General features: G+C 37.9%; 2 protein-coding genes across 5 annotated transcripts; one reads left to right on the top strand and one right to left on the bottom strand.

Annotated features, from left to right (window-relative positions):
- Window positions 1-25,989: 25,989 nt before the first annotated feature.
- Window positions 25,990-27,695, top strand: SHISA3 (shisa family member 3). Its single transcript, XM_065634709.1, has 2 exons — window positions 25,990-26,275; window positions 27,192-27,695. Exons 1-2 carry the CDS (start codon window positions 25,990-25,992, stop codon window positions 27,641-27,643), a joined length of 738 nt encoding a protein of 245 aa, XP_065490781.1. The 3' UTR covers window positions 27,644-27,695.
- Window positions 27,696-32,581: 4,886 nt separating this feature from the next.
- ATP8A1 (ATPase phospholipid transporting 8A1) lies at window positions 32,582-142,400 on the bottom strand. 4 transcript variants are annotated; one of them, XM_065633706.1, is made up of 37 exons: window positions 142,202-142,333; window positions 132,240-132,354; window positions 130,552-130,651; window positions 127,877-127,975; window positions 123,721-123,766; window positions 121,395-121,435; window positions 120,413-120,486; window positions 115,724-115,793; window positions 114,960-115,087; window positions 110,379-110,490; window positions 109,354-109,519; window positions 107,421-107,548; window positions 105,673-105,750; window positions 103,205-103,293; window positions 101,424-101,468; window positions 98,785-98,857; window positions 98,322-98,427; window positions 96,999-97,081; window positions 96,760-96,809; window positions 91,837-91,906; window positions 90,707-90,791; window positions 86,874-87,013; window positions 84,922-85,060; window positions 84,548-84,612; window positions 80,435-80,607; window positions 74,252-74,435; window positions 74,041-74,151; window positions 67,120-67,194; window positions 66,859-66,981; window positions 64,320-64,398; window positions 62,596-62,657; window positions 57,579-57,635; window positions 56,990-57,097; window positions 44,475-44,563; window positions 43,978-44,070; window positions 37,456-37,547; window positions 32,582-37,113 (listed from the first exon to the last, which is right to left on the bottom strand). In XM_065633706.1, exons 1-37 carry the CDS (start codon window positions 142,248-142,250, stop codon window positions 37,016-37,018), a joined length of 3,495 nt encoding a protein of 1,164 aa, XP_065489778.1. In that variant the 5' UTR covers window positions 142,251-142,333; the 3' UTR covers window positions 32,582-37,015. The 4 variants fall into 4 exon arrangements, with proteins under 4 accessions (XP_065489778.1, XP_065489780.1, XP_065489781.1 ...); XM_065633709.1 differs by lacking the exon at window positions 120,413-120,486 and adding an exon at window positions 117,693-117,766 and having other exon boundaries at window positions 32,583-37,113; window positions 142,202-142,400; XM_065633708.1 differs by lacking the exons at window positions 66,859-66,981; window positions 120,413-120,486 and adding an exon at window positions 117,693-117,766.
- Window positions 142,401-144,179: the final 1,779 nt, after the last annotated feature.

The following is a 144,179-nucleotide window of genomic DNA, read 5'->3' as shown; positions in this document are numbered from 1 at the left end:
AACACTTAAAAAAAAAAAAAAAGATACCAAATGGGAAAAAAGACAACAGGAATTGAAGCTCTTGTTTTTGTGGTTTCCTTATCACTCAGACCAGAGTTGGCAAAATGGAATGAGGGTAAGAGACTCAGCTGCGACTGGAATAGTTTGTTATTTATTAATCCTTATCCTACACCACCCTGCCACCCTTCACTTTCTGAGGAGTAGCAACAGCAACACACCGACTCACTGAGAAATTATCTGATGAATAAGAGACTGTTTGGCATCACCCACTTCCATGAAAAGCTGGTTCTGTAGGACAGGCAGCTACTGCCTGTTAGGTAACACACACTGAGACAAATCCCGAGTTTAACCCTCTGTGTCTCTAGGGCTGTCAGGTCAGGACACCCAGAGCCCTCCTTGTGTCCTCTGCTGTCTCTCCAGGTCCCAGGGGAGAGTCCCTGCAGCACAGACTGTGTTCCCTCCTGGCAGCTTCACCTTCAGTACCATACACTGAGTACCCTCTGGATATGGGCTTCCTCCAGACATAGGGTCTCTGCTACGCCTCTGATTTCAGGTCTGGAAGGTCTGGGCAGGAGAGCAGGGAGCCGATCCAGGCAGTCCCATGACTGGGGCAGCCCTGTCCCTCCTCACCCTTCACTCCGCAACCAGCAAATACAGCATTGCGTTTTTCTAAATGTCAGATGCTCCACCAGAGGAACCTTCTCCAGCACTTCTCAGGGTTTCCTCAATCTGTAATTAAATAAACAGCACTGCAAATCTCAATTAATAGTAAACATGGCAAATATAAACCTAAAGGGAAAAGATGCTGGAGGGATGGATATAGACTGAAGAGAATGTACCAAAGGATTTATAGGACTATTAAACACAGAAAACAGAACAGGACAAGTACAACAGTACACAAGGATCACCACCAAATGGGTTTATTGGAAAGCCCAAATATTCTTTTAATTTGCTCTACAAATAGCACTTTTTTTCATGTGCTATAAGGAGGCTTTTGTTCTCTCTGTTATGAGGACAAAACCCCACAGCTGGATCTAGACAGAGGAAATGGCACAGGCAGTGTAGTGCTGCCACAAGGAGTTAACGTTGCTCTTGTCTTTCTTTTATGGTGCCTGCCACCATGTGGATACCTTCAGAGAGGTGCTCCAGGATAGAGGCAAGATTACACCAAGATAAGCAATGTTAGCGTAGTGAGACCAGCATGGGATTTGACCTGGTCCTTCTTGTGTGCTGGTCCCACTCACCTCCACCATCCCACAGGAGACTGAAGACCCCATCACAAGTCTTCTCCATTCAGTGAGGATCTTCTGAGAAAAACATCTTGTTACCGCTGGTAAATACAAGAGTCTAAGGGATGAATGAGGCCAGACCTGAACGTGGACAGCGAGGTGGTATGTGGACTACTGCTGAATGTTTGGTTCTTACACCGTGGGCTCTTCTCTCCGCTGAGACTTTTGGCTACGAATCTAACACCATTCATAGCATTCCCCCTTTAAGGTCCATTCTCTGGTGCCAGAAGGTTCTGCAGAGCAAATGCTGACCTTCCTTAAATGGGAAAACAGCAAAACAAAAGAGATTTTGACTACGCAAAGTGCAAAGTGATTTCTGCTTCTGTATCAGATGCCAACAAAACAGACACATTTTCAGGTAGGTACTTGTGTTTTGAGTTTTTAATTGCACGATACATGATGTCACTCAAAAGTCAACCTGGAGCAGCAGGTTCTGTGCTGCTGCTCCCTTGGCTGCTCTCACCGAGCTGAGCTGGTCACCTGGCTCATGAACCTCTCCAGCCATTTGAACATTTCATAAAAAGCTGCACTTCTGGAAGGTTTGATATGTTTGCCAGTATCCACATAGGCCCTAGTGATTTATTTTTTGGTAGTAAGTACTACTCATTCATTGAACTTCAGAGTTTTCCTGTGTGGTTTTACAAGTAATTTGGCCAGAGGTAAGAGCTGCAGACCCCGTGGGCCATAGCCAGCATTTGTTTCACATAAATCATAGCTTGCTTTAGGTTACATTTTCTTTGGAATGAAAAGTTAATTTGTTTAGTTATGTTGGTCTAAGGGCATCAAATTGGACCGTATTGTCACTGGTAACAAAAACAAGCTCACGGACTGCTCAGGACATCAGTAAAGGTAACTGGTCAAATGATTTCATTCAGCCATAACTCTAAAGGTAGACGTCAGATAAGTTAGTCGAAGCTTCACCTTTCATGAGCGATCAGTTCATACATCATACATCACTCTTGACATGAAAAGGGCCTCATTCTCACAGCTTTAGCACCAGAAGGTTTTTTTATTCTCAAAAATAGCATCTGTGCACAAGATAGTCTTGGAAATTTTATATGAGCAACTAGTATCTTACTGAATCAGACCTTAAGGATAGTTCTCCTGGGATATTTGAGTTTATTTGGTAATTGTACTACTCATTCATTGAAGTAACGCCTTTCAAATCAAACCTTAATATAAAATCCTAGCAAAAGAAGCAATCATTCTTTCAGTTTCTAACAGTAAGATGAAATAAGTTTAATTATTCAGTAAAATTATTTATGCACAACTGTTTTTTTGGTAGCCTCTGTTATCATTATGTCTGAGACTAACAGAGCAATTTTTTAAAATTAAAAGATTATTTGTTAATTTATTTATTATATGGCCTCTCTTTTTAAAATTTTAATGCTGTACTTTACAGAACTGTAAGATAATTATAAGGAACAAGACAGCGGTCTCATTAATGAATGACATGAGAATGTTTCCTCTGTTCCTAGAACAAACATTACCAAAACCCTACTGGTGACCACTGCTGGTGGGCTCCCGGGCCTGGAGTCCCAAAGCTTTCTTCCCTTACTTTAACATAGAAGTAACCACCATCAAAAAGAGCTATCTCTAACAGATAATACTGGATATGGATCCGGACATTTTGTTCCTTTCCTTATATTAACTTTGCTGAAGAATTAAAATTTAGGAAGAGCAAAGACCTCTCTGTCCCCAAACTTCAGTTCTCTTCACAAATGAAAAGGTTGTGCCACCATGTTACAACACATTTACCTCCGGATTTGGTAATTTTTTTGCTATTGTCTAGCTTGAATAGGTCTGGCTGCATTGATTTGTCCGGTCAGTGATATGTGGGAAAGGTTTATCCCACAGGGGTAAAAAGATGCTGGGACAGGAATTAGCAGGGCTCATTTGGAGGGCTTTAAACTAGATTTGAAGGGGGATGGGGTTGTAGCTGGGCTTGCATCAGTGGGGCAGCATGCTGGAATCCATAAAGACCGGGAGGCCCCCCAGGCCCCTAGGGTGAAATCGGTGTACTCGGCTCGCTCCCTGAAGTGCCTGTACACCAATGCACGCAGCATGGGGAATAAGCAGGAGGAGTTAGAAACCTGCATTCGGTCAGGAGATTATGATCTGGTGGCATTAACAGAGACATGGTGGGACAGCTCACATGACTGGAATGTGGTCATGGATGGCTATGTCCTTTTCAGGAAAGACAGGCCAGCCAAGCGTGGTGGTGGAGTTGCTCTTTATGTGAGAGAGCAACTACAATGTGTAGAGTACTGTCCAGGTGCGGTTGAGGAGCAAGTTGAGAGTCTGTGGGTGAGAATTAAGGGGCAGGCTGGCAGGGGTGACACTGTTGTGGGAGTCTATTACAGGCCACCAGATCAGAGTGAGGATGTTGATGAGGCCTTCTACAGGCAGCTGAGCGTGGCCTCACAGTCACAGGCTCTGGTTGTTATGGGGGATTTTAACTACCCTGATGTTTGCTGGAAGGACTACTCAGCCAGTCAGCCTCAGTCTAGGAGGTTCCTCCAGTGCATTGACGATAACTTTCTGATGCAAATGGTGGAGGAGCCGACTAGGAGAGGTGCGCTGCTGGATCTCGTCCTCGCGAACAAGGAGGGTCTGGTCGAAGCAGTAAAGGTGGGGGGCTGCCTTGGTTGCAGTGACCATGAGATGGTGGAGTTCAGAATCTCCTGTGGTGTGAGCAGAATACCGAGCAGAATTGCAACCCTGGACTTCAGCAGGGCCGACTTTGGCCTTTTCAAACAGTTGCTGGAGGAAATCCCGTGGGCAAGGCTGCTTGAAGGTAAAGGGGCCCAAGATAGTTGGTTAACTTTCAGGGACTGCTTCTACCAAGCTCAAGATCAGTGCATCCCGACGCGCAGGAAGTCAAGGAAGGGAGCCAGGAGACCTGCGTGGTTAAACAGGGAACTGCTGGGCAAACTCAAGTGGAAGAGGAGGGTTTACAAATCATGGAAGGAGGGGCTGGCCACTTGGGAGGAATATAAGGCTGTTGTCAGAGGATGTAGGGAGGCAACTAGGAAAGCTAAGGCCTCCTTAGAGTTAAACCTGGCGAGAGGGGTCAAGGACAACAGGAAGAGGTTCTTCAAATACATGGCAGATAAAACTAACACCAGAGGCAATGTAGGCCCACTGATGAACGGGGTGGGTGCCCTGGTGACAGAAGATACAGAGAAGGCAGAATTACTGAATGCCTTCTTTGTCTCTGTCTACTCTGCCGGAGGCTGTCCTGAGGAGCCCCGTACCCCTGAGGCCCCAGAGGAAGGCAGGGCAATGGAGGAGTCTGCCTTAGTTGATGAGGACTGGGTTAGGGAGCAATTAAGCAATCTGGACATCCATAAATCCATGGGTCCAGATGGGATGCACCCGCGGGTACTGAGGGAGCTGGCTGAAGTCATTGCTGGACCGCTCTCCATCATCTTTGCCAAGTCTTGGGAAACGGGAGAGGTGCCTGAGGACTGGAGGAAAGCAAATGTCACTCCGGTCTTCAAAAAGGGCAAGAAGGAGGACCCGGGCAACTATAGACCGGTCAGCCTCACCTCCATCCCTGGGAAAGTGATGGAACACCTTATCCTTGGTGCCATCTTAAGACATATCAAGGATAAGAGGGTCATCAGGGACAGTCAACATGGCTTCACCAAGGGGAAGTCGTGTTTGACCAACCTCATAGCCTTTTATGAAGACGTAACAAGGTGGATTGACGATGGCAGAGCAGTGGATGTGGTCTACCTTGACTTCAGCAAAGCATTTGACACCGTCTCCCACAGCATCCTCACGGCAAAACTGAGGAAGTGTGGACTGGATGATCGGGTAGTGAGGTGGACTGCAAACTGGCTGAAGGAGAGAAGCCAGAGAGTTGTGATCAATGGGGCGGAGTCTGGTTGGAGGCCTGTATCTAGTGGAGTGCCTCAAGGGTCAGTTCTGGGACCAATACTGTTCAATATATTCATCAATGACTTGGATGAGGGAATTGAGTGTACTATCAGCAAGTTTGCTGATGACACCAAGCTGGGAGGAGTGGCTGACACGCCAGAGGGCTGTGCTGCCATCCAGCGAGATCTGGACAGGCTGGAGAGTTGGGCGGGGAAAAATTTAATGAAATATAACAAGGGGAAGTGCAGAGTCTTGCATCTGGGCAGGAACAACCCCAGGTTCCAGTACAGGTTGGGGAATGACCTGTTGGAGAGCAGTGTAGGGGAAAGGGACCTGGGGGTCCTGGTGGACAGCAGGATGACCATGAGCCAGCACTGTGCCCTTGTGGCCAGGAAGGCCAATGGCATCCTGGGGTGTATTAGAAGGGGGGTGGTTAGTAGGTCCAGAGAGGTTCTCCTTCCCCTCTACTCTGCCCTGGTGAGACCTCATCTGGAATATTGTGTCCAGTTCTGGGCCCCTCAGTTCAAGAAGGACAGGGAACTGCTGGAGAGAGTCCAGCGCAGGGCAACGAAGATGATTAAGGGAGTGGAGCATCTCCCTTATGAGGAAAGGCTGAGGGAGCTGGGACTCTTCAGCTTGGAGAAGAGGAGACTGAGGGGTGACCTCATCAATGTTTATAAATATATAAAGGGTGGGTGTCAGGAGGATGGAGCCAGGCTCTTCTCGGTGACAACCAACAGTAAGACAAGGGGTAATGGGTTCAAGCTGGAACACAAGAGGTTCCACTTAAATGTGAGAAGAAACTTCTTCTCAGTGAGGGTGACGGAACACTGGAACAGGCTGCCCAGGGGGGTTGTGGATTCTCCTTCTCTGGAGACATTCAAAACCCACCTGGACGCCTTCCTGTGTAACCTCACCTAGGTGTTCCTGCTCTGGCAGGGGGATTGGACTAGATGATCTTTCGAGGTCCCTTCCAATCCCTAACATTCTGTGATTCTGTGATTCTGTGATTTGCATGGAATTAATGACTCCAGAGGATCAAAGGCGTTAACATGGCCCTGGGTTTGTATAGCATTAAATAGCAAAAGAGCGTACAAAGTTTCAGATGCAGGTACTTCAGCCTCCTTACTCTGATGATATTTTAATGTTACAAGGAGGGAAACATTAAGTAAAGCATTTGCGATGTGACTCATTAAACTTTTTGTTCTGACACCATTTCTCATATTTTCTACAACTGAAAATAAAAAAGTAAATTCTACTGTTTCACATTTTATTTTCATCCTTTCTTTGGCAGGAAGGAGGAGAAAAGGAGAGGAGAGAAGAGAGAAAAAAACCCCGAGGATTAAGAAGCTGTTCGTGCAAACACAAGTGCAAGGAAAAAATCATGGCATACAGACATACCTTGAGTGCAATCACCCCCTCTGAGGCCTGGTGAGCTTGTACCAGAGTCAAGTTGTTGATGGTATTGCTTGTAGTTGTGCTTCCACTCACATCAGGTGGCACTTTGATCTTTTCCTTGGGTGGAAATCTTTTTCACTGCAAGATTGTTTAATGGTTGTTTGGTTTGGGTTTTTTACACATGTATACTTTTAGCATTTGAAATGTCCCATCCCGAAGTCTGACTAGCATTTTGTTAATTTGGTAGCTACCACCTTCTATTATTAGAAGACATAAACAACAACTCTTCCCCATCCGCTTTTTCTATGCTCTTCACAATTTGGCTGTATTCTCCCCATGCCATTTCTGTTCAATGCTAAAGAACCCTAGTCTGTTCTTACTCCTTGTAATGGAGATACCCTGATTACCCATTCCTGGCATCATGCTCTTTCCTTTTCCAGTTGCCCTGTTGTCTTTTGGAGCGTCTCATCACCACTTCGTCTAGTATGTAACATTTTCTAGCTATTTATATGTCTGTGCTACATAGTTTACAATCAAACTAATTTGTTTGTGTAATTTAGTAGAAATCCTGTCTCCTTATACATATTCTAGTACTCAAAATACTAGACACTACTAGTTAGATATTACTTCTGCAGTATCTAACTAATACCCAAATGTCCTGACCATAATTAGAAATGGACAAACCAGCAAGCTCATCACAAATAGATCTCAGTATGCAAGCCTTGGTCATATACAGCCTAATACATATGGGTACATAGGAAATGAGGCTGTTTCTTCTTGAAAGCCTACAATGTAAAGTTTAATTCCAGCTGCTATGCAAGAATATGTGCAGATGTAAGGCTTTGTTGCTCTTTTCATTCAAACTTGAGTACAAGCTACCAAAAAACTGGACAAAATATCATGCTTTCAGCTCTTCCCATTAACGGTTTGTCTCACTTTTCTACCTGTTTTCACATTACAACAACTCATTCCAATACATGATCAGAAAAAGAAAATGAGGGCATTATGATATCAGGGAATCGCTCATCTGAGTTTAATAGCTCTATTATTGATTGAAAATTACTTTCTCTAAGGGCTGTTGAAACATATTTTCATGATACATTTTGCACCAAAAACGCCAATACTTACTGCTCAATAATCCTGCCTTTAGTTTGCCTAGTCCTTCATCTGCTGAAAGAAGCTCCTTTGTGTAATGCTCCTTTGTGCAGCACACAAATACACCTTGGTGTAGCAATCATTTGTAGCAGGGCTGTCTCATAGTGTCACTGAGATGAGGCAGATTAGAGGAAATGCTAACTTTAACTGGACGACAAACGATCCAAGGGGACACATGATTACCAACCACTTGCTAATTGCTGCACGGGAAGATCATTGCGGTTTGATTGCACGCCGAGGCTGTACGCTGCTGCTTCTGCTGTGGTGCATCCTGAAAGGCACCGAGAATGATCTGATATGGAGATCTGTGAGAAAAATATTCATTGAATTGATGAGTAGCTTCTATCTCTTGGATTATCTAAGATGTAGTGTTTTGTACAAAATGCAATGGTAATCCTTTGCTTGAGCCTGGTGAGCTGGGAATTGCCATGTCCTAATCCTATGGTGTTTACTGGAAGGCAGATTCTGCCTAGCTTTAGGGCAGGAATGGGAGCCTAAGGGTCCTTTGCCACCCAAGGCCGTGAATCACTCACCATTGCCTTCTTCTATATCAGCAGCCTCCAACCTGGGGACTGGAACTATAAACACCGCAGCTGAAATATTAAGTAGGACTGCAGATGTGACAGAGAGAGGGACTGCCATGCCGATGCAGGTGCTGGTGTGATGGCAGGAGAGCAAACAGCAGGGAACAGGGAAGAAGCACCATTCCCAGGATCAGGCTGTGGCCTGACTGGGAAAGAAGCAGCAGGTTCTGGCAGGGATGGATATTCGGGCTGACAGGGATGGGGATTCAGGCTGCCTCCTGCGTAGGGAGCAGAGGGAACACCAACATCCAGCTGTTAGAGCGCTAAAATCGGCCCATCAAGATGTTGTTTCCAGGGATTGCTGTTTCTTCCTTTAGGCTTCACAGGATATTTGTAGGTGTCTTTCTCATTACTGTTATGTGCACCAGGTAGTGCTGAAGCCTGACGTAGTTTCAGAGCTGAATCCTGCAGAGCAACAGAACAGGTGAGTCTCAAAAACATTGTTGCTGTTTAAGGTTGTCGGGCATCTTTAAATTGTGCAGTCAGCAAAAGTTTCAGTGCGTAGCTGTGTTTTTGGTTTTTGTTGTTGTTTTTTTTTTTTTGTACGTGCCCTGAAAAATTTTGGTCCCAAAGGATGTTGATTAAAAATGTTAATAGGGGTTTTAACAGCCAAGCTACATCAAAATGCTCAGACTTTAAGCACTGTCCTCAGCATTAATAAAATTAGCAGGAATACACTCTGCATGTGTGTAACAATTATCCCCCTGTTTCTATTTTGTTCCTCTAGTTCATCTTGCTTGCTTCAAGTATCCTGTCTCCATGATTTATTGCTAGATCTGCTTTGTCACCATCTGCTCTGCTGTTGCTCAAGAAAGAACAAATCCCCTGAAAACATTACTGCCCAGACTAAGCATCATATAAGCATCCTTTGCACATTCAGCCAAACATTGACTAATGGTGAGCTAAGCTATAATCACAAATTCCCTCCTTTTCTGTTCACTACAGTTCAAATTCATATCAAAAACTTGGTGGAATCCAGCTATCCTCCTTGGGGATATAGGTTACCATCTGTCTGGTTTCCAGTGGTACATTTAAAAAACATTTGTCCCATTTTCATAAAACATCCTGCTGCACAGCAACCACTTTAATATCTAATTACACAGCATTATGTATCACATATGTCACAACCAGAATAATTTGACCTAAGTTTCTCTTATCTAGTCTAGTCTGTTTTCTTGTTTTAAAATAAGTTATCCAAACACCTAGAAATCCAAAAGTATGCCTCTAGCTAATGTAATTAAAATAAAAGTAAATATTGAACTGCCTGAGGAATATTTTGGATTTAATTTGGTAATTTATATAAGATTTTCATTTCAAAAGCAAGCTAGTTTTTAAACTGAAGGTTAATGTACTTACCATAGCATAAAAAATAATCTAAGTTAGTAAAAGCAGGCAAGAGAATAGCAAAATATATCAGTTTTTACACTGCCCACAGAAACACACAAATGTCAAAAATACAACAACATGAATTGGTCTTCCCCACTCCTCAATCTTCACGGCTGTCCTCCGAGGCCTGTGCAGAGGACAGATAGTCATTCTGTGGTCAGTCAGGGAAAAGCATCTTCCCGGCCACATCTGCTCAGGCTGCTTGATGCAAAGCCTACTTGTGTCCGCAGGAAGCTTCCCACTGACTCCACCAAGCTGTGGTGCTGTGGGGACTCCTGGAGACGAGCTGGGAAGAGGCAGCCAGACTGTACCCCAGCCTTGTCCCTCCTCCATGGCGAACCCACACATCTTCACTAACTGCACCTCTGAGCACCTTTACAATGCAGTTAACCATGATCGGGGCACTGTGATTTCAAGTGCACATGAAACTGCTTGATACCAAAATCCCATGGGACAGTGGCTTTCACCATCCTGGACCAGTAACTTGCTTTGCACCACCTTGCCCAGCTGTGCTGTATTTCTGCCCTGCCCATGCAGGGATGATGCTCCAGCAGTAGAGGGACAATGCCTAGAGCACCTTGCTTCTTCTTTCCCTGGCCAGGATCTTTCTTCTTTCCACAGCAAAGTGCTGAAGCAGAGCAGAGTTGCCATGAACATGGGCTTAGAGGATAGGGAAAATCTTGGAGACTCCACTCAGTTCCTTGGGGAGAGCTCCCAGGTGAAGAGCAGGATGAAAGTGTCTCAGGGGCTGGGGCTCAATGAGACGAGAGACAGATGTAGGGAAGAAAAACATCCATCCTTCTTCTACCCAGAAACTCAAGTAGATCCCTTGGCCAAAATTGTTGCTATCCAGCACTAAGTTGTGTCATGATACTTTTTTCTGCTATCAGGTCCTGGAAGATTCAAGCAATATTTCCCATGGCTATCCCAAGTTTGTGGCAGACCACTCTTGAGATGACAAACAGATGATGGATAGTAGCAATTATTTTTTTTAGCACAAATTATTTTCTGTCTGTATCTAGCCAGGAAGCAGCTATCTCGTTCACAGCTATTTGTCTAGAGAAGCTACAAATTCAACTAAAGTTCACAGGGAGCATACAGTCTTGAGGGAAGTCTTGAGGAACATCCCTGTAATCACATCAGTTCTGTCTGCACTGAATCTGAGGTAAATGATTCATTCTCCCTCAATTTCTCTGAGTCTTCCAGATAGATATGACTTAGTTAGTCCAAAGAAAAATGTTAATGATGGAGTCTATACTGTAGGATTCTTCCTCAAAATTCAGAATCACCTTAGAAGAACATGCAACATTGAGAACCTTGTCCTGAAAGCAGCCAAGCTTGATCAACTGGCCTGTCTCCACTGAGTTTCCACTGTGTTCTTCAACAAGAGGAGGGCTCTGGCTGCTTCGCAAAGAAAAGGCTGTTCTGAGGAAGCTGTGTTGTTGGAGTGAGGGAGAGATGTGGTGGCTGAATCTATAGAGGTACCTTGAGAGACTAACTCTTTCATTCCTAGAGCATGAATGACCTTTATATAAGGTGTATTACTGGGCAAAGGAGGCTTTCATCCCCTGGGACTGGTCATGGTTTGGTTGCACATTACCAAGCATTAGTTGTCTGGTAGCAATGTCCTGAATGCACTGCAGACACTCAGCCTGACTCTCTGGGGCTCAGAGGGAGAGGCAGGATGCACATGTGTTTGGAGCTGCCCATCTTTTGCACATTATGATTATTTGCATTATGTTATTGGTGTTAAACTGAAATCACAGTAGTAAATGTCAGATATTATCAGAGAATGATGCCATTTAAGAAATGGATATTGAATTCTCAGGAAGAATTGCAGCAAAAAAATAGGAAAGTTTGTAAATCACTTAGATTTTAGAGAACTTGTTCTATTCTACGGGCATCCCAGTAGGACAGGAAAAGCTCTTTGTAGGAAAAACTGTACAGAATCATATAACATTTCATTATACTGCTGAGCTAGTCAATGATATTTATAAAATACTCAGACATCAATACCAGAGTCTATTTGCTAACTACTCCCAGTGGAAATATTATAGTATGGAGCGCAGCTAGCCAGGAGAAAAATAATCTGATATCCATTAAAATTTATCTGCTGTTTCAGGATAGAATATCTGACTAAGATCAGTATGCCTCTGAAGTTATCTCAGAGGAGACCGCCTGAGCTCTAGGATATTCAAATCAACGTGTGAATGAGTTAAAAATAATGCAAGTATCATAACTTATGAGATATTTCATTATAAGACTGTAAGTGGACATCTGTGCCCTTGTGGCCAAGAAGGCCAATGGCATCCTGGGGTGTATCAGAAGGGGGGTGGTTAGCAGGTCGAGAGAGGTTCTCCTTCCCCTCTACTCTGCCCTGGTGAGACCTCATCTGGAATATTGTGTCCAGTTCTGGGCCCCTCAGTTCCAGAAGGACAGGGAACTGCTGGAGAGAGTGCAGCGTGGGGCCACAAAGATGATGAAGGGAGTGGAGCATCTCCCTTATGAGGAAAGGCTGAGGGAGCTGGGGCTCTTTAGCTTGGAGAAGAGGAGACTGAGGGGTGACCTCATCAATGTTTATAAATATATAAAGGGTGGGTGTCACAAGGATGGAGCCAGGCTCTTCTCGGTGACAACCAACAGTAAGACAAGGGGTAATGGGTTCAAGCTGGAACACAAGAGGTTCCACTTAAATTTGAGAAGAAACTTCTTCTCAGTCAGGGTGACGGAACACTGGGACAGGCTGCCCAGGGAGGTTGTGGAGTCTCCTTCTCTGGAGACATTCAAAACCCACCTGGACGCCTTCCTGTGTAACCTCACCTAGGTGTTCCTGCCCTGGCAGGGGGATTGGACTAGATGATCTTTCGAGGTCCCTTCCAATCCCTAACATTCTGTGATTCTGTGATCTTACCTTGTCAACTAACCAATAAACAAATAAATAAATGTGGAAGGAAAGTGATCTCTGCATTTCCTTGGTGTAACTTTGCACTTTTTGCTGAATGACAGAATTTATAACTTTACGCACAGAACTGCATTTACACATCCACTTTTGAGCACATTCGCTCGTACAACAACTGTGATATCCAGAGCAAACATGCTTGCAGCCAAGATACAAAATAATCCTCCGTTTATGACTTGACTGTACACAGAGCTCTAAGCACTCCAATAAAGGCAGGATTTAACAGTTCATCCCACTTCTCATCATGGAATTAATGAGGACAACTGATGGTAAGGCAGGCTTCCTATTTAATAAGCAGATAATAGTCATGAGTTTTGCACACATAAAGAGACAGTATCTGATGTCCCCAACCTGTACAGGGGGGTAGAAGTCAAAGGTTTATATAAACTAATTAGAGATGAGAGTGGAACAAAACAAATAAATCATCTGTAAGATTAAGTCGCCTCATGAATGAGAAGTAGTCACCAGAGGCCATTGGAATAAAGAAGTCTTGACTCTGGCACAGTAAGGAAGCTGCTGCTCTGGGCACCTGCACATTTTCCATAGAGGTTCTTATGTCACCAGTTCCCTGCTGTTCATGTGCCAATAATTCACCGGTGGGATGTGCAAGTTCGATCACATGGATGCTGCTAGTTTGTTTAACTGGATTAGGGTGTAAATAAGTCTCAGGATGTCTACAAATCCTTTTTGTGTCTGTACTGTCTCCACGTGGCTGTGCAAGGAGCAGATAGATTTGATCCTCACACTTTCAATGGTTTTAAGTGTAGTGCTTTTCTGGTTCAGCTGACAACTAGATTAGCTGTTATGCTATTTTTCTAGAAAGATATGTTAAGAAATCTTCACAAAAAACCTGAACATATCTAATCTTTCATCCCAAAGTGATGGGAATACTCCACAGTATTCTTTGCATAAACCTGAAATATGCCCTAAGACAGGATATTAATTCAGTTTTATAACTGCAAGACAGAGAACACACGTACATCCATCCCAGAACATACATTATATATTTAATGAGTGTTTTAAGGATCTCAGATGAATGAAACAACAAAAAAAAATGAAGTTTTTTTTTTATTAGACTGATAACTGTTTTAGTGTCTTAGTCTCAGTGCAACTTCCAACTAAATAAAAAGCCCTGGCTGGTACAATGAACTTGAGAATATGAAAAGTCTCTTCAGTTTCAAGCACAGCTTCTGTTAACCAGAAGTTACTTAAATTCTATTCTAGCAAACAACTGACAAAATCATCTTGGTTAGTTAGTAAGAGGGTATTAGAGTGGGTCTGCAAAACACAAACGCATCTTTGATTACAAGCTAATATGACAAAGTAAGCTGTATTTGTAAAAATGAACCTGAGGATTTCTATTTTTACTGTGCTAAAGACTGTGATTTCCCAAAGTGTGTTTTTAGTACCTAAGCGATATTTGATGGAGGATGTGGGAAGGAGCCATTATGAAGTCTGTGACTAGTCCAGCATCTGCAGCTGAGACTGTCTGATGACTGGGTAACTATGGGAAAACTACCAGTGTTTCAGATAAAGATGTGAGCTTATATCTTGCCTGAATTCTTAGGAGTAAAGACCTTGCCATTTGCTAACAAACAGTTTTGTAGAATAGTTTCCTCATACTTAAATTGAACTTTTAAATACTTGTGTGATAGAGTAATAATGATTAATCATACAGCATGTGAGCTGCAGATCAAAAGTTTAGGCTAAGAAAAAGACAAATAGGTGACTGCAGAGAAGTACAATAACTCATAATTTGAAAATTGTACAAAAGAGTGAAGCAGCTTCCGATCAAATGAATAATTTCTCACAGAAACGTAAGATTAACTCCTAACTAGGTTAATCTACATGGTGTTTAGCTGTTTCACTCCTTGGTACTCTAAAGACTAGGATTTGCAATAGGTCTATTAGTCAAAGTGATGGAAGAATAAAATCTTCACACTCAGCCAGGAAGGCATCAAGTCAATATCAAAATCATAACATTTTAAGTTAAAGCCATCTATCTGGACTTCGGAAATGTTTAGACTACACAAGCAAAAGTTAGAAACCAAACATTTGAACTAAGCTGATAACAAGCGATCATTAATTAAGGCTGAAGTCAACAATCTGGCATGGAAGAAATTTCTAGGGCCATGAGCCAAAATTCTAAAGTAAGAAGTCCAAAGAAAGTTCATAATAATTTATCATCAATTTGAGATGAGATAAGCTCATTGGAGGAAGCCAAATGTAGATAATACAGGGGACTACATGCAGCCTGTATGATAAAAGCTCCTCTTCTGAGAGGGAGGCTAGTGGGGACTCAGGATTCAGCTAATTTAGGATTGGTTTTATAACTGGATAAAGAGTAATGTACAGCTGAGGCTATTAAGTATTATTGATGTTTTCAAAGATTTATATCGAGATGCCAGCTAGCTACCAAAACCAGCTGTTGAACCCAGTTGTGCTAGGCTGTGTGCCAGCACATATTAGTGCCAGCCCTTGCTCCACCTACCCTTCAGTCTAAAACCCAACAGTCTGTTAGCACAGGAGATGAAAAAACAGCCTCAGTAATAAAATAATAAATACAGTGGGATGTGCTCAGTTCATAGCCATCCAGTAGCAAAGATCTCAGCAGACAGGTTGTGATCTGCTCTGCTGAGCACTGGGGTTTTTCAAGGGACAACCCAAGGTCTGCTGACGGTCTGCAAGACACACAGAAGTGTGTGGTAAAGCAGAAGCTGCATGTTCTTAGGGACGTGGTTTAGTGACAGTGTAGGTTAATGGTTGGACTCGAAGATCTTGAGGGTCCAAAATGATTCTATGATCCTATCACTGATTCTTCCTCTGTGTCTGCTTTTGCTCTATGCAATGGTTCCCAGTTTCTTTTAACCATCTAGTGTCCTTCAAAATCTCTTTGAAGAGAATGATTGTGCGTAGGTTAGAACACATAGGTGGGGAGCTAAAGGAGGACCCTGCAGTGATGGATTTTCTCTCCAGCTTTTTCACTTCCAAGAGATAGCCCTGGAGAGAGAGAAAAAAGTTGCCCATGTGCTCTGTATATAAGCTATGTGTATGGTACGATGGGAACCCTTGTGCTTTTTTTCCCCAGGACCATGTGATGTGTCCTGATGGAGCTGCTGACTGTGCCTGAGCAGATGCTTGCAGCCTTGCTATATGAATGACCTGGGCTTGGGGGTGACCCCAGTCTGCAAGCCAGTGCAGACTGTCCCAACCTGTTCCTGGAAAAGGCAAGTGGCGGAGGATGCTGGAAGGGAAGCGAGTTGAGGTGAGGTGAGACGAGGGGTGAGAGGCAGAGGTGAGAGGCAGTTGAAGAGAGCCAGAGCAGGAGCAGGGAGGAAGGGACTGCTGGTGTCTGAAATAACCACTTCCACCAGCAGCCAGGACCTGACATGGTGCTCTCACATCACGCCGTGCAAGCAGGACAGTTGGGACAGTTGCAGTTGGTGTCCCTGTGGCAGGACCTCTCCCACCAGCAATGGGAGGTGATCTCCTCTTGCCCTCCTGCACGGCTTCACCTGACCATTCCACATACGTCCCTGAGCCTGTAACCGACATCGCTCAGAGAAATAATTGCACTCCAACTCTCTGTTCATTCTCACTCCTCACACAACAGCCATGCACGTTCTCTATGGTAATGGCCCTTCTGCAACACATGCTCTGCACCAACAGAAACTGCTGCTAGAAAAGGAGATTCTGTGGCATTTTTTGGTTATGAATACCCCCTCTCATGTCTCCCAGTGACAAAAAACTCCTGCAATAGCCCCAGCCTGCACCGTAGATGGCAGTGTGCAGTTACTTTCCCTGGCATATTTACCTATTAGCTGGTTCCTTGACATTTGCTAGAAAACTACTTCTCCTCAGGTAAACAGCAAAAATGCTAACATCAGAGACTATATTTAAACGCTATTAATTTCATATCTGAAATAGGAGAATTTGTTAAGTGTTTGCTGTAAACTTTAGTGTATCATAAATCCAGTTGTTTTTATAGGTCAGATCCCAGAAGAAATCTAAGCAGAGAGACTGAAATATAGATAAGCAAAAGAAATTTTCCTTGGGCTGTTGTATATAAGAATAATAAGAAATACTTAGAAGTAAAGTTATTAATTCCCCAAACACATGACTACATTCAGTCTATGTGAATACTTTAGTCAAATTCAAATGCTAAATATTTTAAGTCAACATTACTCCTCTCCAAAATAACTAATGTGTTCACCGAAACACTTTATGAATCTACTCATAGTTCTTTAAAGATTTAGTCCTTTTTAGGTTTCCTGCATCACAGAATGCAGCCTGTACTTTTGCTGACATTCAAAGATGTCTTCCTGCTCATTTTTTTCCTTGACTGACAATCAGACTTTATAACTGTATTGTACCTACATGGTGTTAATGGTCTAAACTTCAAAGGGTGAAATGGGCTGGTGCAGACCCTGCTGCTTGTGCCACTGTCACTGCCAATGCCAGCCAGGAGGGTTTGAGCTGACTTTTGGTTCCTTAAAGCGGGGCTTCAGGATAGTCATCTGATGACTAGCAACTAAGCACATAGAAAGAGATAAAGATTTTGTTCCTTCTCCCAACGGTTTTGTCTCCCAAGCAGGAAAACTGGTCTGGAGACCAACATGGGAAAGGACAGAGTGTGAATGGGGCTGTCTGGCTTGAGCCAAAGTCACTCCCAGGCTGACTCAGGAGCCCCTAGCACACCCCTAGATCCAATGCTGCTGTGCAAGGCTTTGTCCATCCACTCCAGCAGAGCCATAAGTAGAGAGGCTATTAGGTGAGATTGCTGCAAATCACACTAGTGGCCACCTGCTAAAAGCTCTCCCATTAAAACCTTCCTTCAGATGATTAACCATTGCAAACCAGCCCAGTCCCCCTCAAGCTGAGGTCTGAGCAGTAGCAGCGGGCTTGTTTATCGACACTGAGCTACCACTGAATGCACAGTTATAGCAACTGAACACAAAGATGGAGGATGCAAGTGGTCCAGGCCCTGAAGGGACAGATACAATGTTCGAAAGTCACTACTCACTAAACAACAGTGACAGAGGAGTTGCTCACAGACATTGTGCCAGGGGACACTGCAAGGCAATGCACCTCGCAGACACCCTGCAGCTGGGGAAAGGCAGCTGCTCATGTGAAGGAAGGTGCCATGGGGACCAAACGCAGGAGCGTGTCATGTCAGCTCTCCAACTGAGGCACAGAGGATGCACCAACAAGCAGAAGAGGTTGCTCCAGGGAGAGCTGTGGTATGACACAAACCCAGACCGTGCCTGGCACTACCAAATCAGGTTTGTGATGATGGTGAAAACCAGTTTATAACTTACCAACATGTTTGGGGATGACAGATCTCATGAGACAGATAAACAGAGCAGTCATGTTTGGAAGAACTGTGATGAGACCTTAACAAACCATGTGAGTCAGCAACACAAGGACAAATGAAATGTGGTGCCTGCAAATACAGGGTAATACAGTTCAGAGATGCACATTCAGACTTCAGTTTAGACACTTCTCAGGACTTCCAGTTCATTGCATTATTTCGGGAAAAGAACAGCTCATTGAAGAAATCTGCTCAATGTTCACCTGCTGTCAAAAAAAGTACCAGCAAAATATTTGGAAAGAATATTAGTGTGCCTGCTCTAGGACTTGAGTTAAAGCCAGTCCCCAGTTATTACTGATCCAACGTTTAAAACTATTATATATAGGGCTCACTGGATAAGACCTTCTTCCTGTACATAAATCTTGTTTGGGCAAATTTCACTACTGTGCACTTCAGTTCAGAAACCCAAAATATTTCCTCTGCAAGCACCCTGTTCAGCCATACAGGGTGAGCCTAACACAGCTTCCTCACTGCTCGGGGAAGTTGGACATGACGTTTTAGGGCTTTTTACCTCACCTGAAGCAGTTACTGATGGCCAGAGAGATGAATTTGGATTAGGTGAATGGCAGGACCCATCTGGTTTGGGATCTGGAAATGCAGCGTAGCAGGAGCAACAAGCAGTTGGGCACAACTTGCAGCAGCTCTGCTGCTGGTCAAAACTGCATCAGGTGGGCCCACAGTCCCTGACCTGCCCTGGGCTGGGCAGAGCTGAGGTAGAACTGTTCCTTAAATCCTATCCACCTGCAGCCAGAACAAAGAATGTGGGTCTCAGTCTTCAGGCTCACCTAATCTTTCATTCACTGATTGGATTATGATCATAAATGAAGATCTAATTTATGCCATCAAATGGTAATTTTTTCAGATCTGCAATGTTTTACTTATTTTGGGAAATCTGCTGTACACAGGAAGTGTTAAGAGGCCATACCAAAGACAGGACAAATACAATGAATGAACAAAATGTAACTATCTTTTATGAAAATGCAATTATACAAAAGCAAACCTGAATGGCTGGTCCTCACTTGGGTGAAACGTAGCCCAAGCAAATAGGTTTGGAGGACCTGAGCCACAGGAACTGAGGAAATGTTCTCACATTTGAAGATGCATATTTGGTCCCGGTTTTTAGCATTGGATAGCAGCTATTTAATGCTCAGAATAAATTGGTAATAGCAGTAATACAAGCATTTTAAAAATCCCCCTCTGTACTATTAAAATATTGAATAAAATTATCTAATTGTTGCTGACTGAAGTGTCAGGGAACAGTTTAGTTTAGTTTACAAAAGAATAATTATTTTAGATCTAGAGGATCTATTGCTGACGACTTATTTTTGTGGCCTTTCAGTACTTAAAGGGGGCTTACAAGAAAAATGGGGACAAAATTTTTAGCAGGGCCTGTTGTGATAGGACAAGGAGTAACGGTTTTAAACTAAAAGAAGGGAGATTCAGACTAGATATAGGGAAGCACTTTTTTACAATGAGCACAGGTTGCCCAGAGAGGTGGTAGATGCCCCATCCCTGGAGACATTCAAGGCCAGGCTGGACGGGGCTCTGAGCAACCTGATCTGGTTGAAGATGTCCCTGCTCAGTGCAGGGGATTGGACTAGATGACCTTTGAAGCTCCTTTCCAACCCAAACTATCCTATGATTCTATTTGTGTAGAACTTTGATGTGTTAAAAACAAACTACCAGCGCTAGATATTAATATATCCTGCAGAAATAGTTCTCCCACAGTTCTGTAAAGTATGCATCTTACTTAAGGCTTCAGGCACTCTATAATCAGTCCATCTGTAGAATTCTTTATACATTAATTGTGAGTTATTATCATGCTTTAGTTTTGCAATAATAATAAAAAAACCCTGCATACTTTTAAACTTAGGTACATGTTTATTAGGCAGTCTGTTACTTAAGGACTGAAACAGTGTCCTCATGTTCAGCACTATTTATTTGGGAAAAAAAAGAAATTGCATTTGTATGTATTCACTTTTTTTTTCAAATGTTCAAATATTCTTTTTCTTGGTGCTAGTGAAAAAAGACAGTTGTCTTCATTTCCTGGTAAGCACATTTTCTTTCTGCACTCAAGTGTCATGTTCTCTCACATACTTGCACTTTTTTCTCTTTCTTTTTCTTTTTCTTTTTCTTTTTCTTTTTCTTTTTCTTTTCTTTTTCTTTTTCTTTTTCTTTTTCTTTTTCTTCTTCTTTTTCTTCTTCTTCTTCTTCTTCTTCTTCTTCTTTTTCTTTTCTTCTTCTTTTTCTTCTTCTTTTTCTTTTTCTTTTTCTTTCTCTTTTTCTCTTTCTTTTTCTCTTTCTTTTTCTTTTTCTTTTTTTCTTGTTTTTTGTTTTGTTGTTGTCATCAATTCTGTTGCAAAGCAAAAGACACTCCACTGCAGAGCAAAGCAGGTCTGACTGATGCTATATCTCTCCCCTGCTCTTTCTGTAGCATTATTCATTAATATGACTATACCACTAAGTCTTCTGTTTGAGGGATTGGGGAATTGCTGGCAATAGCATACTGAGCTTTCCACCTCTACTTGATAAACTTGGTACAGCTTAAAAATGGTTACGGTTATGAAGACTGTTAGAAAACATAGTTATTTACCAGCAATAACTTATTCTTTGTCTGCAAGTTACGAAGAAGGAGCTATTTGCCAAATTATAGTTGAATATTGGTCACATTTTGACCACTGTTTCACCTGAAAAATGTTAATCAATCTTTTTTTTTTTTTGGTTGTCAAAACATTTCCCCTTGTTCAGTGCTTTGAAAATAGCTCTTAGAAATACAACAAACCAGCCATTTTTACACTGTCTTGATGACTTTTTCTTTAGGATTTTATTGGCTATTGTTGCTAGCAAGAGTTGGTGGTATAATTACTTACTGTTTTTTTTTTTTTCAGAATTGAGAAATGTTGTTTGGAGAATTTGTTTCTGAATCAGAGGAACTTTTGGTTTAAAAGCAAATTAAACACCTCTTCAGAAAACCTTGCTTGGTAGCCATAAGACAGGCTATTTTTAGTCATAGCTAAGGGAAGGGTAACTGCACGTTCCATAAGGTCAGCAATTCCTGTCTCTTCTAGACATCTGTCCTTGCTCTTCTACTCCTAACGGCTCTATGCACCCGTGGATGCTGAGACAGAGCAGAGAGCACCACTGTGGTTGTATAGAAGAGATACATTCAGTGCACATAAGTTACTGTATGTAAGTAAATCTCTTCATCTTTCATTACATAGTCTCTACAAAGCTCAGTGTAAGACAAGAACAATCTCCTAAAGGGTAGCTGGGGGATGGCTGGGATAATATATCCCTTGAACAGGGATGGCTGCATTGCTGGCTTGAAAACAGCTTCTGCTTTTGAAAGAAGGAGAATAGTGATTTCTCAAGTCTGAAGCTAACTCCTCCACCTAGCAGCGCTACAGATTTCAGATAAGGAAACACTACTACTGTGATATGCTTATATACATATCAAGATACCAGTAACCCAACATGAGTGGAACCCTAAGGCATTTATAGAGTGACTAATCTTACTTTGACAGTCATCAAGCAGAGATAGCCTGACTTCTACATTTTTATCCAAAAGCTGTAACTGGTTTTCTCACCAGGTTAATTGTGGGCTAATGTAAGAGGTGCTGCTTTTAATAGCTGGCCCATGTAACCTTATTCCTCAAGTATTTCCGAGAGACTTCAGAAAACACAGTGATATTCCTGACTGGGGTGAAAAACAAGGCAGTGCTGGTCAAATCCCAGAAATATTTATTCAGAAATAAATCATAAAATGTTGACTGTCAGAGCTGTAGCTCCCAACCCAAACCAGTTCAGAATGATTCCTCCCTCCCATATATGAAATAATGTTGAAAAAAGAAGCAAGGCAAAAGAAAGAAGGAAAGCAACACATTTCCCCTTGAGTCAATCAACCACAACACACTTTGTGGGTTTCACGGATGTGTCTGAACTTGCTGACGCAGGCAATGGGACAAGGTTTTGCAGCCAGAGAAGGAGCAGAGATGCGGCGGGAGCCTCCTCGGGGCACGGGGGCTGGGGCACATCTCGGTGCTCCCGCCAGCCGTCCCACGATGGAAATGTGGGCAGCCGGGCAGGTGACAGGGATGTGGGCGGCCTGGCAGATGACAGGGACGTGTAGCTTGGCAGGTGTCTCTCCCAGCAAGGTGGTTGCAGGACGGGTTTTCTCAAGAACCAACCAAGAATAAGGACATAGATTTAGAAAGCAGCCAAACAGAGTTTTGTTCAAAACAGTCCTTATGTGCATAATGAAGCAGCTTATGTACCTAGAAGGGTTTGCAATTTAGATGGTAAATTTTTTAGTTTTTATTTTTAAAGGGAAATATGCTTGCACCAGGCTGGTTTTTGAAGCTAGTAACTCAATTTAGCCTTTACATTCTTTGCAATTCAAGACAATATTTAATGAAGAGCCAGGGTGAAAGGACCAATCCTGTTGGTTACCTCAAGCGAGACGTGAGCTGCGCCTATCATTAGCCTAGTCAAGACAGAAGTGTGCAACTATTTAGGAGTGTTTGGAAGATCCAGTCTCTGCTTGGACTCTAGTAGCTGAGCCAAAGTCCAAGGGCTTTACTAACATCGGTAGTGCCCACTTGAAATGGTAATGTGGTTAGATCTCATGCTAGAGCTCCATGGGTCACTGAATGTTTTATACTCTAAAAGAGTCCCCAAAGTATCATAGTGAAAACAGAAAAAAAAAAAAAAAGGCCCAAACCCAGAAAACTGAGTGTGCTGAGATTAGTAGGAACTGTAAATCTGTTTAAAGATATTTTAATATCTATTACAATTACAATCAATCAATTCTGCAGACATGGATGGAATGATCGCAGAAGTCATTTAAGAAAAATTGTTTGATCTTGCCCTGAAGCAGATGAGGAATGCTATAATATACTTTCCCCATGGGTTTACTGTGGGGACTGTAAGAAAAATCTATTAAATAGTAATCAACCATTGAAATTATCTTCTCTGCCTGTTATATGACTAATCTTGCCTTCACTAGTTTTAATACTAAGTTTATAAACAACAGTAATCAGAGCAATAGCTACATGGGCTTTTAAAAACAATATTTTTCATTCAAATTCCACGTTGGCTTATCACCTGGAAGATGGAAGACTTCAGCTAAGATAAATAATAAGCAAAGTCTGCATGGGTACTTTGCAGGAATGTTACCCAAAAAAGTAGTTGAAAAGTGAGGTAGTCCTAGCCATCTGGTGTCCTCAAACTGCAGATAAAGGATGCTCACCAACAGTTTGCATGACATTTTTTCCTGTATTAATTAATTGTGGGTTTAGTTTAAAGGAAGTAACATTAATAGATGCAAATGAATCTGCTAGCATCTCAGATTTTTTTAAGGATGTGGTTACACAGATGCGACCTTTATAAAAGAGGAGCAGAAAAAAGAGTTTTGTCTCTGTGGGTCAGAACAATCCAGTTCCACTAGAGTCACATCATGTTCTGTAAACTGCATTAGTATTTTAGAGAAAGCAAAAAATAAGCCCAAAGAAGTCAGTTAAGACCTTAGCAGTTCATAGGAAAACTGCCCAAGTATCCTCAGACTTTCAAGGTCTGTTGTGTTTGCAAGAACAGTACCAAAATCTACCTCTGATTTTTAGTTGGCACAAGTGAGATAAATCCACTCAAGTGAGTAAAATGCCATTTATCCACACAAAAATAAACCAACTACCTATGCTCTTTCAGACAAATACTTAAGCCCCTACAAGATTTTTCTTGCAGGATGGAGCAAGTTGGGATTCAAATAAAGACAAGGGCAATTGTGCCCATTTAACGGAGACTCTGCACAGCTGCCATAGATTACACAAGAGGGGAGCAGAGTCAGCCGCTGCTTGAAGTGGAACATAAAGGCAAACTTTTTATCAATGATGCAAGCACTAAAGATGCAACACGGGAGAAATAAACCCAGGTTAAAGTCTTGCTGATGCCTGTGGATTGGGAGCCCACCCAGTTTCCCCTGCAGAAGAATACCTCTGCAGTTCCTGCAGTAGCTAAATATCTAATATATATATACATATATATGAAGGATTATTTTAGATCTCTTTTTTTTTTTTTGGAAGATGATGAATTAATTAGTAAAATCAACATGCGAGCTGTGACACATTTACTCAGCAATTCCTACCCAGTGCGGCTTTCCTGCAAATCTGACAGACAGATCTGTTGTTTCTCTGTCCTCTTCACCTGAGGACAGCAAAATGTACCATGCAGACCTTACCCAGCTCCTGCTCCAGACCTCATCCTGGTCAACAAAGAGATTCCTTTTGACCCTCCTGGAAGCTGGATTAGGCTTTAAAAGGCGTACATTTCAAAACATTCCATGGAGGTTATGTTTGCTTTAAAACCATAGCGAAGTAAATGCAAAACTATATTAATATTTAACATTGGCCTATAAAAACTAGGAACTCAGAGTAAGTACAGCTGCTACAAGTTTAATTCACATCATCATTTCAAAATGAAAATGCAGAAAAGGACAGAATATCACATCTTCACATTTGAAATCTATTTTCTTTAAGATCCAATTTTGTTATTTCTGTACCTACACCTGTTAAATAGCCATGGAAAATATTTTGCATTTATATAATTTTATTAATTTGCTTTTCATATCTGGTATTACTGGTTATATTTAAAGAAATCAAAACAGAAAAACAGGTCAAATAATTAAAAAAAAAGAGAATAGATTAGTCAAAAGAAAAACAAATGCAAATATTGTGCTTGTGGACTGTATTTGGGCTTGGCCAGAAGTCTAAGGTCTCCATAGATGGTTCTCGGCACACAGTTTTATTGCTGGTACACAGCACACTTTGTTCCTTTTGTTTCACAAAACCTGCCAACTTTGGAAATTAGTGACACGGGCATTCAAAATGTTTGACAAGTGGTCAGGCTCCGATATACATATTCATACCCTAGCAATAAATGACGGCAGGAAGTTTCAGATGCTGTAAAAATGAATTATTTCGTTCAACTCAACTTTAATATAGCACTAGTTTCATAAGCTCTTTTACCGTTAAAGCAGGAGCACCTCTTAGATGGCACACAAGGGACACATCGTTTAAAGAAATGTTTCTTTGCTTAAAGCAGAATTCCAAATCTGCTCAGTTCATTTAAAATATTTTTTTTCCTCTAGAATAAATGAGTAAGCAGTTCCTTTTGTGGTTTTCCTGATGCTTGGTGACTTGCTATTATTCTTCCAGCAGAAAAAGGATCAGACGCTCATATGAACAGATGTGTCCCTCCTCCTCAGCCCCACACTCGCCCTCTCCCTTTGGAAAATAAAGGTGATGGGCCTGCTGTTTGACTAAAAGAGGCTATAAATCTTCAGGGGATAAACCGCTATGTCTTTGCACTTTAAAAATATCGAGGAAAGGGAACAGGTTAAAAAACAAAGAGTCCTCCTAATAAATCATATACTGTGCTTGTGTTTTTTAACTCTTAGAAGCGCAAGGCTGCTCCAAATCCTGCCAATGCAAGAAAGGCTTCTGCTTTGGGGTGTCAGGCTAACGGGAAGGCAAGGGGCACACTTGGGCGTGCCGAGAGGGAAGATGCCCGCATTTCAGCCCTGCCGATTGTGCCCAGAGGCCGAGCCCGGGGAGGAAGAAGCCTTCGAAAAGCCAAGGCAGGTCCCGCTCCATCCAGGCTCGGCCCCGTGTGACCAATAGGGCCGGCGCGGGACGGGCCCAGGCACACGGACCGGGGTGGGCAGCGACGTGCGGGACGACCCTCCGGCGGCAGCGGAGCGCGGGCAGCGGCGGAACCGGGGGCGGCAGGTGAGCGCGGGGGCGGCCCCGCGGGGGCGCGGCTGCGGGGGCCGGGCGGGGGAGCTGCCCCCCAGCCCCCGTCCGCGGCGCGGGAGGCCCCGCACCGCGCCCGGGGCCGCCCCCTGCCTGCCCCGGCGGGGCGGGCGGGCAGCGGGGCGGCGGCGGCGGCGGCGGCGGCGGCGGCGGGGCGATGGCGGGGCGGCGGCGGGCGCTGCTGCTGCGCTGCCTCCTGCTGGGGCTGCTGGGCGGCGGCGGCGGGGGCCAGCCCGGCGGCGGCGAGTACTGCCACGGCTGGGTGGACGGGCAGGGCGGCTACCACGAGGGCTTCCAGTGCCCCGAGGGCTTCGACACGGCGGCCGCCACCATATGCTGCGGCTCCTGCGCGCTGCGCTACTGCTGCGCCGCCGCCGAGGCGCGCCTGGAGCAGGGCGGCTGCACCAACGACCGGGAGCCCCCGGACCCGGGAGTCACCGCCCGTGAGTGCCCAGCCCGCGGGTCCCGGGGCGGGCGGGAGCCGGTCCCCGCTGAGCATCCCCCGGCCGCAGCGCAGCAGCCGCCCCCGCGGCAGCCGCGGGGCGCCCTGGCCCGGCCCAGCTCGGTCGTGCCCGGCGGGTGGGCAGGGGGCGGGCGCGGCTCCAGGTGCGCACAGGGAGGAGGCGTCGGGCGTGCGGGGCCGCGGCGGCGGGTGACGGCGGCGGGAGCGGCCCCCGCGCCGGGAGGCAGAACGGGCGCCCGGGGATGCGCTTAGTGTCGTAACTTAACGGCTAACAGGGGCTCCACAGCTGGACCCATCCTAACTGGAACGCGCAATTGTATTTTAAGTTCGCATCGGCAAACTTGACTGTGTCTGCTTAACTTTGTTTTTCCTGGAGGTGAGACTGGGCTCCCGTGCTCTGCGGACACAACCTCACCGTGCAAGGGGCCGTAAGGTTTTCAAACAAAAGAAATCCAGCAGTGCACATGGAGACTTGTTTCCCAAATCACACATTTTATGCCTATTTTCCGCCTTATGAGGGAAAGTGACTTAGCATCTGCAGCATTGGAGCTTCACCTGCAGATTCATGCTGTTACATTGGACAACCCCGGCAGTTTCGGGAGATGAGGGAGGGGGAGAGGAGTGTGATTCTTGAGTGAAACTTCACTCGAACCAGCAAATGAGACGTGGTGTAGACAGCTTTCACCATTGGTGCCTGTTAAAACTCTCATTTTTATGGGTACATACAGGGTTTGATTCTGTTCTGATGATAATGGCTCTATCTTCTGACCAGAGTGTGTTAGTGGGACTGAGGCGATGTGGGGCTTCATAAACTCTGTGGAGTTTATTTCTGCACAGCAGACCTGTTGTTTCAGTAGGCTAATGTGCATGGCTTTTCCTATTCTTTCTTCTCCTAGAACCAATCTACGTCCCATTCCTCATTGTTGGATCAATATTTATTGCCTTCATTATCGTGGGCTCTCTGGTAGCGGTTTATTGTTGCACATGTTTAAGACCTAAACAACCGTCGCAGCCAATACGATTTTCTCTGCGGAGCTATCAGACCGAGACTCTTCCCATGATCCTGGCCTCAACAAGCTTCAGGACGCCATCGAGGCAGTCCAGTACCGCGACGAGTTCCAGTTCGACCGGTGGCTCGGTTCGCAGGTTTTCCTTTCCTCGGGCAGAGCCAGGGTGCCTTGTGCCATCGCCACCTCCGCCGTACACATCAGGCTGCTTCCAGACAGCCCATGCAGTCCACCTGACCCAGCCGTCGGGATTTCTGGTGTCGCCACCGTACTTTGGGTACCCTCTCCAGCCAGAGCCTGCCCTGGCTGGGAAGAGCTGCTCTGATTTTAGTCAGAGCTGAAAGGAGTTGTCAAGGAACAACGCAGCCTTCGGAAGCGCAGGGACTGCTGCTGCTGGATGTCACGCTGACATGCTCTGGGGTTGCAGAAGTCAGAACCGTTCCCATGGGTGAGTTGCCCTTGAAAAGTGCAAGGTCTCATTTGGGATCTCATTTCCCAAAATTGGATCACACTTACAGATGAATTACAAAATATTTCAAACTTAGTTGCTCTAAAAACTGACTGCTCTGATTGTTCAATTTGTGCAGAACAGATTCAGAGACAGGTAGCAAAACTATTTTGGGATAAAGGTACTCATTTCACAGCGTTATAAATGATGTTTTAACTCTAAACGCTATTAACTTGGTTAACAAACAGTGGCTGTGTTCCACTGATAATAATCAGATTAGTTCTATAAAGCAGCAAGAAGCCTAAGAAGAGAGGAGTAATTTTAACTAAGGAGAAGAGTTGGCGGATCCTGAAAACAGCTGACTGCTTCCCCCTTCCATGAGCAACAAAAGCATGAGGACGAATTTTGCTATAGATATCAAAATACATAATTTTTAAAAAATACACACAATATACCTGAACTTACACTGCATATTTGTATTAGTAAACTTTAACTAAGATAGATAAAACTAGTACTAATTAGGCTAGTTGAAAACATGCGAATCCCAAGCAGCCAAATAATGATCTATGAGAAACGCAGAAGGTATTCAGTAATACCACTAATAACTTCTCTTAAAATTCTAAAAATGATGTTATATTAAAGCATTTTTCAAAAATAAGTATTTATTGTTGGCTTTTTGCTCTGCAACGTGTGTAAGTTGGACAAACAGATCATAAAGTTGTATTTGTAAAATTAGCCATGTATAAAATGTAAAGACAAGCTTGTAATTTAAAATGTATTTACAGCATTGACAACACTAATTATTTAGTAGTCACATGCAAAAAAGTTATCAATAAATTGTGTGGTTGAAATATTGTGTCATCTGTTTGTTTCTGTACTGTTAGTGTTTGATGAGCAAGTTTTCATTTCGATGATATAACCATACTGTATTTTTTCCTGTTAAAAATAGTTTATTTTGCTTTCGTAAATGATTTACATCTTTAACTGTGCACCTGTTGTGCAGATTTAATAGAATATAAAATTCCAACTACATAGCAAACTAACAGATTAATTAATGTATTTTATATGTAACTGTGGTAAAAATGTGGTAAAACCTACAGTAATTAGTTGGGTATTTTAATTTAAAACATCCTGCCGTAGCAATAAATTTTGTTTGCCCTTCTACATTCCTTCCTCCAAGTAAACCAACAAACCAAATGGAAGAAGAAAAAAATGCATCTAAACCAAATACATGCAGCAAGCAAATAGAAAATACACAAGAAAAAAATGCAGCCATTAAAGGGCTTCTCTGTATACTTATTTTTGTGAACAAACCAAGTCATTCTCTGTATCAGAATCTACATTAGAGGCTGAACTATTTTATCAGCCCCAAACTCCCTGTATATAGGATCTGTTGAAGTAGATTCTAGCTGACCTATTTTACAAGTACTAGCATATTGGTGTGTATTAAAATTACAGCGTTTCTAGTCTGAATTACAGCGTACTTCTCTGTATTTTAGAAAAACTTCATTGGTTCATCCTCAAGAGTTGAACACATTTTTTTCTCAGCAAATATCTAACAATCAGTATCTTGGCATTTACGAAAAAAAGTTTTTAACTAACCCTTTCAGTATGTTTTTTATTGCATAATTAACAGCACAATCTGATTGATATTACTGCTGGAAATGTGGTTTCTAAGCAGAAAGACCACTTAAGTTGTATACATTGATGTTTTAAGTAATAGGTTTTAGCTTGAATGTTGTCATTGTTAATTACAAACTAAAATAATGATACACAGTATCATATGTTTTATAAAAATATAAGAAGTAGATTGTGAGTACTTGGGAAATTACTTGAAAGGTGTTTTGGCTTGCAGTTTTTAAGAAACAAATATTCAAGGAGGGAGGAAGGTAAATTTTTGCCCACCTTTGTTGATATTTTGTAGGACTCTCTTCACTGCCCATTTCGAATGGATAAGAGGTATAAGACTGTGCATCAAGTAACTTTTTGGAAAAATAATTTAATATTGCAACAGATATCGGCTGTGTTGTTTGGAAGCATCCTGCGAGATCCACTGACCATTCTGTATACAGCAGAAACAGTACAACAATTGAACTGTATTTTTAGTGAATATATAAGAAGTCTTCAATTAGTAATCTTTTTTATCTAGTAAACCAAGGCACCACAGATCCTTCTGGAAGCAGAAACTTGATAAATTCTAGTTAAAGTGCAATTTCAAGTTCTTTTAAAGAGTGATCAGTCATCGGAGCCACTGACACAGGTGATGGGGTAGCTGAAATACAGTGTTTTCCTTAAGGATGGGCTGTACACTGAGAAGTCACAAGTTGGACTTGGTTATGTCCTTTTAACATTTGGTGGTGTGCACTGAACAGGCCCACTGAACAGCACAGTGGTCTCAGTGGGCTCTGTAGTCAGATTTATTAATGTTTCAACATAGGGACAGATTTCTGCTACGCTTGCGTACAGTCTTGCAGATTTTAACGATTATTGAGCCTAAGTAGAGGCTGTGAAGTTTGCCATGTCGTGTGCAACTTGGCCTGACAGGGAAGAGCCCTCTGAGCTGCTTCCTTTCCTTCCCTGATGCACGATGGGTTTGACATCAGAAAATGCTCGAAGAACTTGATGCGCAGGAGTAATTTAATTGAATCAGACTACACAAGTCTATAGGTTTACAGAGTGCTAAGCACTTCACAGATTGGTGGCCAGAGTGCAGCAAATCCTGCAGGCCGGGTTCCGAGGCTGGGAAAGATCAGGGGTAGTTAAAGTAGCTGGGCTGGGTTACCTGTAAAGCAGGTGGGGCGGGGGTTGTGCACCATCTGCAGATAGACAAAGAAGAATCTGTACGTTCAGAAGAATCTACACATTATTGTTCATATAGCTACAGTGGCAGTGACCTATCTAGCTGAAGGGGAGGAGGGGAGCTGGACAGAACACAAGCCCATGGACCGAAATGCTTTTTGCCTATGTCAGTAGTTTCCAACTCAGATAGATTTGGGCTGCAGGTGAGAACGCTGAATTTCCTTCCCAATGAAAAGGACCTATTGGCATTAGATGCTCCTGTGATTTATAGAAAATAGCCATTTTTCTAAACCTTGCAGACAGAACACAAATGGCATTCTGATACACAGTTTTAATGACTAATGCAACAGTTTGGAGGGCTGGATGTATGCCCGAACTAAAAGAAATTGCATGCTGTCAGAAATAATGTTTACACACAACTTGCTTTACTGCCATGCTTATTTTTTAACACAGTAGGCTTAACTATTCCTTTTGTTATGCTGGAGTTAGCTCATACTCATTATACTAGAGTGACACCAACCTAAAATAACTCAAAATGAAACAAAAATCACAGTAAATTGATTGTCATTCACACATGGTATGCACAAAATGCTTTGATTGCCATTAACTGGTAATGGCATGTCTGAAACCCAAGCCTTCTATGGGCCAAGAATAATAGTGGCATGAATTGGATCACCCAGTTGTTTTGCATTTCTACACTCTGCGTTTCTCAGGCATCCGTCTCCAAAATGCATCAAAACTCTTCAGGGCTACAAAAAACACTACACATACTTGCAACAATATCCGAAGGATTTTATTTGAAACTAGGTAAGCGATACAGTATATGGCTATGTACATCCATGGATTATTTGTAATACTAATCCCACTGGAATTAAAAAGTGACAATTTCAAAATTATTTTCCACTACTGTTCAGTTACAGTCTGACAGTAACATTAGGGAGATGGAGTCAATTTTCAGTGCCATTTTTCTACATATTGCCACATGCTGTGGACTTGATACTCTGAACAGAGCTTCTGCCTTTGAGGGGGTGGCTGCTCCTCAACACTCATGTGAACAGTTTTTGATTCCCAATTACATCGAGGCTATAATTCCATGCTGTCCTATCTTCATTAGCAACGGCAGAAGAAATGCCTTTTCTGTTCTTTTTATTCTCTCCATCTACGACTTGTGCAAACTCAGGGGGATGTGGTGTAAATCAGGTTAGTGAAATGATGTAGCTTAAAAATAGCATTTGCCAAAAGAAAAGAGGGAAAGGATTTGAAAGGGAGCCTGGATCATTATAAACTAAATTATAACTTGAATAATTTCAACAGCGTCATGAAGGCCAGTGTAATAGAGGTGATGACACACCATGAGGTGGAATCTGCTTAAACCAGCTCTGCCATTAAAGACTGAGTATCATGAAACTAACAGCATGAAAGATGCATCTATTATCATACCTGGCTTGACAGAACAGAAAACCTACAAAACTAGTTGTCTAGTGTATATAAATAATCAACCACTTATCTACAACCAAGCCAGTTCAGATTTGGATAAATTGATTTTTATTCAGTGGGTGGGCACTGTTAGGGGAAATAAATACCTGCTACTATCCCAGCCAGAGGATACGGTATTTATCACTGTCTTCTGAAAAATGAGATGATGTTTCCTTATTCTTGCTCTACAGTTCTTGTACTGCATTCTTCTCTTTCAAAATACAGTATCACCACCAGAAGTATGTTAGGGCTCTGCTGCAAATCACTAAATTGCAACTTCCATGCTCACTTAAAAAAATTTAGCTATTATTTCTGTATGTTATTTTATATTCTTTTTCTGGACTTCACGTAAGAACTGAAAAAGACATCTCAAAACAGGTGTTTAAAAAAACCTTAAAAACATTTTCTGCCTTTTCACCATAGCTTAACAACATAAGAATTCTTTGCTATTTGTGAAATACTTTTTCTGATATGTCCAATTTTAACGAATTCAAAAGCAAGAGTGATCTAAGTTTTTCTTTGAAAGTAATCCCTAGCATTTGCAACCAATTAACTCAAAGTTTCTTCATTTAATGGCAAAGTTTATTCATTTTTTTAACAATTAAAAGACAAAACATTTAAAATTTGCAGTTCAAAACATGCACATTCACCAAATGACATGTAACACTGCATAGAACGTAATGTGTTACTAAAGAGAGAACTATTTATAAAACACAGTGCATTTAACATCCAGTTAAAACTAAACCTGAGAAACTACCATAAACACCGAGTCAAAAAGTCTTCATTCATGCAGCTTCATAATTTCCACAACAGTTTCAGCAGTAATGGCCTAGTGAAGCTGTAAAACCTCACTTTACCTTGAATGCAAATTTTGCTATTACAGACCAACCACTTTCTGCAGCGGTTCACACATATCAAACACTGAAAATCTTAATGAAAAATTAAGCTGAAGTAGAAAAACAACATTAATGCATTTATGGCTTCTATTCTACAATAAAGAAACACCATAAATATGATTTTTTAAAAAACTTGTTCTGGTCACAGCTTTGCAATTACAAATCCCTCTCTCTATGGAAATGCTTCCATTTGAGTTAAAGGATCAACTCTCCAAAGTGCCCAACTTGGCACATCGCTGCTCAGATGAGTAGTCCCTATACTCACAAATAGTCCAGTTGAAGCCTATGTAGCGGTTTGCATAAGCAGGAACCAGGTTTGGAATGCTAAAATATTCCTTTGTTTAATAAAGATCTATTGGTTAACAGCGAGGAAACAGGGGGAGGGAGGGCAGAGGCGGGGAAGGAGAAACTCACTTGTTGAGTTTTGTTACCAGCGAAAACATCCAGTACCAAGAAAGCTGAACTGACAAACTCATTTGCTTACATAGCACTAGCTTCTCAATATATTATGAGCAGACTTTTAATGAAGGCATCAAAAAACGGGGAACAGCAACCACCATGCATTGCCGCAGAACACGTAAAAATATTACTTCATGCAGACAGAATGATAAATTCATCAGAATTACACGTGCTTTTACATGACACATAAGAAAAAAGGGAAACAACATCTCTCCTTTAATTTAACACATATTCCAAATCATTCAAGATGGATTTAAATGAAACGAAAGAAGTCTCAAGACACTTAACACGCATCTTTGCAACATAGTGAATTTTATGGATGCATGTGGACATATAGGAATTTTCAGCTCTCTCTTAGTGTTTCAAAATATTTTATTTATCATTTTATATAAATAGAATGATGACTAAGTATAAATCTGTTGAAACTGCTTTGCAAAAATAAGTGTAAAATTAGGAAACGGCAAGAAAAAATTCGAAATACAAATTATCAATAGGTTTGTTAGAATTTGTTTCCTTTCACTTACTCTTTTGAGTCATTTATATATATGTATATATTTAAAAGTAATCAAGCAACAGAATTTATACAAGATATCTGATTTCTAAGTGGTGCTCATTCAACTTTTGATGGGAATTTTTAATATTAACTTGTAATTATTATGCAGTGCACATCAAACAGGTGGAAAAGTCCATCTCAATTCTGTATTTAACACAAATTTGAATTTTCAAACAATAAGAACAGAGGGATTGTTATGACCATTTTTGTCTAAACTGTTGTTTCTTTAAATAAACATCTGCACAATCCCCTTATTTTAACAAAGATATGATTTACTAACAGGATGGTAATAATTATATTACTATGTGCTCAACATGAAAATAAAGTGCATATTGTATACTTGACCTGATTTAAAAGTGGGCACACATAGCCAAGACGATCTTACATTTTAAAACAGAATTTTTTGAGCAATCAAATAACCACAGAATTGCCACATTGTCTTTTGTACTATTTCCAAGAAGCGGTATCTTCCAACCGCTGATTACCATAAAATAACATATAGTGTGTAGGGAGTATAGAGGCAGGGGAAAAACGCATCAGAAGTAATAAAAATGAAAACTGCACTTTATGAAATACTACAAATTCTGTAAAGATGCAAGGATGAAATGCTGTGATGAGACAGTCTTAACCTTAAATTACAGCCTAAATTTAGGATCTTAGAGCCGTTTCAGTTACTTTCTTCCTTTTTAAGATAGCTAACCTGGGGATATACTGTGTGTTGTTCTCCACAAACTGTATTACAACAGTGAGAAAGAATTTTATTTCATAGGAAAAATAAGAGATCATGTAAATTTCTCATTGTAAATATTTTACAATGTATTCTATTCCTCACATTATTTTTTTTTTTTGCAAAATCAGCAATTAAACCATTTGGAACAGGAAAAAAAAAGTAAAAAAAAAATTTACCCATAAGAAGAGTATGTATGTATTGAGTCGTTTTATATGAGTTGAGTACACTGAAAGATTATAAAGGAGCAACAGTGTCATGGTTAATTTCAGAAATGTTTTGAAGTTGTTCATTGTCCTTCGGATGACAGAAAATAGGGATCTCCATTTTAGGAAAGGGGCATGCCCCCAAATTTTTTCTTGCCTTAGGTCAAGTGATTTGGCCCTCCCATATTGATCCATCTATTTATCTATGTCTGAAATGGCTTTTCTGAAGGCAGTTCTTGTCTGCATGACTGACTGGCAGTACTGTTTCTAGTGGGATACGTTCCCTTTGTCCCCGTGTCTTCTGTTTTCTGTTTAAAGATCACTTCGGGAGAGGGAGAGGAAGACGTTGCATAACATGCATGTGAAATGCAGAGTGCCTTCCCATTGACATGCCTTCCTAAATGTGTACTTTCATATAGTGCTTTTTGTTGGGATTTCCATGTGTTTTTGTAAGTTTCTCTTAGAATGGAACATAAGAAACTTGGATAGTGCAATAAAGTTTTATGTGAAGTGTTTAGTTAGATGAAAGGCAAGAAGGCAAAGTCAATCTTTACTAAGTACATGACTAATGAAGGAGGGCAGAGAAAAGATGGGAGGGGATGACTTGTTGCTTTTAAGTTGAAAGTGCATGATTTGGTGAGTGAAGAGGAAATTCTTAATTTAACACATCACTGGGGATGTCATTGTTCTGCTTGCTGATCTAGTTGATCTCCATTCAAAGAAAAAAAGATCATTTCTGTGTAATGCACAGAAATGTAATTAAAAATAAACCCAACTGCTACTATAGAAAAATGTATATTAAATGCAATTGTAGTAGCTTTTAAACTCAGAGACTAAAGAGCTGCAAGATTTAATTAAATTCTGAGGTTAAAGTAGCTTTTCTTAGTTTGAAACCTGATGGTTTTTGAGAAATACCAAGGATAGCTACTTATAAAAGTTATCGCAATTTAACACCTCCACTCCCCTTTTTTTTCTTAAACCAGGTATGTATCTTTTTCTGCAGTCACCTCCTCTCCATTTTTAATTAAAGGTGAGAGTATATAGGTATTCTGCATGACCAGTAAGTTGTAAAGGGGCTGCTGCAACATGTTTCCCACCTTTATAGGAAGCGGCTTTAGTGCAAATAAAACAGTACATACCACAATCTAGCGGGCATGCTTTGCTATCTGTTTCAATGTATGCATTTCAAATAATTTCAGTATAAAAATGTTGAAAATTTCATACGTTTTAAGAAATAAGTTAAACTTTCTTTTGAAACTACAACATAAGCAGATAAAACTAAGCATTGCAAAAATAATTAAAGTTTGCTAAAGGGAAGTAAGGCAGAGCGATTCTTAAAAAATTGAAAAAAATAATATGTGTACTCAGTTTTACAAGGTGGCAGCCATTTTCAACATATGCAACACTAAATGAAAATAAGGGAAAAGCTTGTATAAGGCCAAAGGTGCAAAGATTTGCAGTTTTGAATGCAAATGCCGTAAAGGCCACTCAAATTAGACTTGCTGTACTGTAAATCTTTCTCCTTGAGTGCAGAGACTCAAGCATGCACTTCTGAGCTCAGGACTGGAGTTAATTTCTTTTCAAATTATCTCTAACAACAGAAAACATTTATGGAACTTCTTTGGCAAACATTTTTAGGTTAGTTTGACACAAACATCTATAAACATCTTGACTCAAAGTCTTTCTCAAAGAAGGTGAATTAACACCATTAAGATGCTATTTTTTGAGCACTTGTTGAAATCAAAGGCTTGTTATCAGCTGTATTTAAATATATTAACACTTAAAAACCTCCACAGATGCTAATGGTCTGTCAATGTAAAGTATGTTTAGCGATCTGACCATTGCCTTCCAAGTATGTGACCAGTATCAATTCGACTTCATTGTAAAATAAGCAAGCTGGCAAGATACAAGGTAAATTCCAATCTGTTTACAAAGGCCAAGCAAATACTTGTTAAAAAATTTAGAGATGGTGTGTTACAGTGTAGTTGCACAGTGCTTATGTCTACTGAATGCAGAAATCCAAACTTTATGAAACAAGACCATCATAGATCTTTAAATCTCTGAAAACTGGGCCATGGCTGAAACTCCCAGCAAAGATCTAGTAGTCTGTCTCACAAAAGTAACTGACTAAATCTCATGCTATGTTCCTTCACCATTCCTCAGGCCTTTGTTTCGTGGTATCGTAAGCTCTTATTACTTCAGACTGCGAAACGATTCCATTTTCATCTTGAGAGAAGGCATAGCCATCTGCAGATACAAACCAAAATAGAAACCAATTAAGTTTTGATCAGATATTTTTGGTAAAGCTTTAATAAAACCAACTTAGCAAGGGTCAGTAGGGGGCAACAATACTCTTTTCAGCAATTAGGTAGAAAACCCATGCTGTTTCTTACATAATTTTGCAATTATAAAATAGCAGAAAGAACTCTGTGCAGTATCTTAGGAATGAAGAGAAACCTACCAACAGGCAAAGAACGTGGTCTACTGTGTTTAGGATACATCTTTACTATAAACAAATGCAGTGAAAGGTAGAATTTTACTTCTATATTATTAATGGATATTAATTTTTCTCTGTCAGTGAACACTTACGAAGTAAGTTTTGCTGCAGAGAGTCAGAACGATACAAGTTCACATGGTTCTTCTTAAAAACGTTCTTCAGTAGTTGGGCTCTTTCAGTTAAGCTAGAAAGAAAGTGGACATGTGTGAAAAATATTTATTTACTAATTACAATATCCCTTTATCTTTGAGTCTGTTAAACTGAATTAATTATTAAATGAAAAGTGACCATTCTCCTTTTTCTTTTTTAATTGTGCCTGAACTAATTATTAAGAAGATGATTAAAAGCGTGTGTGAGGGCAGATTATGAATTCCAGATCCCTGGTAATGTTTTTACTCATCACAGTACAAGTAAAACATCTGTTTAAAGCACTGTTGTGTGCTGACGACACAAATACATGAATAATATTGTAAACATCTGAGCATGACTCCTTGAGAACCATGCAATGTAAAGGAAAGGAACTGGCTCTCTTGACATAGCGTGGCCTGAGTAGTGCCAGGCTGAATCAGTCTTTCTTACATAAGAAAGTGCTCTGAACCTCTACTGAGACAGTGCCCCAAAGGGACAGGAAAAGAAGATGGAGGGAAAGTCACATCCATGGCCATCAAGCTGTTTGTACAAAATCATATTGCTTCCATGTCCTAGCAAGGTCTGTTCCCCATGAAACTCTAGAAGATGTTTCTCTGAAGATCATACCCAAATAACAGACTACTTTTACTACTAGAGGTTGGTCACTTCAGCCCATCTCCTTCTTTCTCAGCAGTACTGAGTCTGTTGTGTTGTGTTTATTGCGCTTTAACGTGATCCAAGCAACTCTCCATTTCAACCCAACTAGAAAACAGGAGTATTAAACAATTTTTAAATTGAGGCCCAAGTCTCAGATGAATGCTGCGAACTCTAGAGAACAAAGCTGTGAACGTGCCAGGTTTCCTTACCGTGCATCTTTCTTACATTTAAAGTTCTCTTAAACAGGATCCCACATTACTAAATAAATAACAACGGACTAGCCATAACTCAGAAAGCTTTAGAAATCTGACAATTTTCATACGTATTAAAGATGTGCAAGGGATATGTTAAACTCACACAAAACCTTCAATTTCTTCCTCTAAAGTTGATATTCACTGTGAATTAGAGCTTGTGTTTCAGAGAAATACCAACCTATCACTGACACATTTTCAATGCTGAAAAAATCCATCCCCTCCCCATGTGGACTGGTCTAAAAATTAGTTCACTTACAAAAAATAAAAAGTATCTTTTGTTTGTTCTGAGTATATAGTAATTTGATTTTGTTATTGTTTTGCTAGATTATCAAAGTTGTTTCTTGTGTAAGGATGTAGTAAGTATAACAGATTTCACATACCTACGCTACTGAGTTTTGATCAGTCCAATTACTTTTTCAATTAGCTTAACAGGTTTACCTTCCTGGGCTACTGACTGGACTAAGTGGTGCAAGGAATGGAGCTAGATCGCTTCAACCATTCAAACCATTAAATTAGAAATGCTCCTTCTTTCTTCAGTGAGTACATACTTATTTATAAAGTTGCACCATTGTCTTAAACTGGAGACACTAATGGTCTATCTCCCCTTTCTCTTCCCCTCCCGTCTGGTGGTTAAAGCATATATCAGGAGGTGAGAGCTTGGCTCTTTAAGTTAGAAGAGACAGACCTATTACTGCACACCCATAGAGGAATGCAAAATCTACAGAGTAAGAGGGTAGGCAGGGGAAACCACTTCTGTGGCCATGTTTTGACTGAAAAGATTGAATGAGATTTCCTTGTGAAAAAGGAATTGGGTACCAGTTCCAGGAAAGCTGTTGGCATCTGCTGTCTGAACCAAGAGCAGAGAGGCTGGAGTACTGAGACACACTTTACTCTCAGTGTTTTAATAAGCTAGCTCTTTGGAAAAGTTTTTTTCCTTCATCCTAATTGCTCCTCTAGGCAGGGTAGGACCCTTGTTTTTTAGTTCAGAGCTACCAACTGTTAAAGTGACAAGATCAATAAAAAATTAGAGACTGAGGTTTAAGCCACAAGGATAAACTGAATGGAAAAATAAATATCTCCATGAAAGATGGGAGGTCAAAGAGGTGGAAGACCATGCAAATACTTTGATACAGTTATCAGCTGTATCTCCTTTGCAATATATCTGAGGAACCCTTCTTAATGTGAGTTGAAATCAGCAAATTTCTATGAAATTTTTGGTTTTGACAGGTGTTATTTTCTAATAAAAAAAAAATTATTAAAAACATACCATGCCTATTCTAGCATTTTTGACACCATCACTATTCTTTGCTCGTGTTCCAGAATGAAATGTTCAGATTGCTTAAATGCTAAACACTGAAAATACTACTTTAAGTTTCACAGGAACATGAAGCATGCACATGTCTTAGTTTATGTATAATGATGTTTCCACTACACAGATCTGATTACTGGTACAGAAAATACAAATAAAGTATGAAATACATTTGGGAAAAGTGCTTCCAGCTATCCAGGTATTAAATTCTGCTCTATTTCTCTACTTGAAGAAATACTGCAGGCTCTTGATGATGAATCACTCTGTTGCCATTCAAAAACATATTTAAAAATCTACATGCAAAGCCAAGAAAACATGGTTTCATAATGAACAAATGATAAATCATAGTAACTAAATACCTATGCTCATTATGTGTACCAATATGGACAAGCAGAATATGAACTATTTTTGAACATGAAATGTATATATCTACAGGCAATTAATCTAATTTACAGAAAAAAAAAAATACTACTTTATATATTTCTGACCAACCACTTAGCTGGTCTAAAAATAATGTCCAAGTGGATTGAATGAAAAACAATGATTGTATGAAGCAGCATTTACACTATGTATATCTAAAGTCATTTCCACAATTTTTGGCTGTTATTCATATTATTGTTAGTCTATGTAGTATTCAAGCCAGTAAAAATATTTTTGTACTAAGTATTAATACTGTTGTTTCTGCATAACCATTATATACAAGGTATCAGAAAAACTGTTTTTGAACAATGGTTTTTACACAAGTATCCTTTTACCTTAGCCATTTTAAGTACAAATGGTTTTGTGGCATTTCAATTACAATGGCTCTAAAGATAGAAATCATACTTTTCGTGGCACAAGTTTGTTAATCCATCGAAGCTGCTCTATTATTTATGTTATCAAGGCACCTTCAAGTCAATTATATTCCAACATGAAAGTTTACTTTCTGCTGGAAAAGTGACCATGCAAATTTCATACCTTCTTGCTCAAAATATATTCTTACTTTACTGACAAATACATGTGATAAAATCAATTTGAATGTGTTGCCTACAGAAGAACAGAATAAAGTATTCTTGGACAACTTTGGGGAAAAAATCTGATTACACAATCTTATACACACTGAAACAGCAAGAGATGATAGGAATGCTCTTCAATGCTAAGAGTTTAAAAAGCTTTTCAAATCATCACTGGAAAAATAAAAGGGATGACAGATTTTAAGACTATATATTAGCATGTCTTACTTTCAAAGCACATGCTAAAATATAATAAAGATCTTTGAAGAACAGAGTTTTAAATTATTTCAATGTAAATGTCATTTTTAATCCTAATTTAAGAAAACAGCTGAAAGCACAAATTCAGAATTTAAATAGGAAATTCCCATCCTAAGATTGTTTGATAGGAAAACATCAAAAGGTAAAGCCTTACAATCTTATTCAAATGCATGCAGTATCAGGTCAACACAGCGCTAAAAATCTTCAACAAATATATTCTAGCTGAAAAAACAGCCATAAAAATTAACACAAATGTACTTCTAAGTAATCATTCAGATACTGTCTGATTGCAGCATCTAGCCAATAGTAGAATCCCGACCTGTTACCTGTGGAAGCTGAGCCTCTGGTTTTGTGTTGTAGTATTTTTCAGATGGGAATGGACAGAGTGGAAAAGTTCCTGAGTTATCTTTCTCACTATTTCCCACTTCTTAATCAAACAGTGATTTAGATATTCTTAGACTATTTTGGTATTTCATGAGAGCAAGTCCCTTCTTTTGCTACAATATAAAAAGGTACTTCCAGAAATATGCACACTAGAAAAACATTATTTCGTGCTGAAGAATACACAGTAAGTTTGTAGAAAATAACTATTTGTTCTTGCATGAAAAGTGCTACAACTCAAGAGCAAGAGAGTTCTCATGTACATATTTAAAACACCTGCAGAGGACATTCCTTACCAATTTAACTACTTAGTCTGCCCTGGTAAGTAGTTAATCCAGGCATTTAGGAGACTCAAAAATGTTTACAATAGTTCAACCAAATTTCTGAAGCTGCAAGTAAGTCAGTTCATCAGACCATTTTTTAAGAAAAAATATTTTCTCCATAAAGGATGACTTTTTGGCTCTATTACCACATTAAGTTATAATTTAAAAAAAAAATTATGGAGAGAATAAACCTTTAGGAGATATTAAGATGTCTAACATCAATTGATTTGTGTGTTAGGTGGACGATTATATGCTTCAAAGAACACAGGTCTAAAAATAACTCTGTAGAGAAGGAATGAAGACATTCTGGCAGGTAAGTAAATCACCTTCATGAAGCCCTCCTAACTACTTAATTGTGGGATAAAAAGATAATTATAAAACTAGTGGTGAAAACACCAAGTTCCTCTTACATAAATAAGTAGGGTTTTGGAAGACCTTCTGTAGGATGAAGGGAGAGCATACTGCCTAGACAATGGAACTAAAAGTAGCTGAATTTGGGAATACAAGAGAAGTCTTGGGAATGCAAGTATGGAACACTAAAAGGTACATTACCTTACTTTCTTCTGAATCCACAAGATGCTTCCCTTTTAGCACTTTCTAGTACTAATGCTTGCTTTCTTTTCTGTAATTCATTCTTCTACAACTTTTGCTCTTTGCAAAAGAGCACACAGCACAGATTCCTTGTGGCTCAAAGCTCAACACATTGATATATGAGTTGGTTAATTTGTAGGAAGATCTTGCCCTGAAGCTGCCTGAATGAGCACTGCCACTGGACAGAGCACCCGTAACAATCAATTTAGATCACCTTTAAAGGTAAGAGAACTTACTCTTGCAAGCACTAGTTAGGTCTTGCAGTGATGAAGGAAAAGTATGCTCCATGCAGGAATCATCATCAACTGGGAGATTTTGCAGTACTTCCAGTACGGAGCTGCTGCCACAAAGACAGCATATGGAGCCTGATGGGAGACACTACACAAGAATGTGCTCCTGTGTAGCTCACCACACTAGACTAGGTGTTGCACCGGTGGTGGGATGAACTTCCAGGCCTCATGGTACCTCCCCTGGTATTTGTGGTGCTAGAGAAGATGAACTCCCCTAGAGGGAAAACATCCTTGTGAAAATAATTTCTAGGGAAAGAAAGGAAAAGTAGGACCAAACACGAGCTGGATATTCCACTCATTAGAAATGGTGGTCATCACCCTGGTATCCAATGTAATTTGGTCTCAACTGGTAAATCCTAGTAAGCTGATTCCCACAGAACTGGAGGAAGCATACAGTAAGACTGAAGGAGAAAGGGAACTTAAGTATCTTTATGAACTAAAGGCGATTCCTGAGAATTGATCCTAAAATAAGTGGCTGTGCTTTCTAGTCTCTTTCTATGCATACCTTGGTAGGAAAAAAGCCTTCTTGGCTAAGCCCTTTGCCATGAAGATACTAAAAAACCCAGCAGTCCAAAGGAAAGAAAGAACAGGAAAATCAAGTATTAACAGTCTTGGCTTTTTTTTAGACTTCACAAAACTCACGAAAATGAAGACAAGAAAGCTCTCCCTCAGCCAAAGGGCACTGATGAATTGGAAGTGGGGGAAAGGGGGGGGTTTCTCATCTCACACTCCTGTTCAGCAAGCGTTTGCTACGAGTTCAGCTGGGGTTAAAAAGTCTTCAGTATTTCAGTGAGTGCACACCTTTATGCTGAGCTCACACGTAGAGATTGTCCAGTTGTTCAGTTTTACCTTCTCCCTTTTCAAATTACCTGCCTGACCCATGAAGGAGGATATAACAAGGGAATTCTTGTGGAGTCTTAAGTTTAACGTGCATGAGGTAAGAAATAATTTTGTCAAATTTGTTAGTTCTGGACTGGCACTAGATACAAAGCTAGTTTTTTCTTTTCAATTTCAGCAAATTCTAGACAGATTTTGTTGTTTTCCCCTATGCTACCAAATAGTTTTTTTTTTTCTAAATTGTGCTTAGGCCCAATTTATAACTATATTAGTGAATGATGCAGGTTTAAACTCACTTTATGTTAATTGTTAACACAGTTAAAAGTGACAGAATTAAAATAGTACCTCAAGTTTGTTCTAGACATAATAACTAGAAACATAACAGTCAGCTACAAATAAACACATCAGATAAAACTCTTGGTAAAACCTAAATCTAAGCACATGAAAAAAAGTACAGGCTCAGTATACCTGAAACCTCTTTACAGAGATTTCTATGGATTTTGAAAAATAATCTTTGTCTTTGATACATGTATAAGGCTGAAAAAATATATATATTTTTTTTAAAGACAGTGATCTACAGATTTTTACAGTACCTCTTGCCATGCACAACTGCCCCAGGATCTTCAGACTTTGCTTCCAATTCCTGAACTTCATCTACCAGTGTCTTAAAAGTAGCTCTCTTTACTCTGTAAGTTATACAAAATACTGCCAGATTTACTCTTGTTGAAAGTAAAAGAAAAGATTGTTTTGACACTTACATAAACATTCAATTTACAAATCCATTTTCCCAGATGACTTAAAAATCAAGCTTTGCAAGAAGAAATATTATCAAGCAAGTATAAATAATACGTTTTATCAGCTGGTTTGCAAATTAGAAAAAACAAATATTTACTAAAATATATGACAATTATTGAAACATTTAAAATACTAATAACGCTTGTAATAAAGTTTTTCAAAAACCAACAATGTGAAAAATAATTTTATATAATCACCAGAGATGAGCTTCATTTGCTTTTCTTATATTAGTAATTAGAACACATATTTAAAATTGAGTACTTTCTCCCATAAACCTTGGCATTTCTGTACTCACACTTTATATACCACATCAAAAAGTAAAGCTGTCATAGGAATACATAGAAGTCCCATCCAAAACACTCCAGAGCTGAACATCATAGCTGCCTGGAGGGAAAAAAGAAAACAATGTGATCGGTTATGGCAAGAACTAGGAAAAAAACCCCAACAACTTAGAAGCATCAATTAATTAGTTGAGGGTATCAAAAGCAAATTTAAAGGAATCATTCTAGACCCTCTAATGTGAAATAAAACTTGCATTATTTTCTAAAATCCTCAGAGTCACTACAGAAATCCAGTAGATAGTCAGCACTAATTCATGTTAAGAAGCTGGCAGAAAGAACACACTGAGAGAAGGGGAATCTGTCCCTCCACAACCCTGCTCTACACCACTATGCTGACCGTAGACATTTCCATTAAAATCAGGTTTATCGAAAATCCATCCCCCACAACCCACACAACCTTTGTCAATACACGATGAGCACAATTTCTTATTTGTAGTCAACCCTAGCAGGATATAATGGTTCCTGATCCTTGATATGGATATTGGACACTGTTACAATCATTTTGCAATATAACTTGGATCTAAGTTATTTCAAACTGAACTCACTGTACCAGAGTTCCCACACTGCCCCAGACTCCTGTTCAACAAACTGCTTAAAAATAAGAACTAAGAAAACAATGAATTACATAATTTTAGAAGTATGCAAGACATTGTTAAATGGAGACCTAACACATTAACGCACAGCGAAATACTTGCAAACCAGATCATTGCTTTTAGCTGTGTGTTTGCTTTTTTATACACTGCTTTATTTCAATACACAGGAATTTCTTATGTTCTTCTGTCTGTAAACATACTAAAAACTAAAACACACTAAAAAGCCAAAACAAGCATCATAATCTATGGACATTAAAGGAAAAACAAATAAACAAAGTTTACCCTTGTAATTCATGCTCAAGTATCTACATCAATAGTATTACGGATGTAAGAAGTATGATAAATACTTAATGAAGCATATTACTGAAAGATTGTTCTGCAGCCAGTATTAAAAATATCTTTGTAATGTAATTAGATTGCACAGAGAATGAAAGTTACATTGCTACACGATATTCTTTCAAATCCTTCATTACTTGGAGACTAATTCCTTTCTATGGTTAAACCTCAGTACGCAACTAAAATAAACAAGCTGAACTTTTACTAACATTAATTAGCAGACAAATTCAGGTAGCTTGCAGTAGCTAAAGTCTAATTTCTGAGTGCATATACAGGAACATTTTAGAATTATACTTGACACGTTCATGTGTAAAACCAGAAGTGAATTATTTTCAGATTAAAAAAGTCTCATTCTCATACAGGTAAAAAGTTCTATTTACCTTGTTTCTATATCCAAATTCCTACTGACACTGACTGTTTAGAAAGCATTAGAATGTATTTGAACTGCAAAGTTGGTAAACTTTCCACAGCTATATTAAAAGTATAAAGATATCGCCCTGAGATTCTAGTAATTATTTCTGCCAACAGCTGTCAGCAAAGTGTAAACACTAAGCAGTGACAGGTTCAAAATAAAACAATTCACATTTTCAAGAGAGAAAAAACAAGAGAAAGTTTTGCATGAGGAAGTGGAGAAAATATACTAGCACAGTCACTTTAGAAGCAAAATTACTTCTGACGTACTTGATGAAATACTCATTTCCTAAAACAGCAGCTAATAGGAAATGTTCATCACTGCTACATTTTGCAAGACTTTTTATAATTAAGTAGCAATTAGAGAGACAAAGTTTCCTAAAAAAACCCAAGAAAACCCCCCCCACAACTTGAAGTAACGATGACTCTTACTTCCTATTATAAACACTTTTTTTTAAAAATTTATAAGGACATAGCAAAAGCTGTGCTTGTGTTAGCCACTCAGTATTAAATGTTTGCTGGTGAAACAGCAAAAGTGATAATGTAGGTCTTAGGATGTTAATTCTGACCATTGTAATGCTAACTATGAATGAAGGAACAACTGGCGCCTACTATTCAGTCCATCCAGCCTTTGGCTTTACAAATGAACAACATGAATTGGGGAAAAAAAAGTTTTTCTGTGTCATATTTGAAAGCCTGTCAGATTTTTTTTTTCTTTTACAGAGTTAATCCAAACCTAAAAGATTTAAAGCCGACACTTGCATTAAAGACAGAAGGCCTCTTTGTATTTTTTGGACGAAGAGGGGAAAAAATAAAATCCCACAGAGGTATTTCCTTCCTTTCTGTACAAGAAAGCTCCCCCCTCACTCTGTAGAAAACATTTTTGTCTCTAACTTTTCACATCTCTCTACACATAGGCAGGTCATCTGGGAAATGGCAAACCAATCCTTTTCAGACAATGGCACTAACAGGAGCAGCCTGTTCTGGGGACGGACTCTGGCTGCCTCTGTTCGTGGTTTACAAATTGTTCCTAATGTGAGAGATTTGTGGTCTATGCCAAGTTTTCCCCCTTTAGGCCTTGTGAAACCAAATGGACTTTGCCACAAAAGTGGCTCCCAGGGGAATTCAGAAGTAATCCAAAATGAGAGCTGGGAAGCCTAGTTTATTGTAGGACTTACAAATCCTGCAGGGAGGATAAATAATTTGTCGTCTGTGAAGCTCATGCTCAATATTAGGACTTTCTAAAGTGAATTAACATTGCTTAAGTGCATTGTACAGATTTTTATATCAGCCCTTGTTTTTCAAAAAAAAGAAAGAAAATGCTGAGAATTACTCCGTTTCATGGCTTAGTGGCAGATTAGAAATCCTGGCTGCAAAACATTTTTAATGCGCCGATGAAGAGATACTATTAGGAAATTACATGTCAAAATTAACAAAGAATATTCCCTTTTTCTTCACTACAAAATGTTCTACAGAAAGAGCTAGCTAAGATGTAAAAAGCCTTCTGAAAGTAAAGACAAAGGCAAAAAGAACAGTAAAATTCTTGCTGCAGAAAAGCTTATGAAAACTATCTTCAGTTTACCTATTTCGGGTATCATCTAGGTATGTGCCCTCTCCTTATAAACTACAGAACTATTACAATAATATCTCCTCATCAGTACCAAACCAGCTCCAGATTCTCCTACTTACTACTTCTTTCTTACTTCTTCTCCTTACTGTTGTAATATGAAAACAGATTTGCATTTAACACCCAGTGCAATGAAGTTCCAACAAGCCATTTCTTGTAATGCCTCTAGTATTTTTTTGCTATTTAGAGTTCAAAAAACATTTCATAGGTCCTGTTAATTAAGAACTAAGTAGGAACTCTGCTTATCAGGTATAGTAAAAAGGGAGCCCCTCCATTTTTTGCAAATACATTCAAAAGAAAACAAAGCCTTACTGGTATTCACCACACAGTAAGAGGTATTGAAACAGAGGGAGTACCAGGCAGTCAGGAGGCAGGTAACTGTGGAAACCTGCACGCAGAATCTCGAAGTTTTTACTTGAGAAAAAAGACTAAGGATAGACTATGTAATGTCTTCACTTTTCCCTAACTCCTCTCATTTTCTTCAGGTAAGGACACTACTAGCCCATTGCAAGATCACTGATTTCCTCACTGCAGGTGGGTATGAAGGGTGGAATGCATACCACAGAGCCATGATTAAGATCTTAGTCTTAATTATTTGAAGGCAAATAATAAATATTACAAATAATAAAGACACATATACGAAAGCTCACAAATAGAGACACGTACTATAAATCCTAAAGCTTCACAAAGTACCTCTATGGTGACACACTACTTCTAATTGTGCTTGTTATCAGAAAACACTATTCTACAAGAAAAGGCTAGACTGTCGTCTTCTGCCTCAGAGTAAAAGATTCCCAGGGAAACCTATCTGAGCTGATTCAAAGATGACGTAAGAAACAGTATCGGGCAAAGGAGATGAAAAGCCACGATGAGCGAATGAGTCCTGGCGGTTCTACAGGGTTTGTTACCAGGATAGGGGCTATCTGTGCTAAAACAGGTGTGACAGGAAGGAGTACAGGAAACACTGACCTTCACTAGAATTTGTAAGGAGCTGAAGTCATCTCTCACTACAGCGCATCAGTAGAGAATGTTGCTATGGAGAAAGATGGCGGCTGAATATCATTAATCTTTTAAGTGTCATTGTATGCATAACTGCAACAGGAATGTGTACTGAATTTGATTCACAACATTTTAAACCGAAAAATCTCAGAACTTTTGTTTATAAAGGAGACTGATGATAATATGCTGACGGAAAGAGTTCAATTAAATGATGATACTGGGAAAAGATTAACCAATAAAAAGGAAGAATATTCGAAAACTAATACAACCAAGACAGATCATTGTAAGCAGGAAAATTAAATTTGGTAGTTCAAAGATCAGCTCCGCTGCTTCTGTTTGCACCTGTGCAGTTAAGGAACAAGACTGGGAACGTAACTACTGAATATGGAATAGGATCTTTGAAGTATATCTGGGAATAGCAGACTCTGGCTGTGTGGCAGAGGCACTCGAGCCCACCCCAGCCAAACCAGCAGCTGTCTGCTCAGGACACAAAACTGGGTGAAGTGGCAGACGCACCACAGGTTTGTGTTGCCATCCAGAGAGACTGTGACCGGTGGGAAAAATGGGCTGAAAGGAACCTCATGCAGTTGAATAAGGAGAAATGCAAAGTCCTGCACCTGGGGAGGAACAACCCCAGGCACCAGGATATGCTGGGGGCCACCCAGCTGGGAAGCAGCTTTGCAGAAAAGGACTTGGGGGTCCTATTGAACAACAGGTTGAACATGAGCCAGCAATGTGCCCTTGCAGCAAAGGTGGTGAATAGCAGCTTCAGCTTCATTAGTCAAAATATTGCCAGCAGAGGTCAAGGGAGGTGCCCTCTACTCAGCACTGATGAGGTCACACATGGGGAAGTGTCCAGTTCTGGGCTCCCCAGTACAAGAGACATGGACATACTGGACAGAGTCCAATGAAGGGCCATGAAGATGCTGAAGGGCCTTTCCTCTCATATGAGAGGAAAGGCTGAGAGAGCTGGGACTGGTTAGACTGGGGAAGAGAAGACTCAGGGGTAATCTTATCAATGGAGATAGTTTCCTGAAGAGTGGGTATAAAGACGATGAATCGAGGCTATTACCAGTGGTACTCTGTGACAGGACAAGAGGCAATGAGAACAAAGGGAAACACAAGAGGCTCCATCTGAACATAAGGAAATATTTTTTACTGTGACAGTGACTGAACGCTGACACAGATTGTCCAGAGAGGTTGTGGAATCTCCATACCTGGTGATGTTCAAAAGGCATCTGGACATGATCCAGGGCAACTTTCCCTAGATGTCAGAGGAGCTGGACCAGGTGACCTGCAGAGGTCCATTCCAATCTCAACCATTCTATGATTGTGTATTAGGCTGAATATGGGCTTTGCTCTCCATTAGACTAAAACAAATTCCCCCTTTCAGATCAGACTTCAGACAAATATCTCCCCAAAAAAGACCTGATCATTAGAGATTGAAGTATCCGGACAGCTACAGTTTTAAGAAGTATTTTTGTTGGTGGTTTTTTTTTTTTTTCCTTTGTTTTTTGTTTGTTTGTTTTTGGTGTTTTTTTGGTCTTTTTTTTTTTTTTTCTTTTTTTTCTTTTTTTGTTTTTGTTAAAAATCAGTAAGGAGATTAAAGGATGTATATCTAGTATTATAACAAGCACAATTTCATATAGGCAGGATATGCAGAACAATACAGAGGGAAGCAACAATGCAATATTTATAAAACTAATACTGTCGGCATAGTATATTCTAACAGATATTTCCTACACGGTGCAGCTAAATCATCCAACAAGGAATATTATTGTTTTTCACAAAGATTTTGCAAACCTCAGTCAAATGATCTGAAATTCTGCAAAATACATGCTTGTTTCTTAACTTCAATTTCCATCAGTAGTTTTATAGATCCCCTGGGTCAGACAGAGCAGAAACAGACAGTGCTCTGGAGAACTTTACAGTGCATTATCTGCAGTACCAAAATAAATTAAAAAGTTAGGCAGATACTGAACTTTTGCTTTTAATCTAAATGTCATATTTCTTATTCCAGTAAGTGTTATAATTCCAAGCTAACTTATTAATCACATAGGTGTATATTAAAAGGCCTAACAACTCAGTGCACACAATAGTAACAAATGCAAGAGAGTCAGGAGTTGCATTAGTATGAAATATGCAACAGGTTGGTTTATTTTTCTCTCTTCCTCAACTTGGTTTTCTACTCAAGTCACAACCATATTTATTCAAGAAAGAGATAACCATACCAGCTTAGACCCGTATCCATAATTTTTCAAATCAATCTGCTTTTTTAAAGTGGCATTAAAAAGAAAAGTAGCCTTTTGAATGCAAGGATCAAAATATCAATGGAAATGTTTGAGCAGCTTTATAGTCTACTGACACATGAATGGTTGCTACTCTTATTAGGGTGATGTAAGTTACTGAAACTTCATTAGTTAATGCAATTATTACAAGGGCAGTACATAGATATTAAAACATATAATAATTTAATCGCAGCATAATTTATTTCTTTCATGTGGGTATAATGCACAATATGACGAGACATGGACAACAGGAAATGTCTCCCAGTAATTCACAGGATCACAGATTTAACATGCATTTTGTTCAGTGTTACAGTTTTATGTGTATTAGAGACTCTAAAAAAAAAAAATCATCTACAAAGTAAATACCTCATCAAATATCAAGACACGTGGCATTTACTTTTAGATATTTATGCAACCTACATGTGGTTTAAACTGAGAAAATACCATAATTCAAGGCTGTCAAGCTCATTTTCACCGGGGGCCACATCGGCCTCGCGGTTGCCTTCAAAGGGCCGAATGTCATTTTAGGACTGTACAAATGTAACTACTCCTACATTTGTACAGTCCTAAAATGAGAGTCGGCCCTTTGAAGGCAACCGCGAGGCCGATGTGGCCCCCGGTGAAAATCAGTTTGACACTCCTGCTATAATTGGTTTAAAAAAATATTGAAAGTATACTTTACTTACTCTGTCAATGTTACACATAAAATAAAAGTATAGAATCATACAATCAGTTTTGTTGGAAGAGACCCTCAAGATCATTGAGTCCAACCATAACCTAACCTAACTCTAGCACTAAACCATGTCCCTAAGAACCTCATCTAAACGCCTTTTAAACACCTCCAGGGATGGTGACTCCACCACTTCCCCAGGCAGCCTGTTCCAATGCCTGACAACCCTTTCCATGAAGAATTTTTTCCTGATATCCAATCTGAACCCAACCCAGCACAATTTGAGGCCATTTCCTTTCATCCTTTCACTTGCTACTTGGGAGAACAGACCAACACCCTCCGTGCTACAACCTCCTTTGAGGTAGTTGTAGACAGCGATAAGGTCTCCCCTCGCCTCCTTTTCTCCAGGCTAAACAGCCCCAGTTCTCTCACATGGTCCTCACAGGACTTGTGTTCCAGGCCCCTCACCAGCTTCGTCACCCTCCTCTGCACTCTCTCTAGTACCTCAATGTCCTCCTTATGATGAGGGACCCAAAACTGAACACAGGATTCAAGGTGGGGCCTCACCAGTGCCGAGTACAGTGGCACAATCACTTCTCTAGTCCTGCTGGCCACACTATTCCTGATACAAGCCAGGATGTTGTTGGCCTTTTTGGCCGCCTGGGCACACTGCTGGCTCATGTTCAGCTAGCTGTCGATCGACACCCCCAGATCCTTTTCCACTGGGCAGCTTTCCAGCCACTCTTCCCCGAGCCTGTAGCGCTGCCTGGGGTTGTTGTGACCCAAGTGCAGGACCTGGCACTTGGCCTTGTTAAACCTCATACAATTGGCCTCAGCCCAACCATCCAGCTGGTCCAGATCCCTCTGTAGAGCCTTACTATCAACTTCAGTTATATCAGTGTAGTAGAGAAAGAGATCCCTGCAGTTGATTTACTCAGGTCTGCAATGAAAATGTTTTTTGTCTGTAGTGGCACCTTCTTTGAAATGAAATGGAGCTTGTTTCATGTAATGGGTCAAACCAGCTGTCCTGTGGTATGACCTGCTTCTCCATAACGGTGCTAAATCTAACCAAAAAATGCCTACAAAGAAGAGTGTGGGTTTTTCCCCTCCCCACCCCCCACTTCTTTCTTATGCATCTATACTTAAAAGCACAATCTTTACAGGTAAAATATTAAGAAAATAACCTGTAAAGCTGGTTGTTCAGATGCTTCCACACAAGACATTACTGTCAGACAACAAATGTGGAAATAAACATTACTGCAGATACACATTGTACTGTAAAAAAGACTATGTTGAGACTGCAAAGCTCTTATAAAAATAATTGAAAACTTTTGAAATGTTTTCCGTATTTCTTTCTCATACACTGTGTATTTAAAGTTCCCTCCAAGAGAAATCATGTTTTGTTTTGCTACTACTACCAAAATCCTCCTGGTACAAAAGTATTTTAACACTTTGCTATCAGCAGGTAAAACTTGAATTCCTAGTATTTTAGGATCTGTGTCTAAGGCTAGAAGAATATAGTCCCTAATTCTTAGAATAAACTCAGGAAGAAAATTTGTTAAATGAATGAGTCTGAAGTACAAGCAAAAATAATTCGAAGGTGAATGATAACTTTAGCTTCATTAATGATAAAATTTCTAAGTCTTCTTTCAGACTACTAGAAGACTCGTAACTTCAAGTTGATCTGCTACAGTACCTGAACTAGCCACAGATACTATAAAATTAATTACTTAGGTCACCCCTTTTTAATCAGATATCCTTCTTCAATTTTACAGTCTATTTTTTCATTTTCTTCTACTTCATAAATACTGTTGCTTCTCTCACATTTTTCATCCACTCTTCTTTCTAGGCTGTGTCTGCAGAGAGACAATGGTGAACTGACAGTTTTCGTCTGAACATCAATCAAAGAAAATGAATGAAGTTGTCTTCACTAGGGACTTTTTTTTTTTTTCCCCAAAAAAACCCCAAAACGACAAAAAAAAAAATGGAATAGAAACTGTTTTAAGGTTGACAAAATATAACTGGTTTTTTGTTTTGTCAGAATTTTACTAAAGAAATATGTTTTGGCTCTACCGCTCTGCTGCCTGTTACCAATCTCTAACAGATATCAGCTATATAGCTACCAGCTATCCATATCAAGAGATTACTTGTGCCAGGATACCTCTGCTTATGTGAGCCAGAAGCCACCTTTAAACTCTTACACCTATTTGGCAACCTAGTTACTGCCGTTTATAGGACTTAGGAGCACTGGAACATAGACAACCATCTAGTTCCCACACCATGAGGAATAGTATGGCACAGCAGGGATGAGCTGATCCAGTGTGGGACCAGCAATCTTGAAAGACCAGAAAACAAAGGTCTCGATGCCAGAACTGCCTCAGCATTCTAGATCAACAGGGCATTTTGGATCAAAGGGGTCTTTGGCTTTTTTTGTAAAAAATCAGAGCAAAACAGCGAGAAAGAAAATTACACTTGATTATAGTATTAGGAACATGGCAAAGAAGGTACGGAAGTGGCCTGTTTAGGCTGTCACTGTCATAAAGTCATTATTTTTCATTTCACTATATTTTCTTCTAGAGCACAGCATTCTACAATCTTTCCTTCTGTATTAGCAACATACAGCAACACATATGTAAAAGCCAACTTTAAAAATCTTCTTTACAATTAGAAAGATACATAAAATGATAGAAACAAGTAGGGAAAACGTGCAAAAATGTGTGATATACTTGTTGATTTGTTCACTAAGATATTGGGCAATGCTTTGACACTAAAAGATGAACACAAACCAACAGTTCTTATGATTTAACTTTGGGCTGCTAGCTTCAGTGCTCCAACATAAGAGTGTTTTTGCAGCATGAACAGACACTTTTCTTCTGTTAGAACTCTATTTTTCTCTTGAGGCATTATCTTATATTGTTCTCCATTAAAACATATTTATCAGAGCTATATAGGTGCTTTATAGGAATACATGAAAAATCCAAGATTCAAAATATTTAGATGAAACCTTTCCCCTGCATCCAATGAATGAGTTTTCCATCAGCTCCATATGCTTTTTCTCTCCCCTTCAAGAGCATTAGTATCTTATTTTCTCAGAATAGAACCAGCAATAAGCAGCAAGAACCTTATTATTTTCATGACATTAATATGAAGAAGTTAGACTGAATCCTTATTAGACTGTTTCAGTAGGTTCTTTTCTGTCTAAGAGAAGCCATAAAACAGATGTTTGTAGAAGACAGATATCATCCTAGTTAGGACTGAATGGTTGGATGAATGTTGTATCAAGAATACTGACTAGTAAGACTATAAACCTACTGAGGTAGAAGTCTTTTTACCAGCTCCAAGGAGCTGAAAGACAATATGTTTAAACTTCATACTGATTATAGCTGGTAAATTTTCCTTAAAAATCTACAGTTTATTAAAAAGGGGGCATTTAAAATGAACACATTTGGAAAAAAAATGCCTGAAAATCCTCTTCAGCGTAATTTATCAGATCAGGCCAAGGCAAAACAGACAAAAAGCTACAGAAGTAGAGGTCAGCTTTTGACTTGCTCATTTAATTTCTGCCAAATGTACTTGGATGAAGTCTTCAAGCCTGACATGCACATTTGAAGAAATTAGACAAAGCAGTGTTTGCACATGCAAGCCGAGATGTTCATAGGGATTTTGTTTCTATAACACCATAATCTTTTCTACAGTTAAATTAGCGAATCTTTTAGTTCAATTACTTATGGAAGGCCTGGACTTGCTTCAGAGAAACCTCATGAATTCTGTCCTGCCAGAGACCACCTGGTCAGGCAGTGGCTTCCAGGGTGACATACAAAAATCTTGCTTCCAGTGTGAGCCGCTGGTATTCATTGACAGGACTTTCAGCCACACAGAGTACAGCTCAAAAAGCTAGACCAGAGCTTTTAAAATAAGCTCTTATGGTCTATGAGATGTTTAGGGGACTTTATTCTGATGTTACAGATTTCTAACTATATTCTTAGTGAGAGAACAAAACCAAAACCAACCTCACCCAACACCACACAGACAAGTGCTTACAGGTACACGCATCTAAAGCTACTACACACATGCGCAAGCAAACACAGTAAAAAAATAAGGCTGTCCATTTCAAGTACAGATACAGTTTTATCACAACAAATATATGCATTCGGGTTTGTAAGTCAGAATACTTTGGTGACATGTTCAATTCAAACCCCAAGAGTATTTATTGTTGTTGACAGCTACGTCTCTTTATGAATAACTGTTTTTCTAAGTTTGTAGGAATTACATTTTTGCTCACAACAAATTCAGAGACTGAACAAGTACTAAGTAAAATATCCAGTTATTTCAACAGTGAAGTAGCCACCCTTCTGTCATACCAAGTATAACACACCCTGCTGCTTCCACTGTGCTGATTACTATTAAAGTTATTCTGTCTTAAAGAAACTTAATTCCTTGCGCTTTGCATTAAAATGTAGTAGTTATATAAATGCCTATATACTACTTTTCCCATAACTGTTTATATGTAGGAGGTGAGATTTGTGGGTCTGAATTACCCTCAAGTGAGGGAGAGAAATGCACCTAAATTTCCCGCATCCTGCAGGAGTTTTTAAATTGCCGAATTATGTCACAGAGGTGGAGTTAAAGGCACTCACTCTTTTACTGGTGTGAGGCTTATTAACAGTTGATATGCTTTGAGAACCATTAGAATAACATCCTTCTGAAACAAGCAGGTATTCTCAGTTTCTGATTCCCTCTGGGACTGCACACTGAACTCTTCAGTTCAGGAGGCACTGGCCATACCCAGAAGCAGACATTAGTGTCTGGGAAATTAATACTAAACTTTAGATCTTTCTCGAACCGAATGGTTTTGAAAATTTGGCACTGAGATCCGAATTAGATCAGCACAGGCAGCAATTACGCATCTTTTACGTATTCAGTCCTATTTGCAATATTCAGAGTAGCTTTAAACAAATGAGATAATAAGTGAAAGTGACACCAGCAATTACTGTCAAAAGGTTAAACATACAGTACAATAATGCATTCCAAGCAGCACATAGATAGCACAATAGAAAAGGAAATGTGTGCATGACAAGCAGTTGCTCATGCAATGTTATGGCACCTCACATTTTTTAAGGCATTTTACAGTTTCAAATACTTAAAAATCTGTAAAACTGAAGATGAAAAAAAGTCTTATTCACTGCACTACTTGTGCTACCTCGTTATAAAGACCCTCCAGCCAAATAAGCACTGTAATTCTGAGTTCTGAATTTGGTAAGACTTCTCTTTAGAAAATTAAGACTTACCAAAGAACTGCAAAGCAGCTTACCTATCTATTCTTCCTCACTAGACTGTACAATAACAGCTTGTTAGTTGAGCTCCATTTTCACAAGACAGAAATTCATACTATTTTAAACAAGGCTACCACACTGAAGGTATAAAAGAAGCAACTCTCTTATGCATCTCTAGTTAGCAGAAGGATCCAATAAAGATTAAGCCTGTACTGAAGACTGAAACAATATTCTTTGCACATATTTGGATATTAGTTAAAATATTATTTTACCTCTCCCGACATATCAGGTGCCATAGGAATGACTGGCCACAAAGAAGAGTAGATTCCAAAAAACACTACCCAAAGTGCTATGCTGCCCCAAATAGCTATATGGCTGAACTGTTAAAACAAAAAAAAGAAAATAGAACAATCACCACAGGTGTATTATGACATAAAAGAGATTTTTGCTACTTAGTATTTACAATGCAATTCTGATACATTAGATGAAATTGCCATGCCTTGTAGTAATTTAACCCTGCTACTTCAGTTAGCTATTTCTTAAGAAAGATGATACTTTCAGTGGCAATATTACTGCATTTTAAACCAATTTAAGTTCTATTATAATCAGTTCAGAGTAATTTGATTTTTCTAGTTTAAAGGTAACTTTAAGCCTTATCCCAATGTCCTCCTTTTCAATATTAAACATTTTTTGTATGTGTGTATTCTGTCTTTCCATGCCGTAACCACAGTTTAGTTTGATACTGTGGGGTGGGCTGACAAACTGTAAGGGCATAATATAGTTAGTAACAAGAAAATAATAGAATTATTCATCCAGCACATTTATAGAACATTTGAAAACATGGTAAAGATATCTGCTTACCAAAGTCCAATATGAAGTCTCTAATCCAGCCTTCAAACACACAGTTAGAACCACAAACTTAAAAGAGGGAGAGAGAGAAAAAAAAAATATCTTATTTAATATGGGAATCTTACTTAACATACAGAATTGATTAGTTGTGTTAAACTTAGGAGAACAGAAGAGAAAGTTCAACGATTTTCATACTTCATGTTTACTTGCACAAATGGAATAAGGGAAAGGATAATCAATCACTTCAATTGAAATGTGATCTCCTTAATCATACTCAAAGTTCATAAAGCAGAAGGCAATCATTTATATGGACCTGCAGAAGCTACGGAAGAGCCTTGCCACTTTAATAGGATTTGCTTCCCCAAAAATGTAGGACTCTCAGCAGCCCCAAAGTGAAATTCTTTTAGACCACAGCCAGCTGTATTTTTCCTCCATTTTTGTGTGTGCGCTTAGTTCTGAAGTTTAAGTGACCCTTTGAAATGGCCACAGTAACACACCACTAGAAGATTTAAAGAAACACCCCAGTAATGCCCTAGTAATAGAACATGAAGAATTACTAGCTTCTGTTATTAATCTGCACTCATTTGATTCAGAAAAATCTTCTTCTATATTAAAAGTCTTAAACATTTCCCTCGCCTCCTAGAACTCTGCCAGTCTAGCTCTTACTGAGTTGTTGGCTTCTTTATTGATGGTATTTTGCATAGACAGAAAGGTTTGTGAAAAGCATAGTCCGCTTTAGTAGAGATGGCAGATCCCTTAGTTATGGAGAACATGCCTACTACTTTCTACATGAAGACAGAAGATAGAGATGCTGGGCTGAAAACTTGCAATTGATCAAGCTTACACTAGTCTAAATTAAAAAACAACCAAACGAGTTTTGTTTACTTCATTAGTACTTTGTTAGTAAACCAATCACAGAATCACAGAATGCTAGGGATTGGAAGGGACCTCAAAAGATCATCTAGCCCAATCCCCCTGCCAGAGCAGGAACACCTAGATGAGGTTACACAGGAAGGCATCCAGCCAAACCCTGAAAAGCCAAAGAGTTAAATGTCAGCAGCCTAAGATCTGTGTTCTGCATACAAAATAACATGTTGAGCAAGTCTCTCATTTTCATCCTTCCCTCTCATCTTTACTCTTTTTATGAAGCAGTCTCTGAAAATGTCACATAATTGTCCTGTAGGACATACTCCAGTTTAGTTTAGAGATGAGCACTAGTAGAAAGTTTATAATCCCACAGCAAGGACTAGTTGATTCAGGAAAATTGTTTGTCTCCTTCCTTTGAAATTCACACAAACAAGTTTTCTGTTTAATAAATAAACAGGTTTTCCATTTTTTAACTCATATGAGAACATGTATCACCAAGTTTAGCTTTATGTGCAATCTGAAGAACACGAGGCTGAAAAACTGAGTCACAAAGACCAAGCTCCAACTCTAACAGCTATAGTTGAAACTCCAGTTTGTTGGCCAGGTTGGCAGCAATGATGTGAGTTTCTGGTTGAACTTAAGGAGCCTCAGAAGCTCAGAAGAAATTTATTTCAATCAGAAGCTGAAAATAATGGGTTAAATATATTTGATAAATCTTTCACTATGTTTGGTGCACAGAAGGATACAAATCCTGCCAAAAAGCTTTCACTCTAGCTAAAAGTTTATACTTTTAGTTCTGGAATCTGTTTCAACTACTGCTGCATTATTAAGGACAAGAAAATAACAGCGCCACAATTCCATTATCTAAACCATGTGAAATCTAATTAGAAGAAAATTAAGGATCATGATAAGTGTTATAATTTAGTCTATCCAGTTCTGGTGCTATATATGGATGAGTGAAAAAAAAGAATTATGGCAAAAAATTACTTCTGATCTGGTACAACTGCTTGCTACTTTTGAGTCAGTCATAAGAAAAGAAAACATCCTTCTTTAGAATCAGATCAAGAATTCTCATTGCATAGACAAAATAGATGCACAAAACAAACACTGCAGGTCTCTACATAAGGAGACATAGACTATGTGAATATATACCCTCCTTGTATCTTAACTGATTCCTCTAACAAAGTTACCAAATATGCACAGCAGCTTACTTGAGAATTTGGGCTTTATTGCTCTCTCCTCCTCTTGATCCAAACTAACAACAGCTCACTGAATCCTACCCAGGAAACAAGAAATCAAACTGGTATTCTGTATAAAGCACTGAGCTTTTAAAAAGATCTCTCAAGAATGGTCATACAAATATTTTCGTGGAACTCTAGTCCTACTTGAAATTTATATTTGAAGAAATAATTCCAGGACGTGACATGAATCAGTGCACATTCCTGACTTTCTTTGTGGATCCAAAGAAACTGCGTTCGTTTCTGAATCACTTTGCTGCTGATTTTCCCATAAGGGATGAATGTAGACTTCCAAAAACCAGATTAAAAACAATGGCAAGAATGAGAGGTACCTTAGCCTTATGATTTTGATATTTCAAGACAATGACTGACAATTGTTGTTGCACATCACTTCGCATGTACAGATTTTTTTTTAATCTTCTAAAAGATCTTCCCCTCAATTTTGAAAGTCTCTCAAATCTTCATGTATGCTCCAGGCCTCCTTGAACTCCTGTGCAAGAGCAGGAATACATCAATTGCAACCCCCATCCCTCCCTAGATTTTCAATCTAAAGTGGAGAATCTGGAAAACAAATGAAAAAGTAGGTTGCCTGGACTTATAATCGTGAAATAACATTTTCTTGGTAAAATTATTTACCATTCTGCAGGTTAGTAACAAGCAATTAGCCTCTCAAGATGGGCAAGTTTCAGCTCTCCTAGTTGAAAACTGGTTGCAGAAGGTGACAGGACAATTGCACTGTGACCTGTTTTATCATTTATGGAAACAGTTTGATGAACAGTAATGAGTAACTCCAGGTTACTACATTGAAAGTATGAGAAATCAACTAATTTCTGAAGGTGCTGGAAAATGTTGCTGCAAATCTGAAAATGCAGGCTTTGATGTTTATGAGTCCGCCGATGTCACAGATGATACTCCGATGCTCTGCAGTACTGTAAGGTTTCAAGACTTATCCATCAACAGATGGATGACAATCTAAATGACAGCACTTTTCAAATGCTCAGTTCCATAGGACCTAGTGTAATCCAGTGAACTCTTAGTACAGTGTATGTAACTTGTTTTCTCCTCGTGCGAAGGTTTGCTTTTGGAAGGAAGCACAGAGCAGAGCAACTGGATAGGATGAAGTTTTGAGATCACTTCAGGAATGAACTTCAGCTGTGACTGCAGCAGTATGTTGAATAATTGGATTTAACAAGTGTACAGTGCTAACTCACTCTACAAAATGATGGCCAATACAAAGGTTACTTTTAGAGTAAACAAAGGAGATGCTATCAGAAAACTCGGCTTAGGTGCTAAGACAGGTGAAGCTATGCAACTTACATATACATGCACACAATTCATAAAATAAACTTCAGCTGAACTAAGCAAGGCTGCAAATTCTGTGTACAGTAAACAACGAAACATTGGTAGATAGGGTGAAAACCTGGTGCAGAAAATCTCTCCCCAAGAAGAACCTGTTTCACTTAGAGTAACACGTGGCACTGGTAGATACTCAAGTATTTATCAATATTGGGGAAAGCAGAGACGTTCAGATAAATAACTGACTTCTAAACACTCCTTGGTGTTATGAGATCATAATACAAGTAGACCTGTGTCTGTTGAATTACTTCTGTCAGGACTGAACTGCAACAACGACTGCGACCTTAAATCTTAATTTTCTTAAGACTTGCACAGAAAACCTTTAATCAGGACATTCCATCCATTCATACTGGAGATCAGTTCATCATAAGATAGACTGCATGATCATATGTGGCTACTGCTGACAAAACGTGCTGTGCTCGCCTTTTGGAATAGGGAAAAGGAAGCGCAGAGCAAATAAACTTTTAAGAGGATGTGTGAACAGTATTTCAATGTGTCTGAAAGAACCATTTTAAAATCCCTGTATATACTATCAGAAGAAATATTTTAACTGCCACAGCAGTAGGAAATACACAGAATGGCCTGTGGTTACTCAGCCGTTTATGCTCTTTAACTTTTCTGGTTAGCTGACCAGAAAACACTATTCAAAATGTTCTCTCATACACAGGAGATGTTAACAAATGACATTCTCAAAGGACTACAACGTATTCTAGAATCCTTTCCTTTTACTTGAGCTATGATGTCTCCCTATTCCTTAAGGAAAATGATTTTGATGTGAATTTGTATTACAACCCCCTTATCTTGATGGAAGAATTTATTTTTTGTATCTGCCAACAACAGGAAGCAAAAAAACTAATTGAACTCTTAACGCTGAAGAACAGAGGAGAGTAAGCACAAGTCTAATTTTGCTTCTAAGAGGAATCTTGGAAACCTGCATCTAGTGGGTGACACTGATACCTAGCAAGTGAAAACCAGGTATTTAGCTTAATTAATTTATTCTAGGAGATAAAAGATCAAAAGAAAAAAAAAACCAATAGTGAGTAATATCTATGAGAGTAACACAAGACTACTGTTAGGTGTGGGTCAGATTTAATTTTGCTGGTCTGTTTTTCTCCAAAGCAGCATCCCACCAACATTGGTTCCGTGTTGCTCTATTCCTCTTTCAAGGCCCCATGATATATTACGAGATGGAGAACAGAGTTGTCCACAAACCAGTTCCATATTCAATAACCTGGGATTTCTCTAGTGTAGAAACTTACCTTAATGAGCATGCTAATTAGGGAATTATTATTCCATTATTAAAAAAATAGATAGTTTCCAGTAAAGGACACATGGATCTTCTGCATCTTTATTAAATGAATTTGTTTTAAAAATTGGAATTAGAATGCAAAATGTACTTTTAAGCTTCTCAAAGAGTCATTCAAGTGCCTTTTCTTAAGGCACTGCAATGAATCAAGTCTTCTTTGTAGAGAATTATAAATAATAATAAAACCACATCTCTTCAAGAGTTAAAGATAGATTCAATATAGATCGCTGATAGTGCACCGGATAGCTCTAGCGAGACTTACAGTGTATACAGTGTTCCCCAGGAGCAGGTAATCTGAAGTTTTACCATTACCGAATACAGTACCTGGAGAAGGAAACAGTGATGAAGGATGACTGTGAGCTCCGAGAGATTTTCATGATCTTCAAGATTTTACTTTCAATGTTTTAATAAAACACCTGCTTAAACATGCACTCCGCTGCTTAGCAATGCATGGGTAGCAGGAAAGAGCGTAATGAGGATAAAAGAGAGGAATAAGCAGGCAGCAAAGTCTTTTCCATCAGTCAAGGCACTGGGACTCAGCACTCTTAGGTACCCAGCTGAGCTATCTCCCCTTCTTCTCATTCCTCCTTTCATGCCTCAGGATCCTCCTGCACCTCTTCTTTGCTAAGAGAAGGTGGAGGCTGAGACCTGTTCTCAGAATTTCCTCTCGCTGGTGGGTCTCTCTGGCACCCGTCAGCTACTCCCTAGGAAACTAATTGCATTATTTCCCTTTCCTCTTTACACATAGAGCCATCCGCGATTTAATTAACAGCAGCTCCCATCCTGCACCCATTTCCCTTTCATGCAGAACTCTGTGCACCAGCCAGACTCATGGCAGGCCCTGGTTATACCATCCACCATGTACATGATCCCCAGGTCCCATTTCTGCTCCCCTTGCTCACCTGGCCTTTCTCTAAGAATGAAAGAGGAAGACAGAAGGCAATTTGTTCAGACTCAAAAGCTACTTGCCAGCAGGCCAGCTCTAGCCCAGGGGCCATGAGCCGGAGACCTGCGCTACAGTGCTCATGCAAGTACTTGTGCGAGTGCCTTGGCTTTGCTAATCACACCTGAACCCTATTCTGCTTCCTCACATACACTCATTACATGTTTCTCCACCATGTAATGCATAGATCTCTCATACGGACTGGATACAGCTTTGAAAAGGGATTTTGGTTTGGATTTGAGGTTGTGGTTTTAGAGTGTGCATTGTCATTTGGGACCTCTTTCCTCCCGGGCTGTCTAAATCTCTCCAATGCAAACCAGGGAAACTGTGAAGACTACTAATTGTACAGAAAAGCTGCAGGGTACACACTTTTTTTTTTTCTCCCCACAAAGTGGAAGCAAAACAAACCCCCTACCCCTATGAGAGCTCCCATACACACACACACTGCCACAAACTGGAAGCAGTGCTTTCAAGTTTCCTCTAATTAATACAACTTTCCTCCCAATAGTCCCATTTCTTCTGCAGCTCAGGTGCATATACAACAGCTGAACCAGAAGAGTGACAGGTCTGAACTGTCCAAATGTCCCCATTTACTCTGTCACTCATACAGATGTAAACTAACGGGTTATTATGTCCGTGCAGTAACAGGAAAGAAGGTATAAGCATTGACAATAAAAGCTTACAAAATATAAGAGACAATGCAAGGGACAGTAGTGACTCAGAATCTTGTAGGTATTTACCACAGTAGAGTATTATATAAAAAAAACTGTAATAATTCAATAGCAATCTCTTTACCCCATCTCGTTTCAGCTTACTTCAAACCTATGTATGTAGTTTTATGCATATGTACATAATATTGCTCCTACTTTTGAAGAGATTTTAAAGAAAACATTTTAAATATACTGTGTCTACTCTGGTTCTGGAAATGGTATCCTGAAATTAAATCACTCAAAACTGTTAGTATTCATAAAGCTTTCCCAACAAAAAAAATAAGGTATTTAGTACTTTTCCACATTTATGTTTTTATTTTCCATAATACTTACCATGCTGGAGGGCTTTCAGTGGAAACCAAAACAGAATGAATGAGTGGAAGAGACCGTTTAAACAATGAACCCAGAAAACCTAAGGGAAAACAGAAAATCCATGAGAACCATTTGCAATAAACTAGCTCTGTGAACCCTGACCTTTCTTTTTATCTGTGTGTTAGATTCACAAAATGTGTTTCTGTCAGGCCACCACAGTGAAGTAATATAACTGACAGGCACCTTCTGCCTCTTAGCTCTTCATGGGTCATTTCTTTATTTTTATGTTTTGGAAAAAAGTGTGTATTATCTCCTCCTTTTAATTTCAAATTAGGAGGGAAATTAAAATATGTACAAATGGGAATATCATCAGAAGAAATTAAACTAAACCAGACAACTGGAACAAGTGCTACATTTTAAGTAGGGAATTCAAAAGGACTCTAGCTTTCAAAATTTACATTTTGTGTAATAAGAAATTTGGATGGCACAACAATCAAAACCTGAGATCTCCATATACCTACTTACATAGTTCCACATACAAAGGAATTAAAAAAGGACAAATTAAAGTATCTTCCTTAGATATCTCCTTACATACTTGATTCTTGAAGTGCTCAGCTTCATCATATTAAACTTCCTTTAAGGTATTTGCTAAATAATTCAAATTTTACTTTCAACCTTATTTTCTTTTGTAAAATATGCCTTCTGAAAAGAACTGTTTAAGGATAAACAACCTATTGATGCTTTTTGTAGTATATTGTGTAAAGACATAAAAAGACTTAATAAAAAATATGTAACATATTTCCTTCAGGATAGCAATCATGTTTTTTCACTAACAACGCTTTTGACAATCATAGCCTTTATTGTAACTAACTGATGTGTCGTATTATGAGTGTTAAGGTGTTCAGGCAATTGAAATTAAGTTGCCTGCCTCACAACATTTTCCACAATGTCTCGAAGACTTTTGTTGGATTATACAAGTACACTAGGTTGTATGATCCAATTTACACTCCAATACTTTGCACATTTGAACTTGTGCTACTCATTAACCTTTGTCTCTCCTTCTTGCTATGTCATTACCAGAAGTTTTTATTTGACAGAAAGCACAGGTGGGTGCAAGAAAAATTAGTTCTACTTTTCCATTTTCCTGACCAATTCTTATTGTCACACACTAATCCTTTAACCTCTGTCATGACCTCATAACCTTTGATCCCTTTTACCATAACAAACATCTGCATCAACATTCAGGGCAGTAATGTTTCCCAATCTTTAACACCAACTATTCAACTTAAATAGCTGGGAATTTTGTAGCTGGGAAGTTTGTAGACATTTACTTATAACAAGTGTTATATGGGAATAGCTACAGATTTCCAAGGAAGTCAACAATACATCTGTGCAATAATAAAACTTATAATTTAAAAACAATCCAACAAATGTAACTCATGATTTATATTGCATTAAGACTATCACAACACAGAAGTGTTTGTATTAATGGACCATGAAAGATCTTGGATTTGTAAAGCATTCACAGTGACAGAAGAAACACTATTTTCCCCAGTTTCCTTACAATTTTTAGGCTTGTTTTTGTGGCTGACGGGGTGAAGTGAGCAAGGAGAAAAATCTCGTATGCTCCACTGAACTAAGTTCAGATAATTCTATATACATAGGAGTACTCCAGCTTTACAACACAAGTGGCACAGAGCTAAGTATGCTCTATCAGCTCCACTCATCTACTACAGACCATTACATGTAGGAGTTGTTAATTCAATGACAGATCAAAAATATCCCCAAGTTCAACATACAATATTACTTGAAATGTCCCAATTACATTTAGAAAAATCAAATCAGAAGGAACTCGTACAAACACCATGGTATTCATGAAATTGCAGATTGGGGGAAAAGTTTCAGTTAGTTTTCCTTAATAGAGATTACTTATGGATAAATGTGTAGAAATTGTGTATATTATATATATTAGAAGTCCTACATTCTTTTACTGCTTCTTGTGCTAGTCTCTCCAAGGTAAGTGTCACCCATTTTCCACCTAAAGGAGCCTCAGATTTCTTTTGTTCCCCCCTGACAATTCGTAACTGCCTCCACGTATTTTTTCACAAAACTCAAAATAAAACCATAAAATCACAACTCCAAATTGACAAAGAACAGTACCAAGTACCTCCTTCTACAAATCTAATGACAGTTCTTATTGTCCTCTGCAACACTTCTCCATAGACTTCAGTAATCCGTTTCCATATAACAGTACCAATACATACAGCCGAGCAACAGAGGTGTCTAATCACTTCTGCCTATAGAAGACAGCTTTATTACCATTGGGGGGGGGTGGGGAGGGAGTGGAAATCAACACTGAAAAAAACCAACACACTTGCATTTCCGCACTTGTTAAAAATGGATAAACATGATTTGCACCATTTATAGACAAGTAGACAGTTGGAAATAGTAGTAATAAAAATCCCCTCCATTTTTAATTATGACCAGCACAGAACAAAAAGGATAACTACACTGAATTCCTATTAGTTTCTGCTTTAATTATATTGGAATTTTTATCTACCTTAGTATTAAAGTCCAGTGCATTTTGGGAAGTCTTATATAACTCTGGATATTTCAGCATGTTTTCTTTTCGACAGGATCTCTCAAATATTCCAAGAGTTAGTGGAGGCATTGCTGTAAACATCTAGTTGATGGATTAAAAAAAACGAACAAACAAACATATCACAAAACTTTAGAGGTAAAGACTTGCTTAAAGATTGCTTGCTCAAGAAACTTCCATGATTATGGTTGAAAATAACTGAAAACACACAAATCATCTTACCACATTGTAGAGACCTATACACCATCTTTCAAAAAGAATTTGTCCAGAAAAGCCATTGACGAAAGCAAACCAGACCTGAAAAAGAGGAGAACCCAATATTAGTCAAATGTCCTGAGAGGACATTTACTTTTTTTCCTCAGCTTCACAAAAAGGAGCATTCCTCGAACATCTTTGCAACACAGTTGAGGATATTATGCCTTAAGACTATATGAAAAAATACAATAAAACCAAGTTGTGTTTAGAACAGATAATGGGCAATTTAGTCGAATATGTAATTCCATCTAAATATGATGATAAACATTTCAAAGAGGTAGCTATTTTCAAAAGGAATTTCATGTTTATTATGTATTTAAGAGTGATTTAGTTCACTGCATTTGTATTGTACTTAATTCTTAATGAAATAAAAATTATGAGAAATACTGGGGAAAAAAGAAAAATCAAAGGAAACAGAGATTAGAAACAGTCACAATCTTCTAATCATTAGGAAACCTCCTAACTAATAGAGTTCATACAATAAGCTGTAGCCTGGAAACAAAAATTATACCAAGATTCCTTTTTCGTACATGAAACTCATGAAAAGAAGAGGCTTTACCAGAGCACTAAATCAACTATAATTACTTAGTTAACAAGCACTAACTCAACTACAGAGTATTTTAGAGCGGTAGTTGGAAATGTCTTGATTGCGTAAGTTTTATCACTTTTTGCTAAAAAGTTAAATAAATCAAATTTAATTTGAAAGGCGGGATGACATATTTTCTTATGTTTTTCAGTACAGCATGGAGCAGGACTGCTTTTGTTTCTTACTTTGTACTTATATGTTATATACTTTGTTCAATGACACGGTGGAGAAGCAGCAGATCTGCTGAATCTTTATTAACAAGCTACACTGAAACTATATTGTCTATGACAAACATAAGCTATAAGGTGACAGAAGCTAGGATCATCTAAACAACATTCTACTCAATTTAAGACTCATGTTTTTTCAAGTGAGTTTTTAGATGCTGCTTTGAAGGGACTGTGCTCCAGTTCACATTTCATTTGACTGTATTATGGGAAGCATGAATTGCTACAATCAATACCTATGTTTATCAGTATCCCAGGGTGGCCTCCAGGTGACCAGATTCTATCATGTTTTTTATCAACTTGTGGAATGTTTGAGCATGTTTGTGAATACTTTGAGATGGAAAGAACATTGAAATTAGCAACTATGAACACTAAAAATGGGAGTTAAAAATCCAGCTAAAATTTCATTTACTGGTTGTAAATAATTTTTTTTTAGAGGCCAATTATTGGAACAAGGCTGAATACAAAATCGTGAATATTAGATGCTGCAATATATAGAATACGCTGAATTTTCTGAAGTCTTATAATGCTGATTGTCTTTATTTTGATTGGTTTAATAGTAACAAGCACTCTATTTTCTAACTTTTCAGTCTATTAACTGGAAAGCATGGAATTACTTACGCCAGTTAAATGTCATTTTTATAAGCTCTTGTGGATTTTGATTTTTTTGACTTTTGAAACAGGAGTTGTGATGTAACTGTGAAGAATTTAGAAGATGTTTATTAGCAGCAGTTTCTCAGTAGTCAACTACGAGGGAGTGAGATGAGTGCATAATCAGTTCTTCATTACTGAACAATTAATCATCAGCAGCACAAGCTTTGGATGCTTTACAACTAAGCTAAATGTATGAACCTAATCCAGAACCTCACCACCACTGTTGGATACAAGTTGTGCTCCTCAACTGCCTTCTCTCTTTTCAACCTTCTCATTTTACGTAGTTCCTAAATTCTTGTACTCCCAACCCAGGAAGATGGCCAGGAAGACAGCTCTTAAAATAGAGGAGTGAAGAACGAATACCATTATGCGACTGACTCCTTAATTTTCATTGTATTCTTTTAATCAAATACTGGAGCAAATTTCAGAATTCTTAATCTGAAAGGGTTTAGGGTTCTCGAAAAGGACAGTTTAGGCGCATGCACATTTACATGTACACATATGTATTTATATATGTGCACGTCATTGCTAGGAATTTCAGAGTTGAACAAAAGTATAACTCTCTAGAAAGAAAATAAAACCGACCACAAGTAGACATATACTTGACTCTTCATAACCAAGGAGTATATGGAAAGAATATTAACCTTCTGTTGTGATTTATCTAACAGTCAAAATGTTATAAAACTTTAATATAAAAAAGCAAGACCTAAATATATGTACTGAACCTATTCCAGATATTCACTTCTATTAAAGGGAAGTGATGCTAAGCAACACTTGAAAATGTTTTTGAGTGACCATTTTAAAGAAATGCAAGAATTTATTATAAAATTTCCATTTATTATGGAACGTCATATACGTAGTCACTACCAAGCCTCTCAGAAATGCCATGCACCATTTTATCTCAAAAACCTTTCTGTTTTATTTTGTACATAATTTCAGTTAAAATTTTCAAGCTATTTAAACTCTGAAAACTACAGCTTTACTGCAGAATTGTAAAGAAATCCTTTAAGTTATAATAGTAACTTCCTGAAATCTTAAATACTTACTTTCTTCCAAAGAAAGCATGCAAGTTACAGGCATTTCATTTAAGTTTTAGTATAAGAAGGAATTGGAACAAATCTTGCTCAGAACTCTAGATGCAAGCCAAGAAGAAATGAAATTGGGTACCACTCTTGGGTTCTAAAGTTCTTACTGAATCTATCCAAAAAGTGTCTGGGAAGAGAAACCTTTTAATGTGGCTAAAAACAATGCCCTCTGTAGTAGAACACTACTATTTAGTGAAATACCAGATATACTATTTTAAGAGACAGAGCATCTTAAACACCTAAGCAGAAACATGGATTTTCTATAGTTTACAATATAGTATTTGAATGTTCACATTAAAAAAAAAAAAAATCTATGCCTCAAAAATAATTAGCAGAGCTAGGGTAGAGGTGGTAGTGTGGGGGAAACAGCAAGGATAAATACAGCCCTCATCTCAAACTGTAAGAGGGGAAGATATTAAGTCACCCACTTACCCTAACTTCTGAGCCTTGGACCCTACAAGATTACACTCTTAACCATATATGAAAAAACCTCTACAGAGCTTACTACAATATTAATAGTGACAGTGACAAGAAACAGACAGTTTCTCACTTCAGAGTGGGAAATTTATTCATGGACAAGAGTGTTTCACTCTGATTATGATGGATGATGAAGGCAGCTGTACCTGCAAAATAAGTTTTTAGGACATATTGTACATGATACTAATTTAGCAGCAGATTCAGCCACTTCTCTCCTAGAGGGCAGGTCCTACTCTAACAGCTCAATGTACTAATCCAACACCCCTATACAGAAGGACAGGAAACACTCCAAAATACTTCTTAAGCCCAGTTAATGTGAGGGAGAAGTGAAAATTCAGACTATTTTGCAGTTCAATTGCTACAGAATTTCCATTGAAAATGAAAGACTTAGGTTCACAGCCAAGTTTTCAAACCATATAATGCAAAAAAAAAGTGGGCATGAGCACAATTGCTTTCTTCTGTCATGTTTTAAACCGAACTCGGTGTGGTTCACATGCATTGAGTGTGCCATGGCATACCGAACAACAGCACCTCAGCTCTACAGCTTAGAAGCAGTGTGAGCGTACACAGAAACCTGGTTCATGTTTGGGGTTTTGCATGTCTCAGAATGACCACAGGCATCATTCACCTGAGGTGTCAGGCAGAAGAAATCAGGAACAAAATGGTAAACTTCAGCAGCAGAAAGTGTGTAATTCAGCGGTGCAATGAAAAGGGCTCAGGCGGGGGAAAAAAAAAAAAAAGAAATAGATAATAAATGAAAAAGAGGATGTTACAGCTCTAATTACTCAGTATAATTGAACTTAATGTGTTACAAATGGCCATGTTTAAAGATCCGTGACTGAACTTTAAATGTGAACTCCATGCATCTGTTTCTTCTGTTTGTGTCCTACTCTCTTACTCTTTTGTTTGAATCTTCCCCTATGTGAAACATGAATGACCTAAGTAGATCTTAAAAAATTATATTTTTTAAAATTGTAACCCTTTTTTATTTAACATAAAACAGTAAATTTATGTATTTACTAGTTATTATTATCTAGCAGAACAAAGAATAGGAGTAGGAAAATTTCGCCCCTCTGATGTTGAAGAGAGATTTGTGTAACTTCACAAAAGGAGCAGTTTAACAAGAGTATATGGAGTAATGGTAGTGATAAAACCAAAACAAATCCACAAAGGAGTTCCCAATCACTAGATCAATTTCAACGATCATTATAAGGTAAATACAGACCCTCAAAGTATGTCTGAAAGTCTGCATAGGCTTGTCCTATATGAGTGTGAGGCTCGATACAAGTTTAATAATGTACATCAGCAGTCTAATAGAAATTTGAAGTTTTCACTTGCAATTTAGAATGATACTTTCGTAATATAACCTCTAAAGTTACTGGGACTAGTCCCATAGAAAAGATGAGGTCCATGTTTAAATATCTGCTAAGTCAAGACACAGAGTAGAAAAAGTTATTACAGACCAGTTTCAGTTTCTTAGGAGTTTAAAAGTCGATAAACACTAATCAGCGTGCAAGAGTACTACTACAGACCTTTACCATTTTCTGAACCAAGAAACCAATAGCACTTATTGTGCATCACCCCACAAATGCCTACAAAAAAGGCTGTATTTTAGATTAAATGGAATCTATTATATTACTTGATTAGTACTGAGCAGACATTTTAAAACATAGTATGCATCTATTAAGTAAAGGTAGGTATTTTTAGTTATTCTCAGCTAATAAAAGGAAACTTATTTAAAGCAACTTTCCAGACATGCCTTTCATAGTGTTATTTTCTAAACTCCAAGACAGAGGTGTGGCCACAAAAGCTTCACAGACGTTTTTCTGATGTAGCATTTCTGCATATTAAGCAGCAGCTTACAAATACTCATTGAGCTCTCTGCTCCCACGCCTGATCCGTACAAAAAACTGAAAAGAGAGATTCAAGACTGGCAGTTGTCCTTTCTAGAGACATTCAATGATGAATTTCTGCCCATTCACTCACAGTATTGACATGAGCTATTAACATCTGTGAAAGTTTTCCGAGCTGACAAATGTCAGTTATACAGGAATTAAAGCTGAAGTCATCTTGTCTTCCAGAGAAGGTGTGTATGGTAAAATGCTTGTGTGCACAATATATAAAGGGTCGTAACCCATACAAAAATGATCTCTTTGCCCTTCCATCTGCTCAGGAGGCACAGACTACCTCTTCTAGTCTTTTGTATTTTTAGACTATGATCTCTGTATCTTGCATTTAACTTGCTTTCACGAAGAATACCAACGGTGGGATATTTATATCTGATTGAAGTTATAAATTTACAATGTGTTTGCAGGTGACAATAATAGAATGTTAAGAAAAATAAGGTACTATGTTCTAAAGCCTACTTTGTATGTTTTTCTATGAACACGAAGTATACATTAATACTGATTTTTCAAATATTTCAAGAGCTACTGCTAATCAGTTCTTCTGGAAGTCTGATAATTTAATCAGATATTCAGCTTTTGAAATTTAGGCTCTGAAGTCTGCCATCACTTCTAAAGCAAAAAACAATCTTTAGTGGATCTGCTTTTTCTATAGCTTCTTGTTTTTCTAAAGTATATATTCTAAACGTACAAACTTGCTACTACTTAGATTGAAATCTATTTACGTTAATAACAGAGTAAAGAGGAAAAAAAGGAGAATTTAGAAAATGTAAAAATAGGCTAAGAAAAATGCATGCTTTTTGGCTACAATTCTTGTATGTAAACAGATGTTTAAAGCGTTTTCAAATATTGCAAGATCACTTACATAAATATCAAATTTGGAAATATTAACCTAATGTTTACACTAGGTCTAACAGAAATAAGGCATTTTCTTTAAATAAAAGCAAGATACATACTCTACAAGTTTAAGGTGTTAATTTCGAAATGCATTAAAAAAACTAAGAAAGTTTTAAGAATAATTTTTAACCCCATTAATGTAAAAATACACAAGACTTATTTTGTGATCAAGCTTTGCAGCAACTTCTTTCCCGTATTTTTAACCCAAAGTATAACTGTGAATATAAAGTTTGAATCAATTATAAACATATTTACTAGATATATATTTGGTTATAAGAAAGCAAGCAGGTGTTGAAAGAAAGAGAGGAACCATAAATGAAGAGGAGGGAGAAAAAAAATTAAAAATCCCTTTAAAAATATGTTCAAAATTTTAAGGTTGCCATGTGGTCATGATTATAACGAAAACTATAGCTATACATGCTGTGTTAACCATACCTACCAATAAGCACACATTTATTACAATATGGTCCTCTCATACTACTGAATTTTTCACAGGACTCCAGACTCCCTAAAATCCTAGGTGAGAAAATTAGGTCAGCTACTTTCAGGAAAGTACCCCTGTTCATGAAGTAGAGCCTAAGGAGGCATGATTACCCCATTGATGGGTGACAGGTATGCCATAGTGCAACTAAACATATATGTAAAAACCCTAAATACTGTTCAGAACAGCAACAACTCTGCAGTTCAAGAGTGACCTGCAAAAGGGCTTCAGATCGCAAACCGGACAGTTACTGACACCAGCTCAAAGAGCTTAAGCACATACCTCTCTTGGGAAATCTAAAGCTACTTGTAACTGTATTCCTAAAATACTGTAATGATATCATAGATATATAATTTTAATAACCTAGCAGTAGTACATTCAGTATATTTAGTACATATTTTTAAGATAATTTGGTCTTTAAGAAAAATCACTCTAATGTTAATCAGTTTATTAAAAAGCAAAATTCAGTTAGTGCTTATTGACAGTTTAAATGCTTCTTCAAATCATATCTAATAATCAAAAGCTCAAAAAAGAAAATTTTCACTTTCAAGAAGTAACAAGTACTGTACTGTAAAATTACCTCGATAATATAAAGAACTATATTCTTGTAGAAACAATACAAGATGCATTTAGCTACTCTGTTATAATTCCAGGCTCCGTGAACCAACAACAAGTTCTTCAAATACTTGAACTGCAAAAAAATGAACAAACATATAATCAGAACATGCATACATCAATATTAATCTGATATTAAACTACTTATTGTAGTATTTTACAGTTTAATGACTTACCTGAGCAATTGAGTAGTCTGAAGAATTAGCAGCCTGCAGACCTTCATTCCCACTAATACCAACACCAACATGTGCTGTTTGTATCATACTAACATCATTTGCTCCATCACCAATCGCTAGAGTTACGACCTTAACTTGTTTTTTAACCATTTCTACAACTTCAGATTTTTGAAGCGGTGATACCCTAAGAGGCAGCAGAAAGAAAAAGGTTTAAATATGGGACTTTCAAATGAATGTACTTTCAAAATATACTTTACATTCTGTGAAAAGGTAGTAAAATCAGGCAAACTAACATCCTGCTCAGTGACATGAATTTACTATTGCTCTTTAGGCTACATGCTAAAAATCACATTCACAGTGAAATTCATAGCGACCTTTGATTTGTTAACAGGACTGGAGACGCATAGATCAAACAGCAATGGGCCCCTAAAACAGAGTAATGGAAGAAACCCCAAACACTGCCACTGCCACTATTAACTTGCAACAATTGCAGGCTTTGGCATATTTTGTTGTTATGTTTTCTATTTTCCTCTGTTTGAACATGTATTTTGTAAACAAACAACAAGATATGTAAGACACAGATGTCAAAGCAAAGAGGTCAAAGTGGACCACCACTATCTTAACATAACCTAGACTGCTAAATTAGAGGAAGCAACTTTGAACATTGACTCTTGATCCTTCACTTGTTTAACTGCTGGTAACTTCTCCCTTGTTCTTTTCAGGGCCACTCCAATTATCTGTCATTAAGAAAATGTCTGTCCACAGTTGAGGGGACAAATTATTCCGGGGATGACTCAGAAGCTCTATTGATGAAACTGTATCAGTTTTACCTCCACCTACCACTGTGTGTGTCACACATGTACCTTCCATTTCATGTTGTAAAGTTCTAGTGAAATTCAGCTCTTGTGGTATTTGAGATACAATAACTGAAAATAATATACAAAAATTATGTGCTAGGACTGACGTGTTTCACAGGGTGGTGAAGGGAAGCAGCAAACTCTAGGCAGTGTGGCAATCCACTCTTGCGATTCCTGGCACTAGAGGCAAGGATCAGGCCCCGTCCCTCTCCTTTCGTGGTAGAAACAGAAACAACAAGGAAACACATTTTTTTGCATTTCCTATCTCCACTGTTCGCTGCTTCATACAGAGAAAGCACTCAAAAGCTCAGTAACAAGGAAAAATGTTACCACCAGACACCAAAAATTCAGCTGTATTATGGCAGTTATGTGTTCCTGAAGATCATCACAAACAATACTAACAGCAATGCAAAAAACCCCAAAGAACTGAGAGCTGAGGCTGGTGACTGATTTCATTGTGTTCAATGAAAAAAGTGAATGCAGCAGAAAAAGTTCAGAAAAAACCCCCAGATCTCAGACATCACACTACTATTATTCATTTCCTGTTACCCATTTCTTCTATTAACAAATCCAAAGCCCAGTAATTCTGGCAAAAGCTGAAACAGTTTTTGAGGAATTTTCATGAATACGTCATTTAGAAATGCCAGTTTCACCAAACCAACATTAATCTCCTATGAAAGGAAGGCACTTTCCCACTAAAATAAAGACTATGTAAGTTTTCAGCCATCTAAGGTCAATTGGGACTATTCTGAAACGCAGCTTAAAACTGTAGGAGGAAACCAAGGTTTTATAGACATGGCTTTTACATCCTGAAACATACATTTATTCATATAACATACATGAAGAATTAAGTTCTGTCTAAAATAGTAAATTACAGTAACAAACACAATTCTTACTGGTTAAAACTTATCTAACATTTCTGAAACTCAGAATACTTAAGAGATGAAAAAAGATACCAAACTATTCCTGGTGGACGAAGTCAACTTACCAAGCATATTAGAGCTGTTTTAAAACATCAAATTTTGAACAGAAATTATTAGAAAAAGTAATTGAGACATTATGATCTGTGTTCCTGCATATTATTTCCTACTCGAGATATGCAACTTGTGAAATTGAAGCACACTGTCTCTTCTATAAATTCCTTAATATTACATTTAAAGTGTATTTGTTTTATTATTTGTTTCAACTACAAGCTCCCTTGTCTTCTGTAGAATGAGATCTTATGCATGCTTGAGGTCACACTCATCATGATCACATAACTTCACTCTACACCACACTTTCAGTGACATCAGTTTATTACTTCAGTCTGTATCACTGAGGTACTCATTTTACTACAGAATAGACTTATTCTTGATCCGATTTCAATGCCACAGAAGAAATAATGAAGGAATTATATGAGCTCCACCATAGATCATTTATAAAAGAAAAAAGAAAGTATTTTCCATTTTTCATCTGGCAAATGTCACTGTATTTTCCTTTTGTCTACTGTATAAAGTTCTAGGAAGAAAAAAAAATAGTCTTTCAACAAACAGACTAAGCCTCTACATCAGATAGGTTACTGGGTTCCCAGCACAGGGGTTAATGCTCTTTTCTAGACCACGGGGCTTAACACTGAGACAGTGTTGTTAATGGAAACTGGGTACACCATGTCTACACTCATGTTTGCTCACATACAATATTTTAATTCCCACTGGGTTCAGTAACATCTTTGTAGCTCTCCTGGTTCTCCTCTCTATATGCCAAAGGACACGTTCTCACAGTTCACCTGTGGGTGATGCCTCATCACCTGAAAAAAAACCCAATGTCTATTCTGTGCCAATTCAGTAAAATTTCTTAAGCTTTAAGTACAATACATCAGAGAAAGGTTGCATAAAATTTAACAGCATAATTTTGCAATAGGAAAAAAATAAAGGAGTGAAAAATAATATAGCCTTTGGATTGAAGGTAGCTATCTAGTCTACTTTATTCAGCAGCCTGTGCAACACACGCTGTCAGACGTCTGAGAAAGGTACTTTGGATGTGTACAGCCTTGTGGTGAACTTGGGACAAAAGCTTCTGGGCAGTAGCCCTTTAGAAGAATTCTATGGTCCAAGTATATAAAAAAGCATTTCTATGACCTTTTGTTACATGTTTTATTTGAACTCTGCTGATGTATCTTGTATCAAGACTCACTACTGCCAGCTTCTACAGAAGATTCCTGACCCAAGAACTTTTTCATCTTTTTTTTACTTTCCCTTTTAGACAACGTTATAAAGGCAGTTGGAAGATGGTACTTATTGCCTGGTGTATCAAATTCATAGTGAAACCAATATAAAAACCAATATAAAATTTTTTGTTCATTTTGTTCACTCTTAGCTGTACATTTTTATGACAGAATAACCCATCTAATATTCTTCTTGCATGTATTACTCTGAAGCCAATATAAAGTTGGAATTCAGATTCATGAAAGTCTTTAAGCCAAACATCTGCTTGGAATTAATAACATACACAGATTTTTGAAGTGAAATGACTACGGAATATTTGTAAGCTTCATCTGTGTTATGGCTAGTCTTCTTGTAAGAACCCATAGGTAATAAATGCTTCTGAACAAGTGAATACAGTCTGAAAATTTCAAATAAAGTGATGTAATTTGTACTTCTAAAACCAAGGACTGCTCAAAATGTTTACTGCCTTTATATGGACAGAAAAGAGACCTACATTCTCATTTAGTCAGAACAATATAAGTGATTTACATTAATTAAACATTTTAAAATTATTTTCAGCTCACAAACAAGGAAATTATTTTTCTTTACTAATGATGGAGCACTAACAGATTTTTTTGTCAGATTTTTGACTTCTGAGAAGCATGTGATATTAAAAAAACACATACTAAAGCAGTCACTGCTACAAGCAAATATTTTAGTTTTAAACCTGCAGCCAATTTTTAAACAACCACAAAATATGTCAGAACATATACCTAGACATGTATTGAAACCAGCTGACCTAAGTATCTTATGGAAATGTAGAAATGTCAGAGAGAACACTACCAGAACAGAAACTTCCACTTTGCACTTTCTGTTGTTTCATCACAAAAATGTTACCAATAAAAGTCTGTACGTGCAGAATAAAAGCTGTATGTACAGAACATCCTTCAATGGATCTGTAGTCCAACACAAACAGCATTATTGCCTCTTCAAAAAGCATAAAATGTATTTTCACGTCAAGGAAAGTGAATAAACAGTTTTGAAAGAGCAGTTTTACATGCATCTCCTGCTTGTTACTTACTATACTGTGCAAAATTGGAACTAGTAGAACAAGCACAAAGCTCCAACTTGCTTGTCAGAAAGATCACTGCCTTTAGCAAAATGTTTACACACAGTATAAACTGTGTATTAGTGTAAGATCTTGGTTTAAAAGACAGTAAGACTTTGTTTGAAATTCAGAATATTTCATGCTGGAGTATGGCTACAAAGCTAAACCGTTAAAAAAAAAAATCACTTGGTGGCATAATATATCACTTGACCGAAAGGATGGAAAGACTACAGACCAGGTGTTTATTTGGGTACCATAACTTCATTTGCTTTTCCCTGTCCTTTTGCAAGGCACAAAACTAGCTCCATTTTGAACACTGATTTTTCAGATTAATCTGCTTTATTTTAACAGAACATTATTCAGCTCTCTATCTGAACATGAGAACCTTCCATTTATTTCTTACTAATCAAAACCATAGAGTCTATTCAGGTGTATTTACAACAGTTTTCACATTTGTACACACCATGTCTTTACCTTCAGGTAGATAATAAGATAGGCAATAATGAGGTAGTAGGTAGTAAGCTTACATAATTTATTGAAAGAAGATTTGAATTTGGTAAGAAGTGATGTGGAATTCTAAGAATTATTTTGTTCTTGTGCAAAATCCAGGCTGACGTAATTTTTCATAGATTTTTTTCCAAAGCAATTAAAGTCAGACATAGCACCCTATTTAAAAACGGAATTAGATGTAACTTGAATACACAGACAACCCTAAATTTTCAGTACTACATTAACTGAGAGAACTTGAATTTGTGATACTTGTATACTGAGAGACAGCAAGCTATAGGGACTCTAGAAAAGCTGGAATACCTTGTTTCTGAGTTAACTTTTCTTGTTTTAATATAGGAAACAGCTTTTTCTATGCTACTACGAAGGTCAAAATAGTGAGAAAATACTCTGAGAACATGAACTGGCTATCCTTGTTAACAGTTACCTCAGACACTGATGAAAATAAGAGCAATTTCCAGAGTTGTGGAATGTTTGATTGCATTTCCAATACAGATATCCTACCTGTGTTGCCAATGACCTCATAAAGAAAAGTCCTTGCATCTGCTTTTTGACAGACTAATCACTTGGCCTAAGTCAAGTTCTTTAAACATCAACAGGAGCAGTTCTTGTTTATCTAGCTACCAAGTACCCAATGTTGCTTTTCGTTCAATCATTCAAATGTAGAAAAGGCGATGTACTGCTCAGGAGGTGCTTGCAGTTTTTGTGTTTAAAGCCATAAAAATGCAAGAAGGCCCAAAGACATCTAAGTTATCACTTATATAGTCCTACTTATTCCTTCCTTAATATAGATTTGGAAACATTAAAAGTTAAACCAAACTGCTTTCATAGTGTGTCCATTTAAAGAATGTAGATACTTAATTTTCTTTAATCTGGAAAAAGTTATCTTGTTATGGTGAGCTTACAGCTCTAACAGCTGATGTTTCCAGGAAAGGATTAAATATCTGATTATATAAGAGAACCCTAAACCAATCAGGAGCAATAATAATAATAATAATAGTAATAATAATAATAATAATAATAATAATATTACTAGGTATTTTAACCAGCTTCATGAAATAAAAATCACCCAGAGTAGCACCTTTAACATTTTTGTGTGCTTCCTTCACAATGTAATTCATGGCTTACAAAAAAATCTTGCCTGCGGAGGAAGCTCTACAAAAGAATCAAGATGTGCTAAAACCTGCAGTTAACTGTAGTATCAATTTTAGGTTAAGATCAGTGTCTCAAACTTGCTAAGACTATCCTTGATGGATAACAAATTATTTTTCTAGGTATATGTAACCTGAATGACTTTGTTTGACAGGTATACTCTGTAGCAGACTGCACTGCAGAAATATTTTGTTTGAATGACCATATTTCATAAGTTTAGCTACTAGAGTGGAGTGGTGTTATTTTTTTTTTAATTTTATTTTTTAATCTATTTCATGGTCAGATGACATGGATATGTGTATTTTCTCTGAAAGAAATGTATTAATTTTTATATGTCAATAAAAATACCGTAGAGCAAGAATAACATAAACCTTACCTGCAACAAATAACAGCTTTACAAGACAAAGCCAAATCCAGGAAATATTGTCTCACTCCAAACGTCAAAGCATACTTCAGAGATTTACCATCAATGATGAGAGCAAAATCATTTTCCTTCCTTAAAGCATCACCAAGAGTACTGCAATGATGGCTAAGCGTCTCTCTCGTTCCCTGTTGTACAAAAAAATTGTGTTCATTATTTTTAACTTCTGCTATTCTTAAATCCAAATTGTTTTTCAGTGTGATGAGAAATACTGGCATTTCCTTTTCTGAGGAAATTACCTTTTAATTATGCTATCAAATAGACAGTATCAGTTTGCAGGATTGCTCTCACGCTGCCAAAAAAAAGATGTATAAGTTGTGGTGGAACTTTTAATGCTCAGTTGAATAAATGTTTGCTAAAATATATTATTAAGTAAGTTTTCTATATACCTATGCAAAAGAAAATTTATATATATATACACATATACATATATGTACGGATACCAGAGAAACAATTTCTGTTCACTATTCTATAAAATAGCCCTAAATGTTTAGAAAAATTAAAAGAAATGTCAAAGATAATTCATAAGTACAAGCATTATAATCGACAATCCTAACCTTAATATTAAATTTATATTTCAAGAGAAGCCCACATTAACTACATGTTATGTAAGTGTTCATATTTTGTATTTTTCAGTTACTACAAACATTTTGAATCACATCTACACAAGTCACTATTCTGTGATCCAGTACTGAGAACTTCAGATTATATGCAGCAGACGATACATTCATATGTATTTCTGCAGCAGGACCCATAGCCTGCTGTGGGGAAGTCACAAATATCTAGCTAGGTATAGTAGAGCTCTATCACAGTGTGTCACAAAAAAGAAAAAAAACCTGCTTGTTGTATTTCTTTCTTTTTGAGCGGCCTTCATAGACCTACAACATGCTCTTCTTTTATTTCCTCCTTCACAGCCCAGAAGTAAGAAGGGTTTTAGAGGAGAAAGGAAGAAGAAAACAAAGCTTTTGCTTATAAAACACTGAATTTGGAAAACAGTAACATCCCGTGACAACCATGTTCCCATTTTTTTCTACAACTTTAACAACCAAATAATTGTGCTACTTCGGCGATGTCAGGTGTATGTAAATAAAATTTGGTATGACTACCTAAAAATAAAACATCAAGAAGTAGTTACAAATCTCAAACCCTCTCAAAGACACTGCTTTGCCTTTCCCAGCTGTGCCCAGTTCCACACACAGTTGTCCATGGTTTCTGCCTGCTTTGATTCTGCTGGCCTTCTCAATATTCACTGGTTAGAAAGTCCTTAGAATGACAATAACTTTTGTATCTATTTTCTAGAGTGTCTTTTCTGATTAAGAAATATTGCAACGTAAAGGGAGTGTCGATTTTTTCATCTCTGTGGACCATTTAGCTTCTGAGCAAATTTAAGCAATACAAGAGCCTGGAACTTCATATTCCTCTCATCTATTGTTTCTTCTCATACCTGCAGTGTAAACTCTCCTGTTTAAATTTACCTTATTTTTTTATCATAAACAGACATGCCATCAGGTAGCTCCAGGCATGCTACATATTGAAACAAACAAAAAAACACCCCAAGACAATACAAAACACACCAACTGTAAAACTGTCATATTTAAAATTCCTTTGTGGGCTTACATGCAGTTCTATGCTGAAATCCAGTGCTTTAAATTAAAAGCCATATCAAAACATCCCCTATTTGCTTCCACACCATTTCCATTAAATATTTCTCAGTGAAACTGAATGGTAATCAAGCTATTTTCTATTATTATTACAGTTCATAATTAAAAGACTATTATTTTGGTCTGTGCTTAATGGTACTATACTGAAATTTAGCAGTCCATTAAGTTAATATGAAGGTAAAATAAAACTCAGTGTTCTTTTATACAATTTTAAGAACTTACTAACAAAAATTGCATCCACCCTTGCAGCTGCACTGACTCAAGGTTCTGCAATCACAGCAGCCCACTCCTCCCTCCATTTCCTGAGACTTGCTCTGCTCCTCCATTAGAATGAATTTCAAAGTCATTTTTGACTTAACCAGTCGCACTATAAATGGAGACTGACATCTCATTCCAACCACATCAGCAAGCAAAAGGTAAGACACGAGGTATACATTAATCAAACAGTGAAACATGCACCATCAAGCAAGGCAGAAAACTTTTAGTGGAGTCTCTTGTTAAAATATTGGCATAGAGCTAAGTTATTATTATTTTTAGAACTGCCTCTTGCCCTCGAACTATCCTATTACTGCATTTATCTGCTCTCAAAAACCATGATTTACATTATCACCACAGACAGATTGGCAAGCAACCAGTTTGCATATGCAATTTCAGCTGCCATACAATATCTGCATCCCCATGTACGCTGAACGTACACTGTGCACGCAGGGAAAGGATCTCTCAGTCTCTACAGAATCTAGACACTTCAGTATGAAATAGGGAGTGCGGTGCAGCTATCATATCAGATACAATCTTTTATTCTTAAACAATATTTACATACATTTATTTTTAAAATATATCACTTAATATATATTTATTCAACTTTTTAGTCATCACACTAGAAGTGATTAATGTGCAATGCTTGTTTACTGAGTTTTTCTTGTAGTGAAATAAAACTACCTCACTTTATTTCGTTACATAAGAAGAAGTATACAAAGTAGTCCGTCTTTCACACTTCAAATCTATTAAGTATTGCAGTAGTTTTGAAAAACAGCCGTCTGTGTAAATAACCTAAATACAGGACAGAAATTCTCACTTGCATTGGTTAATTTTTACTCAGAGATTGTTTGAAGAGTGAAGAACTCAAAAGCAAAGTTAAGGGCTTGAACAAGGATCATAATGTTTCTAAAGTTACCCAATGAACTAAACTAAGAAAAAAAAAAATTGCCTTTTTTCATGAATATGACAGGCTACTTGTGTCAAAATTTGCTTTCTATATCAACAGACTCTGGTTCCAGATGTTAATCAACAGCTTCTGCTTGTTCTATGTTTGGGAATTTATTTTAACTTTTATGCACAAAAATATGCTGCTTAAAACAATTTCTATTTGAAATATAGTCACAACGATTAAATTCATACTAATGTTGAAAATGTGTTATTCTAAATGGATCAAAACATTTTTAAAAGTACTTATTTTAAAAAAAAGTAGTATTTTAATTTCAGTTGCTGCATACTCTTACATGCTACCACTGAATCCTTCAGTTAAGGCACTCCCCCTCAGTTGCCAATTCTCGTAGTTTCTTTTAACTTTTCTGTCCCATTCTCTCTCTCTCTCTCAAGCAACCTGACCACAATACAGAGTAAGGTAAAGTTCATTTCAGGGTTTTCTCCTGAGGTCTTCTGGACAGTGAGTTTTCCCACCGAGGAAATTCTTCCAGTTCTAAGTTCATTTAAGGCTCCCTTAGAGGGTAGCAACAGAAGTTATTTTTTTCCCCTGATGGGATTTTTCACTTAATATTGCATTCCTGCATTATCTAAAGAATCTCTTCTCTACAAAGCGCTGTACACTTGCAAGTCGGCAGTTTTAACTCATACTTCAACAGCTGACTACAATTTTGGCTGTTTAATCACACAATAGCAATTAATTTTTGGCAGATACAAAGTATTCTGTAAGAAACAGCATTAGAAAGGCATTTAGGATTAGTTTATTTGGGCCCTGCTAGGTGCTACTAGGAGCATTTGAAGCTCCTGACTTTGCGCCTACACAGATGGAGTCATTTCATGACATCGCATTTGTTTGCTCATCATTCTGAGGTTCATTTGTGTAGTAGCTACTCCGTGGTTTTGGAAGCTGTAGACTAAGTTTCTAGTCATTCAGTAACATTTTGTCACAAACATCATATGGACTTCCGAGTATGCAATACTAAAATTAACTGAGAAGATTCTAAAAACAAACAAAAAAGCACCTCCCCAAACAAACAGAAAGAAAAAAACTCCACCCCAAAGTGGTTTTAGCAGAATTTTCTGTGTTTGTTCAGACAAATAGATGTTCCAAGTTATTTTTCAGGCCACCTCCACCACGACATCTGGATATTTTAAGCAGTAAAATAACATTTCATTAACTGAAAACTTTGCAGGTTTTACTTACATCAAGAGAGGCTTCATTTATAACAATTAGTCCCATGTTCTTTCTCAAAAGTTTACAGGAGTGACCTGTTAAAAACATTTTTGTTTTCAAAAATTTGTTCCACAAAAATCCATTATAATATAACAAACCACTTTCTCCTGTAAAAGAACTCAGCAGAAGGACAAGAAACATCTTTACAGGGAGTTACAGAAAAGAACAAACAGATCTCCCTTAGCTTTGCAAGTTTTTGGAATGCAACTTGCATTAAATTCTGGAATGTCATATAATATTATTTTTTACAAGATACCTTTCTCTCCTGAAAGCAATTTCACTCTAGCAACTTCTATCATTTCTAAATCTGTAATAAAGCCATCAAATAATTGCAAATATAATACCGATGTTAATGGCAGTCTCTTGTTTGTCCCCAGTAAGTATCCAAATTTTTATGTCTGCTTTCATGAGTGTCTCTATGGTTTCAGGCACTTTGTCTTGTAGTTTATCTTCAATTGCCGTTGCTCCAAGCAGCTGAAGATTCTGTAAACATAAAATAGTCAGTACATGCAGTTTTTTCAGTTTAAATTCAGTTTTAATCTTTCAGTTTCTTTTGTTTCACTTTCCATATTCACAAGATTAAAGCTCTCTAAATTCATTAATTTGATTTGGTATCAAGTACTAAAGAACTTCCAGTTTGTTCCTATGATCTTTAAGGTAAGTATCTTTGTGGCTTGACAAACTGTACAGTGTGACCGCTAGAACTTCACCCAATTATTCGGAAGCCCAGCAGCTTGTTCAATAACAGTTACTTTGTCCTGAGGGGCACTTCTCTGATTTGAAGATTTAAGGAGTGCTATTATGATGTCTTCTCTTGCTTGTACAATTTCTCTTCACCTTGTAAAAAAACCAAACAAACCTGTCAATTCATCTTAATCTTTACACTATAATCCTGATTATGTTTGAATTTACCATGCAATAAACCTACATGGTTTTTGTGGCTACAGCCATTATTATACTTCATATTTATGTACCTTTAAAACCAGCTAAAAACCCTGTTAATGGCATGATTATAAACCTAATAGCGTGCAATCCTGGATGCAGCATGGCCTGTATACGACATGCTGAGAAAGCACTTGTGCAGCTAATGAAAAAATTTGTAATGATAGCAGAGTTGCCATGGTGTTAACAAAGTTATATACTTTTAAAGACTGTCTTGTGCATGTCTGGATAAATTGCTCATCTATGTAAACTAAAGTCTCACTATACCCTCACTCTTCTTTTTAATGAATGAAACACTGCAGGTTTTTGAGGCTCCGAATTTTAAGCAGTTTCAATGTAATCTCTCTTATCCCTTCCAAGGAAAAAAAAACAAACCCAAGCCTCCCACAAAAGTCAGGTATCAAAACTTCAAGCAATATTAGCCTCAAGAACTCCCTTTGCTTGTACATTTAAGAGCCACGGAAGCCTTTTTTGTTGAGGCAGTGAAGTTTAAGTGTGTGCTTGGCTACTCCAGCAGCAGCGTTGCCAGAAACTCATGGGAAGTTATCACAGCTCTGCTCTGTGTGAGGCTGCATCTGGGTATCACCTCCCTTTCAGGGCCTTCAGTGCAAGAGAGGCTGACAAAGTGCAGCAAGTCGAGCAGAGGGACACAAAAACAGCCTGAGGCTTGGAGCACACTGTATTAAGAGTAGGTGAGGACACAGGACAAGTTTAACACGGGAAAAAAAAATACGGCTAGGGGAGATATTCTACAGTGCACGGTGAAAGGGCAAGAGGCAATAGTCATGTTCTGCAACATCAGAAATTTTAATTCAGAAAAACGGGAAAAAGTATAGTTGAGTACTAAAAAAAAAATGCCTACAGCAGCTGGGAAAACTTCATCGAAGTGCTGGACAAGCAAAATCAGTCCTGCTTTGAACAGAGATTTGTGTCTAGATGACCGCCAGAAGTCTCTTTCAACCTTAACTACTCTATGGTTCTAAGATCATTATACAATGAAGCAGATTATGTTTGCCTGTTATTACACTTTTTTTACACAGTAGAGCAACCCTGAAAAAAAGGTTTCCACTAGTTTGACTCAAAAGCAATACTTTCCAGCAAGGTAACTACTTGCGGCGAAAACTTTGTCAAATGAATCTTTCCTTCATTTTGATCATCTAAACCACAAGAACTACATGACAAAACTGTCAGTATATTGCTAGACTTTTTTCCGTCTAAGCATTATTCCTCAATAATGATTAAGATTTCATTATGTAAAAAGCAAGGACATTAATTAGAAAACCACCCTCCTTACTGCGCCCCACTCCCCCCCGCAAACAACCACCAACAAAACAAACCAGAAAGCTACGCGTACTTTTTCAATTAGCTCATAGCTCTCCTCAAGTTTGAGCACTCTGTTCTGTATAGCTGTAGAAGCTCGGTGATAGACATCTAACCACTCTCGATAATCACTTTCTGAAATCTCGGCCACAGCAAAACACAGAGTTCTCAAGCCTAAAGAGGGAGAAGATAGTTAAGGATGATTCTGTATTTGTTAGTCCTTTCCTTGATATGCCTGGAATGAGTAACTACTACAAGCTGAATTTGTTCTGTGTTTTATGTCTGCTTATGCTGATTTTCAACTTAACTGATGCATGTCTTGAAGAACTTTTAAAAATATATATAAAGTAAAAATTATATAAATAGCAATTTATTCAACCAAGTAGCTCTTTCAAGGTAGCTGAATGTAATACAGCTGATGTACTTCAGGGGAAAAAATAATGAAATTTTACATAAGATTCAACTGATCTTAAACTCTAAAGAAAACATGAAGTAATTCCAAATAGCACTTGCTGAACAGGTATCAATACATTAGATTTTTAGTAACGCCAAAACTATAATATTGAACTATATTTCTGAATGAAAATTTTATGAACTTAAATGTTGCTATACTGGAAAGCAATAAAGTTAAAAATATATCACCGTAATGTTAGAACTACCCTCTTCTTCACCCCTTCTCCATGTCCTTAGGAAATTCTCAGCTAAAGTTTGAAATTTACCACCTAGAAGCCAACTTGGAATCCATTTACAGATTGAATCCCATCTTACAGGTTCTTTCAGCTTTCCAAATTCTTAAAATAAAATCTTTATGTACAGGCGACATCTGGAAATTTTACTTAACAATCTTTGAACTGGTTGTACTTAACAGATCTTCTTTTCCTTCAGTAGAAACCTGAACTGAGCATTACAGTGAGAATTTGGGACTGCAAGACTATGATAAACCTCTATTTTTTGACAATGCACATTTACATTCTATTTAAGTAGCCAGCTGTGAATGTCCTAACTTCATTTTCATTTATTATGAGATTCTTAGATTTCTAGAGCATGAAATTGGCATAACTCTTTACGTACTGAGAAGAGCATTGCTTTAGCAAAATAATGTCGTATGAAGCCACAATCTGAAGGCAGGTAGATTTAGGAGCGGGACAGGCAGGACCAAGGTATTCAGTGTCTCTGGCCTCTCCACTAGGAGCACCACAACCAGGGATGGCTAAAGGCAATCTTCATTTGTTCACAGGTTTCTATTGTCTGCAGCTCAGCACCATCAGCAATTTCAAAATGATTATGACACCGAGCATGAAATAATGCGTATGTCTTAGATGTAAGACAGTAGTTTAATATCTTCAGGATGAAAACCATGTGTAATCCTAATATCTTAACAAGTGAACAGCATTAGGAACACAGCTTCTCACCATCTAGACCTAAAGAATTAATTTAAGACTAACAAATCAACAATCAAGGGTTTTTTTTGTTTGTTTATTTGTTTGCTTTCTCTGTATAATAAGGGTATGCTAGCAAAGTCCAAAGAAATAAATATGACTTGAGGAGGAATAAAGGAATTTATGACTAATAGTAATACCATTTCCACAATTCTTTCTAAGTATTTTATGCAGATGATAGAATCAAGAAAAGGACTCAGGAATATCAGCAAACAAGTTTTTCAAACTTTTTCTTTTTGAATCAGAGGCTAATTATTTCTTCTGTTTTAATTTTAAAAAGATTAGTGGAAAACAAAATGTCATTAAGTCTGCTTCTTAACAGGCTGGAACAACAACACAGGAAGATTATACACTTTCTCTATTTATCCAAACAGGCATTAACACTCAGGCTTAATAAACGCTTAAATATAAATGCCAGCCATGCTAACCACTTCATTTTTGAACAACACACCAAGAGCATGCAGCAAATGCCAAGGACATACTGTACTGCCACATGAAAGGATACACATGAGAAATTTTGCAACGTCATTGGCTGCAATTTAAATCTGATGCAAAAATAAACACAAATTTCTTTAATCGATTCCAGAGAGAGACGTACTTAATTTTTTTTTTAAGACTGGATTTTATGCTTTTGAAAGGTTAGAAATTCACTCTTTCGAACAGTAAATCTTTTCATCTGTTGAAAAGAAGGGTACAAAAAGTACTTGAACAAACTTCTGAACACTCATGTGCAGTGGTTTTAAAGATGGGTGGAATTTTTCACTTTTTATGTTGATTCATTCCATCCAGCCTGACTGCTAAGAACAAAATGGTATCAGTTTTAACACTGATGTAATGAGAACAGTAATTAAGAATTAGATTGAAAGTTTCATATCAGCTCACACAGGATAGCAGGTATTGATGTATTTTTACCTTTTCTGTCACCAAATATGTAGCTTTATGACCCAAACTAACTTCACATCTAAGTAACTTTTCCTTGACTGATCCTGGTTAGGCCTTTACGAAAGCCCAAACTGGCCAATCACCTCAATCAACCAGATTCATGACCTCAAAGGGTGTATCTGAAGCTTCATGTTGTACCATCAGTCAAATTTGTTTGGGTTTAGTTCTGCTTTCAACTTTATTGTATAATTTATTGTAACTTTGATACTCTAAGATTATTTAAGGCTAACCAAATGTTTCCTGCAGAGATCCTGATATGGAAAACCAACAAAAGAAACAGAACTGTGGCTTACTTCTGCTGTCACTGACAGAATCAAGAGACTGAAGGTGCTGGCCACAGCAGTAATAAAAAATGCTAAATTCCATTATAAACCAAAGAGAAGAATTAGAGAAGTCATATGTGCAACAGGCAGAAAAAGGATTTTTCCTGATACAAGAAGATTTGGCCAGACATCATTTATCAAAAGGTATGGACTGCATTTTAGGAAGAAAATATTTTAATAAAGTTTGCTTTCCAGTGTAAGCTTAAGACACATCAAAGATAATTTTAGTGTTCTAGTAAAAGCGTACTAAAAAAAAAATGAAGAGGTAAAAAAAATTCCAGTTCGAATTCCCATAACTATTAGATTTCTGCTTCCAACTACTCTCTCCCAAGTCATCAATAAACTAAACACTATCATACTTCACAGTACAACACTCTAATCCTCTACTAAGACATCAGAGAGGGGGCACGGCACAGCAGATGTAGGAATTGTGCTAGAACTTACATGAAAGCAGAAACCTCTCTACAGTCTACTTTCCTGCCCATGTCTACACTGTGGAAGCCACTATTATTAAATAACTAACTGGTTGGTTGTATCATTCATCTTCATTTCATGGTCTTCAAGATTTTACTTGCTATTCCTACTTCATGAACCATCGTGGAGGGGTTCCTCACCTTCAGCAACTGCTTTGCAAGAGTCATTGTCAGAACAGCAAAGAAACCAAAACACACCACATGGAAAGCTAGTGCTGACAATTCCCTTTATTGTGACTGTGACAAAATAATACAGCGTAAAGCTACCTTAAAAGCACTACACTAGTCATTTCCAAGCATTTTCACTTTAGCTGCTTCTTCCTTTTGTGCCATCCCCACAGAAATTCATCGTGCGAGGGACATCAAAGTGGTCACGGGAAAGAGAGCTTCACAGAAACAAACAGTGTGCAATGTGTTGGCTTGTTAGAAAAAGATATTTTGTTTCAAAGACTCCACTGTGTACTGAGTGGGTGTTTGTGCTGGTTTGGTTTTTTTTTTTCTTTTTTTTTTTAAGCATGAACTTACTGAAATGTCTCAGGAAGAGGAAGATCTTTTTTAGGAGGCGTTACTGAGACATAATTTTCAAACTTAATGTAAATAAAACATTATAGCAACATAAAATTGCAAAACTGAAAAGTTGAGCAGTAACTGAATTTCATATTTAGTTTTATACTGAATAATATCACCCACCTTCTGTAGCAAACTGCTCTAGATGTTTTAAGGTGATTTCTTTGTATTTTGAAGTTTCAGCAAGACGGTCATAAATTACTGTATCCTACAAAACAAATAAAATGAGCTCAGAACAATTTAATAGAAAAATGTCTTTTGGGGTTTTTTTGTTTGTTTGTTTGGGTTTTTTTGTGTAGACAATACAAATCATGCATGAAAATGGCAGAAAAACATGCAGCACTGTATTAATTTATTTCAGCGTCAAAAATGAATAGAAGTAATTTTCTTTCAGAGGAAGGAAAAAAAAACATTCCAAATGCTCAGATTCTCTAAATTTACAAATTCTGCCATGATGCAGTTTTTCTGTCCTACTTTTTTTGCCTTTATTTCCATCCATTTTGAGAAGTGCTGCATCTTCCTTTAGCTTGCCATGTGAATTCTCTTGATCCCTTAAAATGCTGTCCTCCTCTTAATATTAAACCACCATTCTCAGATTTTTGTAGCCAGCTTGATTTACAGAATATTAACAACAATTTATTCTCTCCACTTGAGAAGATACAGAATGGACATTTATATTCAGTCAATTTCATTTTTTTAAACCAGTAAGGAACCAGATTTGCATCCCCCTCAAACTTGACATAAGATACACAGAACAAGAACTAATGAGCAACTCCGCCATTTCCAGACACATTATGATTAAGATATCTTCCAACAGATACAGTTTTCAGGAAAATTTTCTTCTGGCATAACATCAATGGTAGGTTAAAATTCCCATCTAGTCAGTTATGCTAGATTACTATGTCTACCTCGTGATTCATGCTCAGCAAGTAACTAATAGATTAAACCATATGTTCATCCATTTTCTTGGAACATGGAAGCAGTTAATAGGAAGTATAAAGGCATTAGTTCAGTACAAAGAATAAGATGAACAGGTCTGTCATACCTTCATAGGCAGTTAGTAAAAAAAGGATATTAACTAGTTCATAACATTAAACAGCTACACAGCAAAATTATGTAAATTGAAAAAGGCATCAATATTCCTTCCCCCACATTTTCAATGTTTTGACTGCAGTTATAACAAACTCTTGCTTTCGTGTATTTGTACTGGTATCACATATGCTTTGACACAGTGAAAACAGAATAAAACTCACAGCTCCTTTGCAGTAGAGTCTTAACTTCCCTGACGGTGTGCGAACTATCACTGACATTCTCTTCCTAGAGCTGAAAGAGAAATAAATGCCCGATATAAGGTGGTTCATAAATATAAATATTTACCATCAGTTTACCTAAGTATATCAATATATGTCTCACATTAGACAAATGAAAAGAGGGGCTATCTATTCTGAATTATGTTGTCAAGTGACTGGGATGGAAAAACAGTTTTACTGTCTAATAGAGTGAATATTGGTTTTCTGTGTGTAGTTCTGTAGGCCTTCTTCCTGTAAAAACAAATCTGAGGATCTTCACCTTCATCTGAATACTGCCTACTGGTCACAAAAAAGCATCTTAAAGCACAAAGCACTTGTAACCAATATTATAAAAAGAGTTAGTGCATCGCAGACTATTTCAGCGTTTTCTTCCATCCCAGCCAGTGTCTCTTGTACGCTGTACTGTGCTGCAATCCTGTCAGCCATCCCAGGGTTTCATTCATCACACAAAATTTTAAGTATGCTAAGATTTGGAAGGGGGTTTGCCTCATTTTAACCAATCTCTGGCTCTCAGTTGTCAAAGCATACTTCAGATTCCAGATCATGTCCAGTTGAAATGTGTATTTATAACACAATCCTTTCAAACTTCAACATTTTAAATAAATCCACAGAAACTATTCAGGAAACAAACCACATTTCTCATACAACAGTTTACAGTTCACACTAAAATACACAAGAGAGCGCTAAATGGTCCTTTCACAATTTTGGTTCCTGTTGGAACTGGATCTCATTTATAGATCAAACAGCATTATTGTACGGATGGTTCTTGAAGTTCAGACCGCCGTGGAAGACTGGAACATATGGAGATAGGTGGAGGAAAGAATTTTATAATTACTGGTGAAGTAAACCGACTGAATAGTATCTTCAATAAGTATTTTCCTATTCTATCTGTGTGTGCACTTGGCTTCAAGTACGGATATCTGAATAGCAATATTAAATTGTATTTCTACTAGGAATATTGTATGACAGCATAAACTCCTGCAACTTTTTCTCCATTTTTTTCCCTAATCCAAAAAACGTGAGATAAACAGAATTCCAAAACCCCTTAGACAGTGTCCAGTTGGGGATCTTCTTAGCCAACCGTGGAGTAATTCAGATCATCTAAACTGCAGTTACACTGCCTAAAATAAAAGCAACTCTCAGACCCACTTTGAGTCCTGGCAAGATTATCTAGCCTACTGCTACTTAAATTCATTACACTTGCTTGAATGTTCAGTAAAGGAACTGTGGAGGAATTACAGTAATTTAGGGTTTGTAGATATAAAAAAATTTATATATATATGTCCTTGACAGGTAAAAACTCATCAGGTTTTGTTCTTGTTTTGCAATATCAGAAAACTGCAATCCTGAAGTTCTGCACACAGCTGCCTATCAATCTACCAAAGATGCAAAAACCTATGTTTTCCTTTAGCATTCTGCAACTTCAGCTATAAAGACAGATATTGAATCTTGACTGACATACATTTTCTTAGTAAAACTGCAATAAAGCTAATGAGCAGGACTCACCATCAAGGACTTCTAACTTTTTATGAGCCTTTTCATTGCAGTGACAGTTTTATTTCCTTTTCTTGGCGAAATACAGAAAACCACAAAATTGCACTACTACAAATAACTGCCAGCGTGAGGTCATTCGTTTTGTTTTGTTTTCTTCACCATAGGGGTGATATGAGCAGCCATAAATGTGACCTTGTTATAAGGCGAATAATGCTGAGCAGAAGATGTCTGCTGAAATACTGACAAAAAATGCCAGCCTAGGAACCAGAAACACCCTTAAGAAGTGCAGCTGGCACTTCTGAAGCACAGCTGGGTACCTAGAAATCAGAGACATCCTGAGGTACTATCAATAAGCACAAAACAAGGAACTGTCACCGCAATTTACTGTCTGGAAAGGTGCAAAAGTCTAGCAAAGGGAGAAAACATTCTGAGAGAGTAGGAATTGACAAATGCTATTGGGTGTTCCAGCTGAAAGAACAGGAAAACAGTCTGGAAAAATAAAAATCGGTCCGAGAGGAAAAAAAAACCTCATCATCATCTACTGGCTGTCCCAAGTGAAAAACAGAAATCAGTAGCGTCTATTGACTGCTCCAGGTGGTGGTGTCCTACGCCTTCTTATGTCTCTGCCATATAAAAATGACTCACTTTTACCCAAAATAGAGCCTCTCTCTGCAAACTCTCCCTGCATGAATTTCTCTCCTAGATAAGTTACTGGACTATCACCAGGGACACCATCTGACTCCAGACTCTCGCTCTTTGAGATGAGACTTTGTCCATCATCCACTTTAAGGCCTCGTTCCTGGGAGTGGTTTGGTGAGCACTGTACCCATATTGTTTTGAGTAATATATATGTGTGTGTGTGCAGGCACGCATATATAAAACTGATTTTAAGTGTATTTCTTCACTACTGATAATTTAGTAGGAACTTGTAATATATGGAAATATATACTTGCTGCTACTGTTAAAATACAAATGTACTTTATTACTCATGCGTATACTTGCTTTACTAATAGTAATTTTTACTAATCTGTAAAGAAGAAATTTAGAAAATAAAGCCTCCGTGCACTTGTGTGTTATAGAATCCTGCGAACCCACTGTCGTGATCTCAATATACCCACAGGCCAGGTAATCCTTAGGGTCCTGACAAGGAGGCAGAACAGCTGGCAATTCCCATGGAGTTGCCATGGGATTACAGATGGACAGAAGCATCTTAAGGTGCCAGGAATATCTCCCTCAGGCACAAGAACAACTCTTTGCTTCCTTGAGCTTAAGGTACCACAGCAGTTGTGTCACCTGAGCAGAATATCTACTGGAGGCAACCTAAACTCAGCACAAGTTACCACGACAATTCATTCCACAGAGATTAGTACTACATTTTAGGAGTAACTGTCAGCTGGTTAAAAATTATCAGTTGTTTCCTGTATGCTTACCCATCAGTTAGATTGAGAGCTACTGCCTGGCCATGAACTAAGTGTGATTAGCATATTGTGTAAGTCTACTACTTTGATTTTCACAGGCACAATTATGATCACTGTAAAAAGAGAATACCGTAAAAGACAACTCTACCAAACATCCCTACAAGTTTTACTTCTGTAACATATTTCTCCAAAAGACTATCCTATCAAATATTGACATTTGTACTCTACTTGCAGAAGAGTCTTACCTGGCTTGTACTGGAAGGTGGCAAGGAATTAATTTGCATTTTTTCTGGGAAAAACTTATAACACCTGGAAACTCTTTATAGTTTCATCACTACAGCTAACTTCCCTGAAGGTACATGCTCCTACTCATACAGATGGTGTTATGTTTTGGAGCCAAATTTTCTCCTCCTGTGGAACAAGGGTGACCTCTAGTGCTTCCAACAAGTCAGTTCCAAGCAAAGCTAATATTACAGATTAAGAACAAAAACAGCTATAAAAACTGAATGCTTAATCAAGTTGGGTGTTTAGTATTCACTAAAAAAAACTTAATCCTCCAACGATTAAGATTTAAAAGAAATTCTTCTTTCTCCATAAAGTATCACTGTTTAAATTATAATTTTAGACTGGCACAAAAGTTTTAAAATATCTATGAAATCAAGACAAAGATCAAAACCAGAAACAAAGTTGGAATCCTTCACTGTTACATCATGAATGCAGTATCAACTTTCAGAGATCTCAAACACCACCACCACGCTTTGCACTACACACTTGCTAATTTTCCAGAACAGAAAGTAGTGCCTATTGAAAAATGAAACCATGACATAAATCTGATAAATTTCAAAATTGTCCTCTACAATACATAAACCCAACATTAATTGCAAGCAGCCATTAAAAGACATTCTGAACTACAAAAATTACTTTCTGTTGCATTATTTTTGTTCGTGGCGATCTTTGTTTTACATTTTAGTGCTATTATTATAACTATGGGCAACTACTTTGCTCATTTCACTCAACCTACACATATTCAGCCCATCTGGCCAGTATTGCCTTGGATTTTTATTTTTTGATCTTTTTGCTTCTTCAGCTAAGCTCAAGGCAAACATAATAGGACAGGAAGGAAAACAATGATCCCTTTCTATAGGCACAATTACAAGTAATCATTCTAGGTAAAAAAAGAGCTTCCTCTGCGTACAAGTCCCTTCCCCATCCTGTGCCAAAGTAAGCAATGGGCCTACATGAATACTTAGAACACAGACAGCATACATGGCCACAATTTAAGCAGATTCACATAACAAGTGAAACTGCATCCAGATTTTTTATGGGTACCTTTATAATTCCAACAGCTTCGACAGAAATTTTTTATTGAAAGCAAAGTTTGTGATAAACTCAGTTTCTAAGAAAACTAACTGGCCAATGCTCAAGTGATGCTGCTCAGAAGAGAATGGATTTCAGTCCATAGTATTTAAGAAGTCATAATTAAGCAAGTATATTTAAAGTCAAATGCAAAATTTCATTCTGTTAGTCAAAGCAGACACAAGTTATACATAACACTTATTTGAATCTTCTCCCTGTCCTCAAATATAAAATTTTTAATAGATCACATGGTGACAGGGTTTTCATAAATACATTTAAAAGTTCAAGTACTTTCCTATCCTGTCTTTTCACAACATTTTTTAAAGTTTTGAGATCAAGGTTTATTTCAATCTTTACACAAAAGCAAAAGTGAAAAATATTAGCCAAAAAGGAGATAGCAGAAACAAATATATGCCTCTGAACATTTTTTACAATAAAACTAGAAGTGTGATCTTAACCATAAACACTGTCAGTCATATGAACACATTACAGTGATAAAACCACACGACCTGCATACAGGTGCAAACATTTTTATCTGTAAGAGAAATTCATAAAGTATTTTCACAAAAAGACACTAAGTGCACAACATGCTGTTTACCTTGTAAATTCCAGGACGTTTAGCAGTTCATATCTCTCTTCCTGTCCCAGCTGAAGAATAAAAAATAATTTTTTTTTTTTTTTAGAAAAAGAGAATTAATGCAAGAAACCCCAAGCGAAAGAACCAAAACCAACCAAACAAGATCTCAATGCATATGTACCATGATGCAGTTATTCAGAAATTATTTAACGCAGCAAGAGTAAATACAGCAAATTATAATGTTACTCCAATGTACTTACAGACTCTATGATCACTGAGTCAGGTGTCCTTCCAGTGAATACAAAACGAAGATGCCTGGCTGCTCTGACCAATGCTCCTTCATCTGCAACAAGTCAATTAGTTACTTTGCAGACGTACCAGAAAAACTGTTAGCCCATGATTTAATGGACACAGTTCAAGCTCTTCTACTTTTGGCTTCCTTTTTCCTTTACAGATTTTTAAGATTAGATGTGGTGCTGGAAAGAACTCTGTTTCTCCTGTCAAAACTAATGAAATGAGTTTACAGTTCAGAGAAAATAAGCCCCCCAAAAGGAACACGCCTCTCAGCTCAGTAAGGAGAATATCCTGTTCAAAGCACCTAGGCAAGCACCTTCCTCAGTAGGGCACTGGACAAGGTGTATTTCTTTTTGTGTAAGTTCTGTTTTAGAACAAAAGAGAAGTCATTCATGTAAATAGCAGATAACTTCAATGCCTACATTCAGAAAACATTTTAAGCAGCAACCGAGCCTCCCATAGGCATCTGTTCTCTCCAAATGGCTCAGAATGTCAGAATGGAATTTGTTCGTAATGCCCAGTAAAACATTGCCATGGCCCAGTTAGCTTTATTTGTGGCCCTACCTCTGCCCTTGTCTTCCAGTTGTTGAAGGACAGAATTTAGAGAGACAGCCAGCTAGGAGCTGGGGCAGACAGGGAAGAGGAAAGCTGGAGACCTTCTGCCCTTCAAGTAATTTCTCCCATCATAACTTGTTATAATACATCAGCTCAGCAGAGCTGAGCAGATTTTAATCATTTTGCCTTGCTTCATCATTTCCTGAATTCAAAAATTGTCTATGAACCACAGTAGGCTTGAACCAGACCTTTTGCACTATAACCTTTTCTCACTCTTAGTAGAACTTATCACAACTGTTATCCTATTAAACACATTATTCTTCATTTTTTAATTACAAACACAGTATTTGTTCTAAATCAATACCATGGTTACCAAGTACAGAATAGGTTCATAAGCCAGAACATGAATTTGTCTCCTGGTTTGATTTTTATTTGCATTTGAGCAGTTCCTTCAGGCTTCCACAGCAATCTGACACGACCTTAGGAGTGCTGTGTGGTTAATCACTCTTTGCTGTTACATAATCCACAGGATATTCATATGTATTTTCTAAAGCAAATGAAAAAAGTCTAAATCCTTTTTTGACAAAACTGATTTTAGCTGACACCAATTCTTTGAGGGATATGTTTTCTTTTTTTTAATTTTTGAAGATATTTCAAACCTAATAAACTTTGAATAATATTTGTTTGTTGAGTTGATAGAGTACTACATGTTCACTCGATTATTTGAGTCTCACCTGGAGATGCTGCTTGATATATAATTTTATCACCTTCTCTTTCTGGAACTGCTGTATGACACACTGCCATCATTGTCAAAAACTCACATATTATAGGTGCAGTTGGCTAAAAAAAAAAAATATGTCAGAGCGTGATTAATCACTTAAGCAATAACTAACTGAAAAGTAATAATAGATACGGACAAATAACAGTCAAGAAAAACCACGACAGATTTTTCCTCTCTTCTTCAAAAACTATCAACAACTGAACAAAACAGACATCATTGGAAAAAACAGAAAAAAAGGGCTTGATCTACTTAACATGTATCAGCAACAAACAATGACAAAAATATTAATGAGGGCATGCTGATTTTGTGTAAATATGTAATTTATTTATTTTCCTTCTAAGGACATAAACTTTTGACTTACTGAAAGCAATGGTTTAATTTCACAAAACAATGGTAATTGTTTCTATATAACTTACATGATTGCTTTGAAGATTCTCCAGTAATGATGAGTCACTAAATGTTTTTTCTTCTCCATTTTGTGAGCCTTGCCTAGAAATAATTAGCAGAAAAGAGATCATCATTAGCATATTCTTAACAAGTCATATACAAATCATCCACACTACTGTGCTAAAATCAAATACAAATTTTGGTTTGTAGCTGTTACAATACAGGCTGCAATCACATACTGGGAGAACAAGAGGTGAAAAGGTACTTGGTTTCACATCTCCAAAGGTTATTAAAGGAACCTTGATTTATGTAAATACACTTAAATCCAGGTTAGTTTTTCTGCTGACTTCAGGTAATGTAGGACGAAGTAACAATAAACCTACAACGTAAGACTGTGGCTTCTTGTCTTCTGATCTCTTGAATGAGATTGTTGAAGGAACTCAGAACAAGATGTGCCCAAAGAGATCACATTTCTTTGAGAAATTCGCAGGTTTGTAATAGGTTTTCAAATGTTTGCAGAAAAGAAAGTCTGACATCTGAAAGGGGTAAGCAAACTGAGTTCAGACATCAGGGAAGTTTGCATGGAAAGGGTTTGCTTTTTATTAATCATGAACAAAAAGGAACCTAGCAAACTGATGGATAAAGAAGACACAGCCACAGTGGTGAAGTAGGAAGGGACTGAAGAGATGCAAGGTGGAAAACAGTCATACACTAACACCCTTCAAATTGCGCTAATCTTCTGCCCGAAGCTGAGAGCTCAAAAATGCAGATACTTCTACATAAACTTGTTACTGCAGCTGACTTTTGAGTATTAAGACAATATAGTTGAGTTTGAATCTCAGTGAAACAAAACAGTGCTGCAAAGTGAACCCAGTTGGAGGAAAGGATTCTTTTTTCATTTACTTTGGAATTGCCTTGGTTCACATAAACTTAGAAGAAAGTAAACACATTAGGTGATTTAAGTTGAAGGATAAGCCACATACAAAGGCAGTCTAAAGATTCTCTATGACAACCAAAAGCAGGCTGTTTTAGTCCCGCACTACCATGAAGGAATACAAAATGGCAGTACATCCTCTATATAGCCACTCAAGGCCTAGTTTTTCTAAAAACCTATTATAAAAGTGAGACATTCGAAGCATCCTCATTCACCAAGACTTTTAGTTTAAATGCAAAGTAAACAGATCTTGAAGTGCCAAATGTTAACAACTTCTGATGCATTGAATTTGCTTAGTCTAATGTTCAAGCTTTGTTTGCTTAAAGCTTTCTCACAGAAAGACTTAGAGATATTTTCCAGATTCGAGTGCTAAAAAAAAATATTTGCAGGTATATGTTGTGTTAAACTCAAAAAACAATTCCTTCTAATACAAAAAAAAAAAATTAAAAGATTTTGAATTCAGTATATTAGTCGCTTTAGGACTAAATATGTTACTGTCATAAACTGATTATATTAATTACAATAGATTTACAGACAAAGAATTTTCTTAAGTATCTTATTACATAAGTATTTATGAGAGGTTAGTTGCTTATAACAGGGAAGTATTTTTTTTTAAACTACCATTCAGGCATCAGTTTATCCATTTCAGATGGGCTTATGAAGCTTTTGATGTGTATTAGTCAAAACCAGTTTTATTTCATAAATATCTTATAAGCAAGCATGCTTAATTTCATGTAAGCAATGCATCATTTTAGTGAAACCACTTGTGTGCAGTTAAGCACACTTGTACATCTTTGTGAGAAACATCTTGCTGGTATATCAAATGAGGATATTCAGGTCAGGTAAGATTTTGGGGTGTGCATGTGTGCCACTTTTGTATGTATGTGGGGGGAATTTTTCAGGTTGTTTTTTGTTTGTTCAGTTGGTTTTCCTGTACTATAAAGAAAGATTGATTCTTATCTAACAAAGCAAGTATTTTCCTACAAACTTTTAAAACACATCACAGCTTTGTGCAACATATCTTGCTGTGACATTCAACAAATAGTGAACGTTTAAAGATTGTAAATGACATTTCTTCCTCAATCTGAGCTTATTTTGAACAGTACTGCAAGTATTTAGTTTAATAAAGAATGAAGAAGTGCAATGCGTCATACAGATGGCAGCACAAAGGAAGCCAAGACTTAGTCTTTCATGAAGTCCCTGTTAAGAGATTAATGTTGTCCCCAAGTATATTTCAGTGTTTTAATCTCAGTTTCAGTTAAGAACTAGGTAGTGTTAAATATTCTAAAACTACCTGTGGGAAGCAAAGTACTAACAATAACTTATTCACTCTCAAATATGGCCTTTTTCCAACATGTTAGAGACGATTACTAACCTATTACTAAATAACAGTAGAAAAGTATGATCAAAGTTACCATAACTCCAACCACCTTAATAAACAACAAAACTTTCTCTCCAATAGCAATTCTGGATTGCACAGGATTGTCAGTAGAATAACTGTACTATATCTCAGTGACCCTATTAGCAATTCTATTCCAGAGTACACAATCTAATGCTGTAGAATTCTGATGGCATAAATTTGTCTAAGACACTGTCGGCTCTGCATCAATTTGAAGCTAAAATAATTTTAAGTAAAATAGCTCACATTTAGCTCCATTTCTAAAAATCTGACTCACTGGTTTCAAGCTTGAATCTTCAACAAACATCAGATACTAAATGATTTTGAGAGCTTACCAATCATCTGAAGGAACACTATAATCCTCAGGCTCAGGGCAATGGCTGCACAAGAAGCAAGGGAACAATAGAAATAGGGAGAGGAAAAATAATCACAAAGGCTAAAAAACTGGATCATGTATAAAAAAGAAGTTATTAATGAAATTAAATGGCTGAAAAAAGAAGTTTTAAAGGTATTTCACCACGTATTTTGCTAATGCCTAGATAACAATTAAATGATGACCCAAGTTTGCATATATCACAATTTATAACACACTTTGAAAGAAGAGGCATGGGAGATGAAACAGCCACTTTTACTCTTTTCTATGTTCCTAACTTCTTATTTCCATCAATACAGGAAGACAGAGTGACTCTGTTCTCTGAGTAGCTATGGGAGATGCTGCAACGGTAATTCCCTGTAAAGGGAAACTCTGCTTTCTAAACAGTAATGCTCATCAGTAAATCAGGCTATGTCTTTTCAAAATGAGGTAGATGAGAGCTGGGAAGCATAGCAATAAAAATCAGATAATTTTTTTTTCTAAAAAATACATTCATGCTTAAGTTTCATAAAGGAGAAACTTTAGAATTTGTCCTGTACCAACTTTAGATTAAGATATCTAACGAAGCAAATATCACTGATTTTAAGTTCTATTACCACTAATGCATTTTTTCATATTACAAAACCGCTATACAAAGAATCTGAAAATAGTTAGCTCAGAGCAGTTTCTCTGAAGTAATAAAATTAGCTCATGTGATTGAAGCTGAGCCCAACATATATACATCTAAACACACACACTTATATACATATTTAAAAATATCAGGGTTAGAACTGTATTTCATTACAACTGTTAATTAAAAAATAATCACTATGGTTACGGCATTAAGGATCTAAGTTTTCCTCAAAAGAGAAAGCCTAAATCAAACTCCTGAGCTATGGTTTTTCAAAGGGATGCAAATGATAAAGCCACAAAAGCCAAATCATCACCTGTAGCATAAGCCCAACATTTTTCATAACCTGTACTTAATCTCCACCCAGTTCTAGACGTGTCTAATTATCTGCTACTCAGTGCTCTGAGATTGGCCCAGGTCCAGCATCTCACAGTGGTAAGCCACACTGCCATTTATGATGTAGGTGCTTCTATTCTATTTATTGCCCTGATGCATTTTTTTTTTCAAGTAAACAGCCTTAGTAGTTTGAGGCTTTTACAAACTCTGTTGGAGTAGTTGGCTGCAACTGCTGGCAAATAAATAGTGAAATGCTTTGTTTGCATTTATTTGGAGAGATTTCTTAAGAGCAACACTGATATTTGGAGTCATGCCACTATAACAGTATTCATAAAAGCTACTTGGATGGTGGCTGTAGTACTGTAGCTCATGCTACAGTACTGTAATTCAAATTCTTGTTCATCCTGCATATGATCTAGTGCAAGAGCATGTGCCTACATAAAATATGAAGTACAGTAAATGATACAAGTTTATGCAAATATGAGGTAAGACTTTTTTTATAGTAACAACATTAAATAGACCAAGTGGTAGAAAAAACAGGCACACTGAAGTTGCATTACAGCAGCAAGCCCTTAGTATCTAAACTTTATTTTCTTTCCTCTTTGCAAAAAGAGATATCATGACTGAAGTGATGATATGTCTTAGAAGTAACATTTCATAGTCACAAACAAACTGACCCCTAGTTGTATATATTGCCAAAAGTAAGTTTATTTTAACTGTGGTACTAATGCATAGTTAGATATGCACAGCCAGATGAAAAGGCACACAGATCAAGAAAAGTATATAAAAAGACCTACCCATAAGCAACTCCTGCTACTGTACACTTCTTAAATTGCATGACATTACATGTCAGGGTACCCGTTTTGTCCGAAAATATGTATTTGACCTAAATGAATGACAAAATTCATTATACATTAACATTCAGCAGTTATTTACATATCTAGTAAAATTCATGACTATCAACGCATCAAATATTTTTACCAGTTCTGTAATCTTCATAGTTTATAGGAAAAAAAAAAAACAACCACCACAGTACATAAACGTGGCAGATGCATAGGCTTGACATCCATTTCCAAACACGGCAATCAACTGAAATGTCAGGAAGCTCAAGCTTGCTTCAGTGCACAGTGGTACACTTAACTGTTCCTTGCTCTATATATGGCTGAAATGCAAGAAACTAGTGAAGACAAATGACTTTGCTAGTAAAATGTTCCATTTCTGACAGAAAGCAACATGGTAAAAGAGAAGTATCTATATGCATTTCTAACCCACTCTTTTTGACATAGAAATATATCCTTAAATCCAAAACATTACTTAATAAACAACAGTTGAGAAATGCCAAGGTGCAGGAATAGAAGAAATACATTCCTTTCTACCTACTTCAGGTCTCCTATTTCCATAACAGAATAAGCCCTTCCTCTCTGGAAACTACTAGTTAAAGTATTTCAAAAATTGAACCCGAAATACATGTATCTGTGATCTATTTAAATTTAGTTCAAACCTAGTCTTAAGAACAAAGTTAATATATGAAGAAATGAAGTAGTCTGTGACGAAACAAAGGCTCTATTAGTCAAAGGTAAACTTCAATTTTAATTCATTAAAATTTATTTTTCATTAAAAATCACAGTATTCTTAATTAGGAATTAACTGCATTATAAGCAAAGCTAATAAGGCTATGTGTTAGTAAAATTTACTTAACACCTCCTATTTAAACATTCTGTTTCTGAGGTATTTTGACTTCACCAAATCAACAGTTAGAAGAAATCTTCCATGCTAGGTTTATGCCTCAAACTGCACTTTTGTTTCTGTGCGCAGAACAGGACAGCAGAAATTGCACCTAAGAAAACTCAACCTTTTTTTCCAAACAATAAAGTTTTGCCTTTCTTAAAATCTGAAGATCTCTTGGGGGAAATCTTCTCTTCATTATGTGCAGCCCTCGTGTACTTCAGAGAAGACACTCGCTCCCTTTGTTAGCAGAGAGTCTTTTGGTCTCCTCAGAACAATCTGCTGAAATTAAGAATCTGTCAAAAATGTGAAAGTGAAGACCGCAAGAAACCTGACTAGATTTTGGTGGTGAAGAAGACTTCGATGAGAAATATAAGAAATAAAAACAAGAACTGTCGAAGTTAAAAAGAAGGAATGTGTTGGGGAATGTGAATAACAAGCTAACTGCAGAGATAAAACAGATGGATTGTGTAAAGTGAGATGGAAGGAAAGCTGAGATTCAACAGCCTCTTCCCCACTAGAGGAGATTGTACTCCCCTTTAAGGCCAGGAAGTGAATCAAATTTTTGGCTATCTGCATATACTTCTTAAACTCAGTAGGTAAAGACCCTGTCCTCTTTTATGGAGCCCAATGTTAGAACATGTTTAACTGCAACTGTTTTCCCAAAAAGCAGATCTCTGAAGTATTAGTCCCTAAGACTTGTTTGCCACATGGCTAAAATTAAGTTATTATTTATTATTCTTGGAAAGCTAAAGACAAATTTTACATTCCCATGCAATAAGCTAAAGAATTAGTAATGAAAATTTCGAGGTTAGGAAATGCAAGAATATGTATACTTGTGCATATTAATACAGTTCAATTAAATGAGCACACAATATTTTTTTCCACGGGATCAGTTTACCATCACCAGTCAGTGTAACAGAAAGCATAATGTTTACCATGTTTTTAAAGCAAGACTGCAAATACAATTGGCTGAAACAGCAAATATAATGTGTAGTGCTTCTGGAAGCATGCCCTGGTTCTTAGGCACACTTCTACAAAGTTATACTTCCCTAAAATGAAGGACATACAACGAGTGACCTCTTGCAAAAAGCCTAACAGATTTTGTAGTATTAAAGGGGAACTCTAAAGCAAAATAAAGAACTAATCCCAAATTTCCAGGGGTAACATATTAGACATGCACGCTATCATAGTGTATACACAGAGACTGACTTTTTTGTGCCAGATGGTTTTAATGCTCAGACTTCCTCTGATTTTGTAGGTTTAATGATACACTTCAGCGTTCTGTGATTACCATATTCACACTGATACATAAAACAGCATTTGCTTATTTAATACTAGTTTCAAAAATCTAACTCCCACGTATTGCAAAGTATTTTTTAAAATATCTGACAAAATGAAGAAAATGGAAATAGGCAAAAAAAGACTAAGACAAACATACAGTTTTTGAAATAAATCCTCACATTATTTTAATAATTTAGATGGTAAAACCACATGTAGAATTTCACATACAGAGTTGCAACCAGTAATTTTTTTCTACCTGTCCAAGTTCTTCATTAAGATTGGATGTACGAGCCATCGCAGCAGTGTCCGTAGGTTCATAGTGCATGTCTATGTCCTACAGATTAAAAAAAGGTATATATATTTAAAAATTAGTCTTCCATGACTTATTACAAAAAAATCCAGTACACAAATAGAAACGGTAAGTGTAGAAGAACAGACTGAACATGAATCAAATTGTCTACTTATGATTATTTCAACACGGGAAGCCACTGACACAATCAGATCACTTCCAAGAATCCCCAGAAGAAATTAGATTTCCTCTTTAAAACAAAAAATCTATATGTTTCTTTGAGATTTTACTAAGGTTATTTCCAGTCATCTGTATTATTGAAAAACTGTTGTACCCATGCATCTAAAATCAATCTAGCAACAAGCAGAAATACTACACTGTAATATTTAGTGAGAAGTCAGTCTTATCTATTTATATTGTATGCACAACCAGTCATTTCTCAATAGCAAGATAAATATACCTTGAGATAAAAACATGAAGATAAATTTTAGAGTACACAATAAATGCAGGGTACATTATAGGGTGCATTATAAGTAGTGTGGTTTTGTTTGTTTAACTTGTTAAAAAGAAAAAAACCCAGAGTTTATTGTAAAATGCAATAAAAGGTTAAAACAGTGTGAAGTATGGCAGATTGCAGGTGACCAATTTCTCTATCCCAATGATATGCACACACAAACATAATGCTTGAGATAATAAATGTCCAGAGTTCCAGATTAAGATAAATCAAAGATAACTAATCCCTCATGCTACGAAATGGGAGCGCAACAGAAGATAAAAGCATCTTTTGCATTTGTATAAACATCAGTTGGCCACCTACACATTCAAAATGGGCAAGCCTTTGTTGAATATTTATTTTAGAATATAAAACATAAAGGATGAAATTAATTGCATTTTCTTATTTGTCAACAGTTGCTCTATAGCACAAAGTAAAAGACGACACCAAAACCAGAGGACTGCTCACAAAAAGATTTAACTTTTAAAATAAATCATACACTTCACCTGCTACTCCACATACGCTTTTATCTCTATCTACATGACATCTTATCTCATGCACAAATATTCACACATTTGATCAAGGAATGAGATTAAAGAATGGCATGTTTAATTTCCATTTAGGAAAAACTGAATGCATGTTATTAAAAAGTACACGGCTTTAAGAAAAATACCTCACCCCCATCCCAGAGTAAATCCTTCTTTTCCTCCATTAATTCATTAAGAAAAAAAAAATAAAGGATGCCAAAATGATCTTTATATTTGTAAGAGGTAATACTAACAGACTTTGTACAAAAAAGCCACCATTAAACTACGGTGGTGGTGTGAAAAATGAGTGAAATATTGAAAAAACCTCAAACAAACACGGGCTACGCTTAGAAAAAAGAAATTAAACTGGACAAAACTCCAATGGACTGCAAAACACTTTCTTCTGATCATTCTAGTTGAAACCGATACCTGAATATTAATAAAGAGAAACTACAAAGCACATGAAAACATGCTCCAAAAAGCAATTCGGTGCAGATGTAAAAGCACTAAATAAACTCCATTTATTATTACCTTCTCAGGTTCCAGTAATAACAACTAAACAGCATATTTAAGTATTTATGTTAAGAAAAAGTCCGGAAAAAAAAATGTACACATAGGCAAGCAATCAATTATTTCACTTTCTTGTAAACTACTTGATTTTAGAAATCAATGCATATTGTAAAAATAATATTTACCCAATTTATGAAATATGCCTGGATAAATTTAACAACTTCAAGCGTAACCAACAAACTGATTGGAATAAGATTATTGAAGAGAATTATAAAAGTCAAGAAATTCAATCCAAAGTTGCTTGCTCCACCATCTGCCAAAAAACAAAGCAAATTATAAAAACCATTTAAGATCATACTTAAATGTATATACAGTGTATTCAGAATATTGCATTAGCTGCTGATTTTTAACATGTTCTATGCCCAAGAAGAAACTTGAGAATGAATTTCAATGTCACTTGCTTATAAATATGACCTTCATAAGAGTTAAGGATCTCTGTTATAAAGTGGAGTTCAAATTTAGAGATCTTTGACATCATCTCCAATTTCTGAAAAGCAAAGCTTATCAGCCATTGCCTCTTTTGCTGTCTTTTAGAGATCATAATCTTGGAATATCTATATATATCAACCAAATTCTAAACTCTAAATTTTAAGTTTCATATTTCTAAAGGAGGAAATGTGCAGTGGAATGATTTTTTTTCTTTATCTACTCTCACACCTTCCTATTACCCACCCTCTCAACAAAATACTATGAAAAAGGTATGTTCACACCACTTGAAGAGATGAAATCAGAGAATTTAACGACATTTCTGAAAGAACCGGAAATGTGAATATTAACATATATAACAAGCAGCTTTATAATACTTTTTATCTGTTGAAGATTTAGATAACTAGTAACAGCCCAAAGAGGATGCAACTGGGAAATCGCAGTCTGCTTCCAGCACACTAGAAGAGTAAAAGATGTAGCCTGCCTGTCTGTATCCAAAGATTTCAAAGAAAAATAGCCTCAGACAGGTTTCCACTGCCTATGGAATGTGGATCTGATTGTTACTCCAACATCCAAGAGAGCAGGCTTTGAACACTTTCATTAACACCAATTGCAGCACCAAATTAAGTACAAGTCTAGAAGACCAGAGAGCCAACATTCACCATGACGTTGATATTCTCAATACTGACTAAGTTTGATACCTATTGCTACCTGTAAATAAAATAATATTCAGATATTTATTGTTAACATTACCACTCTTATCATCCACAGGCATGATTCCTCTAACTAAATATTAGCAGCATTCAGAAAGATGGGGCACTACTGAGAACCTGTTTCACTACCATACACAAATTAAATAACTAAAGTGAAAAGGGAATTAATTGCTTCTTACATATTAAAAGTACCTGGTACAACTACAATCTGAATGTAGCCTTAAAGGGCATACCCTATAAAACCCAGCACAATTTTATTTAATCATGGGGAATATATCAGAAAATAAACTGACAAGGGTAATAACTTGAACACAGAAAATATCAATAGCCACTATTTCATTTTTCTTTTTTTTCAGGAATAAAATCAGATTGACTTGCATCCCTTGTGAGTACATTTGCCCAGTATAACATGTTAAATGAAGTCTTTTGTGCCCGTTTTATCTTCTTTAGGAGCAGCCAGCTAAGGTCAGATGTTGGCAGCCAATAATTCGTTAGATCCCTGTAGAGTAAGAATAATAAAGCCACAACATAATTTCCTGGGATAAGGGAGTTTAAAAATTCAGGAAAGTCACTGCAGCTTTAAATGTAATCCACCAGTAATAGCTGAAAATGGCTTTGGTCTGATGTCTAGAAGCTGACTGTTTATGCCAGTGGAATGCTGATATAGACCTTGCTGAGCTGCAGAGATGTAGAGGCTGAAAAAAGTAGAAGCAAAAAACAAAGCTTGTCCTGAATTTATCAAGAGATCAGATGGCACAGTAAGGTAAATTTTATACTTGCTGTGATATGCCTAGCCTAATGGCTTTAGTCAACCACCAGTAAACAAAGACTCATAAAAAACACACTATGTAAATGACGGTAATCATCCTCCTTTACAAATACGAATACAACAAAACACTAAAATATTAATACTTCTTACAATTTAGATCAAGATACCAGTCTCTTCCAGTATGCCTTCGATTCCATATAGCTGAACCAATAGAGCAGATCAAAGACATGGCAATAAGAATGCAGAACAGAATCAAAATCTGAATATTCGTAATTCGTTCCACATTAGACATTTTAAGAGGTGGACTTGTTGAATTCTGCAAAAGACAAAAACCAATGGTGGTTATTAAATACGAGAAGAGATACACACAGATCTTGCTTTTCAAATTACATGTTACTGCATCTTTTTATCTCATAAGTATCATCATCATAAATGGCATAACTATTTTACTCAAAAGAAAAGCAAGCAGCCTATAAATCCGTGAATTAGAGCTTTAGATTTGTGTCATAAGCAGTTTAAATAAACACATAGAACACTCATAGCAGCAACAGCTAACAGTAAACATTAAAAATATATGTGCACACACCTTTTCAGTGCTATAGAAGACAACTGCTATAATACAATCAAACTTTTTCAAATAACTAATTTACAAATCAGAAAAGCAATAAATGAAAGACATGCATGACCAATCTGAGAGCATTCTTTTTTCTCAACAAATACACCTCAATTTTTTATTTCAAACAGCACTAGGAAACATAATTTCATAGTCGTCATTTTGCAAAGAAAGTTCCACTTCATTTTCTGACAACAATGCTTACCTTCGTACTTGAAGGAAAGCTCCACAAGAGGACAGTTTTAGGACCAGTCAAAAATAAAAAAGATGAATAGGCAAACTATAATGATCCAACTTGCTAAAAGAATAGTTTTTAAAACACAATTTAAAAATAGTATCAGTAAACATGCTTACTAGAAGAAGAACTACTCTGTGGCTGACTAATAATAACAAGAAATTGCTTTATTTGTATTGATTTTACTTCATAAGAAAGATACTCTGTTACTGACATTTTAACTATTACACTGAATGTAGCTATGTCTTCTGACAGGATTTTCTGTGGTGTGTAATGGCATAATAGGGTAACAAAATGGGTAACTGAGAGAAAACCTGAGCGACAAACCTGCATAAGTTTTGTGTCATGTCCTGTATAGACAACAATCCCATGAACCCACTGCGTATTTCTCAACTGAGCTCCTCGTAGAAGAATCTGATCAGATCCCAATGGAACAGTACTAGAAGAAAGGAGTTTTATACTTCAGCATTAAAACAATCAATGTCAATGAATAAACATAACCACCAGCTGTTAAAACTTATTAGCTAATTTATTATAATTTAGATTATTATTGTAAATTCGCTAGGCACCTATTTTTCAGAGTTAACTTTTTGGGAGTGTTGACAGAGAAAACTTGACAGTCCAAAGCAAGTCCAAAAATTTACGTTTCCAAAAATATTACTTACCACTTAATTTTGACTATGGACACTATGGTGCTACTTAGCAAACAACTGAAACTAAGAAAGGCCAATTTTCCTTCGATTTATGATTACAAAGCTTTTTCCTAAGTGTATGCTGAAACTCAACCCTGCTTACAAATTTGATTTTTCCAAAGCAATTTTCAAATGAAATGATTTTCTGAACTCTCAATCCACTTCCAGTGAAATAAATATCCTAAATTAACTGTTTAAATTTCACAATATTTTCTGCACCTTCATTAAATTGCAAAACCAGGTATATTTACTTGTGTTATTTTTCTAGAACTCCATGGAGTATATGAGCAACAAAACCTCATAAGATGTTGGAAACATTTAACTGTCTTAAATTCAGACAGCTAACTTTATACATACACTATAGCTCATTTTTTTGTAAAATATGAAAAGTTTGAGATAATTATTACTCTTTTCCTAAGATAAACAATACCCTATTTTTGTACTTTTCTTTCTATAAATACCAGCTAGCAGTTCAGACTTGTTAATAGTGCTCTAGTGTTTGGCAATCTTACCTAAAAATATTATCTCTACAGTTGTTTGAAATGAACACATTATGAAGATCACAAATAAATTGCTTAATGACAGCATCTATATCTCTGATATATAAGCTATAAAGAGTCTGAGGAAGCCATGATATTTGGCAACATTTTTGGTAGCACAAAGAACATAAAGTCAAACTCAGCAAGTAAGTTTAGGTAATAACTTCTTCTGGATCATCATGTCCCCTTCTCTCACATATAAGCTCTTATAATAAGACTCAAAGACTGCAAGTAAAGAGGAAACGACACAATCTTGCCCCTCTAAAATTAACAGTGGCAATGTTAATTTGCAAAAACTAGAAAAAAAAATTGATCTGGAAAAAATTTGAGCACTTTTCCATAAAGACCATACAAATAACAAATATCACCCCACTGTAACTTAGTTCACTTTTTAGAAAATTAGCATGGGGTGCACTGACTGTTTAAAGAATCATTCTCCCTATCAACTAAGTATGCTTCAGCAACTGAAATGTTGAATGATATTGCCATGGAAAATAATTTCCAGGTGCAGGTGCTTCATGAAAAGAAGATATCAGAAAAGAAAACAGAAATATAAAACACACTGAGATTTACTTGCTTTCTAAATCTGAACTGTGCTGCTCTTGTATTTGAGATGTGTTCATATCATGGCAAAATTAAGAGAATAAATGTCCTTTGAAGTATGAAAGGAACTGGGATTTGAATTACTCAAGAATCATTAAAAGGGATTAGTGTCGCCAGAGATTGCTTCTGCACTTACTTGCATTCTTTGATCAGAATCATTCTAAGACTTTTGGCCCATCCGTCAGCACAATATGTAGATATTCCAGTTAAGAAATGGATTAGATGTCATTCCAAGACTAATTAGATATTTTTAGTCTATTAACACTAAAAAGAATGTCACAGAAGATGAAAGACATAACCAGAGAAAAGCTATTTTTAAGTTCCCCACAGATAAACTGGAAAGCTTTTCAACTACAGTCCTCCTCTGGAATACCAGATGACTTTCTGTCTACAAGACACTCTAGGAAGGCAGAAGTCAAAACCTCTCACTCTTAATTCTCATACTCCTTGAAAAGTCAGGTGAGTTCTAAGACTCTTCCTGCCACTCCCTGATCTTCCTCTATTTTCCCCTCTTAAAAACTGTGACGAATATGCAGTAAAGTCCTTTCTATTGCAGAATCCATTGGTTCTTTTTTCCATCAGTACACTGCCTCTCAAATGGATACCCTTCTCCAACTTGGAATAGGAATTCATCCTCAAGGGTCTGTTATTGGGAAGACAATCAGAAGACAATCGGGATTGCAGCCTGTGGGAGTTGTGTCCAACAGAACTGGTATACAGACCAAGGAGAAGAAAACAGACAGCAAAGCAACCAGGGGCATAGAAAGCCCAGGTCTGCCGGCTGTCATGCTACTGATCCTCAGCATTGTGATCTTATCCCACTCTTTAATGATGTGATGGTGCAATGACTTGTCAGAGATCTCAAGCCTATTTTCCTGGCCTCAGCCTTCTCAAAACTGCTCCAACTCATCTGAGTCTTCTCGTGTGCTACATAACTAATGACTTCTCAGTAACATCTTTGGGTTTTATTCAGTAAGGGATGTTCTCAATGGGGAAATACCTTTTCAGCATACTTTTCTGCCAGGACTGTTGAAGATATATTAAGAGCTAAAAATTTTTAAGACACATTTGAAAGCTTACGTATCAAAATGTTTTTCTTAACAAGCATACTCCACTCATGCCATTTTTTTTAAAGAATATCTTCAGAAAAACATTTACTTTAGATCTGGATAACCAATGTCTGCCCTTGTTTTTAGCTTGCTCACCCTTTTCCTCTGAGCCATTGTCTAATAATAATTTCAAATTTATCCAGGTTAAAGAACTTTTCTTCTTTCTCTAGCTAACTGTCTTCATTGCCTAAAACCAAGAGACATATTTCTATATATTCATGAGCACAACAAAGACCATTAATATACTCAAAATCTGAGGATACCATGAAAACTTTTTCAGCCTATTTTAGTACACGGTTTTAGCCAAAAGGCAAAATAACTGTAGTGGAGTTCTACCTCCTTGAATACAGAGTATCCAAAAGAAAAAAAAGAAACTTTTATTTTTTTGAGTTGCTCTCCCATGAATAGTAAAAGCAAAGTCTGAAAAGGTCAACCAGATACAACATTTATGGACTCTAGGAGTCTGGCACTCCAATAAGTTATCTGAAGGGAAAGAAGAGGAAGATACATGCTCTGTATCATTTTTGCTTTTGCAAAAATGTTAAGATAGTAGTGGATAAAATTGCAATCACAGCTGCTGGATCTACATAATCTGGTCAGAAGGCCTTAAAGATCTGGATAAATAAATACCAGTTAGATGAACCTGTGCTACCTCTAATACAAGCAGAAAAAGAACTCATCCCTGATTTTTCATGTTGAAATTAGGGTCAGGATCCAAAAAGAGTTACTTACCTGCAATTCTTTTTCACTGAAGGTAAATATTATATTAGAGCCACACTTTTGAAACTATCCTACTGCGCAGAAACTATATTCAAAACATTGCAAAACTGAATTTCTCAAATGACAAATTGCTTGACCAGGAGATGGCGTGCTCCTACACATTCTTGAGGCATAATAGCCATCAGTACATTCAGTGTTTCTTTTTTTAAATCAAATTTTAAAATTAAATAATTAGTTTAAAAATAAAAGTACGTTTTTCCCTCTAGCTAGGGAAGAAGCATGAGTGTGTGGATCTATTATAACTATTACCTTCAGAGAAGAATTACAGGTAAATGTTTTTCTCTTCTTAACGACAAGTACAGTGGAATTATAATAGATCCACACTCTTGCGACTCAAAACTCCCGGAATGCATCTGTAAGAAATCAGTAAATAAAAATGGAATATAAAAAATGTATTTAATAATTAGTACTATATATATCAGTCTAAACCGACAAACATTAATATTGTATATGGAGAAATAAATGCCTACCAAATAAAAAAGAAATCCTGTAAATCCTTGGGAATGAAGGACTTAACACTCCTGGATTTAGTAATGAATTTTATACTCCTAATGCATCACATTTGCTTCGAACCCATAGAAGACTCCAAATATCAATATTTGATAAGCACTTAAGTGTTTTAACAATTTTTTTAGCAGTTTTACAAGCATGTATGTTGTAATTGCAGCGAGGCAGTCTATTTTTACAGAAACATGCTTTCAGTAAGCTAAGGTCTTTTGGCTACCAAATTAGAATAAATTGAGGTATATAGCAATGGACTCAGTTCCAATCCAGATTTAGACAAACAAAAGAAAACAACAATAAAAAAACAGACAAGAAACTACTATTCAGCTTCTATAATATATACTTAAAAGGCAAGGAATGAGACACTTAAGAAGTAAGTTACTAGATACATATTCCAAAACTATAAGAATTTGATTAGCACTCCCTTCTATTATTAATAAACTATTGTTTTCTGAAGGTTAACTAGTATAAAAACCCAAGTTATAGCCACTAAAAGTAAGGTTTTAGCCCTCTAGTTTTTGAAAATAATGTCTAATAAGGAATACATCAGAAAATAATTTACCTCTCTAGTTTTCACAGAATTAACACATAACTATTCATATTTTAATCTGAACACTTTAAAAAACACACAGCTATCTGCTGACTGAATCTCCTGAGATGATCTTCCTCACATTTACATACCCATGCCCATCCAGTCTGATGTTTCCAACAAAGTCATAGAGATGTCGGTTTGGGCTCTCACATTCAATTCTGCCTGAAAGTCTCATCAAGCTTTCTATGTCCTTTATGTCTGATGTTAGTGGCAATCCCTGAAAAAAAAAAAAAAATTAGTTTGTCATGACATTAAAAATCACTTTCCAATATATAAATCCATGTATTATAAATCTGATAGTGCAACACCAGAAAACCAGTATACCTATATGGGAGCAAAACGGGACTGCTACGCTTTGCTGTCACACTGCTGGATGTTACAGCGAAAAAGTCACCCTGGTTTCTTAAAACATCATGATAAAGACAGGGTCATAACCAACCATATAGCTCTGCGAGAATGTCCCTGCATACAGGGACATGCAAAACTCAGTCAAAAATTGCTATTCCCTACCTGTCCCTCAAGAACAATACAGGCACTATCAGCTTCTTTTTGCAGGGCTTCTCCCTCATGTGTCCTCTAAACACAAGACCAATACCCAGACTACTAACATCTCTACCTATTTTCCCAAAGGAAAACCCTAAAACAAAGCACAACGGATGGCTTAGGAGTAACCATTCATTCCTTCCAGTTGGTTAATTGAACAACACTTCTATGATGGCAATAACTGCAGCTTTTAGTCAAACAACTAAAATTTTAGTCTTCTAAAATGGCTAATAATGTCATGAAATACGTTTTTATAAGCAATATTAGATGAAAATAATATTAGCAATATTCTCAAAAATGAAATTCCTACCTGTCGAATTTTTAAGTTTGTCTCACCATCTAAGTTAGATGTTTCGATGTAGCACATAGCTTGCGGTTCACTATTAAGAAAAAAAATCCTTAATTTTAAATAATAATGTCAAAAACTACAAACTTCCTGTAATCTTTTAATATCTATTTATGCAATCATGTTTTTCTTTTCCTGATCAGTTGTTCAGAACTAGAATAATTTACAGTCAAATCTGTAAAAGCCAACAGCACTTTACATTTTCAGAAAAGTTTGCCAAAACCTGTCATTGTTGCTGCCAAAAATGCTGTATACAGCAAAAGTATTCCATGTTTTCAAGAGACTAAGATACAGCCACCAATGCAGTGCATTCACAGTGCCTGCTACTGTAGGCAGCAGTAGTTTCAACATGAAAGTTTTCTTGTAAAGGGTTCTCTTATTAAAAAAAAAAAAAAAAAAAAATCTAAATTATGGATAACATAACACCTTTTCCGAAATATATGTCCTCTTTATGCAATTTTAAAAGCTTTCTTATAAATTAGAAGTTTTAAGTTTATGCAGAACATTACTACTCAAATAGTCCATCTATTTGACACATACGGATAAATGGCTTATTCCTTGCATTTTGTCTTACACGTCAAAAAATTGTACTGAAAAGATTGAGTGATTTTATATTTTGTAAAACACTTTTAGACTTTAAATCATACTAGAACCATTATAGAACTGTTAACTAGGAAAACAGATACGGAAGGATGAAATGACTTTTTTTCCAGTAGATAGTAAACAAGAACAGGTCGGGATTTCTGAATTACTCCAGTAAGCTCCTGTTTTCTGGACACAAGGACAGAACACCTACTACTTATATCTATGATAGAAAGAAGTTTTGATCCTGTAAAGGACCAAATGAGTAGTAGTAACCTCCTTACAACTTAGAAAAATAACGGTTTACTCTCTACACCACTTCAAAGCTTCTAATATTTTCCTTCTTTCCAGCATGAAATTCAAGCATCAAATGTTTTTTAAATTTTTTTGTTCTTTATGCAACAATGGCTACTGATAAGCAACTTAGTTTTAGAATATTTGCAGAATAAAGTAGCTTATTCTAACAAATTTTTGTAAAGCAAAAGCATTCCAATGTGATAAATCATTATCATAAAATCCTTTCAGGCTAGCATTTTCTCGTTGGCAAACTTTTCTAAAAATTTGAATAACTTCTATTCAAATTGTTTGGATAGAATCACCTGTATAAAACTTTATTACAATTCTAGCATTTCTATTAGTTAATAATAAAAACCAATATATTTGTGAAGCACTTTTAAAACAGACTAAGGCAGCGAAGACATTTCAAGTGACACACATGCTTAACTGTAGTTACTGTAGCAGATAGCAGTGACCTCCAAAGTAAATAAGTTGCAGTTAGATCAAGGCAGGCCCATTGATTAGTTAAGGAAAAAAAAGTGTGGGAACAATGCAGACAATAGCATAAAGCTGACATGTCTAAGAAACATGCATTTTGTCACAATACACAAGAACAGCGCTGCTTTTGCCACTGCATGCAGCAAAGATTGTGCAACACCCAAGTTTGTGCAGAGGGTCCTCTACCAGTCCTACCAACATTAAACTATATTTGCTGAAAAGATAGGATGGTATAAACATGTATATTCCTCCTAATTTGCTCGAAGGAATCAAACATAGATTTATCCTGGTGTTTCACTCTGTGTTTATTCAATGACAACTGGTTTGATAAAATTTCATGGGGATAATGTAAAAACAAAGACAAAAACAAATTTTCATTTCTTGGAGTGTTATCATGTATTTACACTTTAATGATTTGTACTTTAATCAGCTGATCCCTTTCTAATTTTATAGATGTGTTGGTTTTGTCAAAGAAAGGTGAACAGCAAAGCAAAGACTGCCAACGTGGCAGTGTTCTTTATATTTGGTGTATGAGGACCCACGTACACGTAATCCTGTGCAACTACTTTATTCTAACCTTGAGGACAGACTGATGAGATCAGCTGGGAGATGCTCCCCATTGGTCACTTTCACTACTTCCCCTACTGCCACCTACACATCCCAGTTTGAAAACGATTAGAACAGAAAAATAAGTGACAAGGGAAAAAAAAAAATAGAAACCAAACCAAACAAATGGACAAAAAGACAAAAAGACAGAGTTTTAAATTATTATACAAACAATACATGTTAATCAAAATGTCTGATGACAATTTTTTCAAAATCTAGTTTAATCAGGTCAGGAAGAAAAGAACTAGAAAATTTTCATTTTTACTTGAGTGGACTGTTTTACTGTAAGGCACCAATTTTAAGCTGCAGAACACATTGATATTGTAAAGTAATAAAAAAAGCGGCTATGTTTATTTTTCAACTGACATAGTTTTTAGCCAGTCCACACATTAATTACAAAAAATAAAAGCTACAACAAAAGATTTTCTACCAACTTTTCTGAAAAGTCAGGTGACAAGAACCTTTCGATGTAGACCTGCTGAAAATGAGTTCGTGTTTTGTTCCATGTTTGTAAATTTCAGTTTACACTGAACTAGCAAGAACCAAACGGAATTAAGTCTCAGAGGTTTGTGTCCTTCCACTGTAAGATATTATAGTTTCCTAAAAAAATTAAGATCCTCTTGTTTTCCAGAAACTGCTATTGCTGGTAAAAACTAAAAACAAAAACCCACCACGCTCAAAACCAAAACCAAAAAAACCCCCAAATATTATTAGTTTGAATTAAAACCAGGCCCACGAGCTTGCATTGCTATCGAAACCTAAAATGTAACTGGGCATCACTAAGCACCTGGAGAGCAGAACTGATGAGATTGCCTGCCTGGAGAACGCGTGGCCGTGTGGGCATGGAGAGCCCAGGCTGGCACGCAGGCAGAACGAGACGTAATGCAGCAGCACAGGGCTCTCTCCCGGCAGAAGGGCTGCAACAGAACCATAGGAATATGACTAAGGAGGAAGTTTCAGCTGGAAGAAATGCCTGAACTGGGTCCAGAAAAGCAATCGTGATTCAAGGAGTCCCCTTTGCAAACCGAATCCTACAAGAAAACCTGATAGGAAAATTCAAGGTGAGTAATGGTCATAGTTAGGATAATGTGTTCTGACAAGGGCAGTCAAGGGAGGTTAAACAAAGTCCAGACAAGTCCAGTAGCAGCTGACTATTACTTCAATTTACCAACATGGGATGTAGGATTCCTTCGGCTGGGGGGGACAAGGCTTGGAAAGAAGGCTTTGTAGGCAGTTGGTATTCTTCTGTGTGTAAATTACAACTGGAGCACACTACGACATGAGTGTCATCCAAATCCAAAAGGGCAAAACAGTGAAGACATCTAGGCAAAGACTCAAACTTATCATCTTCCTGAGTAAACTCCTAAAGAAGCTGCCCTGAGAGGATGTAAGCTGTTTCACTTGCAAAACACTAGGGTTAGCCTGACAGAAATTATCATCAGGCTAATAGAACAAGTGTTCTTGCTGCATGGTGTATTGCCTATGAAGATCTTGGTGAAAAAGCACCAATGAAATTTATAAATGCTCCTTGAAGTGCAGAAGTGCAAGGTTTATAGAGGACGCCCAATACAAAACCATCTGAAGTTACGACAAACATTAGTATTGAAGACAGATGGTGGGAAAAATGTATAGTATAACCTGGCAACTACTTTATAATAATTTAATAGAACTGTCTTAGGAACAGCTACACTTAGTACTGCAATATAATGGAAGATGGAATCAACAATATACTAGTCTACACAACAGTCTGTCACAGAAACATGTAAGATCCTAACCCTATTAATTGTATGTATGAGTGGATTCATTAAGTTCAGTGGAATCATAGAGGGTTTATACCTAATCCACAATCATGCACATTACAATAATGCTTCTCCTAGTGCCATAAAAAAATGGAAATGGCATTTTAAACATACAATAATAAACCAAAAGACAATTGATTATATTTAAATAATCTTAATTAAACAAAAAATCTTAGAATATGTTGTCTATTGACCTGATCAAATAGATGTTGAAAAATATGCATCTTCCACATAAGACGTGGATTTCTTAAATAAAACTGTCCAAGGAAATTATGATAAACAACCTCTGATTGTCCATGTAAAAAGAGTCACAGCATTACGCGCTATAAAGTCTTGCTTTCAGTGCTGAAATTATTCATAATATGTATTAGAGAATAAAGTCAATGTTCAGCTCATAAAGACTGTGCTAATTTGATGGTTCACATCTCATGCTCAATTTTTTCCCCCAATTCAACTATCAAACTGGAAACTATATCTGTTAAAAATCATTTCTGTTCCCTGTAATACATCCATTTTAATTCATTTATAGGATGCAGCTTGTTAGGTACTTATCAAAAAGCCAACCTGGTTAAATATGGCAGTTGAGGTCCAAATTTTAGACAGAGAATCAGCCTTTTTTGTATTATATTCCACAGCAAAATAACATACTAAGTTTTTCTTAGGAGTGAATTGATTGCCAGTGTAATTTTAGAACTGTAATTGTGACAGTTTAAAGAAACACTGCCTGAAATTATAAATGCCCGAATGAACAAAAGACTATACTTCAAAACAGCAGCATTTTTGTTTATTCCTTATTTCCTTGGAGCAATCACAAATCAATCAATCAATAAATAAATAAATGCAGGGTAGAGAAACCAGCCTCTACACTATAAGCATCAGTGGGCATCTCTACCTTGATGAGAGCAGTACAGTGTCAGCAGGTATATACTCTTTGCCTTTTATAATAACTATATCTCCAACATCTACCTGAAAGAAAACTGGGAATTGGTTAATGGTCTCAAACAAAATATGTTATCCCTTTGTTTTAAGCACAATAAATATTTACCTGCTGAACTTGCTAGAAAGACTGTTAGAAGCTCACACACTTAGAGAAGCCTACAGGTATTAGGTACTCAAAGGTCACTGGAATTCTTTGGAAATCTACTATTTAACAGGCCAAATCCTGACCTTCTCTATGCAGTTCTTTACTTTTTTAGTTATTGCAAATATTTTATTGGAAGACTGAAGTTGAGTTAAAGAAATTAATCTCCCCTAAGACGACAGATCTGTTGCATCACGCTGTATCCCCTTTACTCTTGCTTCTCCAAAGGTATACACCAATTTCATATGAACTTTGGATGCAAACTACTGAGGGTCAAATTTTGTTCAAGCTTTAAGGTATGGAAACAATTAAAACTAAGAGACTAGATAGACAACAGAACATTTAGTCCTTGGAAGTTACCTTTAACAGTCCCTTCCTAACTACTGTGTAACAGTCTTTAAGTTCTCACGGTTTAAGCCAAAGAAGTTCAGCAAATGCACAAAGTAACTAGTTTCCAGAAAGAAATTTCTGCCTTGGTACAGCAAATAATACTAAGGAACTGTATAATTTTGCCACATGTGAATAATTCCAAGTCAATCATATTATTCAAGTTATTTTCTACTGAATTTAAAGCCCACCATTTAAACAGCAGTTTTGCCTGACTCATGACATCAAAACTGACTTGACTTCAAAGTACATTTTAAGAGACAAGTATTAACAAACAAAAAATAAACCACAAAAGATTATACACTTGCCATCATACCAGTTAACTCTTATCAATGACAATTATTTGGAGAAATAAAGCAAACATTAAACCTAGATTACAGTCTAAAAGTCATCGACAAACACACACCTTTTCCCAGTGGACAATCTCCCACGCACCATTGCGTAATACTGAAAAAAGAAAAGCAGAAAGAGAATTTTCCAGTTGTACAATCTAACTGCCCTATACAAGTATGTGTTAGATTTCTTATCACACACAGTTCATTTACACAATATTTTACAGCATGCTTTGTTTCTATAAATTCAGGTCAAACATTTCAGTAATATAGCACGTATTCTGTGTAACCATTTTTGTACCATAGAATCTTATTACAAGGTCAATCAGAACATTCTACAAGGTTTGAGAATCAACTAAATCTAATATAGATTGCATAAACAATAAACATATCAGAAATCCCCAAAAGGAACCCAGGCCATTTAGCATAAAATATAGTATAGATTTTCCCTGGCAGTAGCAATTAATATTGCAAGCAAGCTCCATTAGTCTAGTTTTAACTATTGTTACTATTATATAAAACCCATGCCTTGTTTGCCAGTTAATTGCCAAGACTGTGTTTCAGAGAATAAAGGTGACTTTTTTGTGTGTGTGTTAGCACCAGTTACAAAGCTATTGAAGACTGATGTGCAAAAAGAAAACATATTGCCGTGTAACAATACTCAGATAGCTCCAAGAGATTGTTCTCTTTCACTTTGTCTCCCAGATTTCAAACTGTCAGGATGCTTATCTAAGTACCTGATCAGGATCCAAACCTTACGCAAGCATGTGGTGATTTCAAAAAAGTGGATCAAAATCTGGGAATACATATGGCCTTTACATCCAGGTCTTCCTTGAGGTTCTGTCCACACTGACCCCTCTCTTCTTGTATATCTCAATGATTTCTACAAGTCATTATCTAACCTGCTTAATAATTCCTTAGGAAGAAATAAATTCTCTTACCCTTCCTTCCCCCATGAGTGCTGATATGCTCAGGGCAATGGTAAATGGAGTAGTCTCCCTTCCAGTCAGTAAGCAAGATATTTTAATGACTGTCTCACCAGTCAGTTGATCATTACACAAAATCTATTTTGACAAAGCGCTTCCCTTCATCGGGAAAACTACAGATCCAGAGTGAGGATTGGTAAGACATTTGAAAATTTTGTCACAAACTACCTACTTCCAACCCCTTGTCTCAGCAATACGGTTTGTGGGGCCATGGTATCAACCAGATAAGAGAACTGATGAGGATTAAAAATATACCTTGCAGCAATCCAGCTGACTAAGTTTCACAAATAGCTGGAGCAGAATAACTGCCAGTGCAGTCTGCAGGTCTGAAATTTAAATAAGTTGCCAGAGGCTGTCAGGGGCTTCTTAAGAAGTGCTGGCTGCAGAAGCACTTGCACTGCTGAAATACATCCCAAGGCTGCTCCACGTGCATCCAAGCTGAGCTAACCCAGCATTGCTGCTGCAAATGGAACGTCCCACTCTGCCCCCACCCCAGGCAAAGGCAGGAGCCCTCATGGCTCAATGCATGCTGCCTCTGGTGTTCGTTGGCATCTTTGATGAGCCAGTTTAACCCACTACGTGGAAGGAAACTGTCAGCTTTCTGGGTTTGTTACTTGCTGGTTTAGCTGGTTAAAATCAGCTCACAAATGGATGAGTCACACACCTGAAATCTCAAGAGTACTCTAACCCTAGCTTGATCCGATAAGCTTTTAAGCACAATTAACATACACTGAAATCTAATTAAATCCATTTTCATATGAGAACAAAGAAAAGAAGTGGCATGTTAAACACTTTTTATATAATGGTTAGAGAACTTGTGCTGTAAAGTCTTCTGCAGCCTGGCTTTCACATTTGTATCTCCAATTTTTCAGCTGTCTCTAACTTTCAAAAGCGTGCTCCATCTGCCCTACAGAAGTCTACTTCATCGCACTGCTGAAATGCACATTTCATTGTGTCAGAATGTCTGACAGTGGCCTGCTGTATATGGATGCAGCCTGAGGTAGAAAAAATCATCCCAAATGCAGCCTAATAAATCAAAATCCTCTACCAAAGGTTTTTTTATAGTAATGGAGTTTTAGACTTTTCATCACAATCTAGGTCCACTACATATAGTGGTGATTATGATCTTTTATAGTGGCGATTATGATCTACAACATCATCTGTGTTAAATGACTAAGTGTAAGTGTTTCTTAGGAGCATCATAAACTTAATCTAGAACATAATCCATTTTGCGGGGCTAATGTGACTGCAAATTGTTATTTCAACTGTTTAGATGCCAAATTTTGAAGTAATCTGCATCAGCAATTTCCCACCCAATTACCCGTCAGCAGTTCAGATTACATTACTATCATTTGCAAAAAATTAAAAAAATAAACCCCCAACCACAATTAATAGGCTTTAAAAAATTTCCTACCTTGAGTTTGTTTCTTGTTCACCGCATTATCAGCTTTATGCCTTTTCTAAATTAAAAATGCACAGTGGTTAAAGACTTCTGTTGACATGATAAAGGTTTCACACTTAAGATAAAAAATACACGCATCACCCCTTCCCATTCATCAATTCAATAAACCAAATTTAAAACAAACAAACAACATTTTAAACAGGACTACAGATTACTTGCATAGTTATGATCACAGGAAAGTCACACCCAGTTCCGGGCTAACAGTGTTCTACTAAAATATCCTGTGGGCAATCACCATCTAAAAAGTTCCTTATGTAAGGAAGCAGTGCTTTGCCCTTCCCTGGAATTCAGAGATGATTCTACCAGAGCAAAGATCATGGATTTATTTCTAATAAAATGCTGGTATGACTCTGAGCTAGCAGCTCTTAAAGGCCAGCTTATCACTCTGCAGAGACTAAGCTAAGGTGTTATTTTTTGCTAGATTTTCATAGATTATCAGCAGATTCTCCTTGCAAAAAGACAGCTGATTTTACAGATAAATAACCTTTGATCAATGTGAAGGCATAACAACTTGACCAAAGCAGGTGTTTATTTGACCACAGGGAGAGTCTCTCCAGCTTGAAAAGTAACAGTTTAATGTCAGTTGCTTTCTGAGCTATGATGGGTGAAAATAATTGGAAACATCTGATAATCTAGCACTGCATGTCACAAATTTTGCTCGCACTTCTGAAGCCTATATGGAAAACACATGCTGTTCATGAATAATGTCTTCTGCTAACATCTCCTGCTTCTTGGGATTTCACTCCAGAAAAAGCAGCATTTGGTTCTTGAGCTAAAAGTATTATTTTGATAAATATATTTTTTGATATTGATAGATAATGTTCCCATCCAAAAGCCAATTAATCTTGCTTTAATATTAGATGAAGATAACCATTCCTGGAGATCTGAGATCTCTCACTGTGTAAAGAAATTAAGACATAATGAAAATTAAAGGTGAAAAGAAAACACACTGAATACTATGCAGCAAGTGGTCAGCTTTCCCAGGAATAAAAATACAGCTGTCAGAGTCAGTTAAATATTCCTGCACAATGTAACCAGCAGGTAACATTAAATGTCATACATGTCTGACTAAAAAGACAAAGCAAATTGTTTTATTTGGACTACAGTCTGTGAAACTCAGCTGTGCAAGTGAGAAATTCACAAAGTTACCATCAGCTACATACACACACACACACACACACACACGGAGCCTTTATACTAGCACCTAAATTCTCCAAATCAGCTCCTTCATCTCATTCAGTTTCATCCAACTACAGCAGGAATTAACTATAGGCTGAGACAATGTAAACTTAAGAGAAAGGAAAATAGTATTTGAATTGCCTTTAGGTATCTCTGTATTTTTTGGTAACGAGAACCTTACTGGTTTAGCTCATATATGCAAAAAACTCTAAAACTCTTCCCTGTCTTGCCCCCTACACCAAACTGTACAAGTTGCAAGGAGCAAACGGTAGAAACAAGTGACATAAAAGAGAGTGGATGAGAAAATTTTAAAAAGGACACTTTGTACAGTAGCAGCAGCCTCAGTTTTATATTGGCAGATGGTGTAAGCTGTAAGCACTAACAGCAGAATGGTTAAAAATATCTGAAAGAACATGAATTGATTTTATGGTTTTTTAAAAAGGGATTTTATTTATGTAAAGAAAAAGCAACAAAGACACTTAAGGAGAAGCTGACTATTGGGCAGCAAATACTAGAAATGCAAAACACAACGAAAACGTTTAATGGAAACATCATTGTCTCTTGCAGGACCACTCGACTTGTGGCCCAGGAGCTTCATACAGCCCAGGGGGACAAAATATCTTGCCTACCATCCATTGACAGGAGTAACTGAAGAGAAGACTGAGTTGACTGTATCAGCAGGAAAGGCAGCATGAGACCAGCAACCCTTCATTTCAGAGCTTCTTTGCAGTTCAGCACTCTTTCTCTTGATCAAAGTTTCTGCACATACATGGTAATTCTGCTCAAGCACAATAAATTTGATGCTCCCAGGAGCCTACTATTTGTGTGCAGGGAAAGACTACACTACCTGCAACCCTTTCCAAAAAAAAAATCAAGAGAACGGCCCACAATATATAGTGGACAAGGCACTCTTAACATATTACGATGTACCTAACTTCTTGTCCTCCGCATAACATATCTGCAGAACTAAGAACAAGGGTGGATGAAGAAATTCTTAGCATCTAGAGTGATTTGGTAAATCGTCAAGACAAATTCCCTAGATACAGAAGACTTTAATTAGAAGAGTCAACTATGTTATGCAAATTAGGGAGACAAGTTCTACCATACGCTTTGAGTGAGAGCACAGAGTAGGCAGGAATGTACTCTGATAACTGCAACATCTTCTGTATCAAGTGAAACAGAGCCTAAAACTCCTTTCCCTACTCACAAAACAGAAGTCAAAATGGACACTTCCAAATCAAGACAATATCCCAGGTCTTTTCAAATTTCCATTCTGTGGAGGGATGGTTAGATAGTAGGGGTCATGTGAATCTAATACAGTTAGCAGAACAAGAGTTAGATAAGCAGCGAACTCAGCTCATGTGAACCGCAAGCAAGACGCTGACTTGACAAAGTTATAAGAACCTTGACATTCAGTGTGTAACAAACAAAAGCCTTGCTGTTAGAAGTTCGTTGGGAAAAACAATGTAGAAACGAAACGAATGTGGATCTAAGGGTGGAGCTGGCAGTTAAGTTGTAACCAATAATGAGCTTGCGTTTTGTAATATGCATAAGCCAATTACTGATTATACTGAATATCTGTTGCTAGACGAATTAGGTTAATGTAACCCCTAGATTTTAGCCAATCAGGTTATGACTAGTAGGCATAATTATTGGAACATGTATAAAAGCGAACTGCTCTGTAATAAAGTTGAAGTTTGCTGATACTTATATTAAGTGTTTGCGTCTTCCCTCGCTGCGACAAATGTGACACCATTCAATGCAAGAAGAAAGCAAAACAACCACTACCACAAACGCTGACTGCAGAAAGCCAAGGAAAACTTGACATAGATGTGGGCAATCTGCCTAACAAGGTCAAGCGTTCCATATCTGTTCCTGGCCATCAGGCATCAGCAGAACACACTTACCAGCAAGACATGAAAGACTAACAGTAAATTGCATTGGGCTGGAGCAACAAGACCAACTGAGAAAGGCCTTTTCCTCTTGCTGTCCACAAAACCGTGCAAAGTCACAACAGTGAAACCAAGGATTTTATGCATGTGACTTCAGAAATACAGAGAGAGATGAGACCTGGGTTTAGACCTGGATTTGACAACTGGGGAAAATCCATTTTCAAAACTTTAAAAATGGCACATTAGTGACCTGAACTCATTCATCTAAAATGTATTAAACCTAATAGATTACTATCCTAAACATACGAAAAGTGTCATAATTCCAGTAGCAAGTTAAAAGACACTTTTTAGAAAGGTCCAGGAATTAATTGATCCTCAACTGAGTACCCGAGGGCTTATCTGCTTTTTTAAGGCACCTAAAATAAAGATGTAAAAAGAATCCCGGGAAGATTTTTTTTTTTAAGCCTACCTTCTTCGCTGTGATTAAAGCCAGAAGTTCTCACAATTTTTCTATAAAATGTTAGTCTAGTACCTCATTGACAGATTGAACTTAAATCCAGCCCACAAGCTTCATTAGTGGGAGTACTCTGCTCCTGCTCATGCAAGAAGAAAAGAAAATAATTCTAACCAGAGAAACATTTAAAGCCTATTTGGTTTTAAAATAGATTGCACCTGAAATGAATTCAGTAGCTTCCAATCTTCTTTTAGAAGAGCCCTTGTTTGAAAAAAATTGGCACTTAACTGGGTTCTGTGGAGTCTTTGGTTCCAGTTCACACTTTATAAAAATGCTTGTAGTATATAATCAACACAACAGTCACTGTTTTGCCATGTTATTGTCACTTATGTATGTAGCAAACACACTTTCAAATCGTAACACCATATTCTAAAGATTTAATCTTCTGAAGTAGCTTTAGAATCTTTCAAAAGCATCCAGAAGGCAAGAATGGTTCAACATAGAATTATTCAACAAAATTTTTGTAAGACAGTCTCTGAAGAATTTGAAAGCTATTTACAAAATATTGCTATTAAATACTTACAATATCCTCTATTATCTCCTTCACTGCAGCTACAGCTAAAATAAATAAGAGAGGGACCAATGTTGTGTAACGGCCTGTTGGTGATACATCTGGTATTTGCTATTAAAGAAAAAGAGAGAAACAATTTGTTTGCATTGCTGGTTGAAAACATATTTTAATACAAGCAACAGTATTTCCTGTGGAAATACAGAGAAGGCAACTGGATGAACTTTTTAGACATGGTGCTGATTACTTCCATGGAGGGTTACTGTCTTCAATTCAAAAGTGGCTGATGCAATAAAAGAACATTTGCATTTTAAATAGCATAGCATTCAGTGGAGTTATTTTCAGAAATTTTAGTGTCTGCACAATATTCACCTTCTTTTTCTGTGTTTCAAATTAAATTAAAATACATATTTATAAAACACAATCATTTTTTTAAGCTTAGATTTTTGTTAGAGTGGACACAAGTCCAAGGTATTTTTACTTCCTTACAGTTTTAATCTCCAAGAGATATTTTGCATCATATTAGTTATTAATTGACAAACTTCAAATAGCTGCTTTCCGACAGACTACGGTAAGAAACCGTTTTTTGCTAAGCAGGTATGGGCACAGATGACGCAAGGAAATGTGTACGTAAAATAAATGCTGAGAAAATGCAGCTACTTATGTGCTAATCATGGATAACCATCCATGTATATCTTAGTATTGACTAGAGTTCTTAATGACAACATTGTGATAGGTAAGATGATTGCTGCCTTAACAGACCATAGGCAATGCAGCCCATATGGCTACAATGAGATCTTTGCAAGAAAATAGTACAATAAGAAGTGATGCCTCAATGTAGGTAAAAGACATCCTCAATTTATCATTTTTATCATAAAACATTTTTGAAAAACAGCCAATGTTATTTCTGAATTATATTAATTTCTTTTTGCTACCACCACATTGTGCCTCTGAAAGAAAACAGGATGTTATATGTATGTATGGAATGTTTCTTGTAGGAAGGCCAATACAGATCTATTTTCCAGGTTACTCTAAATCACATTTTTCAAGCAATTAAATGGAAACCAGGCAGAAAGTTGCTATTGGGCAAGTGCCTATGTGTTGGCTACAAGGGAAAGGGATCTATCACTTCTCTGGCTATTCCTACCCTTTCACTCCTCCCTAGACATATGCCCAAACTCCCCCATTCCAATCATACATTATTTTCCAGTCAAAATATGAAAGCAAGAGAGACACCAGCTGGTACTCTGGTTCCATTGCCCCATATTTCTTACTTCTGCCAGTGCAGTCTCACCAATAGCCTGAGAGTAGATGGTGGGCCTGTAAGTCTTAACATCACACGTCCTAACATCCCAAACACCCACCTGCCAGCCTCTCACCCAGTCATGCTCAAATGGCTTCAGAAACCTCATTCTATGTTCCTAGTTTGATGAGCACAGTGGCACCAGAAGAAACGCTGCTGGACCACTGGATTAGCCCGAGATGCCAGATGGGGTCAAAAGGACATTTATTTAGAAGCCACAGGTTTTCAGGCAGACAACCTAATGAAACCCTTAACTTCAGATTTTTTTCCTCTAGAAAACTGTGTAAGATACCTGTGCAGATATATTCTAAGAAACTGCTCCAAGCACTTATAGTAGAAGCAAAGAAACCTGAGTAAGTACAGAGGAATCAACTTTCACTTGCTGAAACATCTGAAGCGTGGAAAAAGTACACATGGCAATATATGTGCCATTATTTTAGTAATTTTTGTTTAGTGTGTCAATTCCTAACACAGTGACCTCCACAACAGACAAATCAACACATTCTAAAAAATGCACTAGAAATTATACAGAAAATGTATTTTTATAAAATATGATGGGAATATGGAATTACAATAGTAATTATCACTGCCCCTGCCCACAGTTCTATTTTCATTCATCATCAGCTATTACATTTATAGACTGGCATATAAAAAAACCCCACAATCTGCTTTATCTGAAACCACCACAAAATTAAAATATTCTGATATATCTGCAAAACATTGTGTACTTCTTCAAAAAAAGCCTCAGTAAGCTGGGTCAGGGACAGCCCTTAATAAACACACTGAATGAAGCCACAATGGTGATACAGAAAAGACTGTGTGCTTTCTTCTTAACCAGCAGTTAACCAGCTGGGATATGGGAAATAGATGTTATAGTACTGGACTCCATTGCTGTTTTTCTTCATCTAGGTTCAGCTTCAATCCTTATCAGCTCCCCTCTAAGAATAAATAATCACTTCTCCTCAACTGCAATTCGTGCCCCTCAAAACAAACTACAGCATTAAAGTTGATCAAGTTCAGGTTGTTAGGCAGTACCTTCCATTACGAGAAATGCCAGCTACAGGTAATATTTCTCTGTCCATGCTAGATATTTTTAAATGGGATTTTCCTGTCACGACAGTCTTTTTCACCTGACAGTATTTCAGTTATGCTTAATTTGTTTTACAGAAAAATCTTTGTGTGTATTGTATTGTCTCCAGGGAGTAAAAAAAAAAAAACCCAAATCAAACATTTATTAAATGTACATCTACACAATAAAGCTATTTCGTGAGGCTAATAAGCTCAGAAAGAATGGCACACCAACCTCAGTATCTCTGCAGAACACTGTCTATGGCATAAATGTGCTTTCAACAAGTTTCAAACATTAGCATCTTATTGTTGATCTTACCTGAAGTAACGCGATAAAAAGAAAAAACGCATTAGCAGCTCTTCTGAACTGGGAATAAAGGAACCTCGGCAGGAATGTGATTATGTTGTACTTTGCAGTGCTGAGAGAAAGAGACAAAAACATGCTCTATTATTACAGCACAACAAATTCTTCAAATGTATTCCTTCCCTCTCAGTTACACAAGCTTTCAAATAAAAAAAAGAACCTTTTGTGATTTCTGTGCTAGCAAACAGATTTATTTTCGCTGAAAGAGAAACTAAAAAGACTTCTGCAGGGACAGCCCTGCAGGCGTCCACGAACCGGCCAACCCGGGGAAGCGCCTGTCATCCACAGACACTGTCGTGAGCTTCCACATTGCGGCAAGAAGTTCCCTCTCCGCCTCTGCCAAGCTCTGCTGACGCTCAGTCACAGGCAACGAGCAAAAGAAATAAAGCCAAGTGAAGGTCACAGGTGGGTGCTGGGGCCCAGCACTGCCAGGCCCACAGGCGATGGCATGTGCTGGTAGCTCTGCACAGGTAGTTCAGACAACGTTCTTGGGGAACGAGCTATAATATAATCCACTGAATGGGAAGTTAACTTTTTTTACTTTGAACTGATAAATACTGCATATTAAGTGTAGTTTTGCTATGCTGGAATAACAGAATACATCCTATCCAAGCGTAATAATCTCTGCTAAGCCATTGTCACAAAATGTTTGAGCTCCCAGCTCTTTGTCAGCCTTTTTTTTAAGAACAGAATGCTACCATCCAAGGTCCTAAAACAGTAACAGTGAAAATAATCATGCCAAAAACATACAAGCAAAAGACTTGTAGGAATATTTTAACCCCTTTTTAACTTACTAATATTTACTTTGACTTTGCATAAAGGTCAATTTAAAGGGGGAATGAATGTATCCTGCCAAAAAGCTCAACACTGTCCAGAAACAAACGAAAAGACAAGTTGCATACACAAACTGAAAGCATTACAAAGTTTCTCAAGTGTATGGAAAACCTCCAACACATTATTCTCGACGTCTATAAAATTCCTGCATATTATCAAAGGTATTGTCAGAAGACACACTTACTTGGGACAAGGATATCTTTGCAATTCATTTACTTCCAATTTTAACAACAGAACTGAGGATGTTATAAGATCTAAACATACATTACTTAAGAGTATGGTTTATTACTTAAAATTAAGCAAAACCAAACAAAACCCCACAACATAAACCATCAGCAGAGTCCTAAAGCCCAAACTTGAAATTCAAAACTAGTTTCATAAGAAACCACAGCATCTTTGTAACTGGCTGGCTGAAGAAGACCAGAGTTTCCAAAGCACAAACAATGTCATGTTGATGTGAAGTCCATCTGCATTGGCATCCAACTACCAGAAATACATTCAAAGATGAACTGCAACTGAACTGAAAGCTGAAGAACAAATCGATACACTAGGGACATGCTGATGGTGCAGCTGTAAGCATCCACACCTTCCCCATCCTGTCCTTAATAATCTGGAAGGTCAGGTTTGTAATTGAAACAGCTGCTGCTCTCCTCATTTCACTTCATTCTCCCCACCCAGAGTCTGGGACTGTAACTAGTGGTCAAAAGAAACGGCAGAAGTGGAATAAACAGCATATTTTCTTCATGTTTGCTATGCAACACGCAATGTTCTGAAATTAAATATGTGTTAACAAAAACACTAATTAATACCTGACATGGTTGTTGCAGAATTTGGTTAGCTGGGGCTGATTGATGAATATAGTTCTCAGTTCCTCTTGATCAGCTAGAGAAGTTTTCTCTGAAACATCATCTGTCTTCTCATAGCCTGTTAAAACACAGCATGGTTTTCCACATAAATAGATTTATATACACAAATACACAAGATTCAATGCACTTCATGACAAAAAAGACAGCTATTGTGGATGTGAACTCAACGCATTTGCATTTCTCACAAGTAATGATCATTTAAAAACCAAAAAAGTATTTAGTCGAGATGCTTTGTAAAGCTATAATATTGAATAACTGTGGAATCTACTGAATTAATGAGTACACTTATAAAGCTTGTGCTGCTTCAGGGTAGTATGAAATGAACTACTGTCTGTTAATGCATGTGAACCCACAAGTGTGCGTACAAAAAAAAAAAAAAAAAAAAAAAAGGAATAAAAGCCCAAACCTAAAAAAGGCCAGTCTCATCTCTCTCCCAGCTGAGTGATCTTGAATTACTACTCCTTCACCTGCTACAAATTTTCTGCATGACATTGGCCAGATTATTCCCAGATAAGTGACATAAGTTGATTCTTCATTTTGTGTGTGTTTAACTTGAAATGGTATTATTAGACTTACTGACATTCCCAGCACCTGCCACCACTAGTCGGTGAAAGCTTATCTTTGCATATATTCTTCTATAAACTATGAGGAATCTTGTACAAACCTGCCTAATTACTTTCATCTGTAAAAGGGGATACCAATGTACTTCTCTCTCAAGACTTTTCACTAGTGTTTTGTCCACCACTCAGCCACTACATCGATGACTAACAGGCCTAAGTAGTCTGTTCTGGCTGGAGCTTGTAAACAAAGGTATGGCATAAATCAATCACCAAAAAGTTTGAAAATTATATCAATAATCTGTGTCTCTATAGCTGCCTGTTAATACACTGTTCATTCTGTAAACCAAATGAGAAAAATACATAGAGAAAAAGAACTGTTAGAATTGAACTGAACGCATCAGAACTTTTATGCATATCAAGGATAATTAAGGTTGTAAATGAAAACTTAAAGCTCATTTTTAGTATGTTCTATACATCCTTACAAACAGGTTATATGAAATCCAAGTCATCCTCCAGTCCACTGGCCCACTATACAGCCTCTTATCTACTATATACAGAAGATATATTTCAGATGCTACCTTGCAAGGTCAAGTCTCCACACATCATGCAAAGACTTGGCAGAAACTTGTAATTTCATGCCATTTGCCATTCAGAATGTACAGATTCTATTACTTTGCAGGAAATCTCCACTATTACATCCATCCACTGCAATTTCTCTGTTTCCTTCCTTCCAGCTCCCCCAATGAAAGGCACCCATCCAACACACTTCTATTGAAGCTCCAGTATGCACTTCAAGAGGACCCTTCAGAGGAAGGGCAGCCAGCCTAAGAGACTGGGTCCACCTGAACAAGCATCCACACAATCCTCCTCGACTCAAGAAACTACATGGGCACACATGGCAGACTACGCTTGCCATTTCCTATTCTTGTCATCACCTCTCCTTGAAGGAACAACCATGATACAATTGGCTATGCACGACCTCCAGCACGCAGTTCCATAGACATATATCCCTATAACACAACTGGATATAGGTACATCTTCAAGACAACTAGGTTTTCAGTCAAGCTGCAGGTGCGCATCCAATCTCATGTTTGTAGTTGACTGAGCCCAAATTCATTACATAGTGAGCACACCTTCATTCTGGGTATAGGACATTTACCTTCCAGTTGCTCGATGAAGGAGCAAACACGATATACGGCTCCTGTGAGAGCACTTGGGTAAAAATGTCGGAAACTATTGTGTCAGAAGTACCAACCTAGCCTAAATTCAGGAAATAAGGAGAGTTTGCACATTTGTGGAATGTACTATTTTAATTTTAAAGCATTCATTAAAAAACTTATGCCAGTATAAGCCTTGAATACTAACAGTGATAAGAGTTAAAGCAAATATTAGCAGGCATTAAACACTATATATTACTCATTAGTTAAAAAGATTGCTAAACTATAGACATTTATTTTCATACATCAGTACTACAGCATTTATTTGCTTTCCTTTAATCAAAATGACAGCAAAAAGGTTCTGAGGAGCTCCATAAACACTCACCGCCTCACATCCTACTACCTTGAATTCACTTTTTTTCCATTCTCACTTAAAAAGCAATCTTAGGAATCAAGTTCTGAGCATCACCCATAGCCCTCTATACCCTGCAGCTTTGGTAAAACCAGCTCTCCTGCCGCAGGTGCATTATACTACTCTGAAAGCTTCAAAGGTTACATGTCCCACCCCCTCCCTGCCTAAACTTTAGAATACATTCACTAGAGTACACAGACTAGTCTGATACACAAAGCTCATACAATTTGTCTTCCCTGTTTGTGTGTGTTTGTATATATGCGTGTACATGTACACAAAAATATCTAAAAGCTTATGCATTACTGAAGCTATCATATCATCTAAAGCAGTAGTGTGCTTAAATGACTACAATGTTTTCTAAGCCACAAGAGACACAAAATGCTCTTTTATACAAGATTATCAGAAAGAGTGTAAAAAAAAAAAAAGAGACATGAAATTTTAATTTGCTGTTTGATGTAGAACTTTTACATCCTACCCTCCGACAATGCTATTTCTTTAAATGTCCATACAGCACCCTTTGAAACAACATTACATCTTGCTTGCACTACCTACCCAAGAACTTCAGTCAAGAGTCAGCGCGCCTGAGTTTCAGCTCCTCTGCAGCCCTGCATCTATCCTGCTTAGCTAACAGATGCCTGATGCCTGGCCAGAAACGGGGCACACTCTTCTTGCCAGACAGCTGCTGATTTTCAGAACTGCCTGAGGTCAAAGAGAACTCTCTGCTGCACAGCGGCAAGAGAAGCCAAAGCTCAGGCACCACTTCTGGGCTCTCAGCAAGACAAATGTCTTGAAGGACAATATACCACCCTGGCCTGTGTGTGGGTCAAGCCTACCCTACAGCAGTTTCGTTTTTAAAGTCAATATATTGTGTTTTGCAAGTGAAATTTTCCAATAATTTGTCAGATACAGGACTGTATGTTCATAGGCACCAACTTGAGGCTGACTGGGAGTTTTCCCACATGATGCATTCACTAGAATTGCAACTAAAAATTATCTATTGCATTCCCAGGGTTTGTTTGTATTCCGCATCTTCAGAAAACTATCATAAAGCATTTCCAATTTCTGCCATGTCTCGCCCACACTCATGTAGCATAAACAGATTAAGTCATCAAAAGCTTTATTTAATTTAGTATTTTTTTTTTCAAATGCAACCTACAAGGAAATCTTCAATATGTTTTATTCACATAAGGTGAGTAAAGAATTTGACAATAACTCAAATGGCCCAAAATCATGTCAGGAAGTAAATTTAAAAAGAGAGATACTTTTTGACAAGGAAGGATGTTAGATGCTATGGTAGTTTATATGTTCATTTGAAATTCCTCTTGACTGTAGATTGGTAAGAAAGAAATTAAGATTGCAGATTTGTTCCACTGTTACAATCCCTGATGCAAACTAGCACCTTACAGGAAATCACATTAAAGCCACATATCATTTCAACTATTCACTTTCCAGTATGAAGTAGGACATCTATCAAAGCATACTCACAAACCTGAGTCTAACTGCAGTACACTACTCCCTGACTTTTAAGAGCTACCTTTCTATGAAATTTTAAAAAACAAAACTATAAGCTAGAGCTTAACCTCTGACTAACCTAAAAAAAGTCTCACATATCAGTGCAGCAGGTCTGCATAAAACTTCACCACCTCACAAAAAAGACGCTACTAAGTGCTACATAACTTCCTCCAGAATAGTGAGGATCCATTGGCATCAAATCAATTTCTATGAACTCAATCTATTAATGAAAAAAATGAGGCTGGCCTGTCAGAAAAATGTTGCCTACAAGTAATACAGGAACAAACAGAACCACACCCATACGTTCCATTCTTAAGAATGGAAATCTCACCAGATCACCTCTTGGTGAAAGTAGCTATATTTTTGGTGAAGGTGTGTTTGAAAAGATGCATTTATCACACAGCAAGAATTAAGAAGAGCTGGTTGCCCTTCTGTAATCAAACAGGAGCTTCCAAGACAACAGAAGAGCATTGACCCAAACATTCAGGAAGTTGATAAGGAAAAAAAATATAAACACGTGAAGTACAGAATCCAGGCAGGAAGAATAAAAACAAAACAAACAAAACATAACAAAAGCACAGATATCACCAAAGCATCAGCTGTTACAAAATTCTGATCATTAAAAAGTAGTGTGGAAAAATAAAAAAGAACTTAAAATGAAGCAATCATTTTAATCTCTTAAAAATAAAAAGTGTAGTCACCGCTGTGTTACAGGTATTTAGCTGTAGTAAAACAGCAATTACCACATTTCAGACAGGAACTGTGATGCTGTACTAGTAAGAGTTGCTTTTCAGAAAGAAGAACAAATATATTCCAAGACTTGTCTTCCTCTGGTGTGGCTTGCAACACTGCTGATATTTAACCACAGCTGAATTATCAAACATTCTATGACATACATTTTTACATGCTCTCAGTGACAGAAAAACATCTGACTTGAAAAGTCAGTACTCTAAAAAGCAAAATAGGAAACACCAACATGCCATACTATTCTGACACACTATTATGCAGAAATAGCAAGTTTCAAAACTAATTTCTTCTTAATATTCACAATCACACCTTTTGATATTATATTTTTATTATTTTATTATTTGGGCAGCACAGGTTCAACACCAACAAAAAATGTGCTTCAACATCAAAGGAATACAACTATTGCCCTAACCAAAAAAGTTTATTTGAAAAGCTGCTGCATAAGCTAGAATTACCATACATAATATTCTGTTCTGCACTCTGAAATTTATTTGCTAGCGAAGCACAGAATCTGGAAATTATTGACGGATAAGCACAAAACATTACAAATTTCATTAAAGTCACTCAGCAAATAATTCAGGTTTTGGCTCAGGATCTCTTTCAATCTGTTCAAAATTGAAGAAATAGAAATAAATTATAAGCAAGAGTAGGAAAAGGCAAGAAAAAATTGGAAACCGAATTGCTGTGAAATCTGCAAATATGGAGACTGGGTTGTTACTTCCCAGGATAAAAACTGTACCTGAAAAAACCCAGGCCAACCAACCAACCAAAAAAAAAAACCCCAAAAAAACCCAAAACCAAAACCCAAACAAACAAAACCCCCACCAAAATAGTAAAATGTGTATTTTGCATAGATTACATGTTTTCAGTTTTGCCAGCAAAAACATCTTCAACAACACCACCCAAATAAATAAATAACCAATGAAACAAAAAAAAAAAAGCTTCCAAACAACTAACCTGTGCTTTCTCCAACAAGAGAATTCATTGAAGAACATATTTTGCTCCAAAGAACAAATTTAGAAGAAGAAACTCTGTTTCAACAGGCAGTATTTGCAGGGAATCTTCCTAAACCAGTTTTGACTATAAAGTTTCTAAATTAGTAAAACAACAATAAATGGTAAAAAGTAAACATTGTCCAAATATTTTCCTTCAGGTAGGGTCATTTAACAGTTTTATCTTTCACACCTTAAAACAGCGTCATTGTCATAACAAGACAAAGGTAAATACAGACTATAATATGGAAAGTAAGGGAGGGAAAGAAAACCCTCAGTCACGTCACCAGAAGTTTTTAATTCCCTTAATCATCAAAAATGCCTTTCTTATTCTCGAAGTACAGCATTCAAAAGCTTTGAAAGCTGGTGCTGTAGCCAAGAACCTCTTATATGAGCAAGTCTGCTAGCTCATGTTCCCAGAGAATGCAGCACAGTTTCAAGGGGGCATGGTTATGAAAAACAAGGTGCCTTTGGAGTTAATTGCCATAATGCTGTGATGAACCTTTGGTGACAGAACAGGCACTAGGAACCTGACCCAGCAGTCTGTCCTTCTGAGGACAGAGCACAGAAGGGAATAGGAATGACCTGCTCCAACCTGCTGGTACTGGTCCATTATAACTAGACCCTATTTTGAAGTACTGGGATCTAAACGAAGTCAGAAAAACAGATGGGTCAGGAAAAAAACGCCACAGACAAAATACAAAAAAAAAAACCAAACCAAAACAACCCCAAACCAAAAACCACAAAAAAACCTACCCTGGCACAACTTGAGGCCATTTCCTCTTGTCCTATCACTTGCTGCTTGGGAGAAGAGACCAACACCCCCCCATGCTACAACCTCCTTTCAGGTAGTCGTAGACAGTGATAAGGTCTCCCCCTCAGCCTCCTTTTCTATAGGTTAAACAGCCCCAGTTCCCTCAGCTGCTCCTCATCAGACTCGTGCTCCAGACCCTTCTTCACCAGCTTCAAGTCCCTTCTCTGAACTCTCCAGCACCTCAGCATCTTTCCTGTAGCGAGGGGCCCAAAACTGAACACAGTATTCGAGGTGGGGCCTCACCAGCACCGAGTACAGGGGGAAAGAAGAACCATTAATAGTTATTACCTACTGTTGTGGGTAGACAGCACCATGGCACTTCAAATTTCTACCCTTTCTCGAAAACCTAATGTAGTTCACTGACTTCACCAATACATGGAGGAAAAGCATTAACGCTTCAATTTTCAACCCTAATAAGAACTGTAACCACAATTCCATTCTCCCAGTCTCTCAAAAGAAATAAAATGCTTTGAATTATTCCATTTCATGTTATTTAATAGATGCATATATTAACTGTGCAGCTATATATAGCTAAAATAACCATAGTTAATTACTTCATTTAATAAAGCTAGATACAGGCTACAATACTGAAAGATTTCCCATGTGTTTTGCAACTGCAGAACACACGACACTGACGCTATTTCCACAGCACAGCTCAGGTACAATTCTGAATTAAGGTTACTGGTGGTGAAAACACATGCAGTGATTTCTTAAATTCCTTTAGGAAGGCTAGATCTTCCATGTCTTGAGTGAGACTTTATTGATACATATACCACTTTAAAACTGCGTTTCCTAGGCTTATGGTGAACTGCCGGTGACCTTTGCAACAGGGATAATAGGCACAAAAATTTATTAAAAAAAGGTTATAAGCGAGCATGGTTATCTTTAATCAGCTATGGAGAGCACAAGAACTTGCAGAGGTTTTGAAGAATGCCATGCAGGTAACAAGTTTTACAGATGTTAAAACACCTACAATTTTTATTTTGTAATAATTTATAGACTGTAGCGTCAATTTTTCTGCACAACTGTCAAACAGTTCTTGGGAATGATATATGTGTGAATGGTTCTGACAGTTCTGATTTTGTTTCATCTGAGCACAAGAGCTGATTTTCTCTAATAACAGTATTACTATCTCTTCCTGTCAGAGCGAGCTTAGTTCTGAGATGGTGTCAAGACAGTCCATCCTGATAAGATAGCTCATGATCCATGAAAAAAGATCTCTGAAGCAGAAATTAGTTGCTGCAGTAACAGGAGAGAAAAATGAGACTTTAATCCCAAAGATACAACACAAAAATTCTAGAATAAAGGAAGCAATATTAAGCTTGTCTATTAGATTCGCACAACTCTTGGGCTACTCTAAGGAGTGGTCCATGCCATAACAGCACTCATAGATGCTGCTGTTCGTGATTACTATTATCAGTGACTTCCAAAGAACATACAGAACAACTCTACACTGCAGGTAAGACTTGGGTGAAGGTCTCTGAAGGCAGCCTTATCATCACTTTGCACAGTGCTTATCTAAGAGACCCGTGTGATAGACAGAGCTAGGCTTTTACAGTTCCTTTATGTCACTGTCAAATGCTAGGGATAAGACTCATATTACAGAACCTTGGAGTTCTCCTTTTTAGAAAATAGTAACATTTACCTACAAAGAACTGTTTAGAAGTACAAGCCACACAGTCCAAACGTGTGGACCAAGTAGGCTTGGAAGCCATTTATCTCAAAAAGAAAAAAGGAAGTAAGATACTCATTGACACTGGTTTCATTGTGAATGAGCTGAGTTCAGAGAAACTGAACTGAATATAAATAAAATTAACTAGTGTCATGTTAACCTAAGAAAAATAATTTTGAAACTGTTACTGTTTTCTTTGAGTAATACTATACATAGTATAGTATGAGTCAAAAACTCTACCACTGCAAGGAAAAACTATCATGTCATTTTCCAGAACTTAAGTTTCTTAAAAGAAGTTTCATATCTATTTTCAGTCCTAAAGAAAGTATTTTTGAGAAGCTTCTTAACTTCTGTATTCCACTGTCTTATAATCATCCAACCTTGAACACTAATCACATAAACTAGACTTTTCTTTTTTTCCCCCTTTACTGCATCTGCATATCTTAGATATTTACCTTTAGGGAACACCACATTTGTTCATTTAATAACCATTAAGATTCGTGTAACTGGATAATTTTAAAGAGAGCATCAATTTTCCCAATTTGCTTGTGCTAAGCTTGCAGTGAAAACCAACAGTCTGGAACCAAACAGAAACTAAGCTCTGAAAATTTGGACATTTAACTAGTCTCATCAAATGCATTTACTAATAACTGTGAATACAGCAGCACTGCTGCTCTGGTAGTAAACACAGTTCAACAGTATCTCTGGAAGGATGTACCTTCTTCCTTTCTTCATAGAAAGATGCATGCTATTTCTTGGCCAACTAACATTACCTAGGTAGAAGCAGAGCCAGGCCTCCTAAAAACCTACTTTTGGGGGAGGAAGGCGTGTAAATGGGAGAAACAGAAAAGAACATCAAGATAACAGACTACTTCCAATCTATCTTTCTTCATGCTTTTCCCAACATTAAAAAAAAAAAATCCTTTGGAAGAAGGAAGAAAGATACAATGAGAAACTTTCACCTCCCTATATTGCCAAACAAAGCAAAAGAAACCCCCCCCAAACCTAAAAAACCCACCACAACCTGATGTAATGGTTTAAGTGTGAAAACTTTCAGACACAGGGATAAAACCTGCATACCTGCCTCAAGAGTATGCAGCATGACAGTGGCATTGCTGTAATTACCTACGGTAACAGAAAATCATAAGCTGTCCCAACACACTGCTTTAGTATCAGCGATTTCAAGTTTTACTTTTGCATGCAATAAATATTGTATTAAGATAATTTCACTGCAGTGATTCTTTGTACAAGGCAGCTCTTGTTACGTGAAGGTAAGCAATCCCAGCTCTCAGGCACGAAACATCAGCACGGTCTGATGCTTCCCGGTGCGTTCCCTATATGAGAAACGTTTATTTCTGATGATCCGTGAGCACTTACATCCTACATCTAAAAGCAGTTTGCCGACCTGGTCCCAGGACGAATATCCCAGGACAGCTATCCCAGGCCATGAGCCATGGCTGTCTCTCCCCCTGCGCCGCTCGGGGCCGGCGGGCCGTGCAGCCAGACACACCGGGGAAAGAAACAACAAAACAACGGCTCGCCGCGACACGCTGCCACCGCTGACGCGCAAACCGCTGCCCGCGGGCTCTCCGCCCCCGGCAGGCAATGCAGAGCCGTAAATACAAGAGCGCCCGGAAAGCCCGGCCACCACGGCGCTCACGGCCCGGCGCTGGGGCGATGCTCGGCTGCAGCGAGCGCCCTCCGCCGCAGCCTGGGCGATCCCGGGGGAGCTGGCCCGCGCTCGGGTGTGCGGCGGGGGCAGAAGGGGCGATGCGGAAACCTCCTCCCCGCCGGGGTCGGGCGGCGATCACGGCGCGACCGGAGGCCGCGGAGAGGGGCGGCGCGGCGAGCGGCGTTTCAGCAGCCGGCGCCACACCAGCTCCCGCCGCCTCGTCTCCCCGCCGCCCCCTCCCGGCCACGCGACGCACTCCCCGCCGCGGCTCCGCGCCGGAGGGTCGCGGAGCGCCGGTCGGGCTCTCCCCTCCCTCCCTCCCTCCCTCCCTCCGGCTGGGGAGAGGCGGGCGCCGGGCGGCACTTACCCTCTGCACGGGAGCGGATCTCGGACACCGTTTTCTGCACCGCCGGCATCGCCGCCGGGCGTGGGGCGGTGGCGCGGCCGCCTCCGCCCGCGCGCCCTGCACCTGCCGCGCGCCGGAGCGCGCCCCGCGCCGCAGCGAGGCCCGGGGCGAGGGCGGCGGGTCCCGGCGGCGGCTGCTCCGGCTGCCCGAGGCGGGAGGCTCGCGCCCCGGCTGCGCCTGCCGCCGCTCGCGCCGCCGCTCCGAACTGACAGCCGGGGCGCCAGCGCGCCGCGCTCGCCTGCCCTCCGGAACCTACCAACTCCGCCTCTCCCCCCGCCTCTTCGTCCCGCCGCCATCTCCCGCCCCCTTTGGGCTCAGGCTTGCCGAGCCGCTGCACCTAACCGGGCACCGGCACTACGAGCGGTTTCGGTCCCGCCTATGGAGCCAGCGAAGGGTTTACGACGTGTCCCCCCCCCGTCCCCCGTGACGGGAGGGGAATGGAACGCGCCGAGGCCAGGGCCGCTGCCCGGCACCAGGGGCGGGCAGGCGGGCGGGGGCAGCCCCGGGGAAGGGCGGCCGCTGTCCCCGCTCCGGGCAGCCGGGGCGGCGAGGGCCAGTGTCCAGGGCGGCGGATCTCAGCCTCGGCGGGGCGAGGTGGGCTGCTGAGGGCGGCGACCCTCGGGCAGCGCAGGCGGTGCAGCCCGGCGGCCTGGGCGAAGGGGGCGAGGGCGGCGGAGGGCAGCAGGCCGGGCGGGGGAGCCTGCGGGGCGGCCCAGCCGTGTGTACCCTCCGAGGAGAATCCTTCCGTCCTGGGGTCTCGTACGCAATTAAGCGCCGTGTAAATGAAGCGAAGGGCGCCGTTGGGGGAGGTGTTAATCCGGAGAGGGAATTTGAAACGTCGCTCCAAAACCGCTGTTCAGGCGGAGGGAGGTTCGGTACCGCTCTGTTTGACGGGCAGCTTTCAAACTCTCGCACGGCTTTTTATTTTTAACCACTTACAAGTCAGAGTGCCGCAGTTTGACAGCCCTGAGGCAGCGTGAATCAAGCTCTCTCTGTGGGCTGGTGGGAAGGAGGTCTCAGCTGCAGATGCCTCCGGCTGAAGCACCAGCGGCAATTTTACTTCCAGGCTGTCAATGTGACGCTTGGGAGACTGCAACAGGCTGAGAAATGTCTCTCTGGCATGTTGTCCTTTTGTCTCAGTGAAAACAGCCACAGTAAAAACGGGCTGGAGAAGAAAATAGGAAAGGCGTCAGGATTTGGAGCTGTAGGTCTTCTTGGCATAATTATGTTTTGCATCCATTTCAGGCAGCCACAAAGCATACCGACTGCTTAGAGGACGATGGAAGTTATGAAATAGAGTAAAGCTACTGTTGTCCGTCTGTCTTGAGAGGATTTGAGGCTGACATGTCCGTCAAAGGCCAACATTGCATCTTCCAGAAAGTATATAATACAGGCAGATTACAGATGTGGGATTACAGCTGATTTCTTTAGAGGACATGCATACATGCTATGGGAAAATAAGACAGATATAGTCTTTCTAAACAGCAAAAGAGTCAGTCTTGTGTTTGATGAAATGGTATAAAAGTAATTGTGTAGCTCAATCAAGCAGCACTTCATTCATGGAGAAAATGAACCAATAATTTGTTTTTCTTAAATGCTGAGCTCAGATAACAGGAAAGAGGTATACTTTGCCTCACAGAAGACTACCTTGGGAAATAAATGCAGCTTTTTTGTTTTCAAGCCATGGGCCAGAAAACCTACTGGAGACTCCTTTCCAAAAGAGAATACTCTTCTGCCTTGTCCTATGCAGCAATGTGTGTGGGTTGTTTGTGTTTTTGTTGGTTGCCTTTTTTTTTTTTTTCTGAACTAGAAACAAAGATGGTAGAACGATGTGTCTTCATGCTTTATTTACTAGAAGAACAAAATGCCTGGAGAGAACATGCACTGCTCATCCAGTTTTAAGAAATAGTGTGGGTCATAGTCAGCCATGGACAGTCTT

This window comes from Caloenas nicobarica, chromosome 4, assembly GCF_036013445.1.
Source record: "Caloenas nicobarica isolate bCalNic1 chromosome 4, bCalNic1.hap1, whole genome shotgun sequence".
NCBI classification, from domain to species: Eukaryota; Metazoa; Chordata; class Aves; order Columbiformes; family Columbidae; genus Caloenas; species Caloenas nicobarica.
Note: the sequence above shows the minus strand (reverse complement) of the source record. Positions and strands in the feature narration are given on the sequence as shown.

What these genes read in the sequence shown, in the direction of transcription:
- ATP8A1 (XM_065633709.1), bottom strand. Translation starts at nt 142,250, where the DNA reads ATGCCGGCGGTGCAGAAAACGGTGTCCGAGATCCGCTCCCGTGCAGAG. An exon ending in TTCTGCAACAACCATGTCAG is followed by an intron (nt 130,652 to 132,239) that starts GTATTAATTAGT and finishes TCTTTCTCTCAG; the next exon opens with CACTGCAAAGTACAACATAA. An exon ending in ACTCAGTGATCATAGAGTCT is followed by an intron (nt 96,810 to 96,998) that starts GTAAGTACATTG and finishes TTTATTCTTCAG; the next exon opens with CTGGGACAGGAAGAGAGATA.
- SHISA3 (XM_065634709.1), top strand. Translation starts at nt 25,990, where the DNA reads ATGGCGGGGCGGCGGCGGGCGCTGCTGCTGCGCTGCCTCCTGCTGGGG. An exon ending in GGACCCGGGAGTCACCGCCC is followed by an intron (nt 26,276 to 27,191) that starts GTGAGTGCCCAG and finishes TTCTTCTCCTAG; the next exon opens with AACCAATCTACGTCCCATTC.